At 40.3% G+C, this 121512-nt stretch overlaps 1 protein-coding gene and 1 long non-coding RNA gene across 3 annotated transcripts; one reads left to right on the top strand and one right to left on the bottom strand.

The window, feature by feature from the left end:
- Window positions 1-25992: 25992 nt before the first annotated feature.
- smpd3 (sphingomyelin phosphodiesterase 3) lies at window positions 25993-114605 on the top strand. 2 transcript variants are annotated; one of them, XM_040046932.1, is made up of 11 exons: window positions 25993-26191; window positions 60125-60173; window positions 64126-64825; window positions 72626-72868; window positions 72955-73912; window positions 93675-93750; window positions 96816-96977; window positions 98638-98727; window positions 104331-104394; window positions 105012-105180; window positions 109879-114605. In XM_040046932.1, exons 3-11 carry the CDS (start codon window positions 64524-64526, stop codon window positions 109978-109980), a joined length of 2166 nt encoding a protein of 721 aa, XP_039902866.1. In that variant the 5' UTR covers window positions 25993-26191; window positions 60125-60173; window positions 64126-64523; the 3' UTR covers window positions 109981-114605. The 2 variants fall into 2 exon arrangements, with proteins under 2 accessions (XP_039902866.1, XP_039902865.1); XM_040046931.1 differs by lacking the exon at window positions 60125-60173.
- LOC120743328 lies at window positions 64399-74171 on the bottom strand. Its single transcript, XR_005698158.1, has 3 exons — window positions 74065-74171; window positions 68830-68835; window positions 64399-64410 (listed from the first exon to the last, which is right to left on the bottom strand). It is a non-coding gene; the product is annotated as an uncharacterized LOC120743328 (long non-coding RNA).
- Window positions 114606-121512: the final 6907 nt, after the last annotated feature.

The raw sequence follows: 121512 nt of genomic DNA, 5'->3' as shown, positions 1-121512 counted from the left end.
TTATGGCTCCTGTTTTCACCCTTGAACTGTTTGACTTTTAAAATTTTTGGGCCAGTTATGTTATTTTTTGTCTTGTCATTAGTTAATTAATTTATATGACACCAAAACACAAAACCAGTTTCCCCAAGGTGCTTTTATTGTAAAGCAAAGACTTGAGCGTAATGTATTTGAATTTTAACAAACTTATGGCCTCTTATCTACTGCTGCTACTACTACTGATATTACAAAGAATGACAAATATATAAATATTTTCTACATTGTACGAAGCACTTTATGATTTATGAAACAACATGCATTGTTCACATAAATTAAAAAGTAGTAATATTTTCCACTAATTATTACATTTTTTTTTTTATCTTACAAGGTTTAGAAATGCAAACACTTGGCATAAAATCTGACCGTTCCTGTCCCTGGAAGTTTCCATGTCTTAGCTTAAGTGTAAGGAAATGGCATCACTTGTGGAGTAGCTTTTGAAAGAATGCTGAGCAGAGTTTTCCACAGGCGGTCTGTATTACAGCACATACATGATGTCTCAGGAGTATTAATCCCTCCAGCACCCCCCCATCAGCATTAGTACCAAGGTTCTGCTTCCATCCTGTGATCAGCAAACGCTGTCTCCATTATTGTTGTTAATAAGGACTGTAGTAGGACTAGATGATACTCTGGTCCTAATACTAAACTTTAAAAAGTTGAATAAGTAACAACAGTGAAATTTTATTAATGAAGAGTATGGAGCTTCAGAATAGACAGGTGGAGTACAGTAAGACTATGAGAAGTTAATCAGATTATCGTAGCACTGCACTGGATTATTGTGTGAATGAAGACTGCTGTAGTGTGTATGCCCACAACTGTGAGTGCGTTCCAGTTCAATTCACAACAACAATGACAACAACAGGGCCTTTTGTACTGGATGATAAAGACTCTGCAATATTAGAGACAGAACCCCAAAGAGCAGAGGATCCTTTATCACACCTTTAACACTTGGCAATGGTAGGAAGGAAGAACTGTTTTTTTTAACAGGGAGACGTGCAGGAGAAGGAAGCTCAGGGAGGGGAGGCCATCTGCTACAAGTGGTTGATGGTAAAAAAAAGTGAAGTTCCAAATGTTCAAGTTCAAGTATTTTTTGAGCCTGGTACAAAAGACGGTTTTCAGAATCACAATATTTTGTGATCTGAGAGGATGTGCACTATATAGCTAGTTCCCCCCTTATAAGCAAATTTGCTCTCATTGGGCAAACAAGCATGAATAGCAAACTTCAGTATCAAGCAGTCCAATCTAGTTGTGAAGGCATCATTTGTTTGATCATTTTAATGGCTACTCACAGCAAAGCAGTTTGTTGCTTCTCCAATACCAGTAAAAAAACAAACAAACCCAACTTAAATCTGAGATCTGCTCTGACTTGTTCAGGTTGTGCTGATAGCAGACTTTACAGTGCAAAATCTTATCTAGTAGTTCTTCAAATACACATATTTCATCAGTGACAGTTTCTTCCCATCCAGTGGTTTTGTCAGCCAAATGTAAGATGGGGCCCTTTGGCTGTGTGAAACTTTAATTAACCAAAAAGATATTTCTTCTGCCTCAAAAGAGACTCTGCCTTCAAGTATTATTTGTGAAGCAAAAATATCCAGTCTGCCAGAAGCTGAGGAGTGAAAACAGAGCTGCACACACTGTACCAAAAGAGGATCACGAAAATGAGTTTCCCTCTTCACTAGCTCAACATCCTGCCTTTGCCATTGTTGCTGTGTTTGCACAGTAAAATATTCTGAAAGAAATGTTGTAATCTTAACCAATTTCCCCCGCAAGAACAAACTGACCAAGACCTATATGTTAGCTTTGCAAGCTTTTATATGCTTACATATACTATATAACGTGGAGGCAGTCAATCTGTAGTAATAACTGTGGATGTGATTGAAATGTGAGAAAACACTAGACACTCCAACGTGAGTGCGTGATGTGTGAAGACGCAGTGGACAATACATGAGGGAGGAAAGAGAAATGTATTGCTTCCATGTGTTGGACAAATCACAGTGAATCACTTCAGGTTGGTGCTGTTCTGCACTATTTGTCAAGCTTATTTGCAGACAGAGTAACGCTGGTTTGTTCCAACACCAATGATGAAGCACCTAGAGCTGCATTGCTCCATATTATATATTATATTAATAAGATAATGATGTGATGTGTAAAAGGGGCTGTTGGTGGTGCATGTGACCACTAACAGCCCCTTTACCTTTTTTTGCTTTAGACTTGGTCCTTTGGACTTGAATCCCAGAAAGAAAAACTTAGTAGTCCATAACTTAGAATGGTAGTGAATAACACGAATAGCTAAAAGATAAAGGTGACAGAGCAGGTAGATTTATCTAAAGCTGTTAAGAACCAAAGCGGAGCTAAAAAACAGTGAACTGGTCTTGATTTAAATTGTTAGCCAAAAACACAAGAAAATGCTGTTCCACGTTTGTTTTTGCTTGTGCATAACAAGTAAGGTCATCCATCCATTTCTTCTGCTTAGCTGCCAAGTTAGGTGATAAATACATCAAAATAATGTTTATATCTTACTGCATTACCCCCAAATTTTGTCGCTCATTTATAAAATAATAATTACAATCTGCTGCACTAGAACAATCCAGTTCTTGAGGTTTCGCCAAATTCCATTCTACCCCTGAGTTTAGCCCAGTGTTTTGTCATGTAGGAGTTTGTGAACCTGTAAAGAAATTTAAATTTTAAATCTCTGCCCGAAAGTTTGCTAATAAAATACATTCATAAAAATCAATTCCACTTATTCCCTCATCCTGTTGGTATCAGAGGACTTTATTTTCTTTGAGATACAGTTGTGAATCACTTGAGTACATAACCCGTTTGTGCATAATGACTGGCAGTTTATGGATTCATTCCCATAGTAATATGATATGCTGAGAGCAAACTCCTTCTGATTCTCCAGATGGGTGGAACTGAGGAATAAAAATGAAAGAAGCGGAGAAGCAGCGCCAGTGCAGACATCAGGCACCAGTAGAAGGTCAGTAGAAATGTCCTCCCCTCTAATTTCAGAGGGTAGGAGAGTAATTACACACCAATTTTACCTCTACCTCCTCCCTCAATGCATTCAACTCCTCCCAGCCTCCCTCTTCTGCCTTCTTCCCTTCACCCCAACCCATCCCTATCCTTCTCATATTGCCTCCTTACCCACACTGTACCTTCCTGTATATCAAAGATAGATACAGTCATGTGAAAATAAAGTTTTCACAGGACCCTGTACAGTCCTGTGAAAACCTAAGTGCATGCTTGTAGAAGCAATTTTAGCAGCAATAACCTGAAGTAAATGTTTTCTGTTTGACTTTTTCAGTTCTTCACATCATAGTGGGGGAATTGTGTCCCACTATTCCTTACAACATTGCTTCAGTTCATTGAGATTTGTGGGCATTGTTTATGAATAGCTTTCAACCACAGCACTTCAGTATGGTGGAAATCTGGACTACGGCTCTGAAATTTCAACACCTTGATTCTTTAGCTGTTGTACAAATGGCCTCACATTTGATTCTTGAATACTTCCGGATATAGAGGAATTCATGGTCGTGTCACTGACTGCAAGCTGCCCAGGTCCTGTGGCTGCAAAACAGGACCAAACCAGTAGGTCTATATTAGCCTGCTGACAGTTAGCATGAAGCGTATGAACTGATATGTTATGTTTAGCTTTCACTACATGTGGTGCTATGCATCAGTCTTGTTGGTCCAATTTGGCATTGTTCCAGAAGTCTTGTGATATGTTCAGATCACCCGGGTGGTCAAACAAAAACAAGACCAGGAACATGAATGAGTGGAGAAAATTTTGTGACTATTTCACTGTGGCTGTAGCTCAGGTGGCAGAGCAGGTCAGCCACTAATCAGAAGGTTGGTGGTTCATGTCCTTGGGCAAGATACTAACCCCATGTTTGCCTACTGGTGGTGGCCAGTGTCCGGCAGCCTCGCCTCTGTCAGTGTGCCCCAGGGCAGCTGTGGCTACAATGTAGCTTGCCATCACCAGTGTGTGAATGTGTGTGTGAATGGGTGAATGACTGAATGTAGTGTAAAGCACTTTGGGGTCCTTAGGGACTGAGTAAAGCGCTATACAAATGCAGACCATTTACCATTCAAATGTTCCTGCTTCTTGTAACACTGAGTTCTTTCTAATGATTACCTCAAAGTGGGTAGCCAGCTAGTAACATTCCTAGCACTAGTGAATCAAAATAGCCCACAAAGAGACCAACCATGCTGGGCGATTATTTGTTATTTTGGTACCTAGAAAAGCCTAGATATCTAGGCTTTGAGATAGCAAAATTAAATATAAAGAAATATTAAATATAAAGACTCAAACTCCAAGTTTAGGGTGTTTTTTGTTGTTGTTGTTGTTTTAAATCACGTTATTATATTGCTTACGTCAATTTTGACATTACTTCGAAGCTTAAATTTAGACTATTGTGAAAAAACAACAAACAACCCTAATCTTAAATCGGTTAACCAGTTACATGGTGCATGTTCAGAAGCTAAGACTCCCTGAGGGGAATCAAAAAGGAGAAAGCAGGAACTCAGTGGAAAAGTTGGCCACCTATTATCTTACAGTGGCACAGCCAGATGTTTGCTCCTGCTAAAAATGTTCTGAGACTTTTGTGCTGGTCCTGTTAAACTAAAACCACAAAGGTGCCGGCCTTGATGAGAAATGGAGATATAAAAAAGTGGTGTGGGAGTAGAGCTGCGATGGGTGGAACCATCCTCGCAGCTATATAAAGCGGTCTAATGACAAGGCATCCGAGAGTTTGAAGATATAAATACGTTTCTTAAAGAGCTGTTCAGTCCACCACCCTGTCCTGAAATGACAGGGTGGATGGAAAGGGAGTGTGGGTGGGAGTGTGGGTGGGAGTGTGTGTTTGTGTGTTTCAGAGCCAGTTAATTCACACACTCGGTAGACAGTTTTACTGTTGAACTTGTTCTTTGCTCCACATTGTACTACTGTGTCACAGATGTTTCTCATGTTGAACACCCATTAAACACACACACGATCCCATACTGTATAATTGCACTTGATTTATGTCAGAATGTGTTGTCTTACATGTCTTGTAAGGAGCTACAGTAGTCTCAAACACTGAGTTTAGCCCATAAGTCAAAGCCAGCATTTCTGCTGACCAAATGTTGGCCCCTGATGTTGGTCTTATGTTGACACAAGACTGGGCAGGGCTCGCAGTAAATTGGTAAAATAACATACACCACATTTAGACAGAGGAGCCGTTTTACTGAGACACAAGACTTCCCATTTATTTATTTATTTACCTTGGTGTGACAGAGCTTCCTTCAGCAAACATCTTTTTTTGTGTTTATATTCTTGAATTTTGCAGATTCATAAATGTGCAGTCTTTTTCACTCTTTACCAGAAACTATTTGCCTGTTGGCGCAAATATTTCTGTTCATTTTGTGTGGTCACATTCACCCCTGCTTTCGGTCTGCTTCTCTTGATTTTCCTCTAGACTTCAGACTTACGTTATCTTGAAACTGTCTCAGTGATGCTGAAGGTAAGCATCGTACTGCAATGATGACATTTAGCAGATTCACATTAGCATTTCTATTTGTAGTTTTAACATTTGTAGTTTTGACATTTGTTATCCACAATGACACAATTTCTACCAATTACAGTGAGGGGACGATCGTGGCTCAAGAGTTGACAGTTCATCTTGTAATCGGAAGGTTGCCGGTTCGAGCCCTGGTTCCAACAGTCTTGGTCGTTGTGTCCTTGGGCAAGACACTTCACCTACCGCCTACTGGTGGTGGTCAGAGGGCCCGGTGGCGCCAGTGTCCGGCAGCCTCGCCTCTGTCAGTGCACCCCAGGGCAGCTGTGGCTACAATGTAGCTGCCATCACCAGTGTGTGAATGGGTGAATGACTGAATGTAGTGTAAAGCGCTTTGGGGTCCATAGGGACTAAGTAAAGCGCTATACAAGTACAGGTCATTTACCATTTGCATCATTGCTAGTGGCCTTCTCCTACTCCAGAGGTTTTCTGCAGCTTGAATAGCTATTTCAGCTGTTCGAGGTTTAAAAAGTAACAGAAATCTACACGCGTTATTCAGGAATTCAGGATGATCATCATTTATAAAGATGTCTTTGGAACTTATACAAAAGGCAACTAAAACACAAATTATTAAACTCTTAAGTAAGGTTTAAATGAATCAAAGCTAGAATACTGTTCACAGACTGTTGATTAAACCAAGTGTGGCATCGCTTTGACATCTGTTTGTTTTAACCAGATGTGACCATATTTGGTGATTTTAAGGTACTTCTGATTTTGCTTCACCGAAGGTTCTCTACACTCTGTAAATGTGGTGCTATGGATCGTTCTTGTCTGTCCAGTTTTACATTCTTCCAGATGTCTTGTGATTTGTTTGGATCACCCAGGTCGTTCAAAAAATAAATAAATAAAAAGGACCAGGAACATGAATGAGCAGAGAAAAGTTGGGGACTATTTCACAAATGTCCCTGAGACTGTTCCTTGTGATGATTAACTCAAAGTGGTTAGCTAGCTAGTAACATTCCTAGCACTAGCGAATCCAAATAGCCCGCGGGGAGACCAGCCATGCTGGGTGATTATTTGGGCAGTTATTTTGATACCTAGAAAAGCCTACACCAGCCTTTTGATATCTAATTTTGAGATATCAAAATTAAGTATTATTATTAATGTTATTAGAGTTCCTGGCACAGACTGCTTGAGGGTAATACATGTAGCACCTGTGCTAGTAATTAAAATCCTCTTAATCGTTGTATTCAGGTATTTTCAGTCCCACTGTGACAGTTATATATAAATTTAAGCTCCTCTCCATTCAGTCTGCTTTTACAAAAAATTGTGAAAGAATAGATCATTATAGAGAGCTCACTGAAGTCGAGTTTGGTAATAGGATGTCACTGGTACAATGTTAGTTTGTGAAATATTCCATGATCATATGTAAGTAGTGATATTTCAAAATGAAAATGTTTAGAAACCACAGCCATTCAGACACTAAGTGGCAGGCCACGCAAAGTTACAGACCGAGGTGCTGAGGCACACAGTGCACAAGAGTTGTGAACGCTCTGCTGACTCATTAACTGCGGCGCTCCAGCAGGAGAAAGAAGGAGGAACTGTCATGGAGGACCAAGCCCCTGCATGGGCTGTATCATTGCAAAGTGGGGAGGCTGTGCTTCAGGTGTTACTCATCAGCAGGTCAGTGGACTGATCTCCTGTCCCTGTATGCTTGGGAAAGATACCAAACCAGCTGCCCCCAATGTATCCATTGGAGCGTGAGTGTTTATATGAATTAATGTAAGATATCAAATACTGAATCCGACCAGTGGCTAGAAAAGGCCAGCTGGAGGAGCTGATCATGGCAGCATAAGATCACAAGACCAGATCAGTAAATCTGTGTAAAGGTGAAAGAAGTCCAGCACACAGTAACAGGATATAAGAATAAAGTTGGGACCACATACTGTATACTGAAAAGCTCATCCAAGTGCCTGGCACAGTGTACAGGAACATCTCTGCCACGCACAGACTAGAAGTCCCCAAGTCCTGATGGGAGACACCAACAAAGGCTACAGGCTAAGTTCCTGCAGCACTCCAAGGTTAAAACAGACAAGCACCTGCTGAAGAAACCACACAAGCTTTTTGGTGGTTGACAAAAAGCAGAAGAGGGCAGTTTTATAGATGTAGCAATCCCAGAAGAAAGAAACATCAGAAGCACAAGACAATCGAGACATACCAGAGGCTGAAGGAACAACTGGAGCAGAATGTAAAGTCCACAGTGGTAAACAACAGAGGAGCTAAAACCCTGAAGCTGGAAGAGTGGCTCCAGGAAACATATTAATCACCATATTATTAGTATTAGATAATATACAGTAATATACAGTATTATGTCATGGTATGTAATCATTTAGTATCTTATTATAACAAAACCATATTGCAGTAATTTGTGGTTGTCTGGTGGGCTGGAAGTGGGCATTTAAAGGTCACACCATTTCCAAAACTGGGAATGGCTGACAGACAGTTTGATAGCACTGTGTGATGCAAAAAGCAGTGTATAAAGCATAGATAATTAGGCAGATGAGAAACCATTAACAATGTAGTAAATATGCAGTATAATCAGCATTCAAAATACTGTCAGCATCCATTGCCAAAGGCTTTTCAAACCAGCGAGGGTCAGTTATGCATGATAAGCTAAAGCAGGCAGAAGAGTGAAAGCACTTAGGGAGTGGATCAGCTCAAAGCCTCTTTAATCTTATAATCTTTAATAGAGTAGCTCTTGTTAGCTGGTTTTAGCCCTAGAGGAAAACGCCACGCTGCCCCTGCTCCTTTCTGCCTATTACAATCACTCCAACATGCATCGACAGTCAGTTGACAGCAGTGATCACACATGTGCACTTTACACAAAATGATGCGCTAGGCTGACAGAAAAAGCCAAATATCAGCCAACAACCTCCAGCTGGATTCCTCATCAAAAATGAATTGTGTTGGACTTAATTAAACCATTTAGGCGACTAACGCAGAGAACATGTTTCTCTTGTTTCTGTCGTGTCTCATGACCGTCAATCCCCGGCTCTGCTTTCTAATAAGAAAACAGTTAAACACAATCCAATCCTATCCAATCGAATTACAGTCACCATTTGGTCCTATTAGAAGTCTGCAGCACCCCCGAGGTCAGCGGCATATCATTGCTCTCATTGATGAGGACATCTATCAGCCAATAGCTAGTCTGTGGTAATCGGTGAAGATGATTACCACAGACCCATTGTTCATTCACAGATTTAGTCTGAGTGAGACAGACTGTATGTTCATTATTATTATTATTATTATTATTATTATTATTATTCATGGTAATAGCAACAGTATTATTATGGATGAAGAGCACATGCCACTTTCTTTTGTTTTCCTATGTGTAGCACTAAATCTTTAAATCAATTCAATTTTAGTTTTTTATTCCATTCATTCTCAAATTACATAATCTTAGACAAGCTTTTGCAGTCTTTAACTGCACTTTTCTAACTGTTTGAACCCCCAGTTTATACATATGATAAGACAATATGTGAAGTGAAGACCTGATTGAATTAAAGTAAGCAGGAAGGGCAACGGTGTAGGGCTGGGCAATGTGTAAAGATTAGAGCTACTGAGAGAAGTAACTTCAGGTCAGCCTGTGGGTTTTCACAATTACAAAGGTGGTTCAATTCTTAACTAAATACATCACCATGGTAACCTGTACTACAGAAGTAACCTGTTCCAGAGCAGGTGATGTTCTAGATAAGGTATTAACAAAACCACCACTTACTTAGTTTCTGGTTAAAGCATTCCTGTAGTTTTTAGAGAAACCCAACAATTGTACTTCTTCCTTGTTTTTCTCCATTATGAGTTTGAGCAACTTAAAAACTTTTAAAGTTAAACCAAAGCCTTGTGTTTGTTGACTTTTTATGACATTTGCCAGTATGCCTATTTACTGGTCTGAAACACTATATATCTTATTTTATATATTATTGTCTCTCTTAATCTCAGACCTAAGAAAACCAACAGGACTGGACCTAAAACAAAGTGGCTGAAACTGTCTTACACACCATGAACACATGTAAGTTAATTGGACTGAGTACTCACGAACTGTCCTCATAGAACTGAACACTCTATTATCTTGCACAGCTTAGTGTAGCACTTTGCACTGCTTAGATTGCAGTGGTGCATGAATGTGCAGTTAAAATATCACAAGTCATTGAAGTCCTTTGACTGATCATTAAGACTGGAAAAGCACTATGTAAATAAATACAATGCATGTCCAGTCAAAGTTCACATTTATGCATCATTTAAAAAACATTACAGTAGCTTCATTCACCCGTCTCCTCCCTGGTGCCAGGAATGAAAAACCTGTATTACTGAACCTTGTTACGTGTAAATCTTTTCATATTTTTCTAATAATATAGTTTAATCTGATATAAATTATACCACTTTTCTGCTAGCAGACGTGCTTGTGGATTGTTTTTATGCCGCAGACTCTGCCGCTTTCATGTGAACTGGCCATTGGGAAAGTCTTTGTTGACTTACTGAGTTGATAACCACCTTTGTGCGATCGCTCAGTCTGATTGCTGATGTTAGGTTCAGAGAAGCCAGATCTGGAAACGATTACCTGAGTATGTTGAACTTGCTTTGTAGTGCAGGCCACAGCCTAAATATAAAATTTCCTAATGAAAGTGTGTGTTTGAGCACCTCAAATTTTAAAAGTCTCTGTATGTATGTATGTAAACCTTTGTAGTGTCCTCTGAAGTGAAGGAAAAACAGCTGCTCGTATGTGTAGTCAAGTTTGTGTATAAGAGGATCAACGGGCCTCATTAAGGAGAGCAGCCAGCAGCCGGACACTGACAGCAGCTTTGTGGACCAAATGACTGCCTGGAGAGATAAGAGCACATCAGGTAGACAGACTTCACCGAGACAAACTCCTGCGTAACGGCAGCTCAGCCTTTTCTGCCGACAAACACACTTCTGTTCTTAACAGCTGAGAGCTGATGTAAGTCTGAACTGCTGAAATGGTGCTGAGGGGATAACTGCCTTTCATTCCTGCTGAGTTGGAGCTTAGTATGCTGAGAGGTGCAAAGGAGCATCACATTTTTATTGACCTGTTGCTCGAAAATTCTGAAATCATCCATCAAATCCTCTTACTCTCGACACAGAGTCAGAATTTCATGGCAGCCCAATTGACTTTTAGCTAAAGCTGAAGCATTGTAACGGTGGGAAAACGTGACATCGGAGTTTATTATCGGTCTTGCCATCAAACTGTATTTCAACTGCAGGTTTCTAAACACTCTAAAACATTTGAATACTTGTAATGAAAGAGATCTTGAGATGATGAAATATTACATTGGCTTACAGAAGGCATTTGAACAGGAGCTAGTGAGGACTCATGGTTTCTGCTTTAGGTCTTAACTGGAGGAGAATATGAAAGCTCCCAAAGAGTTAGGACAAACTTTCTCAATAGAAGAAGGGGAAATGGAAAGAAGTGCAGAACAAATGATGGAGTGAAGCAAAGTAAAGCTGAGTGTTTAGGGGAAGAAGAGAAATAGATACAGACAAAGGAAACCAGAGGCACTGCTATTGCCAGTAATGAGAAGTGACGTGAGATAGACAATACAGTAAGTGTAGTTTTGGCTCCAGTCAGCTCACATAGCACACGAGACAAGACAAGGTGATACTGTTTGTGCAAGCTTGTGTGTATCTGTTCTTCACAAGCATGTCTTCATGTTTGCATCTCTCAGGAAAGTCATAGCAGTAATGAACAATGAAGGACTAATGACAGTCTGAGACCAAGTGAAAGAGCTCATTAGTCACAACCTGATGGTTATTACCATGCCAGATGGTTTGTCATAAGAACCATGTGTAAATCGCCCTGGAAACTGTTTGGAAAAAGGCAAGAAATTTCAAAAGAAGTACACCTGGCTGGTGATTGGATGAACCATCCACCGGTCACCATGTATCGCAGACTCACGTCATGTTCTTAGGAGAACATCAAAGTTATGAAGAACCACTAACGTCATTCATTGTTTCTCTTTTAGTAAAGAAATACTTTATTGAGATTTCTCATGTGATGTCATGCACACTTTTCCGAAATCCCAAACATTCAACTTTTTCAGATTTTCTTACCTGGATGATTGAGCATGCATCAAGACACAAAATGCTGGAGTTGATACAATGAGTATTCCTCAACCAACTGGGGAAAACACATTAGGCAGATTAATACCTGCACATTTGGAAGGCAAAATTAGGTCATACCCAATACAAGCACTCCTGGAACACTGTTATATAATCAAATTATCTGGCTGGTATAGCTGTTGTATAAGGAGCTTTTTAATTGTAGCTATCCATTTCTTAGCCAAATATTTCACCTGCTATTTTAGTTCATTATATTGAACCTACTGCTAAGCAGCTGAACCGAACCTCTATATTTGGTAACCTTTGAAACATTTTTACAGAATTATGTAACAGCTCATATATGTCTTGATGAATATGAACATGGCAGTACAAAACATTTTAATGAGTAAAATTCTTCTTATTTACCTTTATATAACAGATATTTGTATCTTTGCACTGCATCTCAATATGGCTGCAGCTTGACTACCAAGCTGCTAACAGTAGTAAATAACTTAGCACTTTGCTCTCTCATCTGAATATGTTCATATCTGGTTACCATATACACTGCATATTAAATTTATTAAATCTCCTGTCTTTAAAAAAAAAAGATAGTAACACAGTTTTGATCCTTTTCTTGTTTTAAAAATCTGTTAAAAACAAAAAACTTGTTTGAAATAATTCACATTTTCATAAGTAATTCATATGTATTTGATCGGCACACTGCCCTTCCTTGACTAATCACAAATTAATAAAGCATACCATTCAAATGAGAAAATAAGCAGAAAAAGTAAATAATTATAATTTGTCATCTTAAAACATTATAATGTGCTTTATTATATTTTTGTACCTTATTTGAAAAACCATACATTTGGAAATTCGTGGATAACAACAATAATTATATTTTTGCATTAAATATATACAGGGAGTGCAGAATTATTAGGCAAATGAGTATTTTGTCCACATCATCCTCTTCATGCATGTTGTCTTACTCCAAGCTGTATAGGCTCGAAAGCCTACTACCAATTAAGCATATTAGGTGATGTGCATCTCTGTAATGAGAAGGGGTGTGGTCTAATGACATCAACACCCTATATCAGGTGTGCATAATTATTAGGCAACGTCCTTTCCTTTGGCAAAATGGGTCAAAAGAAGGACTTGACAGGCTCAGAAAAGTCAAAAATAGTGAGATATCTTGCAGAGGGATGCAGCAGTCTCAAAATTGCAAAGCTTCTGAAGCGTGATCATCAAACAATCAAGCGTTTCATTCAAAATAGTCAACAGGGTCGCAAGAAGCATGTGGAAAAACCAAGGCGCAAAATAACTGCCCATGAACTGAGAAAAGTCAAGCGTGCAGCTGCCAAGATGCCACTTGCCACCAGTTTGGCCATATTTCAGAGCTGCAACATCACTGGAGTGCCCAAAAGCACAAGGTGTGCAATACTCAGAGACATGGCCAAGGTAAGAAAGGCTGAAAGACGACCACCACTGAACAAGACACACAAGCTGAAACGTCAAGACTGGGCCAAGAAATATCTCAAGACTGGTTTTTCTAAGGGTTTATGGACTGATGAAATGAGAGTGAGTCTTGATGGGCCAGATGGATGGGCCCGTGGCTGGATTGGTAAAGGGCAGAGAGCTCCAGTCCGACTCAGACGCCAGCAAGGTGGAGGTGGAGTACTGGTTTGGACTGGTATCATCAAAGATGAGCTTGTGGGGCCTTTTCGGGTTGAGGATGGAGTCAAGCTCAACTCCCAGTCCTACTGCCAGTTTCTGGAAGACACCTTCTTCAAGCAGTGGTACAGGAAGAAGTCTGCATCCTTCAAGAAAAACATGATTTTCATGCAGGACAATGCTCCATCACACGCGTCCAAGTACTCCACAGCGTGGCTGGCCAGAAAGGGTATAAAAGAAGAAAAACTAATGACATGGCCTCCTTGTTCACCTGATCTGAACCCCATTGAGAACCTGTGGTCCATCATCAAATGTGAGATTTACAAGGAGGGAAACCAGTACACCTCTCTGAACAGTGTCTGGGAGGCTGTGGTTGCTGCTGCACGCAATGTTGATGGTGAACAGATCAAAACACTGACAGAATCCATGGATGGCAGGCTTTTGAGTGTCCTTGCAAAGAAAGGTGGCTATATTGGTCGCTGATTTGTTTTTGTTTTGTTTTTGAATGTCAGAAATGTATATTTGTGAATGTGGAGATGTTATATTGGTTTCACTGGTAAAAATAAATAATTGAAATGGGTATATATTTGTTTTTTGTTAAGTTGCCTAATAATTATGCACAGTAATAGTCACCTGCACACACAGATATCCCCCTAAAATAGCTAAAACTAAAAACAAACTAAAAACTACTTCCAAAAACATTCAGCTTTGATATTAATGAGTTTTTTGGGTTCATTGAGAACATGGTTGTTGTTCAATAATAAAATTATTCCTCAAAAATACAACTTGCCTAATAATTCTGCACTCCCTGTAATTTCAGTTAATGACCGTGTACATGCTGGTGGATTAACCAGAAACATGAAACTGTTATTTTGATCATTACCAGTAATTTTATTACTTTTAATTTAGGGCAGCTTTGGAATAAAACTTGCCTTGGATCATGGTAAATAAATTTGTGAAGCACTGTATTTGTATATGTGCACTGCACCTATACAGTTTAACGGCTGCAGTTTGACAACCGAGTTTGCTAACGTTAGAAAGTAACTTAACACTCTGCCCTTTCATCTGAATACATTAACATCTGATTCTATTGCAAAAAATGACAGTGACCAAAAACATCTGTTGCAGCAACGAGTGGTTTGTCTTTTCCAAATGATCCATTTGTTTGTTTCAAATCAGTTAGTAACCTTGTCAAGCATTGCTTGCTGCAAAGCATTGGAGTACATTTACATGCTCTGATGATTTTGTTGGACAAAAAAGTTATTATCTATCAACAATAGATTAAAAAGAGTATCTAAAGTTATTGTGGTTTGGAGGTGTAGTAAAAAATGTGTTGTACTTGAGGCATTGGCTCAACCCTGTGATTTACAGTGATTCACAGTACTTCTCTGTACAGCATCTGCTGCAGCCAGTGTTGATGTCCAGTTTTATTTCTGCCTCTGCAGAACCTCACTTCTAATTCTACCATTTTGCCCTTGTTGATAGTCTGACAAGCTGCACTCCTCATTCTTTAAAAGTCAAGCTGGTTCTTACAATGCCAGCTATACAAGACTGTGCACGCGCACACGTACAAAACAAAGCAGAGTCTCCAAGCAGTTAAATTTAAATCCCTCATTTTGATTCTGCGCTGCTCTTCTTCTGATCATCAATCAGAGAGTAACAGGCCTCCTTTTGGTGTCCTGAATATGAGCTACTCAGCAAATATGGGCTTGCCAACTTTATCCCCACTCAGACACACCAAGGAGCTGGTCTTGGCAGGAGTAGGAATTACTGTCATGGATAATGGGCTCACGGGACAAGAGGCTGCTTTTGGACTACTTTACGTAATTCATCTGAACGCCTGTAACTGGAGTTCATCATCATTCAGCTCGCACCTGCGCCTCTGTCCGGTCTCTTCAAAGAGTATTTGCATTTAAAAAACAATGATAAAGTCATCTAAAAGCACTCTGTGGTGCTCCCCCAGTTGGAACGCCACATGAACACAGCTGCAAAATACTGTTTTGAGCTAGACGACATGCTGGGTGGAGGATTTGTAAATTAACTGGAAGTGTCAGTTTGATTCTGAGCCAGATGGATGCTTTAAACAGTAAAGAGCTTCCCATCAGACAATACCTACACTCTCACTGGCCAGAGCTGTGCAGGAGTGGGCAGGTGACTGATGTTGAACTGTAACCTCCCAACACATAAAAGAAAAGAGCTCCCAGTCATCATCATGTTGCACATAGTCTGACATTTACAAATCCTCCCGCCCCCACAAATAATTTTGAACTTTGCACTACGCATGCTGAATGAAGTACCCAGCATGCATCATTGCCAGGTCACTCAGGTGACTCCCCAGCTTTGTTTTGTCGTCACATCTAATAGTGTTTCTTGTTTTAGCAGTGGGTTTATTTTCAGACTTTAATCTCTGGCTGCTGCAAATGTTCCTGTACAGAAAGCTGCGCACAGCAGGTTGTGTCTCATGCCAAAGACAGCACCAGGCTGACACAGAGCGATGAAGATGCTGTTACACTGTTAGCCTGAAAAAAAGATTCTGATTAGACTCATTGACATGATTGATTCTGCAAAAGTATGTAAGTATCTGATATCGGAGAAAGTAATCAGTTTGGTTGAAACTGTAACAGACTGAAAGAATCTATTTAGTTTTAATGCATTTGTGAAATGCAGCATGTTAGCGACTCGGGTCCAAGACTTTCAAAAAACAATAGGCAGGATCAAGAAAAATATCTGGTTCTTCTTCTTTGTACTGTATTATCGTTTGGCTTCTTCTTTTTTTATTTACTGTTAAATGGAAACAGAGAGTGGTGGGAGACGTTTTAAAACAATACCTGTCAGAACAACTGTTTGAACTTTGCAGATTTGGTTACATGATTTCTCGCAGATGCTAATCTAAATGTTAGGGTGCCTGGGTCGTCGACCCATAGTTTTCAGTTTTACATTATTATTGAACGTTGATTTTGTCTCTGTGTTCCATGGTTGCTCTGTCTCCCCTGTCAGCTGTATCCCCTTGTCAAGTCCGCATGTCTGTGTTATGTTTCTTTTTTTACTTTGAAAGTCTCTGTCTCTTGTTAATGTATCTGGTTTTGCTTCCCTCGTCTTGTTAGCCCTGATTTGTTCCAGCTGTGTTTCCCTCCTGTCTCCCATTCCCTGATCACTCCCTCTGTGCATTTAAGCCCTGGGTTTTCTTCGGTCTGTGTTGTGATCTCCCTCATCTTACGCTGTGTGTTCTGCCTGCCTGCCTGCCTGCCTGCCTGCCTGCCTGCCTGCCTGCCTGCCTGCCTGCCTGCCTGCCTGCCTGCCTGCCTGCCTGCCTGCCTAAATTGATTTTGGATTTTCAGTTTTACTTTTGAGTTCACATTTTGCCTCAGAGTGTCTGCACTTTGGGTCCTCCACACCTGCACACAGCCACGTGACACTAAAAAGTGATAACTGCACCTGTTCCACTGCGTGTGTCATTAAACCAAATCTGTCTCCTCTCTATCATGAAGATAGAGACTAAGAAATTTCAGAATCACTCTTAAAAATGTCATATTTTATTATTCCTGTTCAGGAACCTATATATAACCAAAAACTGACTAATAATCCTGACTAATGATCAAGTTATATCCACTTAGAGGCCAAAACATTCTGGTGACCCCTCAACACTATTCTTAAAGAGTTTTGACCAGTACTCAAACAAGAAGTAATGGTAACCTCGTGTTTTGGAGGAAAATAAACGTAATTCTTTGTTGGAACAAATGTAAATGATTTTCATGTGCTTCCCTCTGTCAAGAAATAAATACTGTGGTGTCCTAAAAACTGAATGTTTGAGCATGTGTAACATCTTTTCCTTGCTCAGTAATTTCTATCAAAATGATTTTCACTAGCAAAATGAACTCTGTTGCAAAGGATTATTGTGCCCTCCGCTATTGACTGAAGCCAGGTGCGGCTCACATACCGCATGGCAAATCACTTTAGATGCTATCTGACTCACAGATCGCCCAACCACCCTGATGTAAGCTCCCACAATCCCCCATGTCCCAAATTCATTGTTACAGCTCTCTTCCTCAGCCTTCTCTAATCTCCCTTGCTTCTGTCTCTGCAGGCCTGCTGAGGACTCGAGAGGTCACGCTCTGAGCTCACAGCTCAAATATCACGTAGCAACAAAGTCTTAAGGCTTCTGTCTTCTCTCTGTATGTAACCAATAAATCCTCACTTCATTCAGACGTCAGAGCCGGGCCCGTCTAACCTCTCAAGCGAACACGCTTCATCCCAAGTTAAGACAGATCGTTTGGGTTTGAAATAAATGTGAGATGTACAGCAAAGCCAACCAGTCAGAACATTTTGATTAACATGTGTTCATTTTCATTGCCAGATCGAATGGGGAAGTAATTATGTCCCATTCATGCCACATTAGATTCACTGAAAAGAGTTTTAAATATATCATTGACTACACATTAACGGTGAACTCACATTAATGAGCCTTACTTGAAAAAGCTGAGCAATAACATCTGTGCTTCATCTGATAGAAATGCAGATTCAGCAAGTGAGCCATTATAAGAAGTAAGAAGTGGCACATTTAAAGTTGTTTAAATCTTCACTGAGATTTCTGTTGTTTCTTTGTTGAGGTGAACACTTTATTAGAAGCCATCTATTCATTTATCAACAGTTAATTATGCTTCACTAAAGTTAATAAATCTATTAATACTTTCACTTTTAACTACTATTAGGATTCAACTGTAGGCAAGTTAACAGTTTGTTATACTTTGCAGATACACTAAAACAAGCGCAATTTCTTATTGAGTTCAAGAAATCCATGTTATCAAACAATTATTCATGATTAACTATCCTTTTTTCATCTATATAGTTTATGCTTCTATATCTGAAGCATAAACAAACCACATCAGGATTATTAAATGTATTATTATAAACAAAGACGCATTTTAACATGCATGTTATCAAAGTTGATAAATTGTGAATCAATACAAAGACAGTATTTTATGTGAAGCACAAAAAAAAGGAAGCTCTTTTTTTCTTTTTTCCTTTCTAGCATTAATAATAATAATATTGGATTGCATTTACAGTGGGGCAAAAACGTATTTAGTCAGCCACCGATTGTGCAAGTTCCCCCACCTAAAATGATGACAGAGGTCAGTAATTTGCACCAGAGGTACACTTCAACTGTGAGAGACAGAATGTGAAAAAAAAATCCATGAATCCACATGGTAGGATTTGTAAAGAATTTATTCGTAAATCAGGGTGGAAAATAAGTATTTGGTCAATAACAAAAATACAACTCAATACTTTGTAACATAACCTTTGTTGGCAATAACAGAGGTCAAACGTTTACTATAGGTCTTTACCAGGTTTGCACACACAGTAGCTGGTATTTTGGCCCATTCCTCCATGCAGATCTTCTCGAGAGCAGTGATGTTTTGGGGCTGTCGCCGAGCAACACGGACTTTCAACTCCCGCCACAGATTTTCTATGGGGTTGAGGTCTGGAGACTGGCTAGGCCACTCCAGGACTTTCAAATGCTTCTTACGAGCCACTCCTTTGTTGCCCGGGCGGTGTGTTTTTGGATCATTGTCATGTTGGAAGACCCAGCCTCGTTTCATCTTCAAAGTTCTCACTGATGGAAGGAGGTTTTGGCTCAAAATCTCACGATACATGGCCCCATTCATTCTGTCCTTAACACGGATCAGTCGTCCTGTCCCCTTGGCAGAAAAAACAGCCCCATAGCATGATGTTTCCACCCCCATGCTTCACAGTAGGTATGGTGTTCTTGGGATGCAACTCAGTATTCTTCTTCCTCCAAACACGACGAGTTGAGTTTATACCAAAAAGTTCTACTTTGGTTTCATCTGACCACATGACATTCTCCCAATCCTCTGCTGTATCATCCATGTGCTCTCTGGCAAACTTCAGACGGGCCTGGACATGCACTGGCTTCAGCAGCGGAACACGTCTGGCACTGCGGGATTTGATTCCCTGCCGTTGTAGTGTGTTACTGATGGTGACCTTTGTTACTTTGGTCCCAGCTCTCTGCAGGTCATTCACCAGGTCCCCCCGTGTGGTTCTGGGATCTTTGCTCACCGTTCTCATGATCATTTTGACCCCACGGGATGAGATCTTGCGTGGAGCCCCAGATCGAGGGAGATTATCAGTGGTCTTGTATGTCTTCCATTTTCTGATGATTGCTCCCACAGTTGATTTTTCACACCAAGCTGCTTGCCTATTGTAGATTCACTCTTCCCAGTCTGGTGCAGGTCTACAATACTTTTCCTGGTGTCCTTCGAAAGCTCTTTGGTCTTGGCCATGGCGGAGTTTGGAGTCTGACTGTTTGAGGCTGTGGACAGGTGTCTTTTATACAGATGATGAGTTCAGGTGCCATTCATACAGGTGCCATTCATACAGGTAACGAGTGGGGGACAGAAAAGCTTCTTACAGAAAACGTTACAGGTCTGTGAGAGCCAGAGATTTTCCTTGTTTGAGGTGACCAAATACTTATTTTCCACCCTGATTTACGAATAAATTCTTTACAAATCCTACCATGTGGATTCATGGATTTTTCTTTCACATTCTGTCTCTCACAGTTGAAGTGTACCTCTGGTGCAAATTACTGACCTCTGTCATCATTTTAAGTGGGGGAACTTGCACAATCGGTGGCTGACTAAATACTTTTTTGCCCCACTGTATGTAGCGCTTTTCAAGGAACCCAAAGCGCTTTTTACAATTCCACTATTCATTCACTCTCACATTCACACACTGGTGGAGGCAGCTACAGTTGTAGCCACAGCTGCCCTGGGGCAGACTGACAGAAGCGAGGCTGCCATATCGCGCCATCGGCTCCTCTGGCCAACACCAGTAGGCGGTAGGTGAAGTATCTTGCCCAAGAACACAACCAGGACAACGACCAGGACAGATAGAGCTGGGGATCGAACCGGCAACCTTCCAGTTACAAGATGTAACCTCTGACCTCCCAACCATGAACCAATGCACAGATTTGGTGCATTAAATAAAAAATTTCAGTCAAGAATTTCAGTTTAATTACTTTGTTACCACATAACTTGTAACCACAGGCAATTGTGATACATTAATAAGAAAGAATGCCTTTAAAAATTATAATAAAGCTTTTAACACTGACAGTGACAGAATAAATACATAATGTATGAAGGATTATTATTAGGAATAAATTGACTTACTTCGATATTTCAGTAACATTATTGGCAGAGAGGAGACTCCCCACAAACAGCCCTGCAAAGTCTGTGTTCAGTACAAAGGACCAAAAAGAAAGGATGGCATGGCGCCAGTAGTATGGCGCCAGAGCATTACTAAAGTACTAATTGAAAAAAAGATGTCATCCTCTCATCACAACGAGCACGTTGAGTAACCTAAATCAAGCACACCACTCATGACCCACAAGTGCATGCTAATTCCAGTTAGCATGCTTGTGGTGGATCCTGGTTATATATGAATGTGCAAATAAGATGAGCCTGGTGGTAGACTGAGGACACTCAAAGAGCCGAGTACCACAACACACTCAGGCACAATTCCAATATGGCCTATACGGCCGCTTTACTCCCTGTGCAGGTACGGCTTGCTGTTGTGGAGGGTCTCTTAAGCCCCTTTGATACTCAACAAAAAAAGGCCACCAGCACATGCTAACATCGCTAGGGCTTTTGCTCAGTGGGAAAGGGTACAGTCATTGTTCATTCACAGGTTTAAATGACTCAGTGCCAATTTGCAAATGATGTAAGCATGAAAACAAAGTAGATATGGTCATTTTTATCATGTTCCAGTACAGTAAGTGGTAAGCTACAGTATATAAAATCAAAGTGAATGAAAGGAGTCATGGGCTTCTTTCAAACTGATCTTTCCTGATCATGGTGTCAACAAATGTGTCAAAAGAATTTGGGTCGGCTCTTTGTTCAAATCTGTATTCATATGCACTTTTCCACAAAGAGGGGTCAAACTGGTTTTTAAGATTCAATATAAAACATATCAGCACAATAAAATTCCATTTATCCATCCACCCTGCTCCTCATCTGAGCCCAGGCTGTGAGGTATCAGTCCAACCGTTACTACAACCTCCTTCTCCCAGCTCTTCTGTGAGAATGCTGAAGGATTCCCAAGGCAGCCAAGAAGCCTCAATCTCTCCAAGGATGTCTGCTCTGAGGTGGGACGTACCAGAAACACATTACCTCTAGTAGCTTGCAGGACGCTTCTTTAATAAATGCCGAACCACCTCAGCTGGCTCTTTCATTGGAGTAGCAGCGACTCTACACTCAGCCTTTCTCTGGCACACATAAAACTGCTGAATTTTTTTGTTGTATTTTTATGTGTTAAACCTGGAAGCTAACATTTGTTATCTATAGCAGTTAGTCTGGCCTTGAGAAAAGGAAGTCCAGAAATCTAGAGGGCTTTTAAACAACTAATGTCTTTGTTTTGTTTTGTTTTCCCCTGATGCTGTCTTTCTGTCCTTAAAAAATGTCATTCATGACATTTTAAACATGTGACAACTTTCAGTAAGGGGAAATGAAGGCACCTGTGGGAGTATCTAACGCTGTCTGATGGGCAAGTGATTTTACTGGCGGCAGCTGCATCTCATTTGGGGAATAAACCTGACAGTGGTGTAGGAGGCTCACACACTCATTCCTACAGCCACTGGAGTGGAAAACAACACAACACAAAGATCTGCTTTGGGCTTTTCCCTCCTTCCCTGTTATCCTCACCTGCATCTCACAGCTTGTTTCGTAGGTTTCTTTTTTTGGCAATAAAAATGAACGAGATGAGAAAAACAGAATTCAGTTCAGTGAAACAAAGAAGAACAACAACAAAATGAAAGACAACACATAATTGATGTTGTAGTACTAAAACCCCACCATCAGGCACTTTCTATGAAAGTTTTGAGTGTTTTCTTTTTGATTAGTCACTTCTCATTGCTGCTGTTTTTTCTAACAGATAAACGTGAACTATCTCCACAAATATATTTTTACAGAAGTGCACGATTCTGTCTGAGAAATGCTTCTCTCCATTTTGATATCTGTGTTTTTATATAATGTATAAGCTCATGGTGAGGATTTTGTTTCTGTACATGTACCTGACTAAAATAGGAAAATACCATTTAATATAAAAAAAACCCCAGAATATTGATAAAGTTTTGCATTTTGATGTGAAATATCTCATATAATATGCTTCTGTAAGTAAGCTCTTGGATGATGATGATATTATGAACAGTTCCTAAATCACTTGCTTGTTCTTGGTGAAATAGTGTATTTATAAACAGTGAATTTGTCATTAATGAAGTATAAATGTGGTGACATTACTCACATATATATGACCCTGTTAATCAAGAATAAAACATTTATGTCTGTGTTAAAAATAATTGCTTGGTTTTTAGTAAAACCAAAGAAAGGAAGAATACAGAGGTCAGTGAACAAGACCGTCTTGAGACTGGGATGAAGGTTTCCTGTGACCAAATGCAAACAGTTGTGTTGCTCACTGGTGTTCACTCGTCGGCTACATTTGAACCTCATCTGGAACATCTGGAGAAACTTTAATGTGCCAACTGTCAGTGCTGATAGACTTAGAGTGATAATAAATTACTGCAGGTGTATGAAGCCTGTGGTGAGCTGCGTTAGAAGACCAAAAAATTTGGGAATGTTCAGCTCTGCATTTCTTGCACAAATTCCAGTGTTTTCCAAAAAATGTGGAAAAGTGTGTTTTCAGCTTGCTCGAGCATGTAGTTGCATCAGATTTGGATCAATTTGTGTCTTTTGCACAAACTTCTTGATGTTTTAAAGTGCCAGTGAAGTTGAACACCCTGTGGCGATGCAAAGTGTCTATGCGGTGTACTTACCAGAGGGCAATAAATGTGAGAGATGTCAAGCAGTCTTTTTGACTTGTGTTATAAATATAATAATTTTACAGGCCCTGTTAAGAAGAATATATTCCGGGTTTTTGTGTTTTTTCTCTCTCTTTCAGTACCAATCATCTGCCTCCCGGCTCTGACTGCTAACATCTTCTCTTTGTCCTATCCCCCAGTCATGTCTGTCCCGATTGTAGCAACTGAAAATAAAATAAATACATAATTATAATAAAGGTCATTCAAATGGACCAATATGGCAAGGCCATGATGATCCACTTGGTAAAATAAATCCGCTTGGCATCTTTCTTGGCCTTAAGACAACAATTCTGATGGCTAAAGATCCAAACGGGACACACAAAAAAAAAGAAAGCAAAAAAAAAAAAAGCAAAAAAACAACAAAAAAAAAACATTTTCTCTTTGTTACTGTGATTTGTGTCTGTGCTGAGACAACATTTCTGCTGCATCATATTTTTCCAGAAAGTTTCACAGCCACCAACTGTAGGATTTATATTTTACACCTGAGAGCAAGTGACACAATTTCTATATTCCATTTGATTTGCAACCAAAGTCTGTAAATCCTCTGGCATCCAGTGAACAGACCACATTTGAGGTGCAAAATGAAGTAGCAGCCTATGACTGACGAAACTTGTATCTTTTCCTGACACGATTGCCTCAAAAACAACAGTTTGAATACAGAAAATTATATATTTACGGGCAAGTATGAGTTGAAGTGTCTGTCTTGTGATTTAATCCATCTTTTCTGATAAGTCAGCCTCCCGTTGTATCAAAACAGCTAAACGATACAGCGGGGAGTTGGTTCAATACGAGACTGAGATTCCACAAAGTCTCTGATATTTAATCTTAAAACAATGACAGACATTCGACAAGGAGCTTCTTAGAAAATCTGAAATCTTTTTGTCTTTTCTCAGTCTTTAGTTGACTCTGTAAATGTTCAGTGGGGTTGTGGTCAAATGATGAGAGTCAAAGTTCATGACAATCAACACTTCTTGATCCTCTTGATCTTCAGATAGTTCTTCAAGGCTGCATGTCCAAATCATGTCTCTGAAGCACAGGTTTGTGCTTTGGATACAACCGATCCAGAGCTGTAGACGTGCATGTACTGCCTCCAGCCATGATTTCATGCTAAGAAAGGCCATCTTACTCAGAGTAACAGTCCTTTAATATTACACAAAGATACAATAATGCATTTCAAATTGATATTTCATTTATTAGGGGAAAAAACTATCCACACCTACCTGTGCGCTCCCTGATCCTAATAACTGGTCGAGCTATACTCTACTTGCAAGAACGACATCGGTTTAGACTCAGAGATGGACTTACTGGTGTGTGTCTGGGTCATTTTCTTGATGCATAACCCAAGTGTGTTTAAGCACCAGGGCTTGAGCTGATGTCCATACATTCTCCTATACAAAATTAATGGTTCCACCAATTGAGGCAAGTCATCCCAGTCCTGAAGCAGCAAAGCAGCCCCAGACCATCACACTACCACCACCATATTTGACTGCTGGTCTGATGTTCTCGTAATGAAATGTTGTGTTAGTTTTACGGTGGAAGGAATCAGACCTTCCAAAAAGTGCAACCTTTGTCTTGTCATCCAAAAAAAAACATCTTCTCAAAAGAGTTGTGGATGATGAAGATGTTTTGTGAAAACGTGAGACGAGTTATTTTTGTCAGCAATGGTTTTCTCCCTGAACTCTCCCATTAATGCTATTTTAGCCCCGTCTCTGACTTATTGTTGAATCATGAACTCAAAGTTTCCAGGGTTTATTTTTATCTTGGGGTTATTATTTTTAGTAATCCTGTATTTGAGTTTATTAGTTTTGCCACCTAGTTTCTGTTTAGTGATGCATTCTTTCTTTTAGTTGTCCTTCTCACTCACTCATTATTGTGTGTATAAGTGGCCTTAGTTTACCTTTGTGCTCCTTGTTGTGTCATACAGTTTTTAAGCCCGTCTGCTCTCCAGTGTTGTTGCTGCATTTGGGGTCTCATTTTTGTTGCATTCCTAAATATGACACTGGCTTCTTTTGAGACCTCCTGGATTAGTCGTCTGTGTGCTTTTTGAGGAATGTTGGTAGACTGGAAAGATTCACCACTGTTCCAAGCTTTCTCCATTCGTGGATAACGGCTCCTATTTAAGACTTTTAAACTCCTAAAGCCTTAGAAATAGTGTTGTACCCCTTTCCAGATAGATGTCATTGACTTTTCAGGTATTTCCTTAGATCGTGGCATGAGCTGTTGCTTTTTGAGATTATTTTGCTTCACTTAGTCGACAAGTTGTATTTAAGTGATTTCTTGTACTCAGCATGTCTGGCAGTAATCAGCTTTGAGGCACAAAGTCCTTTTACCGGTGCAGACTACATATGCCAAAATACACATGCATAGATTCAACAAATGAAATCTTTCAAAAATTGCTGACTTTATGCCAAAATATGATATAAACATATCTGAATATTGCGGTTGTACCCCATCTTTGCTATTGCAGAATTCTCACATAGATTTCACTTCAGAAACTGTCCAACGTCACCTTGACTGTGATTTGCTCCTGTAATAAAACAAACAATAAAACAACTTTACCTTACTTTATAAGGTAAAGTCTCTATTTTAAAAATACATTTTTTGGAGTAACCCAAAAACCAACTTCACTGTACTTTAATAGATGTTAATTTTTCAATAAATCAAACACCTATACCCACTCTCTCTCGCTCTCTCTCTCTCTCTCTCTGTCTTTCAGTCGCTAGGGAAGTGGGCGTGGCGTCGTAACCAGGCAGTGACGTCAGCGGGAGCTGTTCAAAGTGGTGTGGTGCTGAAAAGACAACTCTCCCGGCCGCTCAGTCAGGCAGCCAGACGCCCGCTCGCTCGTTCGCTCGCTCGGCTGTAGGTCGGTTGTTCCGCGGCCAGCAGCTGGTCCGGGGACGCTGGATTTCACCGCCTTGAAGAGCGTTCATTAGCGCTCAGTGCAGGAAGACAGAGAAGGAGGAGAAGCCCATGTGGGAGCGATTTCCAACAAGTAAGTCGGCTCTTTCCTCAGCAGCAGCAGTAGTAGCAGGGACTAATACTTTTATACCGGGGTAGAGATGTTGGTAAATCACGAGTGATCCTTTTGTAACAGCAGCACATGTGTGTGTGTGTGTGTGTGTGTGTGTGTGTGTGTGTGTGTGTGTGTGTGTGTGTGTGTGTGTGTGTGTGTGTGTTCCAGCCGCGCCTAAATCTTAGTCTGTGTGCCTGCCCGGGGTAAAAAAAATTTGACTCACATTTGCATGAACCAATGGTCAGACATGCTCTCGTTCTCTGTCTCTCTCTCCGTGTGCGTGTGCGTGTGTGTGTGTGTATGTGTGGCTCTCTCACACATGCACATTGTTTTCCTTGCCTGGATGTCTGGGATGAGATGCGGTGCAAGTGAATGGAAAGTCTCCCCCTCGTACCCGCTGTTTCAGTGAGCTACACGACAGGAACGGTAACTCTGATGTTTTCAGCTGGACTTAAACGTGGTGTTCACTTCACTGGCTGACTGTGCTTTTTCATAAAGCTGCCGCCTGATGCAGTGGCTTTGTGGTTTGAGTGGTTTACACCAGCAGGCATCTTACTGGGAGGACTGGTATTTTAGTGGGCAGGCCTGCTGCTGTGTCTTCTGATAGCTGATACAGCATCACAGTGTGGCAGAAAGTGCACCAGACTCTCTGTTAGTGAGGTGTGTGTGTGTGTGTGTGTGTGTGTGTGTGTGTGTGTGTGTGTGTGTGTGTGTGTGTGTGCGTGCGTGTGTGTGTGTGTGTGTGTGTGTGTGTGTGTGTGTGTGTGTGTGTGCGTGCGTGCGTGTGTGTGTGTGTGTGTGTGTGTGTGTGTGTGTGTGTGTGTCTTTTCATCCCAGAGTATATGTTTAGGTGTGGCCTGACCGGTCTCCTCTCCTCTCCTCATTTCCTTTTATGGGTTCTTCTTTTTCACCTCCTTCCCTCAGTTTCCTGCCCCTGCTTCTTCCTTCTCCTTCTTTCTTTTTTCCTCTTTATGCCCTCATCAGTCTGATAGCTTGTTTTATCTTCAGTCTTTTGTTTCTTCCTCCTTTCCTCTTCTTTTCTCCAACACTCTTCTCATCATGGATTTTTTCCCTCCCTCTTTTAATATTTCTTCGTCTTGTCTTTTCCATCTGTGATGTCTTAAGTTGTCAGACATTTAATTTCCTCTTCCTCATCAGGTCTCTTTTATCTTCTTTTTATTTCTTTTTTACCTCTCCTTTCCTCCCTCTTCATCCATCTTATCCTTTTCTTGTACGTCCTCTGTCCTCCCCTTTTTGCGCCTCCCCTTCTCCCTCTTTCTTGTAATCTGGTCTTTCTTTTTTCTTCCCACTCTTTTCCACTACATCCTTTCCTATTCATTTCTTCCTTTCATCTCTCACTGTTTTATCATCTCTTAGTGTCTTTTGTTTCCTCCTTCATTTACTTCTTTTGCCTTACTTGTCCTTGCCTACACCCTTTGCCCCTTTTTGTTCTCTCCTTTCCTTCCTTCACTTTCTCCTCTCCTTTTTTTGTCTCACATGTGTTTCTTTCATTTATCTCATGTTGTTTCCTTTCCTCTTCTCTTTCCCACCTTCCTTCTTTTTTCTTAATCTTTCACTTCCTCTGCAGTATTGCTTTATCGCCTACTTTTATCTTTTGTTTCCTTCTCTTTTTTAAATCAATATCATGCCCTCTTGTACCCCCATTTGGCTCTAATCTCCCCCTTTTGGTTCTCTCCTGTTATTTTACTTTCCTCCCTGCCCTTCTTTCCTTCTCCTCTTTTCTTAGCTTACCCCCACATTGTTTCTTTTTCTCTCCATTTCTTCTCTTCCTTTGCTGTCCTGCAACTTTTCTTGCCACCTCTTCTCTTTTTCTCCCGCTCGACATTTATTCTAGTCTTGCCTTATCTCATCTTATTTCCTTTCATCCTCGTCTCTCGCATCTTTTTTCTATAGCTTGGTCTTTTCCACTCTTCTCCTCTCCTCTCAGTTTTTTATTGGCATTGCTGATGTGGTGAAAGGGAGTGGAGCCTCCACACATATGCTCATCCAAAGTAAAGCAACCGGCAGTCAGCTCTACTGTCTTTTTGATTTTGCTCTCCTTGCAGCATAAAACACCATCCAATGTGACAGCGGCCCTGTAGAAGACATCAAAGTCTGAAACCTTTTTTTCCCCATTAGGACTCATTTTCCATCTAATTTGCCCATTTTCTGTATCTCCTCATTAAAGCTTTAAGATCATTTTTAAAAAGGGCCCAATTTGAAAGTTCAGAAGCTGAGGGGTGCTTATTTTTACTTCCTAAATCAAGATAATGACCCTGATCACGCCACTGTGACATCATCTTTTTATCCAAATTTGGAAAGATCCCTTTAAGGACTTGCCACACGGCATCACTCCCTTTCAATAAACACATGTGGTGTCACAGGAATCACCAAGACCTCATGTTTACAGAAATATAGCCCATTAAAATGTATTTTAAACACTGCTTGCATCACAGATGTGAGGACGTGCTGTGTCCCAAATCGTTATGACTGCTTGGAATCAGGACTTGTGCTTTGCAGCTGCTGGAAAAATGAAATGTAAAGAAACAGATGCTGTGTGAGAAAATCATTTGGTTACAGTAGCTGTTTATTCATCCATCTGTTTTTCTGTCACTCTACTGTACTGCCTGTGCTATGAGGCAGGTTTAACCCTGGGTTTTCATGCTTACAAATGTTGTTCACTTCTTACCAGGGCACATCACCATGGTAACTTATGCTGCAGACCTAACCTGCTTCAGAAAAAAAGAAGCAATCAATTTCCTGGGAAAAAAAAGCATCAATGATCTTCAACGATCCCTCTCAGACATCTACAGCCTTGTCTTTCCTTTAGGAATACCCACAAGAAGTATAGATTCTTGGGAACAATTTTATTTCTTGTTCTTTTCTAACATTTGTTGGCCTCAGGCAATTTTAAAGCCACTTCATTGTTCTTAAAGGCTTAAAATAGGAATATATAGTCGTAAAACAGGGCGCCTAAATGTTGCATTTGTTAACTTTATATCAATGCAACAAGTAAAGCTTCTTAACAGCTAGCTGTGCTGACAGGGAGCAGATCCCAGGTATGAATGTCCTGGCTGGCTGTGGCATGTTCAGGTAAACTGCTGATTTTAAGTGGAGACCTGTCGAGGTCTACGTTAAGGATGGATGTGGTTAGATCCTCCTGTATCGTGATGATGGCGTGGTGATACTTATAGGTCTGTTAACTGAAACAGATGCCTTTTCTCTTTGCGTCCAGACTTTAGGATTCGTTTTTTTTAGTCTTACTCAAAGTACTTTGCTGGAAATCACATTCAAACATTGACACAGCATGATGTTGTGCTATAGCTAGATGCACACACACATACACATTTCTACACTGACTCCAGCAGTGATGCTTTATATTGCGCACTCTGTGTTTAATCTGTACAGTTTCTTCTAACTGTACAGATTGTTGTTTTTCCTCTTCTTCCTGTAGACCTGCACATGTTTGAGGTTCTACATGCAGTGCTGTGAAAAAGCATTTTTTCCGCCTTCCTGCTTTTTTTTGCCCTTCTTTTGTCATTTTTTTAAGTATATGTTTTACATTTGGAGTGGCCAAGTCAAAGTCTGGACTCAAATCAGATTGAGATGCTTTGGCACGACCTTAAAGGCACCATCCATGGTAGAAAACTCTCCAATGTGGGTTTTCGTGCAAAGAAGACTAGGACAAAAATCCTCCACAGCACATGAAAGATTCATTTCCAATTATTGCAAACACTTGATTACAGTTCTTGCTGCCAAGCGGAGCACAAGCAGTTATTAGGGTTGGGGGGGAAATGACCTACATAGCCAGGTAAGTCTGGAAAATGTTCTTTGAATTTTCTGACAATATGAGAGTGCTGTATAACGTATGCTTCTGCATTCATGTGGATGTAAATATAGGTACACAGAAAGCAGTTTAAGCCCTCTCTTTGCATCTCTTTGCATTTAGATCTGTTCTCGTAGCCCACCTCTTTTTGTAGTTCCCCGGTTATCTCAGAATTAGAGTAATCCTGTGCCTTTAGTCAAAACACCATGTCTGCTTTCAGTTCTGTCACACATTTAATGGGGCCTGTGGTTGCCAGCGCAGCAGAAGTCTTCACAATATGCCTGCATCTTTAAACACAATCTCGAGACTAACATCTTCAGTCTGGCTTGCACAACATCTCCGCGTTTGCCAGTTTGATTGCTTAAATCATCACCTTCTGTTTGATATTTAGAAATGAAAACTGTGAGTCATAACCCTCTTTGGTGAGTGCCTGTTATTGTTATTCTTTTCTAATTGTGGTTTTACATGTGTAATCTTTCAAACAAATGTCCTGATGTCTTTATTAAATTCAGTGGATGCTGAGAGCTTTGATGATTAACATCTCAGAACGAGGCCGGAGGCGTGATCTGCGCTCAGTTTGATGGCCCGATTTGCTGCGTGTTCAAATATCCCCCGAAAAAGCTAACTAGGACTCCCCCCTCTTCCAGTGGCCTTTCTGTTACTGGCAGAAAATGTGAAGGGAAGTAGTTCAACTAGTCATGGCCCTGGGTGTCCATCAGTCTGGGCTATCTGTTCCTGACAGGCAAAGCAGGTGATTGAGCGGACCCGGCTGGTCAATAGCAGAGGGAGGTGTGGGGGTCTGTCATGGGAGTTCAGAGATACCTGATAGTGCAGGATCCGGTTTCTCTCCCTGCAGGCAGGTACAGAGAGATCATAAATACTCGTTAATAGATGGTGGCATAATATTTGGTTCTCACAGTGAATGGAACAATCCACCTGCTCTAAATTGCCTCAAGGAGGTCAGAGGTCATCTCGGTGAAAAACATGACTAAGATGGATGTTTGTCATTACAGAAGCTAAGACTTGAGCTGATCATCTGCTGCAGCTGGTTGTCAGGCTCTGCTCACTCTTTACTCTGTGAAGTAACCCATGAAGCTCTTTTCTAAACTGGATGGCTTCAGGTCTGCTTATAGAGCAAAATCACTGGCTTTGCATCAGAAGTTAGAGAGGGGGTCTCTGCCTATCCAGAAACTGCTCTAGTGCTCGCCAAACCGCATTTTTATTAATATATAAACTCGTCATTAAGGGTATCAAATGTCATCTTTATGGGGGAATCAAGAAGAGATGTCTTGTGAGTGTATCTCTGAACCAGCAGCAGCTTGTTACACGTTCGAAAGCTTCACTTGAGCCCAAATGTGCAAAAAGTTTTGAAGCAGCAACCTTTCAGAATTTAAACACTACACAAGTACACATTGTACATTCTGTAATAACCTGACTTGTTACCTCCTTATTCTACTTTATCTACCTTTAACTATTTATAATGTAAAAATAATTACATTGTAATTTCAAATAGAACACATTGAAATTCTATTTATTTAAAACGTGCAACATTTTATAAAGTGCTGCCAAGTGTTTCTCTCTTGCTCAGAGTAAAAATGTACTAAAATTAAACCTTGCAGTGGCACAAGAGGTAAAAGTCGAACATCTCCATCCTCCTTCCATTGCTCATTAATCTGTTCCCATACTAGATTTATCCCGACTAGCTTTTGCTTTAGAGTTTTTCATTCAGGTCATTTTGGGCTGCCAGATTTGCTGCTTTATTTTTAGCGATGATGCAATTGCTTTTTTTTCCACGCAAGTCCAATTTTTTCATCTTGCCAGGTCAAAAGATGCTGCACATTACGTCTCCATGAGCTGAATGCGCCCTGCACAATTATAATCAAAATTGAGATGTAAACGTGATTTTTAGACGTCCTTCCTTTTTGTTTTTAATGTGTTGGGCTGAGACTTCACAGTTCTCATACGTCTGTCGGTTCCCCTGCCTCTACCTGCTACTCTCATATGAGCCTGAATACAGCGTATCCCCACAGCCACCGGTGGCAGATCCAGCAAGCAGCCAAAGTAAACACACAAAGGAAGCCTCGACTGTAGCTTGTACACTTTCCTTCGCTTTTCAAATCTCATTTTAAAACTGGAATCTTTATCTGTCCGTGTGCAGCAGTGAGTGGTCTGCAGCAGAGATTAGAGGCTTGTTGTTGACAGTCAAGTGGAGGCCTGCTGTCTTTTGAATTAGCCACTGAGATCCTTGTAGGACGTGTGATACCTGTGGGCTTATGCTGTTAATTTCAAACCATGAGGATGGAATCGTGGTGTGAAACGTGGCTGCCATGGCTCACTCTTTATTACAGCAGACCTTACTGGCACTGGTAGCACAGTATATTGTATTTTAAAATACAATATATGTTGATGATTTGATCATAAGGTGCAAAAATAAGGTGAGAGGATCAACGTCTTTACATTAGCAGCTCCATTGGAGACTGCTGTTCTTGCAGTATAGCAGGTTTCTTCATTTAGCTTTTGTGTGTTTATTAAACACAGCAATGAATCATAATTTGTCTAAATAAGAGAGAGCGTTTTGGATGCAGTGGTTAGCGTTGCTGCACAGTAGGAAGTGGCTGGGTTCAGATCCACTGGGCCTTTATGTGTGGTGCTTGCATGCTCTCCCTGTGCCTGAGTGGGCTGCAGCACATAATTAAGAAAGACATTCTTAATTAGGATTCAGGGTATTTTTGTTTTTTGGAATAAGTTTAGAATCAACATATTTTTGCCACTTACGTTGTAGCTTTTCCACTGCTCTGTTCAGCTAACCTATGGTATTCTAGGTTGCGCTAAAAGCATTATCTATTGTTGCGCCTTTAGCACAGCAATCGAACACACACACAGATGCACAAAGACACACATGACTCGGACAAAAGGACTGCGAGCGCTTTTATTTCTGAACGGGACAGAGGAGAATGGAGATATGTTTTACTGGTAGTCTTTTAGCTTGAACATCCAAGCTGAGAGCCTCTTATTTATATATAGGCGCAGAAGTTTCGAGTGTGTGAGTGTCTGAAGGCAGGTGTGACTGGGTACCACATATTTTTCAGCAGACTTGCACCTTATGGTGAGCACGATTAAAAAAACCCTGCCAGGTTTTCAGGTTGCAGACTCTCAGAGGACCATTTTTCACCGCCTGCCAATATACCGCACACATGGATTGGTGATGTGGTGCCTGTGCGCTGCAGCAGATCAGACGGGAAGCCACTCATTGAAAGCCTGTGGGATTAGCTATTTCACAGGATTGTCACCCTGATCCTCTAATGTTTTGTTAGCATGGCCTACTTAAAGACCACATCTGGTCAGTGTGGTGCTATGCAGGAGTGCTAAAAAAGCTGTTTAACCTATATAACATGAGGTCTATGTGGTCAGGACAAGTTCCAAACAAAGCTACTCTACAGCCACTGTTTACTTCCGTTAGTCCTATGGCCTGTTTTTTTCTTCACAGCAACAAAGCAGCTGAATTTTACTTGAATCTTTTTGAACCCGCACAACATCCAGATAATGCAGTTAAAATAATTCATTATTCATAGCAGGACATAAATAGTAAGTCTGCTGGGTAAATGTGATTGCGAAACTGTGTCAAGCTTGAGGAACGTTTTCCCCTTTTTGTTTTCTGTCTGAAAGTTAGATGAAGAGATTGGCAACGACCTTTGTTAGTGTGCAGCTGAGTGAACAATTCAGAATACTGAGTTCAAGTCTTGGCATATTAAACTTCTCTGAAGGGTTTTCACAATGATATTCCCCCAACAATGATGTCTTATTTCAGGATTTTCAGGGTTTTTATCGTTAACTTGGTTTCCCTGGGTCTTTTCCCGTGTTGTAGTTTTGTGTCTTATTTTGAAAGAAATATTTCTCCGTTACCATAGCGACAAGAGGGCATTAAGGGGCAGGGAGGCGGATGTTACTCTCAATATTGTTGGCGCATTTCATTTGGACGCTGCTAATAAAGTTACACAATTACACAGTGAATTCACGTTTTTGTCTTGGTCGAATCATCTTATTTTGTTGTATTTATCTGCGGCACCTTCTTCTTCTTCATGTGTTAGAACGACACCCTCTGACATTTATTTACTAGTGACAATCTTCTCGCTCTTCTTGTGAAAGTTCAGTTGCTTATGTCCCTCTCCTATTTTCCCTACCAGCTGGCTTGCAGGCCGGGTTGCTGTTGTAGTGGTCCTCCATATCAATTAGCTGCTTCCTCAGCCTCGTCCACAGTTGGACACATCCATACCTGATGGTCCAGGACTGCAGCTAGCGATGGTACTCTGTCTCCTGCTCTGCAGATTCGCTGTTTTAGTGACTCCAAGCAGAATCTGCAGCAGCCAGTGATCTAAATCTAAATGGATGGGAAACACTGGAAAATGCATTAGTGATACTGGATTATGTCTTATCTTTGTATTGTAATGGATCAAAAAACATGTGCCCCTCACCCATGGTACTGTAATTAAAATTGATGTGGGAATTTGTTGTGCTTCATATTTCTTGTATCCAATTTTGTAAAGCTATATTTGGTGATGTTAGTCAGTGTTATTGAAACTGTTCCAAAGCTTTATGAGGCAAATATTTACTCTTTGATCCTTATACAGAAGAAAAATACAACTTTTGCTGGAGTTTGTCAAAACTCACTCTGACCTGTTGAATGCAACGAGGAGGTTTGCGGTATTTCAAAGTTCTACCAAATATTTGTTACAGTTTGTGGGTTTTTTTCCAGGTGAAAGCTTCAAAATTCAGCCTAAACCTAAAGGCTTTACTCAGATAGATTTGAGGGTCAGGGAGCCTGAACCAGAAGATGTAGGCTGTGTTTAACAGGCACTATTTTATAGTATAGGTAAACTGTATGATTACTGCAGTAATTAGACCCTGCAAAGCTGATTAGAGGCCAGACCATGTATGAACGTTCACTCACCAATCTTTCCTCCACCCTCTCAACTCTCTTCTCTTTCATTTCTGCCCAGACTGATCGGGCTTCATGTTTTCGTCCTGCCTTCATGTGGCCTCTTGTATGTCTGCCATCCTCCCGTCTTCTCTGTATCCTCCATCTGTCTATCTCCTTCCCTATATCCATGCTGGCAGGTTTGTATGCCAGCATGCCAGCACGGGTGGGATGTCTGCTAAACTCTACTGCTTTTGGTTATGCACTGTCCAAAAAGGAAAAGGATAATGCTAAAAGGAACCCGGCTTGAAGCCCTGTTCTCATGATATTTTAAATTTGGTGTCTCAGAAAATTCATGGTCCCATGCAAGCTTTGAAGCAAACCCTCCAGTCCATTGTAGCAGGAATCAGAAACAGGAAAGCATCTCTATTACAAAGACACGACATTCTCTTCGTAGAAAATCCCCACTCAGCAAGTTACTTTATTTCAGGATCTACTGTTTATGCAATAATATATGATAATAAGCTTTGGCTTTACAATATCCATCTGGATAGTGGGCGGTTAAGAAATTAAAATGTCACTGTTAGAGAGCTTGGAGATTCAAGAAAAACGAATTGAGTCTGTCAGGTGGCACTTGTTCAGCACACTCCTTTGCTGGTAGATTTACTTTCATCTTCTGTAATTGCTCAGTGTTGTTTTTTAAAAACACTGTGATCTATACAGATGTTGAGTGGCACAGAGCGTGGCGAACAGCAGTGTTGCCTGACTGCAGGAAGGTCCTGGGTGTCAGTGCATCAGCCGGCTGTGCCTTTTCGTGCAGAATTTGCAGGTTCTGTGTGCCTGCGTGGGTTCACTCCAGGCACTCTAGCATCCTCCAACAGTCCAAATACATGCATGTTAGGTTAACTGGTGATTCTAAATTGACCTTATGTGTGAATGTGAGTATGAATGATTGCCTATCAAGACTGGCATCCTGACCAGGTTGCACCCTGCCTCTTACCTAGAGACATCTCTGTATTGGACAAGCAGAAGAAGATGGATGGATGGACGGATGGATGGATGCATAGATGCATGGATGCATGGATGGATGGATTTCAGGATGGTGGCAGATTGTGGAGAATCAGGAGACTCCCCTCACTTCTTGCAATTGCAGGGATTTAGCCTCTTAAAGAAACACCATACCATTGGTGATCATGTAACGTGTGTGGTTAACATGTTTAGTAAACCCTTACTGAGAAAATGATGGGACTGCATATAAAATGTAACATCGTTAGCTTTTTAAAGTTTGGCTATTTAGCATGAGGCCAAATCAAAATTGAACCCTAACCTTGCTCCTTCATGGTTTGCCTCAGGCCTGACTGAGTCATCACAGGCAACAACCCCAAACTTACCTTTTTTTTCCCAAAAGAGTTAAATTTTGATGACCTTTACTTAGACCTCAGAAGGTTAAGACATTAAAATGACTGGAAAGAGACTCCAAGCTTTAACACCAACCAGATTTTTTAGAAACATTCATTTTGTGGTGTTTTCTGGGATTAGCCACTCTAAAGTACATCAGGCAGGCCAAGACAAATCAAATATTTTTAAGCATCCCAAAATCAAAGACATACTAGATTTTTTAAATATCCACTGAAAAGCTCTGATTACTCTAGAATGCATATCACCGGTGGGTGCTTCGCATGCTGCAGTATAAAAATCATACTTTCAGTGACTCAAGCTGCTGGCACAGAATCATCATACCCGAATCATCTCGCTCAGGTCATCACTGGTTTGTGGCTCTCTTATCTTTCCCTCTTGTTTGAGAAAATAAACATGACAGAGGTCAACAGACGTCCAGCTTGACGGTGGGCGGTAGCTGCAACACAGCTCATCACACTAAACAGGTCATGTGAATATTCGCATTACTTGCATTACACTACCAAGCATTTTAAAAGGCCATCATCACAGCAGATTTGGAGGTCAGGTGGAAATACTGTCAGTGAGAATTTGGGGTAACACGAAGGGTCGCAGAAGAGCGAAAGAGAAAGAACAGACCCAAGATGGGCTGCAGGGACGATGACTTAGCACACACTCGGAGCTCAGATACACATTAACCTCACTTGTGCTCTGTGACACACAAAGGAGATTATATAAATCATCTTGTGCGTCATAAATAGTAGCACACACACACACACACACACACACACGGCTCTCGCTTCTCCTCAGCCTGTATTATAAATCGTTCTGTTGTCCTAAGCTGAAATGTAATTGAGGAGCAGAGAGGAAAGGAGGGATGTTACTACAACTACTGGTTGTAGTAACATCCCTCCTTCCTTGTTACCTTTTAATTTTCTTCCTGTTGCTCCTGTGTATCTTCAGCATTATTTTACACCACACTTCTCTGAATGTTTTGATTGAAACATGACGACTCTTTGATGGATTGCTGAGAATGGAAAGCTCTTTGGAAGATATCCAAAAGGTTTGATCATATTGTCACAGAAAATGTTCGAGCCGTAAATCAACCGTCATTCTCGTTCACTGGTTATGAAAGATTTCCAACATTTGCTGATAAAAAAACAGAGGCAGGATTAAAATACAAGACAGATCAGTGGGGCTGACTGTACAGAAGTAAAATCCACCACAGCAGTGACTGAGTATCTCACAGGTTGTTGCACATTTTAGGGACTGTAAAAACATTATTACTCGTAGTGTTACCATTTATATTTCATATTTTATTCACGTATTACTTAAAGAAGGGGATTTGATTTGTCTTTATTGACAAATTAAAAGATGTAATGTAGTAGTGTAGTGGTTCACACATTTGTTTAGCATGCAAATACATAAAACATCTGCACCTGGTTTGGGAACAGCACCAAGCAGGAAGACGAGATCTGCAAAGAGTGGTGCGCTCAGGAGAACGCATCATTCAATCAGAGCTCCCTGACCTGCTGTCCATCTACACCAAGCAGTGCAAGACCAAAGCTAGGAAGATTATGATGGACCTCTCCCATCCCAACAATGGACTCTTCTCACTGTTGAGGTCTGGGAAGCGCTTCCGCTCCCTTAAGGCCAAAACAGAGAGAATGAGGAGGAGCTTCTTCCCCCAGGCTATTCCTGCCCTGAACCAGGTGTAGGACTGGACTCTCACACACACATCACATCACTATAAGACTGGACTCCCACACACATCACATCACCACACGCACTCTGGTTTTTCTTCATGCACACTTCCTATAATTTATAATCTCTTTCTGCTATTTGCACATTTTTACTGTAAATTTCTAAGTTAAATCTGTAAATTTTGTAATAACCTGTAAATTGTAAATACTGTAAAACCACAGTCATTTAATGGTTGGACATTGCACAGCTACAAGCATTTCACCTCATGTCATACTGTGTATGGTTGTGTGTGTGACAAATAAAATTTGAATTTGAATTTGAAATAGACATTGGTTCAATTTCACCCACAGACATAACTCTTCTTTGGTGTCACATCAGGATGGGAATCTGGAATCTGGGCATCTCCCATGGTTTCTTCCTCACAACATGAGGAGGATGTGCATGGAATACTTTTTGTTGAACATCGGTCCTTATAAATTACTATAGTTTCCTATTTACATGAATGGAAACATTCATCTATTGTCTGCTACTTAGTCCAGATGTCCTCCGGGGACACATCAGTTTCAAACAAAATAGATTTGAAATTATCTTGTTGTTGTGAACAGGCTTACAAGACAATGCTATTTAAAAAAAAATTAAGCTGAATACAACATATATTACAAATAAAAAATGACCAATCAGGGACCAGTCCTGATATTTGTCCATACTTTAACCCTAGAGTGGTTGAGCTATTTTATTAAGCCCCAGGTCACAAGTTCATGTAGGGTGTTGAGTGACCCCAGAGTAACCATCGTTCACCAAGGGGAAAAGGGTATTTCACCAATAGTTGATAAGTAAATGAGCTGGTTCTTATATTGCACTTTTCTATTCCAGCTTAGCACACAAAGCTTTATGCAACATGCCTCGATCACCGATGCTATGCTTTTTCTACCTAAGTGCTTTCTATCTAACATTTACATGTTGATGGATGCATCAGAGAGCAAGTTGGGGCTCAGTAACTTGCCTGCAGACTTGAGCAGCCAGGGAGCAAACCCCCAACTGTCCAATTAGTAGATGGCTTGCTCTACTTCCTGAGCTACAGGGACCCTTACCTGGTGGTTGCTGGCAGTTTATTCTGAACTATTATTCAATGCTGCAGCATTGAGGATTTGTTGCAGTATCCTATTTGCACCTGAATTCTCTGAGCAGCAGCCAACAACTCTAGTAGCATACTTTTCCCTATAGTGACCAGAGGTTGCCACCGGGTTGCCAACTCATACTGTTTCCTTTATCTGTTTTAAAATGTTTAAATATGCATGCTGCCTGCCTCTGACAGCTACCACCTGTTCTTCCACACAGAGATCTGTACCAATGAGCCAGTATTTAGGGAACTGGGCTACAAATACAAATGCATAAACCTTTTACGCTGACACCAGAGACCATGTGAGGGTACTTTTGGGTCAGGAGGAGGTCGTGGTTTGCAGGTCCAGGTCCAGAAACATGTGATGTGGATGTTTTCTGTATGAATGCAGATCACAATCTGAAAGCGCTGATCATCATAACAACAAAAACTCAAAGCTAATGCAGAAAAGCCTGCGTGTCTGTTGACTCAGCAGGGAAACAAAAAAAAAGAACTATTATTTGAAAGTCACACAGATGGTTATAAAGAGCTTCTTGCATTATATTAATTTTTATGTTTAATTATAGTCAGCCTTTACCCAGGCTTTGGTAAGTGACATTTGGCACTCTGAACTGAACTTCCCAAAAGGTTATAAATAGCATCAGCGTGGTCAAGCGGAGTTTTTTAGGTGAAAGATTGAGGAAAGGGAATGGTTCCTCTTTGTAATCCATCTGAATGAGATTGGCTGGACAGCATTTACTCTGGATTACACTCATTTGGTTGGAATATTTGCATCTCTCTAAAGCAACATTTAGAGTGGACAGCTGTGCAGTGACTAGTGAGTGTGTGTTTTGCGCTGAGGAGGGGGTTGGTTGCCTGCCTGCTGCTGTTGGCAGGTCACTGTGAACAGACTGGGTGAACACGGAGAGATTATGTTTCCACCGCTGGTTACCTCTGCTGAGAGGTAGCACAGAGCCGGATTTGGGTTTGGTTCAGTTAATCTTTTAGTCTGAGGTTTATATTTGGAAACCACGTGAGTGTGTGCTGTCAGTCATCCAAGCGGTTAACTGATAAAATCACACCCACATCATTCAGATGTTTAGCTGTGTTGATAGTGCTTTATGTATTCTTAAACACAAGCAATCATGTTAGCTGCAGCTGTGGCTGTGCTGCCGCTCTGTCTGCCCAAGAGGTGCCCCACTGTGCCTAAAGGCCTTAATCTACTTCTTGTGTGAGGTTGGAAAGAGGTGCTTTGGGTGGAGTCAAAGCATGTGGCTTTAGCGATTCATGAAAAAGCGACCACATGCTGATAACAGAGGGAACCAGCTCAAACAAACAAGTGCATGTGAGGCAGCTACGCACAACAGCCTCTCATTACCTGCAGGGACTACAGGCCACATTCTGACCTCGATGAGTGTGTGTGTGAGTGTGATGTCAGAAGGGGTGGGGTGGGGAGAGGAAGAGAGGCAGCCATGTACAGTAATTAGCAAGGACCTGAGGTTAAAGATGACACTGAGGTTGGGTGGGCTGTGGCTCTGTGCTGCATGGTAACCTGATTTTCAACTTCCTCCTAATTCTCCTTCTATTTTCAGCCTTCCATGTGGTAAATTCTAAGAGTTAGTTTGGCTGAGTAGATTCTAAATGCAGCATTAAAGACCATCCAGTGCATCTGGCAGCATCAATTTAGTTGCTGCAAGCAGATTCTGTAGCGGAAGGAGCAGAGACGGACGGGAGCTAGACCTGCTGTCCTCAACCTGCAAGTGGCTGATGCTGGAGAGGTCGCTGTGAACTTAAACTTTACACTTTTCTCAGGCATTAAGAACTTAAAGGAACCAGGGTTCAATAGAAAGTTCATGCCAGATGGTTGTAAAACTTGGATGGGAGTTTTAGCATTTCATAATAATAATTACAAGAAAGTTATAAGAAAAATAAGCTCTGTAAGGGTAAATAAGTCTTTTAAAGCTACTTTTAAATATTTATTTATGTCAGATAGGGGTGAAGATGTTGACAAAGAAGCTGCAGGTGGTTGGGGCTGTCCCAGCACACCGTCTGGTTGTTAGCAGCTCCAGCCTTAAAAAAAACGTTATTATACTAGTCCCATAAAAAGCCTTTCTGTTGGATTTTTAATCATCCAAAGTATGTTAGTTGACTAACTGATACCTGTTTAAAAGACTTTTCAATAATATAACCAAGAGGAAATTAAACCATGATCGATTGTCTGAATGTTGCTGAAACTCAACATTGATGATGTCCTTTCAAATACCCTTACATGGTTGTAGCAGGAGTGTGCAGCATTGTTTGTATATTTCTCAAAAGCAAGGTTAGTGTTGAATAGCATGACAAAGGACCAAAGGAGGACTGGGTGCAAATTAGCAGACGGTCACTTTTTTAAACGGTTTGTAAGAAAGGAGAGGTTTATGTTGTCTGCTGAAAGATAGAAGTTATTGTCATCAACAAACAGTGGAATCAAATTAAATTCCCAATTATTTTGTCTGGAGTTGGCAGATAATAAGGGCTGAATGTAACCAGAAGTTCTTTGTGTAAGTACAGAGTTATGAGTCATAAGCTCAAGCTTCAAACGGTTGGTTTGTTTACGACGGGCTTCCAATGGAGAAACAGCTTTCTTAAAGGGAGAGGGAAGGGAGCTTGTTTCAAACAGTTTATGAACTGAGGGGCTGCAACAAGCTTCAGCAAGAGAAATATATAATTTTGTTTAACTATATATCATGCAAAGCTACTCTAGCAGGGTATAAAATAAAAATAATGAACTAGAAATGAACTGAATGTGTCCCTTAAATAGCTTTTTCCACTGATTAATTGCTTCCAAATTAAACTATATTTGTCCAACACTGTGGTGCTATAAAACATCAGGCCAATACTGAACCTCACTAGGATTTAAAATAAAAATATAGCTGCTGGATTGGTTTTACTGGTTAAATAGTCAAGGGCAAATTTGGGTCAGAAGACCATGAAAACTCAAAATATTTATGTTACAAACCAGCAGAAGCTGCTAGAGCTACTGAGCTCCATCTCCCAGCCTTGCTCTAAGACAGTACCTAATATCACACATATGTAAACAATCATGCGGGACCAGGAAAAATACAGGGCACCTACCAGTAAATCACCAGCAGAACCAAGAGGATTAAATGTTACATAAACTCTGACAATTTCAGCCTTCTATCCAAACCATTGAACTCAAGTCAGCAAAACCAAAACACATGTTAGGCCACAGTAACACATCCATCTTCTCTAAAGCACAAGCCTGAAAGAGCCACAGTTCAAAAACTAAATGCTGTTAAGTGCTAGGATCTCAAAATGGTCATTTCATATACTCACACAGAAACACACGATATTTAAATGATTTTATTTTCTCTAGTTGACATTTTACATTTTCTACCTTCGCCTCCGACCATAAAGAGGATCATATTGCAAAGCCTCCAGTGATTTATAGTGAGAGCACCATCCTGACCTGAAGCCAAATAGTAATCTGTCACTCATAATTAAATCAAGCTTTCAATCATTAAACAATGACCCAGGCAGAACAAGTAATAGTACTACGTGTGTGCTTTAGGATACGATGAATTTTAAATGTACTGATGATTTAATGAATCACAGCTTTCTGTTAAAAACTGACTCACAGATTATTCCCAAGGGTGCAGTGCTCTCATAGCCTACATCTGATATCACCTCTACAAATAAAAAAAGCAATAAAGCTTTGAATTACTAAGAAACTCTCACCCAGAGTTCCAGCTGTGAAACACAGAATACTGACCGGTGATCACAGTGCTGCCACACATACATGACAGAAAATATCAGCAATAGGTCCCCGTTAACATTTCCTTTGAAAGCAAGCACCACAAAGCACCACAAGATTCATAACTTAAGATCACTTTATGAGAGCAACAGGGAAATTTGTATTGGAAATAAAGTAAGCACAAAAAATTAAACAGCTTTAGTGCCTGAGCAGCACTGGTACAATGTGGAGTCACACACTCGAAATCAAAACTGCATTTTTTACTGTGTCTGTGTTAGAGGAGTAACTTCTTTTAACATTTGTAAAATAACTGTGCTTTCTTTGTGTAGTATGTACTTATCCAGGTCACAGGTCCATCACAGTGTTAACACGTAGAGACAGGGAACCGTTTGCACTCACATTCACACCTACAGCTAATTTAGAAGCACCTCTTAACCTCACATGCTTGCCTTTGGACTGTGGGAGGAAGCCAGAGCATCCATACAAGCACAGGGAACCGGATTATTAGATTGCTAAATTTCTGTCTATCATATAGTCCCTTAAAGTGCATTAGAAAGTACATTGAGATTACAATTGTTATGAATGTGTGCTGTGTAAATAAAGCTGACAGAATACTGAACATAAAACCATGGTGCATGGTAAAAACAATGCCAGTGGAACACAAAGTGCAATGAATGTCATCTTTCTATTATGCTTATCATGTATTCAAAGTACTTTATGTTTAGTGCTGTGAACAAATATTCATCACCTTCCAGATTTCCTAGTTTTTTGGGGGTTTTTTTTGCATATTTGTCACATTTGAGATCTTGAAACAAATTTTAATACTTGACAAAAAACCCCAAGTGAATAAAAAATCATGTTTTCATTCATTAAAGTAAAAACTTAATTTGGGTTTCCTTCTTCATAAGCGTGCTACCACAGGATCCACCCTTCATGTTATTAGCATAGTGCATCTACTCGGCTTTCAAAGAAAAAGTATTGGAGTCTCAGTTTTTGTTAATTAAGAAAAAAGCTTCTTCAAATGTTCAGCACAAGATGAAAATTCAAAAGGTCATCTCATTTGGAGTCACTTACTCTTTCTCCCTCACGCAGACGCTCACCTGTGTTTGCCCGGGCCTGAACTTTGGGCTGTTTCCATAGCAACGTTCATCGCACTTAATGATGGTGACAGCCAGCTGCGGTCATTTCCTTGTGTCATTTTTCAGCATTCGCCGCCTCTTCTTCCTTTCCAACGTCCTCCCTCTGAGCATCTATACAGTTAGACTGGATGAGAGCGTCTACCCACCTCAGGTTTATTTGTAACGGGTTAGTGGTTCTCACCAAGCTCACCCTGAAAGTTGAGGAGAAGAAGAAAAAATCACCAGGGAGATTATTCAGACCCAGAGTTGCAGCCGATGCCTTTGCACTGCTCTCCACGAGGATGCAAACACAAAAACAGAATATGATGTGACATGACTTAGGCAGAAGTTATGCACAAGCCCAGTACAGGCAGTATCAGCATACAGGGAGGCTACAACATGCTTCCTGTCCTCAAGTTCTAGCTCAGTGGCAAAGGCAGGAATATTTCTTAATACATGCATGTTTTTTGGGATATGAACAAAACCCACAAAGACATGCAGAGAACCCCACACCGCACATCCCCCATACGCCTGGAGGGAATTCAAACCCATTTTCTGAGGCAGCTGTGCTAACTGTGCTTTTGTCGAAAAGTGAGTCGAGTCAAGTAACTGCAGAAGATCACAGACTGTCAGGAAAAGGCCACACGTGGAGATTCAGAAAAACCACAAAGGCGTGGGATGGCTTGAAAAGAGAAACATAATTAACACAAATGAGAAGTAACGAAGAGCAGCCTTTGTATCCAGATAGAAAAGTTGGCATATCAATAAAAGTGAAAAAAGCAACAAAGTAAAATGGAAAAAAGGTCATTATATGTTGCTGTTACTTAAATGTCTGCTGAAGCTTTTTAACAGAGTTTTTATTATTCTGATTCCTTTCTTATCTTCTCTCTAATGGTTTAATTTCAATCAGAATTCATGCTACTTGCTTTTTATCTCAGCAAACCAATAATTTTCATGTTACTTTTCTTCAGATTTGTCTAAATCTTCCTCTGCACTCTTTTGTTTCTTCATGGCAAATAGGGTTTAATAGACTGTTTACTCGCTGGGCCCACGTCCTCATTTTATGTTTGACAGCATTTTAGTAGATAGGTGAATAGCTTGGACATGAATTGAGCTGCGGTTTGGGGAAGGCCTCGAAGGGGACTGGTGGCGGTTCCCGGCCTGGCGGATCCCCATGTACTAAATAGAAGTGAAGAAGTTAAAGAATTAGAAAGGGGAGGGAGGGGCACGTAAACGAGAACAGCTTGCAGAGCTGGGAGAACATATATAGATGAGAATCGGAAGACGACCAATGTCGTTGCCTTTACTGTGTATGCACATGTGGCCCTGCGGTTACAAAAAGACAGCTTAACTTTTGTTTTATTTCTCTTTTGCAAAAATAGACCGTCTATTATTCTGTAAGCAGATGTTCACATGTATAAAAACCCCACACCAACCAGGGTTTTGGTGGTATATCACTGCAGGCACACCATTGCATGTTAGCCTCATGTATAGCCGGCACCTTCAAAAGAGGTTGTTGGTTTGTAGACCAAAGCATCGCTGTTATGTTTTTAGTCATTTTCAGTAGCAGCGCCACAATTTTACCACGAATGCCAACAGTGTGGCTGCTGTTTACCCAGCCATCCAATTACAGTGTAAGAGGATACCAAATGGAAGACCAACCAAGTGCTGAAAAACAACAGAGCTGAGTTTAATTCGGCTGCTATCCAAGCATTTGTGTCTTTACCAAATGAAATCGCCCAAACAACCAAAACCGATATGAAATTTATTGCTTGAAAAAACATTTTGTTTACTGTTGATGTACCAGTTAAGTTAAGAATAACAACTAATGATAAAAATCACCATCATTCACACTGATTTCACGTCATACTTTTCCACTGGTTGTCTGTGTCCCACCAGTAGAGCGCACCCCACAGTTTGAAAACCACTGAGCTTGCAATACATTTTTGCCATGAATATTCTGTATCATAGCAACCAAAGCATCACAGCTGAAGAAAAAAAAATGCTGTGCTTTCGAAGCGCTCTCAAACACTCCCAGCTGGGCATTTACAAAAGAGCGTCCAGTGTTTTCAGCTGGGGGAAAAAACGTGTCTGTGTACACACACCCTTTGTCTTCTGGCAGGTTTTGTCTCGCTAAAAATGTTGTGCGTTCAGATGGCACGCGAGAGCACACAGTTTCATTTTCACTCGTTATAAGTGACTGGCTTGCTTGCACGTCCTTCACACATGTCCATTAGGAGGAGAGTCAGCCAAATTACAATGGATGTAGTGTGACTGACCGACTGACTAAAGCACAGACACTAAACTGTTTTCGGAGCCAGTAATCTGATCTGCTTGTGGAAACTGACTGTGAATTCATGCTAATACACATCAGCTCCTTTGGGCTGCTAGCACATTTCCCCTTCTTCTCTTTTTGTTCCATTCGAGGCCGTCTGCCGTTCTAATTTGAGTTCAAAGACAGTCATTTTTCTAGCTGCTCGGCTTAAGCAAACATACATTTCCCCTCAAAGCGCAGCCAAGGCCAGGCTGAAACTTATTTTCAGCTTTGAGTGTCCGTGTGAATGTTTTCAGCAACCTGTCGTAGAAGTTAGGACCGTGCTTTTCTGTGTGAATTTCCCACAGTGTTTCTAAAGCGTGGCAAAGCTGATCTTCTCTACTGGGTTTTTGAGAGGAATCAGAAAATATGACCTTGCTACTGGGAGCGTGGTGGGGAGATGACCACAGGCTGCTTTGGGCAGGAACCCAAACATAATTAAAGTCTTAGATCATCAGAAACACCACAACGTGTTCGGGAGAGAGTGCAGCAGTCCTAACATTAGATGTACTTTGGTGGTTTAAAGGGAGTGAAACTCTTTTTACATGATTGTGTGTTGATGGTGGATCAGCACACAGCTGAGTAAGTTGTGCTGCTTTATCTGCAGCAGGGCCAAAGGGGAAAGCACAGTGTGTGTTTGTTTTGGATGCACATGTGAGTGTTTAATATGCTTCTCAGTGTCCCGGTTATGTATTGATGACTTAATGTACCGAACATGAAAGCTCTTGTGTGTCTGCCTCCATGTCTGCGATAGCATTATGTGAAAGAGTCTATGCTGTTTGCTGTGATGTGGGTGGAAGGAAACAGAGAAGGGAGGAGATGAGTGAATGCAGAGAAAGGGTGAGTAAGATTTAAAAAATATGAGTGTGGCTGGAGCTGTTCGCCTGCTGGTATCATTCATTTCTATACATATTTTTTCTTTTTCCTGAAAGATGGTGACATCACCCATTGGTTTCTGGGCTCAGTGGACTTCAGTGTGAGTATTTTGGTTAGTTTTGTTGAGGTAAAAATTACTTTGTTAGGATGAGATTGTGGGATGAGAGTAATTAGCTAATACTAGAAAGCCTGGCTAAGAATCTGCATCAAAAACAGACCTGCTTATAAAATATAAGAAAGTCACTGGTTCAGAAGTAAAGCATGAACTGCTCGGACAGCCTGTTTGTCACATAATTCTATTAAAATGCTCTAAAAAGCAACAATAAAGCAAACATAGTCGAGAGGTCCATTTCAGTGACTTCATTTAGCAGAGGTGATGGCTCTGGCTCTATCACTCTATGATAGTTCTGAATTTAAAAATTACCTGTAAAGATTTTTTTTTTTGCAGCAGGCATCAAACATGCTTTTTAATGCTACAAAACTTATTTTACAGTGGAGTCTATGGGGAATGACACGCTTGTGGAACCAGCCTCAATTGGCCATTAGAGGAACTGCAGTTTTTGGCTCTGGTTCAGCTGTGATTATGGATGTTTTTTTATTTACTAGCATAGCATTGTTTTGTTTGTTTTTTTATTTGAAGGTAACACATATACATATTATTAACATAGTATTTTCGGATGTTTTTAGTAAGGGAGTTTTTGCAGTGTGGATTGCTGCCTTATCTCCTGTTATACTGAGTAGACTGCTTCACTGACCTCCATCAGACTGAGGTATTGATCGACTACAAACTGGCTGCCCTGGATTAGAGAGCGAGCACACCCAGCAGCAGCTCACGCATGCAAATGTACATATAGGCATGAGCAGAAAACATGCACGCACATTTTTTGACCGAGCTCCATTGCCCCCTACCCTGAACCCACATGGATGAGTGCCCAGAGGGCTGCTGGGTAATTGCGAGTCATGACTGTAATCCACTGAATCTGAATGTAGCTAATAGACCCTCGCAGTGTATTGGTCTGAATGAACTGCCTTACAATGGCTGTCAGATAAAAGTGCAGCTTGTGACTGAGGTGAGAGATGATTTGCAGAAAGGACGACATTAGTAAGTCATTAGAGCAGCTGAGTGGCTTGACTGTGTATCTTACTGTACTTAGGCTACTTTTTAAACCTTCTTGCTCAACTGCATCACCAATTAGTGTTAAACAGTCAGTAAAGAACAGAACAGAGTGCAAAGAAAATCATTGTCTGAGCTTTTCTCCTCGTCCTCACAAGCACGTATATCTTTATGAAAAACTTTGTTTCTAAAAGATACAGTTGGGGGGAAATAAAAACAAAAAAGAGCATGAAAATTATCTGTGTGAGAACTGGAGCCTCTTTTACATGGATCGTATCTAAGATCTCACATGAGCTGAAGTCTGAAGTGCAAAATTCTGTTTTATAATGAGTGAGCAGCGTGTGAGGACCATAAAGCTTTTGATTTATTCATTCATGTGTTAAGGTTATATTTGGGGATGTACATAACTAGTAAACACATTAACATTGCTCCCCTCTGTAGTCAGCACCAATGTTCCCTCTAAGCTGCGCGCGTGCTCAATCGCACTGCTGGCACGCTCTCTGCGCACAGAAAATCTGTGTTGCGCACAAAAAAAAATCTAACGTGAATTGAAATTAAAATAAATACGTTAACAATTGATTCTGTTTTACAGTGTGAGTCAGTAAGTGACCGGTGACTGGCTGCTCCAGCCAAGGATGCGATTCACTTTCGTATATACCGAGCTAATCAACGTCGTTGACAGGCTATGACAGCGTCCTTATGTGCCGACACCGGTGTTTTAGCTAGCAAAGCGGCGTGGCTGATGTGGAGTGAAGCCACGTTAATGACAATGCGTACAACCATTGGAGATGTGAGCAGGACAGACGGAACAATTGACGGAAAAAGTGTGGACTTTATACCACTTTTTAAATTGTGTTGATAGGCCACGTAAAACCAGAGTTATGATAAAAATATATGTTTGTTCGTTTTCTTCCTGAATACTATTGTTGTTTATATTTACTGCGGGAAGAAATGATAAACTTGGCATTTTATAAGGAAAGCGCTCAAAAGCACTGTGAGAAAAGACAAAATCAAAAAACCCTTTCCTATTGGTGGAAAATTGTACCATGTCGACCAATGATATGGCAACATGGCATTTAGTTGTTTAGAAAGGGGGGAAGTTTTAGGAGTGACGGCAGTGTTTTGAGATGCAACGTTTAGCGTGTTTGGAGTCTAAAGTTAGTGTGTTGTCTTGTGTAGTTTGCAATTATTTTTTGGAGTGGCACAAATAATTTGTGTGGCATCAGATTTGATGCAGAACAGCTGATTGTTCTGTAAATAGTTTGAAATGTTTATTTAAAAAAACGCCTTGGCTGCATTTTTAGGTAAACAGCTGCAAAAAACTTTGTTGTTTGCATAACTCAGTTACTTTTTTGAAGAAGTAACTATATAATTAATTGCCCAACATTGGTCATTATATACTGTATTTTGCAGACAGAGAGTTACAGGAGTCTCTCCCAGACCACAGACTCATACTCATAATACAAGTCACAGCTTTATATATATATAAAAAAGAAAGTTGTGTTTTCAAAATTGGAGTTCAAGTTATTTTTACTTCCAATAGTGTTAACATACTACACAGGTCATGAACAAGACTTTTGAAAATTTTCATTGTAAGTGGGGCTAAAGCAGTTAATTAAAAGTAGTCTAACATAAATGTAAATGCTGTAATTTGATTATTTTAATAAAGCATGTAAATTGGATGGATTCTATGCTGGCGTGACCACAGTGCACACGTCTGCTGTTGCTCACAGTGGTCCAAGGGACCACTCAGGGAGTTTGTGTGTTCGCTCAGACACATGAAAAATTAGAGGGAACATTGGTCAGCATCAGAAATACTAGCTAGTTATGCAGACGGTGGCGCTCCACCGCACCTTCTCTCTCTGACGAAAGACATAAAAAGCTAGGTGGAAATAGATGATGCAGTGCTTCTTAAAACTGATCTAGAAAGTGAATGACTGTATATTGACTGTGTCTGGCATTTAAACAATACATTGTGCACAGGCAAGTGGATGTTAACCTGCAAGGAAAGAAGGCTGATAGTACTAGCTTACTTCTTCCTTTCGCCTAAGCAAACATTAGCTTACTTCACTTCCTGCAAACTGGTCAAACACTGTGTGTTTATATTTACATGCATGCATCTGCATGATTATTACATTTCAGGAGCATCTAAAAGATGCTTTAAAATGAACTGTTCAAAATAGCTCCCAAGAACATTGTCTACAGTATTTGACCTCGTATATATATATAACATATATAACAAATATATATTAGTTTCTTTTTAACTTATATTATTAATATTTATTAAAGGTAATGTGTCAAGTATCAGTGTAAATAATTGTTTTAATCAATTTAAATTAACCCTTGTGTTGTCCTCGGGTCACTTTTGACCCCTGAGGACAACAGGTGTATGGAAATCGGGAGGACATTATGAGGGCTAAGGATTTTAACTTAAATAAGGATGAACACATATATTTCCAGAAGATTTGCTGCTAAGCTTAGCTAGCAATCTTTTAGCACTATTTTTATCTCTAATGCAAATTAATTCTCCTTTTATTTGTTTACAAAAAACAAAAAGTTGTTTCTAGTTTTTCAGTCATGAAAAAGATAATAAATCTGGAAATATGCAGAGAAACTAGCTTAAGCTAAGGCCTGAGATAGCTGCAGTTAGCCAGACACCAATGACTACTTGGTTATATTTTTTCAGCACATTACATCATTGGCAAATTGATTATATGGTTCAGAAGAGTAAATTGTAGTCAGTATTTTATTTATTGTATGTATTTAATTGCGATTTTATAACTATATCATTCTCCTGTTCTTGGTAATGTCAGTTAAAACTGTTTCAGGTGCACTTTACTTTTGGTGGATAGCAGCCCTGTTTTACATTTAGCTGGTGAAACAAAGACAAACCCCAGTCAGATTTGTGATCTACATAACAAAGCCCACATACAAAAGGTGTGAATGGAAATGCATGACATGTGAGCACACTTTTATATAATAAACCTGCTAGTTTATGATGCTGCAGTTCAGGAACCCTGCAGCCTGATCAGGTCAAGCGTATGACGTAGTAGAACTAATTTAAAAGAGGCTGAAATGAAAATAAACCTTTCGCCATGCACAGAGATGGACACTGGCAGCTGGGACATTAAAAAGTGGGCCAATAATTCTCTGAATGCCTCAATAAAGGGCAGGCCAACAACTCTGTCAGTACACGAGCTGTGAGGAATGGAAATTCCTGCAAAACCACAGAAACTGATCAGTGATGTTATAGCAAAACGTTTGTGTTAATCATTGTTGTGGCTGGCTGGATTTGACCTTACCTACACTGTATGTGTTAGATGTCAGTCAGAATAATGATCGCTCTACGAACTTTCATCCTTCTGTACATTTTTGTTGTTTGCTCATTCGTTTTGGCAGCGCTTAAGACATTAAAAGAGTTTCGATGAGTGTGACAGTCATAAAATGTTAACATGGGATTAACATTAAACATTTTTGCCATTTCTATAATCCTCATAAAAATGCATTTTTAAACTTTAGCATTGAAAACAAATTTTACAATGTGGATGCAGTTTGTAGCAAGTAAAAATATCACTGCACTTCACTGCATAGTACTATGCTGTGCTTACAAGTCACAGTTACCATCATACACAGTTGATGACACACTGACGTGGGCCCTAAATCAAAAGCAGGTTAATGGCAGAGAGGCTCTAATAGCAGCCTTTGTGTTATGTAAAAGTCCAGAGGTGAGTGTGCGCTGCTCTGCACAGCGATTTATGAGATCATCTACTGCAAAGAGAGACGGTAAATGTGGGAGAGCCAGACATGAAGGAGAGGGCGACATGAAACAAAAGGTCACGGGTTAAAATAAAAGCTATAGTGTCAGTCTGCTGAAGGACCATCGTGGTGATGTTCCAACCCATTTACTCCAAATCATATATGTTTATGTTACTGCTGAGTGTTTCCAAAAGCAGACTTTTTTATGCAATTGTCATCCATCACAATGAATATTCTGTTTGCTTTCATTTTTGGTCCAAGCTGTTGTTGAAAGCGTGGACCGTTGGCTGCCTGCAGTGGTGCTTTCAGAAGCTTTTGTATGAATCTGAACAGTTTCTGTCCTCCTCATATCTCATGTTTGCAGCGTTTCCAGTGCCAGAAGCTGAATGTTCAGAATTACAAATCAAAAAACAAACCTCCTGATCTGAGCCAGCCTTGCCCAGTTCATTTGCTATCATGAGAGCTGAAATGTTGCTCAAGAGCAGGTGGCAGCGAGCCCCGATCAAATTACCCTGCTGATTCTAGTGTACCTCACAGTGATGGTATTATATGTCTCCAACTAACCATGTTACAGCAGCACAATCGCACTGAAAAAAGAGACGCAACAACGGAATGAGAAGAGGAGGGAGTGATCTCTTGATAGCTTAAGATAATCATAGATTTCTGAAGTGCAGGATTTGTTTTCAATTTGACAAGACAGAAAGTGGGAAAATGAAACCTTTGACACTCATCACTAATATCTGTGTAACAGGCAGTCAAGGGACAAAGTGCAATACCGGACCAGACGTACATGTGATCCTTACGCAGCATCAGTGGGTGGACGCGAGCTTTAGTGTCACTGTGAATTTTCTGATGTGAAATGGATGGCATGGAACTGACACAGATGGACCAGAATGCCTCTGTTTTATTTATTCATTAAGTTATTGATAGTGATAGTGATAGTACCTGGCAGTTAGGCTACAAGATAAACTGAGGAATCTTGGCATTTTGTCTTCACAGATTTTTGGTTCCTTTTCTTGTTCTTTTTCTTTCTCTCTTTGATCTTTTCTTTTCACCTTTTCTGTGTCTCAAAGCATTGTTGAAAACATTTTTAGGAAAAGAGTGAAACTATGAAAAACAGTGATGGGGTGCTGTTTAAATGAAACTGCATAATCATGCAGTACCAACGAAACGTCTGACTTCATTCTGGGGTAGGGAAAAATCCAGTGGTCCAAACCACAGTCATCAAAAACTGTCATCAGCCACTAGCGAACAAGGGTGGTCTGGTTCCCACAGTGACCTGATCTGAAGATCATGAAATCAGGCTGAGATTTACATTAAACAACAAGGAAGTCAAAAGCCATGAAAATACTGTGGCAAGTCTGCAAGTTCAGGTTCAATACAGGTCTCAGATCAATCCAATCCAATCCCACTGATCTAATATCAGTTTCAATTTTATCTAAAGTCTAAAAGTGCAAAATGTTCTCCAAAATCAAGTGCAATAATTCTTAAACAAGTCAAACTTTCTGAAATACCCACATTTTATGTCCAAATCCAGTTTAAGAGGGATCTGACAACCACTTAAATCCATTCTGAAACCACCTCCAAATCCAGCCTAAAAGTGGTGCAAATCAAGTCCGAAACCCAATCAAAACAGTTGAAATCCAGTCTGAAATCAAGTCCCAAACCACATTAACACCCGTTCAAAATCAGCCTGAAAGCATTCTGAAATTTCGCCAATTGATTCTACACTCTGGAAACCACTTAAGTCCATTCTGAAAGCCTGTCTGAAAGCAAAATCCCAAACTGTGCAAATTTAAAAAAAAACAAACTTGGCAAAAACAGTGTAAATCACCCCAAACTAGTTTAAAATGGTTCTAAATTTGCCAGAAAGAAGGTAAAAGTTAGCTTTAAAGTACTGTAAAATCCTTCCCCAACTATGTCCAAACATAAGTCCAACACCAGTCCCACATTCATAGTATTGCAATGAATACACACCCTTATTTTGAAACCACTTAACTTCAAGAAGTAAAAGCTTTTCTCACTGTTCTGTACATATATGTGTCACACAAAGGCACACATGTGAAGTTCCTGAGATCAGCTATACTCTGAATTATTGAGGTTATCAGCTGCAGGCTCTCCTCCCACTGATTATAAATAATTTGACGGTTTATCGAGTCCAGAAGAAAAGTCAGGGCGCTCGTGGGAGTTGTTGTTCTGCCCAACTCTTCCCAAAGGCCCGATTTCAGCCTAGATTGCTTTGCTGTTGATGGAAACATGAAGCCGCAGTTCTTAATTGATTGGAAAACAATCATCCAGGGCAAAACGTGTGACTTGGGTATTACTTGCATCTATTATAGCGCCTGATGGGCCATGAAACATGAGCAAATAAACTGACACACCAACCCCCCTGCATTATATAAGAGGCTTCAGCATGTATGTGAGAGTGGAAGCTGTGTCATATCTGTGCTCCCTGTACAGTGACAGGCAGCCACAGTAGTACAGTTACTAAGTGCATGTGACTAGGTCACCATGACAACAGCACTCCCTGGAGCATGCTGTGAGCAGAGCGACGTCACTGGCCTTTGCATGCTCCTGTGTGTCTGCGTTCGTGTGGCACTCGCTGGATCGAGAGCTGGTCCTGCACAGGCTGCTGTGTGTGAGAACCAGAAGCAGGAAATGAGCACAGAAGACAAAGATGAGACAAACGAGTGACAGCGAGGAAAATTAAAAGATGCGTAGATGCACGAAGGGTGTAATCGCTCTGATGTGCACTCCAACACTATTTTAGTTTCTGCCAGATGGCTTTATTGCTCCTATCACTATTTCTTCACCACAGGCCCCTGAGCTGTTTGTGTAGTGGATGTGTGTGTGTGTGTGTTGTCCTTGTGTGTCACTCAGAGCTCTGTTCTTTCTCCTAAATATCAAAAGGGCATTTATCACTGATAGGCTCCATTCAGCTGCTGCACCACACCGTGCTGCCCAACAATTACGGGTGGATTAGAAAATAACCGTCTCAAATGAGCACAGACGTGTAAAACAACAGTCCTGATTGTAAGACCAGCACAGCACACAGACCAATGATGTCTGTTTGTACCTGTACGTGTCATAAACGGTTTGTTTTACAGAGGTTTTGCTTCAGTTCGTTCAGATTTTGGTTTGATTTAATATTTTAGGTCATTACAGTGGGTTTGAGGGCAAAACTTTGGAGTGTTTTACATCTTTTCATCACATTTTTTTCTCATTTTATTCGTTTGTTATCATTTGTCTTCTTTCTTTTTGCTGCTCACGTTCCATATTGTTCAGATTGTGTGTTTTACATCTGTTTTTGATGCTTCATGTGTCAATTTAGGTCACTTTGGGTAAAATATAGGTCATATTGTACCCATTTGTCAATATTTTGTGTCTCCTTTTTGTGTCTTTGCAGTAATCATAGATAGAATAAAAGTTGCACGTAGTTTCTGGGTCTGAAAAGTCTGTTAAACCTAATTAATCCAATTTAATGGCCACCAGGGGCAACAGCTGTGGTTCCAAAATGATTTCCTATAGAAGTTTGAGAAAGTGGCTCTCTGACTTTACATATGTAAACACTTTGCTGCTGAGTTTGTGGTCTCAGTCACTCATTTTGGTTCATACCAAGTTTCATTTAAATCTTGGTCATACTATGTTTCACAAGGGAGAATTATAGCTACATGGTAGACTGGTCTTACAACCTGGGATTAAAGTCTTTAGTCTAAACAGCAGCCCCATTCATCTATACTGTCCATAGCAGTAAGTGGCATCTTCTTTTGCGTCAGCCCGGTCTGACACCCTGGATGTCAAATGCTGACAAGGTTCTGTCAAGGTTGGTCATGTCTCCGGCATGCACAGGAAAAAGCGAGGTGCATTTTACTCTCAACTCGTCACTGAGGGTCACCTGGAAATGCAAGCATCACTTTTCATCATCCAGGGTTAATGTTGTGAAGGCGGGTAATGTGGTTGCTTTGTGGGTCATCTTATTGCTGAAGATTTTCTCTCATCACCTTGTAATATAAAGATAAATGACAAGACTTTTGTAATGAATTGGTGCTACAGTATATAAAAGTGGATTGGGAAGTGAATCTTGAATAGTTCCTAAATTTCAAAGGATATAATCTCCAAACTAAGGTGGGACTATATTTGGTATTCCAGTCCGAACACTGCAGAAATGACTACAAATAATTGTTATTGTCACTTTCTTGTGATCATGTAGATTTTTAAGTCATTTAATTGGGGTTTTACACGTTTTCATCTGTTATTTACCTCCTTTACAAATATTTACTTGCTTTATTTATTTATTCTGTATTGGAACTGCTGGCTTATTTTGGCGATTTGAATCCCTGTTGCCAATGTTCCTGTTGATTTTCAACATTTGTGTCTCTTATGGGTCTCATTTTGGTTGCTCATATTTCCTTGAATCCCCGAACCTGTGATTCAGTACTCCAGTTCGTAATCATCCGACACATCGGTATTCACTCAAACGACGCATGTGTTCTGTGCCTCACCGACACGTCACGCGCACATACTGCTGATGAGTTCGAACAATCACGAGTGAACACGACATTATTGACCTTCCATATTGTCCACGCAGACTGCTGGCGCTCGCACACAGTTTTTCTCCTGTTTATCCAGACAGACGATATTGATCAGGGCTGAGGGGGGAATTCTCTGAAATGAAGCTCTCTGAGTGAACTTTAGCAAACTGCAGGTCCCAAGCTGACATATTCATTTATCACTGACATCCTGGCTGTCAATCAGAGCATCCTAATGAGCTCACAGTACAGCGAGGTGCGCATCCTATTAGGTGATTGTTTGAGCGTGTTATTGGAGAAATTGTTAGCTTGAGCTGTACTCCAAAGCTACATTATTATACAGTGTCGCTTTTCCTGCATCATATTGGCTTCGTGAAGCCAGGGAGATGAAAACAACAAAGAAAATATCAAAATTTAGTCCTGATATTGTTCCAAGTATCCCCCACATTGCGTCATAAATGGTATTTTGCCTTATTTTAATGGCACTGATGATTAAGTATGTAAACGAGTGAAGGTAATTTTGAAGTGTCATTGTTTTTGTGTCATTAAGGGATAAACTCCCACACTGCTCTCTGATTAAAGCACCACTCAGCGCGTTTGTGTTGAAATTGCACTCTTGCTGCAAGTTTTCATCTCTCTAATGTAAAACAAGGCATTGCCGATGATTCATTAATGGCAGGAGGCGCTAAATAGTTTAAAAAGCCACTTTACTAAAAAAAAATAATGGAGGTCACATAGTTTATCCTTTGGCACAGAAATTAATAAAGTCATTTTAAATGGTTATGGTTATGAAAATAACCATAACTGTTGTGTGTTTGCTACGACAGTTTTCAGCTGGATATTGCGGTCAGGGTCCAGATGTACCTTCCCTTTTTTTACAGGCAGATTTTAAAGGTGCATTAAGGCACATTTTTATATTAAAACGCAGGCTAATTTAACACAAAAGACGTCAACAGTAATGATCATCTGTTTGTTAGACTTTTTTAGTGCTTGTTTTGGTTCTCTGACCCACAAATTCAGCTGCCATCATAACAGCGTATGTGTACCTCATATAAACCCCACAGTGAATGACAGAAAGCAGATCGCTGCCACAGTGACATGTTTAATAGCGGAGCAACTCCACAGCGCAAAACTGATGATTGATTGATTTTTACAAACAACATCATCAAACTAAAATATTTTGGTAACCTAGCCAAACGGGGAATTAGTTTTTTAAAGTGCAGCATGTTTATTGATGTTAACGTGTCTATTATAACGTCTAAAAAAAAAAACAACTGTGCAGAAGCTGTTTGTTTGCTGGTCACACCTGGCTGTGGATCAAATTCCTGAGTTTGACTCACGCTGCAAACAGAATAAGCACAAAAAATAGCAGCACGAACAAAGTGGTGTTTATTAACATGCAGATTGCTCGACTTTTAACAGTATTTATTGGTTTTTGTACTTTTTATAAATAGATTTTATTTGATAACGAAGCAGCTCTTCTATAGAAAACTCCTGCACTCCCTGTCATGTTAGATTTTCCACATCTCCCAGTCTCCATCAGTTTATAATGCTAGACTTTCGCCTTACTGATTGAAACTGCCAAATACTTAAAGAGAAACAAGAAATCTTAATTTAAACGCATTTTAGTGAATGCAGGCTGACGCTAATATTCTCCACTTAGTTAACGTTGCAAAAATAATAATCTGTGGAGATAATGGTACCAGACAGTTACTGAAACCAACCAAATAGTGGTTGAAATGCAATTTTACCAGTTCACCTACTAATGTGGCTTTATTCAAATACATATAGAAAAAAACCTGACCATCGAGCGACTCAGAAGAAAAAAGCCACAAGCTCATAATTTCAGAGCCTGTATCATGAAACTCATGTACAGGTCTGTGAAAGGCAGCCGTATGGTGAAAATATAAACACAGGTTATGATTTGAGTGCTGTTTCTGTTCCTTCAAGCACAGTTTAAAATTCAGAGTCTGAAGAGGAACAGGAAATGATCTGCCATCAGCGGCTTGTATCTCTTTCTGCTCTCCCTGGTTTGCACCTCACAGACAGCTTCTTACTTGAAGCACCTCTAAAACAAAGCTGGACTGAAGGCTTTATTACTGATCCCTGGTTTATTTCATATTGTTCTGGCCCACAGCACTAAACCATCCGTGCAACGCTGATCAGTTAAAATGATTCAGCTGCTTGGCCACCTGACCTGTGCCACCTGCCTCTGCAGCCTGTTATGGAGCAAAAAACGATTTTCTAGATTTTATTTAAGTGATAGTTGAGCAGTGTCATTAAACACAAGGGGGGTTGTGTAAATTCAAGCTTTCCTGCGCGAGAGATAAAAATACAGATATAATATTTGTCCTCATTAGTCGACATTGATCCTCTGGTGAAATCTCGGCGGCAGCAGGATTTTAGAAACAAACAGAAGTGCTAATTAGCAGACATCAGCTCCCCTAACAAAGGAATTATCTGCAGTACAAGCTGACTTACTACATGTACAGAATATGTAACTCTGCATATGTATACCTTTTTAAAAAATATTGTGTGCCTGTACCTTAACGTGTGTGTGTTTCCAACGTGTGTGTGTCTGCTGACGTTGTCACTGTTCTTTTTCCGTCGCTGTATTTCTGTCTCTTCCTGCAAGGCGACGTATTTGGCTATAAATTATGCACCACTGAGCTTCCCCTGATAAGGCCAAATGTCACGGTTTGTGCTCGTTGATCTGTCAGCTCTGACTGAGGTTTGTTTTTCTGGGTGTGGTCGTTGATGCAGCTTTCAAAAGGTAAACTCCCCACAGCAGCTGAGGAAAGTGGAAGCTTTTAAAGGCCGTGGGATCGAGGATTTTAACGCTTAAAGCGGCAAAAAAGATGAATACAATGGGCAAAGACTTCAGCAGAGTTAAAGGTTGATGATAGGATGATGTAATCGGGCCAGTGTGGATACTTTAGTTATGGACAAAAACTGATTCTTATGGTGTTCAGTTAAGTCTTTACTTATCAATCTCAAGCCCACCTTATGGGAGCTTTTGCCAGACTTCCAGCGCTTTTTCAAGTCATTATATAATTCATTGAATAAAGTTGTGTTGCCGGTTCAAATTTTGGGTGCTCATTAAGTGAGGTAGGAAAAAAAATGCAACCAGAGAATTTAAAATTGCATTTACAGGGAATGAAATAAGTATAATATGAAGGGAAATCAAAATGACTGAGATTTATAATAAATGTTTTTGAAAAAAAAAGTAAATGTTGATAATCGCTGTATGTGTGACAGTGTTTGAGGAGAGAGGGTACATGCAGACGTATAGACACGCATACACTAAGTAGATGTGCCTATAATATATCATTTTCTACTCTGTGAGCTTTAATCACCATCAAGCAACCATCAAGGTCATTTTGCAGCAGGAAAAGAAAATGTGAAAATTAGAAACAAACAAATGAAAACATGCGGTACAAAAACGTCCTTCTTTGAAATGAATGAGCGTTTTTAGCTGGCATTTGCTAATTTTCTCTTCCTTTTTTTTTAAGCTCCTGTGCTCTGTTGGATCCAATCGAAAGAGCATAAATCTCCCCGCAGGTGATAATAACACTATTTTTACATAAAATCACATTGTCTTTATCTGTGTGAGGTATAATTATGATACAAACTTAAAGCCAGAAAATACCTGTTCTAATCATCATTACACAGCACTATCATCATAATTTACTGATGGAGTTTTTGAATGTTATGATTTCTGTGTTCATTGTATTGGCACACCAGCATCTCTCCATATAAACTGCTGTAGACTGTAACTTTCTCTGTGTGATTGTCGTACTTGCACCTCTCGTCCTAGCTGTGCTGCTTGAGTTTTATTATGCAACTGTTAATATTGAATTGTTTGGAGTTGAGTTATGATACTTTAACCTGCTAATATTGACTTGCTTATGCCAGTGAGAGGCTGATGAATCTGAATTTGAACACGAGCAAGTCTAGCAGAAAGTAGTGAGAGGATTTTCTTGCATGAGTGAGTTTTGAATTATCCATGTATTTTTTTTCTTCCTGAAACCTAAAACGAGCAGCCAGAAATAGCACATTTTAATGAGCAGTGGCTGCAAATTGCGGCTTAAATGCCAGGCGGCATGGAGTCAGTGCAATGAGTGAATTTGTCTGGATTAGAGTTTTTGTGCAGGGGGTAAGCTCTCTGTTTGCTTCCTTTTTGTTTATTCACTCTCTGCTTGCTCTCCCTTTTGCTTATTCTAAATGCATATCAGAGTTTCATCGATATTTGAGAACAATGAAATAATTACCTTCTGTCGTATATCTTAAAAATACAATAAACAGTGTTGTAATGTGTGCTGTAACACTGCAAGGTTTAAAAAGTTTGGTTGACTAAAATCATACCTCTTCAATGAGTCGATGAGGTCATGGATGGATGGATGGATGGATGGATGGGTGTATGGATAAATGGACAGAGACATGGATGGATGATGAATGGATCAATGGCTAGAGAATGATAAATGAAGGATGGATGGATCAATGGATGGATGACGATGGATGGATGGAGATGGATACATGATGGATGGATCAATGGATGAATGATGGACGAATGATGATGGATGGATGGATGGATGGATGAAAGGATGGATGGAGATGGATACATGATGGATGGATCAATGGATGAATGATGGATGAGATTAGGTGGCTGTAGCTCAGGTAGAGGAGCTCAGCTGCTGATCAGAAGGTTGGTGGTTCAATCCCTGGCTCTCCAGTCTGCATGCCAAATATCCTTGGGCAAGATACTAACCCCCACTTGCTCTCTGATGCATCCATTGGAGTATAAATGTGTATGAATGTTAGTTAGAAAGCACTGCAAAGTATAGACAACAGTGCTTGTGTGTATGGGTGAATGCGGCGTGTTGTATAGAGGGCTTTGAGTACTCCACGAGAGTAGAAAAGCTCTATATAAGAATCATTTCTCATTATAAGAAACATTTACCATTTACCAGTCCATGGATGGTTGGATCAATGGCTAGAAAAATGGATAAATGAAGGATGGGTCAGTGGATGATAGATGGATAAATAATAAATGGGTAGATGGATGGATGATGGATGGATGAAAAGGGGTGAGGGTGCTATCTTCTGTCTGCTTGCTTTTTTGAGAAAGTGAACTAAAAATAGATATGGAAATATAGTATTTGGAGCATAATAAATGTTTTTTATTATGCTTGTTATTTCAAAATATAATCATATAAACTCCCTTTAAACCATACTTAACCAGACATACAAGATGCCACAGGGATGTCACCCACTGGTTTTTGAGTGCACAATACAAAAATACTAAAAATATGCTCTATAGCACTGAAGGTCACGTTATTTATCACATAATTTCATCAAAAACAAAACCAAGGAAGATGGGTCCTGTTCAGTGACTTGGTGAGGCCTAGCAAATAATGGCTAAAGTCACCTTTCTCAGTACACCTGTCTGCCTCACCGGTGCCATTCAGCCTATGGACAGGTTAGCTTACAGTTTTAAGGTGTAATGCTTAGTTCATGGCCGACCAAAGATTTTTTAAAAAGTGCTGCAAAGTTTAATCCCAAAAAGTGCTACCTCTTTTCTCCATATGTCCAGTGAGAATTGAAGTGTGGACTTCCACATGTTAGACTTAAAGACAGTCAGTAAAACACTGCCGTCATATGCCCCTTATGCCCACTGGTGAGTCAGCAGGTCATCTCTTTATATCTTTTCAGGTCAACCATCGCAGCAGGAAGTCAGCAAGTAGTAGCACAGGCAGCTCCTCTGTCATAATACGAATCATTACAGTATACAAAGGTTTCGACCCTACACAAGAAGATTACAAGGATGGAAGAGGTGGTAATTCTGGGAGAGATGTCCTATTCAGAGAATGAGCCTGTCTGACAAAAGAGCTTCATTTGGGGAGAAAATAGTAGACAGTGGTGACAAACAGCTCCCACAGACATGTTTTGCTGGAAAGTCTTCTATCCTAAATAGATTTAAAAAAGCAGACCCTTGACAAAAAGAAAGATGAATACGTGACAGCCTGTGCTGTCTGCGGACCTGTGGAGGTGTGATTATACAGTCCAAATACAGAATGAAAAGTTTCATTCATTTGGTGAGCTTTGTCAGAATTGCTTTACCTACTTTCTGCTTTAATATGGACTGTGAGTATAATATGCACGCAGCATTTCTCCACGGTTACAGCAAGTTTATAGTTGTCTTGTTGCACAGCAAATGAGACAAGGTTCATTCAAAAGCATGAGTTGTTCCACTGCCCTTCTCTGCTGGGCATATGATGTTACACCAAGGTCAGCACTCTCTTTGTCTTCCTAAACTCGCCTGTTGACATGAATGAATTAATCTAGTCATTACTTATTCATGTCGGTGGGATTGATTCTCTTCCCTCTGTTGCCTATGCTGATATTAAAGTTGGTTAAAAAGCATTTAGGGTTGGAATTTCTGGTTAAGTCATCTGCGGGCAGGAAGAACGACGTGGTTAATGTCCTTTCCTTTGTGATACCCTTTTGTAAAAACAATTACTGATTCCACGATGAGCTGTTTCCACAGCCCTTCTCCTATTTAAACATAGACTTTAAATTATTTAAACAGTGCGGGCTAAAAATTTCTGTGGTAGTGGATTTGTGTGTGCTCGTGCACTAAGAAATCTCTTTGTTTCAGCTTCAGGAGCTTTGTAGTCGTTAATATCATCGTATCTTTCAACTCTTTAGTTTATATAATATTTATGTTCTGAGAAATATTCAAATGCAAGTCACCTTTTCTCCTTTTTTTGTATATACTTACTTTTCCATGAGGAATATAAATGTGTTATCTTTTCAGAATCAAACACAACACTTTTAAGTGGACCTATTACTGCAGCACTGCTGACAATGAAAGTGGGCCAGACTTTATTAAACTTGCAGGCGAGTGACTGAAACAGCTACCAGTGAGAATGACAAATGCCATTGATTGGCTCATGGCGTGGTAGTAAATACATAAAGTTGTTTTCTAGGTTACTGGAATGTCCGTAAGCGACCTGCTGGTAGCTTCAAAGTGATGTCCGATAAACAAATCACTTCCAGTGTAGATGCAACATAAGTGTAAGCAGGCTACAAAGTCAAGTTTAGCTGCCATCCATGCAAATCAGCTGATTTTAGTGCCAACCCACATCAGCCGATTGCTCCTTCTGCACATCCAACTGACTATCTCGTGCACCCCAGTAGTATGACCACAGTCTGATAAACTGCTTGTCTTCTGAAATAGCTTAAAAAAATACATCCCATAATGTGTTGTTGTCAGGAGTATGTCGTACTCGCTGTCATACATTATTCTTTCTTCTTGTAAGACGAGACAAACTACAGTAAATAATTTTGCCTGTAGCTTACAAGCCTCTGTGGGGATGTGCTGTTATTATGCAATTACAGTCATTCTGACATGTATGAGTTTCACTCCCAGTGGAATAAAGTCAATTACTGATCCCCTGCTTCTTTTTCCTTCTCTCCCGCCTTTCCTCTGTCGATGTGCTTCTTTCTTCAGGTTTGGAGGAAATGCTGATGTTGAGTGGATACCCCCTGCAGAGGTGGTTTGAGTCCTCGCAATCATAGATCCGTCATCAAGGGAATAGCTTTCATCATGACAACTGCCTACCTCGAGACTGCGCTCCTTGACCCCTCCTGTGGAGGATGTAATTACTGAGGGAGGGGCAGCGAGACTGAGATAAGCTTTCCTGTGAAGATAGAAATCATCCAAACCATGTAGTGTTCCTTTCTCCAAGGAATGGGGGAGGGTCTACATTTGAGTCTGATCTTTTTTCATTTATTTCTGCTTATGTAATTAGTGGAAGAGATTTTGTGATTGATTATAGTGTATGTGGGCGTGGACGTGCAAGGTGAGGAGAAAGTGACAGACAGAAAGAGAGAGAAAGAAGGAAAGAGATGGTCCTCCACATCACCCCGTATTCCAGTGCCTGTCTGCACTTCTTGGATGGCTTGTCGTGGAGCCTGGTGTTTCCCTGCTACTGGTTCCTGGACCGGCTCCTGGCGTCCTGTGTGGCCACCTCGCTGGAGAAGCGACAGCGCTCCCAGGACCCCTGCTCCTTCCTCACGTTATGTGTGCTGATCTCCGCACCCCTTTACCTGCTCCTCCTCCTCGTCTCCTTGCCCTTTGCTCTGCTGGGCTTCATCATCTGGGCTCCCCTGCAGGCAATCCGCCAGCCCTACCTGTACACCTACTGCAGGTTAGTGCCAACATGGCTATATTATTTATTACTGCTGCTGTTTCTGTGAATTTACAGGGCTCTGAAAAAGTATTTTTACCAAACTTGATTTAAACATTTAAAGGTTTCAGATCATTAATCACATCCTAATAGACAAAGTTACCCAAATAAGTACATAGTACAGTTTTTAGATGATTTCATTTATTAAAAAAACGCTATCCAACCTTACCTAGCCCTATGTGAAAAAAATAATTGGAATAGTGGTGACGGAGTGGCCGGCCTAGCAAAACTACTCCAAGAGTGAAGGTTTCATAGTGGCCTGGCCAAATTGAGATGCTTTGGCATGACCTTAAACAGGTCCACAGAGATATGAAAGACTTGTTTGAACTTATTACAAATGCTTAATACTAGTTCTCGCTGCCAAGGTCCAGGTAGGCTGGGTAGTTTTTTTCCATTAATAAATCAAAGCATCATTTAAAAAACACCTTTTTTATTTACTTCTGTTTTATATTTTATTTGTTTAATCTGAAACATGTAAGTGTGACAAAACTGCAAAAATGCTTTTTCACAGCACTGTACATAATATCTGATTTTGTAAGGATGTAGTGTCTTTTACTTTAGACCATCTTTAGACAGTATTATGTAGAGTGAGCTAACTGTTTTAAGGTAACACAATCTTTTCCTGCTTAAGGTTTCTACAGGTGAGGAGGGCAGACCTACAGCCAACCATGTAGGCCTTTCTTTGTCCTTGCAGTGGTTCAGTTTAAAGATGACTGGATGAACGCACTTTATACCGGTTTACACATTTTAGACTGGCTTTCAACTAAACTGTGAATGAAAATGAGGCCCTGGATCAATGTAACGTGAAAAATGGGCCGAGCAGTTGTAGAGTCATGCTTCATTTTTTATCTATAGAGCCAGTTGTTCACAGGGGTTGGCTATTTCAAGAAGGGGAAAATGAAGTCATTATCTTGTGTAAATAGTTTGCTCGTGGGTCTGCTTTCCAGCTGCAAGACTCCATTGGCTCTCAGTGGGTGTTTCGTTATCGAAACACCCACCCAAATGGCAACCCGCCATAACCACAAAATGGGAAATACAGTATTTAGCTCTGTTTGCTTTGGGACAGCAGCACGATCTTCCTATAATTAGCAGTTTAGAGATGGCAAATGTAAAATGTGAGTTTCTAGTATTTTAAGTATTGTTTCAACAGTCACCTAGTAACAGTTTATTGTATATTCATGGATAATGTCTTTAAAAAGGTAAAAAGCACCGATGGCAGTAGAGTTCAGGGCCAGAAGCATAAAGAGGGGGTAGAGTAGAAATGGTAGAGTGAAAATAGAAAATGTAATACATAGTATGTGTACATCACATAATAATCATTTGAGAGTAAAACAGATAAAAAACAAAACAAAAAACAGACAGTCTGCTATGATGTGTGCATGTCTGTTTTTATTCCTAAACCCTCTATAATTAATATCGCACTATTATTATGAAAAGGGCTAAAAGTTGTAAGGCCCGGTTGCACCTTGTGGGGTACACTGACATAACTGTTTGATCCAGTTTATTTTTCTCCACAGAGTCTCAAGGACAGCCTAGCTGCTTGGTGATAGTACAGAATTCACTGTGTTCTTATCTGAAAGATGGTAAAAAGAAAATTGGATAACACGACATCCTAAGAACTTACTGAATTTACGTATAGCTTGTTATTCTTGATATGCTGCAAAAACATCTCACATAATGAATGTATTTGTATTTCATGCTACTGACAACTCCTGAAAGATTTCTGCATGAAAACAAGTTTGTCTCAACAGTATTTTCATAACACTCATCAAAGACCAGGCTCTACAATTCAACATTTCATTGCATCAAAGTATACAGCACCAAGTTTGGATGGCCAGATGTGTCCAAACTTTGGACTGGTAGTGTAGTAGTATTATTATAACCCCATCTCACCAGCAAAGGGTTTCAAGATACAACAACAAAAAAGAATCTACTTAAATCCAACTTAGATGCACTATTTTTCTACCTTAACAGAGTTAGATATGATCAAGAATACTAAAAGTTTATTCTACCAATTAATAAATAAACAGTTTGGCACAATGTGAGGAAATATAATAATGGATTGGATTTATATAGCGCTTTTCAAGGCACCCAAAGCGCTTTACAATGCCATTATTCATTCACTCTCATACACTGGTGGAGGCAAGCTACGGTTGTAGCCACAGCTGCCCTGGGGCAGACTGACAGAAGCGAGGCTGCCATATCGCGCCATCGGCCCCTCTGGCCAACACCAGTAGGCGGTAGGGTAAAGTGTCTTGCCCAAGGACACAACGACCAGGACAGAGAGCGCAGGGATCGAACCGGCAACCTTCCGGTTACAGATACACTTCCCAACCCCCTGAGCCACGGTCGCCCTGTGTTTAGTTACTGTAATATGTACAGTAACTAAACTTTTTGTCTTAATTTCCTATTATTTGATGAGTTTTCCCCCCAGGAAGGGCAGATGTTAATTTTAAGTTAACATCTTTCACACTCTGATGTTGGTGAGACCTTTGGAGAATTGGGGAAAAATAAATTCCAAATAGAAAAGATTTTTAAAAGCTGAAAAGCACATGAGTATAATTCTACTCATCACACCCCCACAAACACCTGCTGAAAAACTGACAACAAAGGACCGTTTAAGAAGAAGATGTGAATCCAATTTTTTTTATCTGTTTCTGGTCCGTTTGGTTGTTTTAGGTTTTCTTAGTTTTACTCGTAGCCAACATTGTTGATTATGAGCCTTCAGTTCTTGTTAGTTTAAGTTACTGATTGTGTTTATGGAGCTTATGTGCACTGTGGCACTTTTGTCTTACATGAACATTCAAGATTAGAGTTAAGGTTCATTTTTGTCCTTGTTTCAGTTTCATTGCTTTAATTTGGCAGTTAATTGTCTCTGTGTGGTACACTGTCTCGCTTTGTTCCATTGTCTAGACTTCCTTCAGCTGTGTCTCATTACCCTTTGGTTTCCACCCTCCCAGTTACCCTTACTGTGAATAAACAGTCCAATGTTTCCACTCAGTCTTTCTCTTAGTGTCTCTGTTGCTTCGCTGTTCTTGTCTGCTCCTTTCCTGCTGTTTCTTTTCTTGTGGATCTTTACATGTCTGGACATCACATCAACCTAATAAAGGTTAGAATTAGAATTAGAATTAGAATTCAACTTTATTGTCATTGCACATGCACAGGTACAGGGCAACGAAATGCAGTTTGCATCCATCCAGAAGTGCTTTAGTGATATAGATATATTACAATATATATTAGCAATAATATAGATATGTGAGTATATTACAGAAATGGGTCTATTATGGTATGTTATAATGTACACGGTATGAAGTATGTTGTGAATATTCTATAACTATAAGTATGTACAGGCTGTAGTGAGTACAAGCTATGTACAGGATATGAACAGGATATAAATATGAAAAACTATACAGAATATGAAATAAATAACTTTACAGAATCTGAGATATAGAGCTATACAGAAATGGGAACTATGCAAGTTGTAAACAGTTGTAGGATTAAAGATTATCGAATGTACAGAATGATTATTTACACAGAGCTATACAGTAGTGCAGTTAAGATAAGTGAGGGTGTAGATAGTTTCTACAGAGGTGCTAGTGCTAGTGGTTGTGAGTGGTGGTTCAGTCCATGTTATTATTGTGTGTTTGAGGGTACAGTTGTCCATTGTGTGTGTGTGTAGGTGGTTGTGGGTGTGTGTATGTTCAGTCCATGAGTTTAACGTGGGTCAGATGTCAGGAGGCAGAGTTCAGGAGTCTGACAGCTGTGGGGAAGAAGCTGTTCCAGTACCTGGTGGTCTTAGTCCGGAGGCTCCTGTGGCGCCTCCCAGAGGGCAGGAGGGTGAAGAGTCCATGCGATGGGTGACTGGGGTCTTTGATGATTTTCCCAGCCCTTTTCAGACACCGCTTCCTGTAGATGTCTTTTATGGCAGGAAGTGGTGCTCCGGCGATGCGCTGGGCAGTTTTCACGACCCTCTGCAACGCCTTCCGGTCCGAGGCAGAGCAGTTCCCGTACCAGACTGTTATACAGTTGGTCAGGATGCTCTCGATGGTGCAGCGATAGAAGTTCACCAGGATGTCTGAGGACAGGTGGTTCTTCCTCAGAGTCCTCAAGAAGAAGAGGCGCTGGTGAGCCTTCTTGACCAGCTTGGAGCAGTTGGTCGTCCAGGTGAGATCCTCGGAGATGTGGACTCCCAGGAACTTGAAGCTGCTCACACGCTCCACAGCCGTCCCCTTAATGTGGATGGGTGGATGTGGGTCAGCATTCCTCCTGTAGTCCACGATGAGCTCCTTGGTCTTCTCGGTGTTAAGCAGCAGGTTGTTTGTGTCGCACCACTCAGCCAGACGATCCACCTCTTCCCTGTAGGCGGCCTCATCGTTGTCACTGATGAGGCCAATCACCGTGGTGTCATCTGCAAACTTAATGATGGTGTTGGAACCATCAGCAGGTCTGCAGTCGTGGGTGAAGAGGGAGTAGAGGAAAGGGCTCATCACACAGCCTTGTGGTACACCGGTGTTCATCGTGATTGTAGATGAGCAGTGGTTATCCAGCCGGACATGTTGGGGGCGGTTGGTCAGGAAGTCCAGTAACCATTTGCAGATGAGGGAACTGATGCCCAGGTCTGTCAGTTTCCTGATGAGTTGTGAGGGGTGGATTGTATTGAATGCTGAACTGAAGTCTATAAACAGCATTCTGGCGTAGGTGTTGTTGTTGTCCAGGTGTGAGAGGACAGAGTGCATTGCGATGGAGACTGCATCCTCTGTGCTCCTGTTCTGGCGGTATGCGAATTGGTGGGGGTCCGGGGTGGGGGGGAGACAGGATTTGAAGTGTGCTAGGACCAGTCGCTCTAAGCACTTAGTGATGATGGGGGTGAGTGCTACTGGGCGGTAATCATTGAGGCAAGATGGGTTGGAGTTTTTGGGTATCGGGACGATGGAGGTGGATTTGAAGCAGGCCGGTACCACAGCGTGGGCCAAGGACAGATTGAATATGTCTGTGAGCACTCCTGCAAGCTCCCCAGAACACGCTCTGAGAACACGCCCGGGGATGCCATCAGGGCCTGCAGCCTTGTGGACATTGATCCTGCTCAGCACCGCTCCTACATCGGTGGGGGAGAGAGTCAGAGGTTGGTGGTCTGGCGTCATGTCTGCTTTGGTTGTGGTTGTGGGGTTCCCTCGCTCAAAACGAGCATAAAAGTTGTTGAGCTCGTTGAGGAAGGAGACATCAGAGGATGCGGGGGAGGGTTTGGTGGTCCTGTAGTCTGTGATGGTCTGGAGTCCTTGCCACATGCGTCGGGGGTTGGAGTTGGAGAAGTGTTCTTCTACCTTCTTTTTGTAATGGTGTTTGGCTTTTTTGATGCCCTTCTTTAGATTAGCCCTGGCTGTACTGTAGGCGTGTGCATCTCCTGACCTAAAGGCAGTGTTGCGGGCCTTCAGGAGGAGACGAACATCCCGGTTCATCCAAGGCTTCTGGTTGGGGTACATGGTGATCCGTTTCTGGGTGGTGACACTGTCTGTGGTTTTGGAGATGTAATCCAGTACAGATGAGGCGTACTGGTCCAGGTCTGTGTGGGTGAACATATTCCAGTCTGTGTTTTTAAATCTGTCCTGGAGCACTGCGTCTGTCCCCTCTGGCCACACTTTAATTGTCCTCACAGCAGGTTTCACACGTTGGATGAGTGGTGAATACCGAGGTGTGAGGAACAGGGAGAGATGGTCCGATTGTCCAATGTGGGGGAGGGGTGTGGCTTTGTAGGCTCCAGCCAGGTTGGAATACACATGGTCTAAAGTCTTGTCTCCTCTGGTGTGGCAGGAGACATGTTGGTGGAATCTGGGGAGGACTGTCTTTAAGTTGGTGTGGTTGAAGTCGCCAGCAACAATAAAAGCAGCCTCGGGGTGTTTATTCTGGTGTTTGTTAATGGCTGCAGAAAGTTCTTTCATGGCCAACCTAGCATTAGCGTCGGGGGGTATATACACGGCAGTGAGTATGATAGAAGTGAGTTCTCTGGGGAGATAATAAGGTCTGCATTTGACCATTAAAAACTCCGCATTAGGTGAGCAGTGACTCTCAGTAGTAGTGGAGTTCATGCACCAAGCATTGTTAATATAAATGCACAAACCTCCACCTCTGGTCTTGCCGGAGTCATCTGCTAGCCTGTCGGCTCGGTGTGTGTGGCGTCCTGCTAACTCGATAGCATTGTCCGGGCAGCTGTTGTTCAGCCATGTTTCGGTGAAAAACATGACATTTGAGTCCATAATCCGTCTGTTGTTAGTGATGGAGAGCCGTATCTCATCCATTTTGTTTGCCAGAGAACGGACATTGGCGAGAAAAATACTGGGTAAAGGCAGCCGGTGTGGTGTTAGCTTTAGCTTAGCCCGTAGCCCTCCGCGCCTACCTCGCCTTTGTTTACGATCTCGGCGCCGTCTGCGTGCACTTCCGCCCGGCCGGGGAGAGTGGGCAGCCTCCGGTGTTCTGGAGATCTCTGGGATGAGTCGGAGATCGGCGATAAAACTGTTGGAGTTGTGAGTCCAGATGTCCAGAAGCTCTTGTCTGCTGTAGGTCAGCAACGCACAGCAATTCTGGACGAATAATCCGGTTAAAAGTAGATAAAAAACCGCTAAATAGCAGATTCTGGAGAGACACTGAGCCTCGCGTTGTTCACGCGCCGCCATCTTGTTTGAAAAGGTTGTGTTTGCAGCTCAGTTAGTTTGCTTTTAGCATCTGTGTTCAGGTCTTCACTGATATGCTCCCACAAACTAATGACACCAGCTGTGCTTTAGGCACCAAAACTACCTGGTCTGGGTTGAATAGATCACTTTTAAAATGTTGATCATGTTAGAATAAAACTTAGTATCATGGAGTCAACTACTACAGCTCAGTTCAGATGGTGTATGATTTCAAAACTTCAGGCGGTGTTTAAGTGGCATACACCATAGGTTTTTAGACAGTAGACGATTTTTGTAGCTTTGCCTCTGCCTACAAGTGGAACAGAATCACTACTGTTTATTTTTAGCAAAGTCTGAAGTGTAGAGAGCTCTATACTTTGCGCAGGTTCAGCTATCTGCTGCAAAACTCATCAGATGTTGCCTCACAGCAAAACAAACCCAAGAGTTTCTCAAGGCAAATAAATTGGATATTCTTGAATGACAAGTCAGCCAACTGATCAGAACTCAACAGAGAAGCTTTACAGTTACTGAAGAAAAAACTAAAGTAAATGGTTCAGGTTCTGAAATTATTTATTTTATTATTTATTTATTAAATTCACTGTGCTTGTGCACAGATACAAAATTTAAAAAACTGTTTTAATTCCCAAATACAAATGGTCCTAACTGCATATGTCTATGTAGACACATCTCTTTAAGTGACAGAAATGTAATCTATTTCTTTAGACTACATTACTGATATAATAAGGTTAATAAGCAGAAACCTCAAAACTGCTCAGCAGCTAATTGCTTTGAGAGATTCTGCTTTAAAAAGTATTTGCATTTGATTAGCTTCCTTATGGCTATAAGACCCTGTGTTTGAAGTATCTGGATTTCTTTAATATTGCTCAGAGTTAGATGACCAGTATGATATTACTCTCAATGAGTGTAGGCTCAAGATGAAGGCAGAATAAAATGTTTCTCTAAGTATATCTTTTGAAAAAAAGAAATCTGGAAAAAATTTCCTTGCTTCTTTTAAAAAAATGCTTTTGCTTCTAATGCCCTATTTTTCTTCTGGTATTATATTTGCATTTAAAGGTTGTTTTTTTTCTGTCTTGTCTAGGCCAGACAAACACCAGGCTGAACAAGGTCAAGCAGGTGCTGGAATTGGGGAATGGAGGCCACAGGGCAGAAGCTTCTGTTTCTGCAGTGCCAATGTTTGCCTTCTGCCTGACTCCCTAGCAAGGTTTAACAACCTGTCAGACACCCACCGGAGAGCACGGGAGGTAGGGAAGAGGATCCGCAATGGTGCCAGCCGACCTCAGATTAAAATCTACATTGACTCACCTACCAACACTTCTATCAGGTATGGAGAGATCAATCCAAACTTCCCTCTGCACTTATCTGCAGTAAATGCCTCTATGTTCATATTGTTTCTGTTATGTTTATCAGTGCGGCGTCCTTCAGCAGCCTTGCCACAGGTTTCCGCCGTACCTCATCGTTGGACCAACGTCCAGACCAAACACACACAACCAATGGCCCAGCCGACACCGAAACTGAACCTGCCACCGAGTGCCCGATTCACCCCTCAGGTGCCACTGACTGCCCCGTTCACCCTTCTGTGAATGACCAGGGCTCTGCTGAATGCCCTGTGCACCCTGATGGGGCAGACACTACAGCAGAATGCCCTCTCCACCAAGGGGAGACTAAAAGCAGCTCAGACTGTCCCATTCACACCTCAGGGGAGGCTCCAGACTGCCCCGTGCATTCCACAGTAGCTCAGAGTGCTCCTGGTCATCATGACTGTCCCATGCATGGGGATGGGACCCAGCCAAAACCCGCAACAGACTGTCCGCTTCACACCTCAGGGGTTCAAATTAGCATCAGTGCTCCAGAGCCGGACCCCCAGGAAGAGGAGGCGGAGACAGGGAACCACCGGCCTGGAGAGCACGGAGGGGCAGACACGGGCAGCATGACTGCTTCTCGTGAGTCCCTTGCTCGTTACCATGGAAGTGATGGCGGGATAGGGATATCCTCCAACAATACTCTCTCTCATGTCCCACGCACATCAATATTCAAGCGCCCAGGTCGAAAACGCCGCCACGGAGATGAAACATTCGACCATGACATCTCTGCCTTTTTCCCTGCCAACTTGGATTTCCTGGCTCTACAGGAGGTATTTGACCATGGATCGACTACTAGACTACGGCGCCAGCTGCATCGCTATTTTCCCTACATCCTGAGCGATGTTGGGCGGTATGGCTGGAAAGGCTGCTGCTCCAGGTTCAAATTCCTGAACAGTGGGCTCATGCTGGCAAGCCGCTACCCAATCCTGGATGCACGATACGAGTGCTACCCCAATGGCAGAGGGGAAGATGCACTGGCGGCCAAGGGGGCGCTGTTTGCCAAGGTTTGACTTCATTATCTCTCTCTTTTTCTGCTTTGTTGTTACTGTTATGAGGCACAGGTTTCTCTTTAGTCGGTCTGCTGAGCTGTGTGAAGTAGCAGACTTTCAGCTTCAGAGTCGTGACCACTGGTTTGGTTTCTGAGAGGATGGTTTACTCTTCAATGCTTTTCACTTCCCTTTGAGGACATTTAGACTCCTTCCAGGAGGCAGAGCATTTGGTTTTAGGTGTTATTATCAGCAGCATTTAAGAGTTCTTTTAGTTGGCTAAATGCATCAGGATAAAAGCAAAACCTACCAGCTGACCATTTTGTTGTCACTATCTTACAAATTAGTCTTTGATTCTAATAAGGTATTATTGGGAGTTCATCAGAACTGGCTTATCCACCAGCAGTATAGCAAACACAAGCTCAATATTAAAAAAAAGAGGATTGCTGAGGATAAAATCATGTAACATGTTTATTCTTGGAGCAATTCGGCAAGCAAAATAGGCCAAAGTAAATCAACTCCAAGTCTCCATCAGGGTCTATTTTGCTTGCTGAACTCCTCCAAGAATAAACTTCATACATATTTTTATCCTGAACGGTGCCGCAGCAATCCTCTTTTTCTCTGATTGGGAGTCTTAGAATCTCTCCACCTCTTTTCCTGGAATCATTTTCCCACCCACATAGCATTTCTTTTGCATCTGAACTGAAATTCACTTGCGGACCTAATATTTCTCGCAGCAAAGACGTGTCTCCGCTCTGACAACTGCTTGGCGCTACTTCAGCTGTAATCCTGTCATCACTGATGCTGCTCTGGGACTTTGGCATGGCAGTAATTGAATCTGCCCATTAAGTCCATTTAAACTAAATTAACTTATTATACATTTGTGAAAGAGAGTGTGAAAGAAGGCCAGAGAATCAGATCTAAAATGACCTGTCAGCTGCGTACATTAATTATAGATCTCAGTATTGTGGCATCGTAGCGATTGTATGGGGAACATTTTTTAAATGCTTCTGTTATTCTTCCAGGTGTAACAAACTTTGCATAACCCATGTGTGATGCAACTCACACACGTTTTCTACAAATTTGCAACAATGTTGCACTGAGGTAGAAAACACAAATTAAAGCACTTGCTAAATGCATTTGCTTACACCCACACTCATTCACACATCACACATCTGTCACGGTGATGAGTGAATGCACCGCAGTAATTAGTGATCACTCACAGTCTTTCCTCAACGATCACTGTAGTGTCGACAAAAAGGCGTCACATGCTTTTGAGATTTTGTTTTCTTTTTTATTAATGTTTGTTGAAGAATTATCATAATGTTTGTTTTTCAGTGAAGATATGATAACGATAAGCATAATGATATGGCTTTGGTAATTAACGAGAGAAAGCGTTGTTTACAAATGTAATTCGATTTTTTTAAACACCGCCAAATCACATTTTTCACGTGTTGGTAATTTAATACAATTACCAATCACTGTGGGCTGCACTTGTATAATTGTATGAATTATTTTGCAATTACTGAGTCTTTCCAGATTCTGATTTTGCATAGTTTTACATAGTTTTGCATAGTTTTGCATAGTTTTACATAGTTTTACATAGTTTTACATAGGTTTTTAAGGGGCGTTTAATATGAAATCAAAAACAGTTGAGTCAGTAGGAAATCAAGAACATAAAAAGCAAAAATGTATTGATTGCAAACAATTATAAAATGTAACAAACAGATATGGATAATATAAAAAATTCTAAATAGAAAATTGGCCAAATGCTAAAACCCGCATCCTAGCAAGCAAAGAAAACATACAACCTTTGTTCTTCTATTTTTTTTTTTTTTTTTATTGGCTGATATCATTAGTTTTGACCTGATAATGGATTTGCTATCAGCAAAGCCTGTAAGTCTCATCTGCTGAGATTACTTATTGCCAAAATGTGAGAAAGAACAACAATACACTCTACAATTATATATTCCGTTCGGACTGCAATTATTATGCTCATTTTCAGTTAACATGCATAATGTGTTTCCAATTAACCTGCATTTGAATGTATAACATGTAGAAAATGGCTGTTTTAATTTTCCACTGTGAAAAATCTATATGTCAAAACACAAGGACAAGTTTTTGAGGATGACTTGTGATAAAAAAAATAATAATAATAATCTCACATCAAAAAGAAATTTATTCCATTACTTTATTTTACCAGAAAGTTCCACTGAGATCAACTCCTGTGATGGCACACCTGTCAATCAAACTGCCACATCTCCAACTCAGTTTAAAAAAAAATCACCCCACTCAGAGTTTTTATGAGGGGCAAAACTATGCAAGAGAGGCCAAACTTGTATCTTTCCCAGGCTGCAAACAAGCTTCCTGATGCTGTAAATCTGGACATGTTTGGTACTCACTTGAAGGTCTTTTGGAGCCACCCTCAGATGGGATTTTTGCCACTTCTGCAAAGATTCATTTTTCAGCTCTGTAGCTTGCCCTGTGGTTTAAACTCAGTGGAGCATTTAGGATTCAAAGTTCTTTCCCTCCATTACTATAGAGGATGTATGTGTTAGAATGACTTCATCATCAGCATAAAGGCATAGTTTTGCTTTAATATCTTTACTCAAGTCATTTATAAAAAAGCTGAAAAAAAAAAACACACTGCTGCAAATGGAAGCCTGCAAAATGCCTTCATATCTGGCACAGCTGTTTATGATCAGAACGAGTGCAGTTGATTGGTTTGCTCAGCTGCCTGTTGGGGTGTCTGCTCGGTGGCTCGGGAAACAGGTCAGCACTGCGCTGAATGGGCTGTATTGCAGTGGGACATTGCCTTTGCTAATATTTGTTTCTCTAGTGCACTTTATTGCATTGCACATTATTTATGGGGAGTTGTTTCACCTCCCAACAGAGCGCCCATGATTCTGTCGACTCCTTTCATCTACTCCATAAGTGCAAAGTTGGAGAGTCCATTAGGCAGCAGCTAATAAGACATTACATGACTATGTGTTCTCTTAATGCAGACATGCAAGAGCAGGAAGTTGTATGGGTTTATGACATGGTTACTAATGTACTAATGCGAGCACATGACGAGCGATCAGGTTGCTATAGTAGCTGCTGATGTCCTTCTTCCTTTGTTTTGGCGTTATGAATTTTTCTTGGACTGTAGTCTTTTTTTATTCTGTATCATAACCAAACACACAGAATGTTGGGAGAGAAAAAGCAGTACAACAGTCAGGTGCTTATGTGCCATTTTTTGTGTGCATGTTTGTGATGATGTGTGTTGTGAGTATGTGAATTCATTAATCAGCCTCATACTGTAACTATCAGGAGTCTGGATCTGATCCAGTTCCCGGGTCTGCTTTATGTGGCCCGATGCTACCTGGATGTATTTGTTTATGTCCACCTATGCACTTACATCCGCAAGATCTAATAAAGACACATGCTGTCACAGCTTGCATACTGACAGTCGCATCCTGTTAGTCCTGCTGCCTGCTGACTGTCGCTGCAGCTTACAAGCTGCCTTCACATTCCTGTTTCACCACCTCAGTGCACTGGAGGTCACTCCAGGTCTCATGACAAGCTGGCTGTTAGCCAGTTGGCAGGCGTTGTACTCGCAGCAAGCTGCTAACACTCCCAGCTGACAAAAAACAAACAATAATAAACAACAATGTTCCCTTTAAGTAAATCCCATGGATTCACTTAAGGAACTGTGCCGTGTCTGAAGTACCAAAAAATAGACAATCTAAAAATATCTGCTGCACTAAAAGCAGCCCATCGATGGAGGGAAATTACCTTGGATTTTGTTTTTTTAATTATTATTGATTAGTTTTATGGATATTGTTGTGATACACCCCCTGCTTCACCCTCCAATAGCAAAATGCGACTTTTAAACAGCAATCACAGTTTGTAGTAACCTCTTTCTATATTGAATAAAAAAGAATAAAAGTAAAGACATTTGCTGAGTACCTGGTGAATTCATAATTGGCCCAAGACGCCAGGAAACATCCCTTACCTGAGAACCCTTTTTATTGTTTTATTTACCCAGTGAATTCAGGCTTTAACTTTGGACAGTTGAATCTATGAGAAATATTCTTGCTCATTTTTTGCTCGGGGTTTGGGAACATCCAAGTTTGTAAATGTGAGAACTTGAGAACGAAGCAACGTAGGAGTTTCAGTTATCTTGATCTCAAGGTCAAAGGTCAAGTGTCTGAAAATGTTGTGAATGCTCTAACTTTCACGGGGTCACGTGGGATTTTTAAAATTCATGACCATAGATGCATGCAGTATTTTTGCATCTAGAAAGCATATGTCCCCAGATGTATGAGTAATGGATGGAAACCATTTTCACTGAATTATAAAATAAACCAAAACATAGGCTATTTAAACTACTGCAACCAAAGAATGAAATGAAAAGCATGTTAGCGCCATCAGTCAGATGCTTCTTGTTTCCTCTCCAACTGTAAAATGTAGATATTAAGATAAAGAATATGTTGCCAGTTAAAACCTCTCCTATCATCAGCTATATCAGAATACATACTAATTAGGACTTGTTATTAGGATCAGTTTGGGTAACCAAATCACATTTTGCTGTTTCCCATCCTCGCAGCCTGTCTGTCTCTCAGGCTGCTGCAGGCTTTGATGTGCCTGCTGTTTAATCCTCGCGCTTCTCCTTCCTCCAGACATCTTGGCAGCTTTCCAAGGCAGAATCTTGTTGGCAACCTTCGCTTCCCCTCCACGAACCTTTGGCCATTCTCATTCATTACTACTCAACACTGCAGCTCATTTCGCCGCCAGCTGGGACGCATCTCATTAGGCGCACATCATTTGATCTACCTGATGTTCACACTGCGTTTCTCCAAACACATTATCGTGTTTCTTTCATATCCAACAAAGAGCAGGATGCTAAGTCTGAAGTCTTTCTTAAACAGGTGATTCTTAGCATCTCTGTTTTTTGCATTTTGTGAGGCTTGATACTAAACTCTTGTTATTCTTGGGCTTCTGCACTTTATTTTCCTCACATTTTCTGTCAGTCAAAACATTGTGGGCAGTGCAGTAACACCATCTACCATAAATATCCAGTAGTGATGTGTCGGTTGCGAACGAAATGGCTCTTAGAGCCGGATCTTTGACGTGAACGACGCGAGCCGAATCCTTATTGGGAGCCATGGGTTTTTTTTTCCTTCTCTCACCCGCTCTCTCGCACTTTTTTCCGCTTCACTCCGCACGTGAGCCTTGTGCTTTGCGCTGGGAAGAGGGGGGAGGGGCGGTAGTTACAGTCGCAGTAGCACAGGAACAAAGCGGGGGAGAGAGAGAAAGAGTCAGGGACAACAACGCCACATTAGAAAGGTATAGTAATCATCCACAACTATTTTCAGTTGCAGATGATAAAGGATTCAGAAAGTTTATTCATGCAGGTCCATATGACAGAGAATATGCATCTTCTTTTTGTTTTCATATTTTAATTTATATTTAATTGTGTTGTGGTTTGCAGTGTTTTGTGTTGTTTCACTTTAAATTTGTTTAAAAGGAAAAAGCTGAAAATTTAAATAGTTAAAAGTTGAAATGTTAATAGTTGGTGTTTGTATTATATGATTTATTTATTACATTTTATGTGGAGTGAATAAATAAAAGTATATTTACGGTGGCCCCTACAGACGAAACACGTACAAAACACAACAGAAGTGCTCCAGGATGCAGGCGCAGTGTTGAGCTTTTGTTACCTAGTGGCTGCACAAGCCAGCAAGTACCAGCGACCGGATTTGGTGTGTGGTAGTAACAGGTAAATGAATGTTTTTTGTAAATTATTTGAATATATATGAGTGATTGTGTATAAATACACAAACAATACAAATATGCTGTCAATTGTGTAATTTAAGTGATCTAGGTAGCTCTGTTTTGGAAGTTCAGTTCATGCTAGAAATGTGTTTTGGAGTTTGGACGTGCTTTGTCTCTAGGGGCCACCACATATATTTATATATAAACATATATAAATAAAACACCTTTTGTTTTTTACATTAGTAATTCCTTTTGTGCTTAATTTTATATTATTGTTAATAATAAATTAATTAAAGCAACAAAACAACCTGAAGAGCCGGTTCGGAGCCGAAAGAGCCGGTTCTCTAAAAAGAGCCGGAAATCCCATCACTAATATCCAGAGCTCGGGTTTCCCTATTTTTCATTTATAGGTGTTGCATTTCCTAGAGCTACTTTGCTTGTAGCTGGGGGGTCTTTATTTTTCATCATGTCACTGGCTGCCAGATAAGCACATCAGTTTTTCTGTCTTCTACATGTCTGAACATGTGAAACCTTCCAGTCAGCTCATTCTTGCCAAGTCAAGTGGTTTTATTGTTATTCTACCATGTGCAGTCGTACAGTACACAGTGAAATGAGACAATCTTCCTCCAAGACCATGGTGCTACACATAACAGACTATCAACGAAAGTGTAATGTGCAAAAACTGCAACAAAACAAAACAAAGACAACGCAACACCAGACAGAACAGAACGATACAGACACAAGACAGTGCAGTAGAAAGGCTATATAAATAACCCTCAATATAAGACATTCAGCTGCTAAATACTGTGCTTACTTTAACCTCCTAGGACCTATGTGGACATCACATTTTGGGTTGCCTAGACCAAAATACTAAATTTTGCTCTACAAATGCCTGATATCCACTTAAGGGGATGTTATTCTGCCACTGTCTTACCAAATTTAAAACAAATGTCCTCATATGTGGATCTAATTTTTCTCAGAAACAAAAGTACAGTATCAAATCAAATCAAGTAAAAATTAAAAAAAATTCTTAATCTTAATTGTAATTCTTTGTTTTTACATTCATCAGGTCCCAATCAGCTCAAATAGCAAAGAGAAATTAAAAATGCATGAAAGAGTTCGGGTCTTAGGAGGTTAAAGTCCTTTTGATTGTTTCAAACATTGACTTTTAAGCAAACTGATATCGTTTTTGTTCTGCATGCAAGTTGTTACAGGTTAAATAATATGTTTTAAATATTTTTAATGGTTTTATTTTTAGTAAAGCTGATAAATAAGAAAGTATTGCGAATAATTGGTTTGCAGGAGCTTTCTCATACTATGTTTGTGAAAATACTGTAAAAACACCAACTCTTTGCATAAAATTTTTAAAAGCAGTAGCTGATTAAACAGTTTATTCAAATTATTTTAGAATCAAAAGTGGAATTAATGTAATTTCTCAGCGTCAGTAAGCTTAATTCAATAATATATTTACAAAGTATGCCATCACACTTCAGACTAATTACTAAATCTAAATTCTTTTAACTTAGATTTTAAGGTAACAGGCATACCTACGTTTAAACGTGTAGAGATGTTAAAGGTAGGCGACATTACCACTAACGCCTACCATAGCCTAGCATTTTCATAACATTCATAGATGTGGAGGAGGTGGAAATTTTTAATTCGGAGTTAACATTATTCATGATTTTGCATAATTAGTTTTGGCATTTTGGTCTGGCAATCAGGTTGGTCTCATTTTTCTGCCAACATATTACAGTGACTGGGTCATATTATCATTTCAATTCCATTGACTTTGGGTGAAACTGTCAAGCCCGTGATTTATGAGGGTTTTTTTGCACCGTACAAAATGAGGCCATTATATCAGTAATCTATCCCCAGCCATCATCTGCTATTGTTTCCAGACGCGTTTATTTCAATTACACCGATTATTAATTATCAATTATTTCTTGTATAAATTTAGACTCAGACAAATGTACCTCGAAGAACACACTTATTCTCGTTATTTCCCAATGGATACTTACCTGGAAAACCGCGGCAGGTCAGCAACATAAATCTGAATTATCCCTTGTGGAGAAGTGACGCACTCGGAAGAGAAAGGCAGGGAGAGAGGAAGAGAGGAAGAGATAGAATATTAATTAAAAATGTTTCCCTAAAGAGAGAGCCAGGGCTGGCTCCATAATTAAAGCTTTTCAGTCTCAACATTTATCCCCTCTTACAATTATTTCAAGCTGCTAAGTGCATGGTTGAAAAGTCATGTGTCTGCGTGTGTGTTTGTGAGTGTGTGTGTGTTTGTGAGTGTGCAGATATGCAGTCTGAATGCATTACTACGGATTAGGCTTTAAAATAGGAACCTGCTCAAATCTGGATTGAATAGAATGAAGATCAATGGGAGAATTCCTCAAATCCATCCCTGATCTGTAATGACCAAAAGGAAACCTCGTCACTATGAAGGTCAACCAATTCACTGACATAAACTGATTTCCTATCCAGGTCAAAGGGATTTCATCCCATCTCTACATGCCAAACAGAAGGTGACAGAGGTCTCAGCTCATCTCATCTTTGCCAGACATTTGTATTATTCGTATTTCAATCAATGCCCCTGTGTTAATTGACCGAGATTCACAAAATATAGCTTGTATTTATTTTATTCATACATTTCTTTAACGGTGGGCTTGTAATTGCTAGACTTGTCCAATAGTTAGCAGATTAGTTAGATTGCACAGCCTTAGACTTGAGCCAATTTGACAAACTTGCTGATGATTTTTGAGATTAACATAATTGATGGGAGATCATTTAAATGCAGTGCTCAGCTGCAAGTGTTCCACTTTTAAGACCCGTGATTTCAGTTTCCAAGAATCTGAATGTAGATTTCTCCATGCGAACAAGAATGGATCTGTTTTGATGAACTCAGAGCCCAAAATGGACTCGCTCAGTGTTTTTAAACTTGACCTGAATGTTCTAGTTTGTAAGAACTGAAGTCGGTATATCTTGATTTATGCAGGTGCTGATGTCTTAGCACCTCGAAGCTTGGTTGTAATCTTAGCTCAGCCGGGGCCTTTCTACATGCAGTTTCCATGTTCTTCCTGTGACTGCGAGAGGTTTTTTGGGTACTCCAGCTTACTTCCACAATCTAAAATTTGATGTTTGATTAATCAGTGATAAATAAATATGAATAGGTATGAATATGAGACACACAAAGTGCATGTAATAAAGGGTTTTGTGTTTTGTATAAATGGCAGTCCAGTCTACAGGAACTATGACAATTAACTGGAAGCAGGACTGAAACCTGCCCAGATTCAATAAAACCTTGTACTTAGCAGCACAGTGAAGTCACCTGACTTCAGACAAGACGTTATGTGATAGAAATTTGTTTGTAACTTGACCTAAACTCTCTTAACGTCTGGTTTGACTCTTATTTGTCATAGCTGAATTGAAAGTTGGCTTGAACTTGACTTAAATGTTTGAGACTTGACTTTAACTGTCTCAAGGCATCACTTTACCTGTGGGTGTTTTATTTATTAGCCATTTAATAAATAACACACCCATGTTTCTTGATTAGCAGTTTCAATCAAGAATTAGTTTGATCTTAACTCCAGATAGCTATCATTACCTGACTTCTCTCTGTCTGAACTCCTCAACATCACATCTCAATTCAAGACGTCATGTAGACTTGTAAAGACTTTAAACTAATCTGACTGCTGAATTAGCTTAAGCTGATATTGACAAACTCACAGCTTGACTCTCAATTGATTTGTGACTCTTCTCCTTTGAGATATGAGTAAGACATGCCTTGACTTACTTAACACAGGATGACTTTAGTCTTCACCTGGTCTTATCTCAGCTGCCTAAAACCTTGTCTTTTTTGCTTGATTCAGAAATGGGTACATGTGAAAACACACAAGAGACAGTGGGGGAGTTTAACTGGAACTTCAAGCATGAAGCATGATGTTCTTAATCATATGCACATTTAACTACAAAGGAATATACTGACTATAAATTCACAGATACCAGCTAAAGGAAAAAAAAGGTATTGTGTTATAAAAGTTGTTATATGTTATTAGACTTTCTTTTTTTATAATTCTTCTATAGCTATAAAATACCTCAGATGAAAGAGTCTGTTGTGTCTAACGGTCAACTTGTCACTTGTTAATATCATGCATGAGTAAAGGCAACACTGCACTGTAGGCATTATTGCATTGTGGAAAGGTTGTACACCCAGGTAGTGCATGACATAGCAAAGTCCACATGGAACACATATTTTTTTATATTGTTTGATTTCAAGGTTTATGTATGACTGATTGGTTTTAATATGTTGCACAAATCGAAACAGTAACAAAACACACAATATTTCCTAAAAAGAGCATCAAGCATCCAGACTTGTAATTAAAAGACCCTGATATGAAACAATGTGCATGTTTTGGTTCATCTGGTAAGGCAAATGGAAGAAGACCACAGCTTTCTGCTTTCTTTGTTGTTGTCTTTGAGTGAAGCGATCAAACTCATGCGAGTAATGCAAGATGAAATGTGGGCTCCTCATCTGATTTTAAAGTTAGGACAATTAGATACAGCAGCCTCAGAGCCTTCATAATGAGACGAGCCTGGTTCGGTTGGCTCCCAGTGTGAAATCGTCTCTCGCAGCTCGTTTCAATTTCCGCTCTGTTTTGTCTCAATGCTCTGTAATGAGGGGAAGTCCTGGGAAGTTTTAGCATCTCATATCCTGCATGTTCTGACTCATTTGTTTTTTAATTTTAAAAGAAACGCAGTTAATTTCATTACATGTTATTTTTATTCACACAGCGCACTGGGGGGGGGGGCAAAAAAAATTGCTTCTACTCAAGGTTTTCCTGCATCTCTGCAGAGACTCCAGTTTGTGCTGGCATCATCTGAGGTCTGTGGAAACATGTTAAAAGTCCACTCTTTCTTATATGCACGAGTGTGCACACATACACTAGACTCCCCTAAGGTCTCCTGTCAGTTTCAGGGTGTGCACACACCTATTCAAGCATACATAAGCCCCTGAAATATTAATACACAGTGTGGCACTGAGATAGAGCAGAGTGGAAGACAGAAGGAGACACAAATAAAAGAAAGGAGGACAGAGTGAGGCAGGTGACACAAAAGAAAGAAAGAGCTGTCTGGATTAAAAGTTTATTGATCCCGGTGGTAAAATTCATTCGAGCAACAAAAATGTAATAGTAGCAAAAATAATTAGTCTCACTTTTACAAATGTTAATACGGTGGATTAAGCTGATTAGATTGCAGTTATTAACATTTATTTGTTTATTATAGCAGGTACCTTTGGGTCTGTGGTAAGACATGGATGTATGCTACAGCAGAACAAGATCATTTCTTTTTTTTTATTTGCATGGAAAATCACAGGTCCTTTTTTCACTAAATTGCTTTTATTTTCATTTGTTAATGAAGGCAATAATGTCATAATAGTAAACTCAAGTGATTCAAAATGTGAAATAACTGCTAAAAATATATTGTTGTTCAGTTGCTAATGAAGTTCTCATTTGTGAACAACCCTGCTATGGCAAAAAAAAAAAAAAGTGCAAATATAGTAAGTTCTGCTTTTATGTGCTTCTTAAGGAGTTATGGGCTCCATTAAAAGAACTTGAAGTATGTGTGCAGATTAGAAACATGATTAATGAACCTTAGAAGTAGCTTGCCATCACCAGTGTGTGAATGTGTGTGTGAAGGGGTGGATAACTGGATGTGTAAAGCGCTTTGGGGTCCTTTGGGACCAGTAAAGCGCTATATAAATACAGGCCATTTACCATTTAGAAGTGGTCATTTGCGGATTTTTGCCTTTCATTTATAGAACCACTATATACATGCAGTTGCTGCACTGGTTGTTATAATATAATATTAAAATAAATATCACAATTCATTGACTGCTTTTTGGAGATTTTCTGCATTAAAAACTGAGTTTAAAATGTCGAAGCTGGCAGGATTATATAGCATATTAACATATTTAAGCTACTGTCTGAGTTGAACATTACAGGTGTGCTGTGGTCATTACGTCTGCTCCAATTTCATCTTTTGGAGAATTTACATACAGAACAAGTTGATGCTCTGTAGCTCTGTTGTGTGATTTTTGGAGCTATAATTCAGGTTCATAGCAGACTTATATGGGGGTGTGCTTTGGGTTCAGTTTATTTACACCTCCTGTTTATAGACTGTTCTCCTGCTCAGAAGCATCTAAAAAAGCTTTCAGCAGAAGAATACTTTGAGGTCGCTGGTGGCTTGGTGATTGCTAAAACATTTTTCTGAGTATCTAGAATCCTTTTCTCATTTTCTAAATTTAGAGGTAATTTATTTTAGAAGATTGAGAAATGTTCGATTAATGAAACTGCCCAGTTTTTACAAATTAACAAGATCCCAAATGAGCTTCTACTGACATGAAAGCTTGATTTCATGGGCAATAATAAGACCTCCCCTCACATACACACACTTACTTTTAAGGCAGTTTTGAGAGCAATAATGTGGTATTAAGATATCAGAAATCAGATATTAAATCTTTTTTCTATTTTAAAAAAAAAAGTTTTTTTTGAATTTCTGACAGATGTGAGGATAGGTAAAACCTGCAAAGCAAGTAATTGTGTTAATTAATAAAAAAAAGGAGGTTTTTTTTAATCATGTAATTGCATTAGTAACACATTAGTAACAACAGAACTGTTATTTTTATAGCAACCTGTTAGGGCACACTGAGTAAAATGTCAGTGGCAGATGTGTATTACAAGCACGGATGTGGTATATCCCGTCCATCCCATTAATTAGTAGCTTGTAGAAGCACTTTTAACAGTAATAACTTGAAGTAATGGCTTCCTGTATGACTCTATCAGTCTCTCACATTGTTGTGGAGGAATTTGGACCCACTCTCCTTTGCAGCATTTCTTCACTCTATTGAGGTTTGTGTGCATGGGTTTATGCACAGCTCTCTTAAGGTCCTGCCACAGTATTTAATACTCAGTCATCAGACTGCGATCTTGGCTTTGAGCGGGCCTTTGCAGACGCAACTTTGAAAACCTAAACCGCACTGCCATGTCCTTTGTAGAGAGAACAGGCTTTCCCTGGCAACCTTTCCTTTCTAGCAGTGTCTTCATTAAGATTGTGGCTGTCTTTCCTTCTTGGCATTAACAAACACCTGAACGCACTCAATCAGCAAACTGCCAAAACATCTGCTTTCATACAGGTGCTCATACTTGCACACTTGCGCGAGTAATTAGCAGCATCTGGCTGCTAATTACTGATTTAATTGTTATGAAAGTAGTAGGAGCTTGCTTAATTTGTCACATGACTGTACGTTAAGTTTACATTAACCTCAGCTGGACTAAAGCGAGTTATGTTAGCAGACTAATATGAGGGATATCAATCATCCAAATTAAATGTCAAGAAAAACCTAAAGCTGTTGAACTATCGCCTTTAACTGAAGATCACTAAATTAGCAAAAAGAGGAAAAATTTGCAAATTGGATTTCAGGTGCATTCCTGGATCAGCTGGTAGTCCTTAGAAAACCAATACAACCTCCCAAATGTTCACTGATGCACAGCTTATGCAACATTATTAGAAAAGTTAATGTACCATCAGATAGTGCATTTAGTAAACTTGGACCAGTCTTTTCTGTTTCTCTAACTCTCCCTCAAAACACTCATTCCATTAAGAGTAATTCAATTAGTCCCTCGAATATTCAGAGGGAAATCTATGGCCCTTGCTGTGAAGTGTATTTACTGTATTTCAGCCTACAACGTGAGCTTTGAGTTTGGTATTAAAGTCGGGCTAATCAGCCTAATGCTTTATTGTGGCTTTTAGAATGTCTTATTATTGGCTCTGCACGGATACCGAGCCAAAACAGCCATCACTTTATTGGCTGTTCATATCCATTCTAGTCTGTCGCTCCTTGGTTGGGTGCTCTAACGCTGTTTATTTGGCACAGGGGAAAATCTTTTTTTCTTTCTGGATTACAGGATGATTTCATATAAACAACACACATCTTAGTTGAAGGAAAGGTCATGTAGCAATTTTGTTTTTGAGTCCAGGAGTAAAAATATCAGAAGCATCTAACGGGGTGTTTAAGTCATACTAGAGAGAGACATTTATCTTACTTTGTTCCTTTATAGTTCCTGTTTTTATCTGTACAACCTTTTATGATGAGTTCTGATGTATAAACACTGTATTTATGTTTTAATGATTATACTGTGGACAGGCTTTCATTGTATAAAAACTGAAAGTTGCTAAAATTGTTGCAGTCACACAGTGAAACTTTACTAACAGCAGAACTGACATTTTCTGATAGCCTATTGATAACTGTGGCCCAGCCGATTACAGTTAGTGCTGGGGTCGTCACCGACGACGACATCGAACTCAAAAGGTGAAGGGTCAACATTAGAATAGTTCAAAATACACGAACACAACATGTGATCAAAAAGGCAGAAAAGGTTCATTAGCAACAAGCTGGAAGCTTGACAGTCATCACTTCTTTGTAGTTTTGATAACCTGCATTTACCAGATCATACAACCTTATTTAAGGTCACATGGACTGGGTCACCTGAAGGAACCCAGCACACTCCCAAACCCTGCTGGACTGCTTGGAAGCAAAACAGACGTCCAATGCAGGCGCAGTGACAGGATACCAAGTTCAAAAGGAAATAAGTACATAAATAACTGAGTGGTGAAAGTATCATTTCTCTGGATTATTCCAATGAAAACTGAGCCAGACAGTGAGCTTTTAGAAGGGCCAAAGTAGAAGCTGTTATTAACAGAACTGACAGCATGCTGATTCACTGTTATGTGACAACAGTCATGTTAGTTTATATCTATAAATAATAATAAAAATAACTACGTTGTGTATGGCTGTTTAATCTAAGTTGTATACTAACAAGCAGTGCTATAAATATAATTCTGAGGCTGGAGAACGATTTATGTTCCACTCCAGCCTTGGACTATCTCTTATCTGGTCTCTAGCAGGGGTGTTTGTCTTGTTATAGATCTACTCCACCCATATTCATTCCCACTTCAAACTAACCACCTCACAATCACCATCCTCCTTCTCTGCAACCCTTTATTCATCCTCCTCCTCATCAGTCTGCATCCACCCACCAACTCTTCAGAGCTGCCAGCGTCCACCTCGCTCCGTGCCTCGTTTCTGTGCTGCTGGAGGACTCCTTCAACACTGATGTTAAAGGTGTCTTATTAAATCTCAAGTGGGCTTTTGTTATTGCTGCTCTGCTCCCTGTCTCATGCTTCAGGAATGGAGAAATTGATGTAAGAAGTAGTAAAATATGTATGAAGCACATGCTGAAAAAATAATATCCTCAGCACTGTTTTAGGCTTCACATTGATCGAATTAAGCCTACCTCTTGAACAGAACATCGCTCACTCGTAGTTGTGCTTGATTATTTTGATGAAAATGCTCTAACGTAACTCCAACCCAAGTGGAAAATGTTAGACTCTGTGCCTGTAACGGAAACTTGTAATAGTGACAAAAAATATTATTTTCTGTAAAAGTGAAGACGTCTGGTGTCTCTGTCTTCTCATTTGTTTACAGTGATCAATAGCTGATGTGTTTTTCCTTCTGATAATAAATCTTTTACCCTCCTGGGACATGACAGACCATTCATAATACTGCACAATGTCAAGACTGCTGTTGCTGCGGTGGGGGAGGGCAAAAACCTTTTCAAATATAGAATAGCACCAAGTTTGTTGCTTATTTCCTAATTTCCTAATATTTAGATAAAGTTTGTGATAAAGTGTTGCCAAGGTTACTATCGCCTGACAGCAAGAAGGTCCTGGGTTAGGGGTTAGCCTAGCCTGAGGACATTCCAGGAGTTTGCAGATTCTCCTGTTGGGGCCCTGGGTTTTGAATTTTGCATTTATTTTTAGTTCAATTGTATTCATGGTGTTTTGAGTTGTTGTTGAATTATTGTGGGTCGGTTACTTTCCGGTTGTCTCAGTTCTTAAGTTTCATTTGACCCTGCAGTGTTCCCCATATCCTTCCAGCTCTGAGTGCCTTGCATTTAGTTTTGCTTCCTTTATCTTGTTATCTTTTAAATGTTTGCATCTGTTTGTTTACCCACCTGTTCCACATTCCCTCAATTAGCCGTTGTTTATTTATAGCCTCGGTTCTCTCCTTCCTCTTTGTCGCAACATTTGTTCGTTATCGTTCCTCGTGTTTTCCACTCTGGTGAGTGTGTAGCCCCACTTCTTGCCCTCTTCTTAACAGCTGTACTATTTTCTAACTCGTATGTTTGGTTATAGGACTGGCAGTTTTGATCAACAGGTGTTCCTCAAAGGCAGACGTTGCATTTTCTAATTGCCTAAGATTACCATTAGGATCATAATTAGAGTTGGGGTCTGAACTGCTGTAGTTGTTGAGTTTTATAAAGCATTCAGAATTTAAAATGCCTCTCAGAATTGTTTTAAGACTTACTGGAAAAGAAAAAACAGATGAAATGGTGGAGCCAATAACATATGTTTGCTAATTTGAGCCACTTTCTCCTGTCAGTAAAACATTTTAAAATGAATAATCTGCCAGCTTTGTGGTACAGAGTGCCAAATAAGTATATACTTCAGTGATTAGCAGTGTGTGCACCCATGCACTTTATGGATCCAGCTTTTCTTTCAATGTAGCTGCCATCACCAGTGTGTGAATGTGTGTGTGAATGGGTGGGTGACTGGATATGTAAAGCGCTTTGGGGTCCTTAGGGACTAGTAAAGCGCTATACAAATACAGGCCATTTCTAACATTAGCTGACTCCATTTGTTCTGACATGTTCACTTCTGCCTCCAAAAGTAAGGATGCCAATGGTTATCATGCTAAATCGGTAACATGTATGCCATGCCATATCTTATACCACACCACACTTCAAGACATATTCATATTAGTCTTAGAAGCTTACATGAAAAGCTTACAGTGGAACATTGCCATCCCTCCAAATGATGAGCTTGTATTTCATCCGCACGCACAAGAAGAATTGGGTATTAGTGGTTGATCATAACAGTGCACCTAGACAGGAGTGTTTAAGCAAAACCTCTTAAAATATCTGTGGAAGATAGAAAAACCACAGGAGTGTGCACTTACTGCAGAAAATGGAAGTGCAATTATAAACCAAAGGTCACCAATAAGTGAAAAGACATTAAGATGTAATAGAAAACAGGCCTTTTTCAGGGAATATGCAAGAATTGAACTTACAGTCTTCCTGCAGCAATGGAAGTTAAAGGCAGTAACTACACTAACTGCAACTATGGTCCACTACTAGGAAACACTGTACTGTGGGATGTAGCAGTCTATAGGGATATCAAAACGTTAACAAAAAGGGAGCAAATGACTGGAGAAGGTTATGGTAGATAGCCACACAGTCTTCAGGCTTAAATTGTATTCCAAGATGAACTGAACAGAAGGGTGAAAACAAAGCATCCAACAAGTGCAACACATTTGTGGCAGCGTCTGCAACAGTGTTGTAAAGAACTTTCCAAACAGTGATTCATTTCCATTGTAGACCGAATGCCACATGTTGTTTGGCTGCTAAATGAATCAAAACTTTAGATTCAATTTAGGACGTAAGGCTCCACGGTTCCTTAAAAGCATATTTCTTTTCGTAGGTTTTTCTGACGTATACTGAGACAAAACGCTGCGTCAGTTGAACCTACAGTATATTTATGATCCAACCCACTCATGTTTGCACCACTCTAAGTCTGAAACTGAACACAAGAGATAAATAGTGGATCCGGATGTAGTCGAGCCAACAAGACTCACAGTAGACAGCGGGTTTCAAGCAATGCTCATCGAGTCTCAGCTTTTTTTTAGCTACATCAGTCAACTGCAGAGAAATACATGGTAAAGCTCCAACTGCAGAAGCCTGCAATTAGATCAGCTATCAGAGCATAACCTCTGCACGGAAAGAGGAGCGCTTTAAAACAGGCTCACTTTGCAGTCCAGTTAGTTTTTAGTCACGTACACAATTATAATATGAGTTTTTATATGCTACATATACATATCATTTTCTTCACACTCATAAGCAACAAGTCCTGGCTCTAAACTGTTATATCCTCCATCCTCTGCTCATCCATCATGAAGTCCACAGGTGTGGGACCACTTTTAAATTTAATTTTCATTCACTCTTTGGGTAAGTTTAGGCAATAAAATTACTCGCTAAGCTTTATGAAAGGAATGATGATTTTTTTTTTCAAATGAAATCCTTTTACAAACATTGGGATGGTTGTCAAGTAAAGCAAAGTTAGCTTATTAGTTAAACTGCTGGTTACATATTACTACAGATGTTCGTAATTGAATAAGAAGAGGTAATTTGGAAAATGATTTATTGGGATGCAGAATTCAGCTGATAAGCTGTTAGGAGGTAAAACTTTAAAGAACCATCATAGCACAGTGGAGTCTAATTCCTATCCCAGCAGTGAGAGGAATAAGGACAGGACCCCCCGAGTCTAGGTGCTGATGTTGGTGATGATGATGAAGGTGGAGGCTTGAATGGGACTCCAGTGACCAGGATGAGGCAGAGATGGGGAGGAGAATTAGAGTCTGAAAGGCAGAATGAGAAGAGAGCGCTCACATTAAAGCACACTGAGCAGAGGCTGATTGGCTCACAGAACACAGGCAAGAAAATGATTGGACTTGAGTAATGATGTCAGTATTGAGTTTGACAGCGTGGAAAAGAGGAAGTGATGTAAAGAACAGACTAGAAGACTAAACACACAGCAAAGCAGGCAGATGAGTGATTGCAGAGCTTCTTATTGAACATACAAATTTGTTTCTTTTATGTAACAATTTGTACAGCTTCATTAATGACTCAATGTGGCGTGCCAACCTCAATGCGGCTTCTGGCTCATCTGAAAAACAACTATGAAAAAGCCATTTTGGGTTATGTAATGTAATGGATCGCCTACATAACTGGAAATAAAATGAATAACATCTACTTGCTTCAAACACCACACAGGGGAAACTGTGTCAGATATCAGAGCAACAGCATCTTTGGCTCTTTGAGTCCAGATGGAACAGCAACAATCTTTTCCATTACAGAACTGGTCCATAGACCTCTGCTGAGGTTTATGTGAGCGTCATGTCTTTCTCTTATAAACTGTCTGATATAACCATGAATAACCAGAAGGGTGTGCTCAAGCACTAATCATTAGCACCATTGATTATCAGCTAACCTTTTAACATCCACTAGGGAACCAGACATGTGTTTAGGGTTAGTAAGGTTAGGGCTGGGTTTGCTAAATATGCATTTTCAGAAACTACAAAATGCGTTTCAAAAGTATCAAAAGTAGATCCATATATATAGGAGTATATATATATATATATACTCTTGAGGTTATTATGTATCACCCAACTCTAACCCTAACTCTGTGGGTCACTGGCTACCAGATGTTTATTTTTATTCTTGTTTTTAATCATCCAAATGGAGAAGCTGTATTAAAAACATTATAATGCCAACATTTTTTGAGAAATGTCACATCATATAGTTTCTGAAAAATTGCCTTGACGTTAGATTAGGTGACTGCCTCCCTGGCAAGAGGCAGTCGTTCTTCTTTTCTGAATGATTGAAACGGCAGTGGTGCACTACATGCCAAATAAGAGAGATATGATCATAACTGCGGTTCTTTCATCATTATTCCATTATGCAACTGTTACATACTGTTTTATTAGGCTTGCATATCTTATAATCATGAATTATTATCTCACATTTCTGTTATATCCATGAAATGCACCAATATTTCATGATGACATTACACAATGATGCCTTCTTTAGGTTTTCATGGGCTCTCTGCCCCACTGCCGTCATGTTGCACACCCTAAGTGCAGTGATCGAATTACAGCGTAATGACTCCGTTTTCCCACAGGGATCAATAAAGTTGCACCTTGCCTTGTATGATCTAATTGCTGCGGTTGTTACCTGGCTTGTTTCTCATATATAAACACACTCGTTAAATGGGCTTTGATGCTGCCTGTTTGAACAAGGTGGAGTGACATGTTTGTCTCTGGTCCCGTCCCCCTCCCCAACAGGTTCACGTGGGCACCTCACACCAAGAGCAGAGGGTGGTGGGATACGTCACATGTACGCATCTCCACGCCATAGAAGGTAGGGTTATATGTTCTACAACTCTCTCCTTCTGTCTTTTGTCATTTCTGTCTCTGCACATGCACACATGAGTGTATTAGTAAGGATCCCAAGATGCCTTTTTTTGAAGGGTTGTTTCGTAAGCAGGATGGAAAACATGTCAGGTCCCAATGTGATTGTCTTTCTCTAGAAGACCTGCAAAGACAGTTTTGTGTGTGCGTGTGTGTGTGTGTGTGTGTGTGTGCGTGTGTGTGTGTGTGTGTGTGTGTGCGTGTGTGTGTGTGTGCGTGTGCGTGTGTGTGTGTGTGCGTGTGTGTGTGTGTGCACGCTTCTCTGTCCAGATACTTAGATAAATGAGCACATCACAACCCGAGCATGCCTCCTCCTGCTGTTCCCATGGTGACTGCCTCAAGCTGTTTAAGGCGTCACAGCCCTATTTAAAGCCCCTGGTCGATGTCACCCTCATTTTTTACCAAAGACATACCCTCCCCACCTCTTTTCGCCTGCTATTCTGGGCTTCTCCTACGCTTCTCTCAGACCTAAATATAGCAGTGGCAGGGCTGTTTCTAAAGATACATCAAACACAGAGCCTTTGGAGGTTAAGGGGGCTGGGCTGGTGGGGTAAGTCAGGGAGAACAGAGAGGAAGAAACAGGGGAGGATTGCAGAGACCTGATTCTCTGAGAACTATATGAGAAATCTTTCCAGGCTGAGTGCTCAATTCATGATGCAGCGGGACTGTCAGCATATAGATATACAGTATATACTGAACTCAGTAATGCAGTGGCTACCTCATCTCTTGGCTTTCTTCCATTTCAGTGCAGTTCAGTTCAATGTGCTCTTATTTTTGTTCCTCTTTGACTTGTTGCCAGCGTGGTGAGGATGGAGGTCCTAGGCCAAAAGCCAATGGACACGTTACCAATCTGTTACAGAGAGAACAAACACGGTTACCTCAACATGCATGTGCTTGGACTATGAGATGAAACCAGAATACCCAAAGTACTAAGTAACCCAAACCTTCTTGCTGTGAGGGACATATATATAATCACTTTATGAACTTTATGAACTAAAGTGACGACCACAAAAGGCACCAGTTTTCTATTGCTGTTGCTACTTCACTCACACCCAGAAAAAATAAGATTTAATGTTTTATAGAGCCTCATTTAGGCTGTTGTTGAAAGAAAAATTGCAGCCAGCAGCCAAACTGTTGAGACCTCAATTCACTGATTTGTTGTCTGCTCTAATATTGCTGCATCACAGCCGGTGTCACAAGCGGTCGAGATGCATATACATGTACTCAATTTTTATTTGGACATCTCTGTCCTGTTTTAGTCCTGTGTTTCCATTTCAAGGATAAAAGTAATTTGATCTCAGCATTAATATTTTTGGTAAAACACTGATTGCACTGGACAAAGAATATATCTTTGCACAGTGCACAGCACCATAGAGCATATGGATTGTGTAAAACTGATAATAATGATATCTTTTTCATTTACCCCTAACATTTATATTTTTAACCTTTAAACAAAAATATCTATTTCAACCATATTTCTGTAAAGAATCAATAAAAATGTATGAAAGGAATAGCTGGAACTGAGGTGGCTATAGAGACCTGGACCACCTGCCTAAAATAAAACCCCTTTGAGAGGCTCAAATATAGTTGTGTTGTTAGTTTCCCAACTCAGAACAAAACTAATCTCTTTGCAAATTAACAGAGATTCAATTACTGTGAACTATCCTGAGGTACAGCTCAGTTGAAGTTCCAAATTCCCCGCTGGTATTTAACATCATTACTTCCTGCTTGTAAACTTCACAAAGACCACAGTTTAAAGCTCTGACAGTGCCTGGAAACTAAGGAGGTGGTGCATCCCGCATAAATGGCTGCATTACTCACCTGGGTGAAACATCTCTATATGCACCAGGTCTGCACTGACCCATCTTGTTATGAGAGGGATAAGTTTGGTTTGGTTTTAGACACATGCTAAATAAGCACATTTCTTAACATTAGCCAAACTCAAACATTACTCTTTTTGAGTCGCCTGGTGGATTTTAAAAGGTTAAACTTTGTCTACACATCAAAGGATTTGTTTGTTGCATCACCTTAAACCTGATGATTGTTTGCTAGTGGACATCCACTAGTTCCTGCTAATTTCTCTGTGTATGTATTCAGAGTGAGACTGTTTACCTGAGTGTTCCTTTTTTTCTGACTAAAGCATACAAATCATTATATTATTTTGATCTGAAGAAACATTTCGTTTTCATGCACATACACAGGCAAACTCTCCCCCACGTCCCCCCTCCCACATCCATCCATCTCTAAAAGATGCAGTCACACAAAAAGAAAAGAAATAGCATTTCACATGTACTTGAGCTGAGAGTAATCAAAGCCAAAGCCACCTACTCACCCACCAATATCTTGACACCTCTTTGTTTCTCGCACTCTCCACTATTCAGCTGATATTTCTATCGCATGCTTTCACCCACCGCCTCCTTCTATTCACCTCCTCCCTCCGATCCATAACTAACGCCAATTTATCAGATGTACTGGCAGCAGCGGACAGACACAAATGCTGCCAAAGCAAAACAGCACCAGAAGTTACTTAAAGGGTTAGGCTGCCTTTTTTTAAGCAGGATTGTAATAATTGCTCCGTAGTTACAGTATTAGACAGTGGGTGACAGATGGCAAAAGCAAGACCTTCTCACAGAGCACAGATCAAGTCAGAAACAACATGAAATGGAAGAGCTGGGGTGGCGGTGGGTTACAGAGCGGCTTGCAGAGGCAGAAGAAACTGCAGGCAGGCTGAAGCAATGTAAATAGTGCAAGGCAATCACCAGAGGGGCCAGCCCCCAAATTAACTTATAGGTTTAAGATAACGTTTTACAACTTCATTAGCTTACCAATTTGTAGCTCATTCTTTGGTGTCATACTACGTTGTAATCTACGCAATGCAAATGTTCACATTCAGGTTCTAACCCACAGTACTAATGCTGAATTAATCTGTGAGATTATGCTGTGATTACACCCATTTCTGTATATTTTACTGATTTTCAGTAATAATCTGCTACTCATTTCACTGCATTATCTCAGGTGATGCATCAGTACGGTGTGAGCAGCTGGACCGGTTGCTTCAGTGGGGGGCTGAGTTTCGCCAGTCATCATCCATACCACTGGAAGGAGAGAAGGTGCTGGAAGACCTGGTGGCCTTCGACGTCATCCTGGGAGACCTCAACTTTGACAACTGCTCTTCAGGTATGTCTAAATTGATAGTGCCAGGATCAACACAGGGGTAGTTGGGATGTTCTCCACCCACCTCAAAATTTGATTGCATGCTGAACTAGAGAAAAGCTGTACAGTGGGGTTGAATTTTGGATATGCACTGATGTAGATCTTGAAATAGGTCATTTCTCAAAAATGTCAACGTGTTCTCTAACTTGCTGTTAACATCGAGTCTCCCATTTAGCACTTGGAAAATTCTGAAAATCATTCACTTTGTGTTTTAAAATGCATTTGATCTTATGATTCAGTTATAAACAATCTGAGGTTCGACTAATTACCCAAAACTTCAGCTTTAGTCCTTTGCTTTGTAATAATAGTGTGTAAAGAACAAAGCTGCAATTTTTAATTCCAAAAGAAAACCATTGTTTAACTGACTAATGTACTAACTCGATAGGCTCCTGCTGTCAAATAGACAATCAACATTTTAATAAGTTAAAAGACAGTTGATTGTTCTTATTAGTCATATTGTTAAATTCTTCTTTGAAACCTTTCTGTAATGAGGCATTGAATGTGACCACGATGCTTGTTATAATTAATCAAAACAGCCTTGAAACAGTGAACCTCTATGACAGTGTGTCAGTAAAGCTCATGGCTCAGCTCACAGATCTTTGTACTTCACACTGCAATTGTACATGCAAAAATAAAATGTGAATTAAGCTCTGAATGCTTCTAAGTAAGACTGAATAGCAGCTCAGTACTGTACCTGAAGGCCTCCTGTATACCCACAGCTTTAGCCAGAGCTCTGCACTGGTGTTATTTATATAACCACCATCAACAGCACCAACATAAAAGACAGAAAGAAGCATTGCTGTCTCTTTATCCCTTAAATCCCAGTGCGAAAAAGTGTTTGTGTTGTAAAGCAGACTTAGCAATAAAAAGCAACGCAGTGGATTAAAAAGAAGGATAGAGTGGGAGAAAAGGTATGAAAAATAAAAGATTTTTAGTAGCTAATTAATAACTATATAAGACTAACTATTCACCACATTTAATTTTTGCATTAAATGAGATAAATGCAAGACGACAATAATAAAAAGCATTCATACAAAAGAGCTATCTCACAAACACAAGCATGATGTAGCTTGCCATTGCCAGTGTGTGAATATGTGTGTGAATGGGTGAATGACTGAATTACTGAATGTAGTGTAAAGCGCTTTGGGGTCCTTAGGGACTGAGTAAAAGCGCTATACAAATGCAGGCCATTTACCATTTACCATGATAACTAAACCAGCTGCAGTTGGTATCAAAAATAGAAAGCACTAAAGGTCAAGTCCTTGGCAACGGTGGGGAGGAAGAACTCCCTTTTTAACTGAAAGAGTCCACACAAGCAGGCTCAGGGAGGGGAAAAGGTCTGTAAAGAGAATGAAGAGGGAAAAAGAAAAGTGTAGAGCTGTGGAGCTTAAAAGGGGACTTAAGTGAAATGAAATGAATGAATAAATAATAATGAAACTGATTTATTTTATTATACTTAACTGGTGTTTTGCCCTGCACAGCATGCTAGCAGCTTAGCAACTATGACCTCCTAAAGAAGAATCAGTAATGTGTGACTTTTCTGCCGTGTTTGGAGTAAAACTGACTTTCCTGACTGTGTGTATAACCTTCCACTGTGTATGTGTGCACACTTGTATTTTTCCAGAGGACAAGCTGGAGCAGCAGCACGCACTTTTTACTCAATACAAGGACCCATGTCGCCTGGGGCCAGGGGAGGACAAACCATGGGCTCTGGGTAACAACACACAACCCAACACATGCCCACGCACATCTTCCTCTACGGTCGCTCCATACACACTGTAGTAATATGTACACCACCAGCTTTGGTTACAGCCTGACTGTAAAATGCAGGTGTTGCTGCGTGCACCGAGGATCCATGCGGTGCCTGCAGAGTGCAGCAGGCATTAATCTGGCTCAGGCTGGCTAAGTCAGAATGCACCCAGTACAGCAGGCTGATACATGGGCATTAGTGACGCAGAAGACTGGAGGGTTTTGGTCTGGATATGGAGCGTTTTTTTAGGCCAGCGGTATTTCAGGGACAGTGTGGGCAGGACCGAGTGAAAGGGCTTGTTTAGAGAAGGGCTTATTTATTTGGACAGGCATATTTTCCATTGCAAGCCGGGAAAACAGATTGGCACTGCCTGTTTCGCTGTTATTAGACATAGGGAGGTTGGAGGGGAAAGAAAAAACTGATCAATGAATCAGTGAAAGAAAGGGAAGGAAGATTATCCCATTTCATAAAGCTTATCCAAAGAAGATTAGACCTGAATGGATACAATAGTGAGCCAAAAATCACAGCTAGAGAGCTGAAGCTGCCAGATATTGTCAGATGTTGTACTGACAGAGTGTGCAGTAATTTCCTGACTCTTCTGGTGGCAAACGGCGGGATTTCATACTTCTTTTAAATCTTGTGGAAAAGAAGGAAAAGCATGAGACCAACTTGGCATAAAAAGCCGTGGCAATATGTTCACATGACTGAAGTTTCAGCAAAAAAAGAAAAATCTCCCCCACTCATAAATGTCACGTCTCTTTTCATGATGCGTTTTAGTTCATGTTAGAGGGCAGATTAAACAACCGCCAAAGCCAGCAAGTACACTCACTGTGGTCTTCGATGTATTTTTGGAGCTGTGGCCAGAGCTGGTGTGAAAGAATATTTATTTTGTTCCCTTCACAGCTTGTTGGTGTTTTCAGGATTTATGAGACCAGAAAACTGTGGTCATGTTAACCACTCAAAACAGGGAAGCTGGTGCATTTCTGTACTTTCCCAAGCGAGCTGAAGCAACACGTTCTCACTCCCAACCCAACACGTGCTCCTGCTCAGGAACTCCTTCCTTTTATATTTTAACACATTAGTGTGTTTTTCCATTTCAGGGGTGCCATTTAGTGTTGATTTACAAGAGGAGGAGTAACAAAATCCTACATTTGACAGGTGTCTGGAAACTAATTTAAGGTTAGGGTTAAGGTTTGTTGGTGTTTTAGCCACATGCATGGAATTTGGCCCTGTAGTATTTAGAAGCATTTCCATTTGGATGTGCCAAATGGGCAAAAATACCATGACATCTAAGTCTATCTGGGTCACCAGGTGGGGGTGAGCCTAACGCAGAAGACAAAAGCAGATTCATTTAACTCGTGTTTTTGACCTTACCATTGGTGTTGCCATACGGTTAGCTTAAATGCAGACTTTCATTATGTCAAACACCCAGTAGAAAGACAGACTTCTCCTTTCCTTGTTTCCTTAACCTTTATCTTACTACGCAGTGAAAGTCTTAAGATTTAGAGTTGTTCAGTTATCAGTTCTGCTTGCCTCTAATGTCACAACTCACTAATACACTGATTTGTTTTGAACTTTCAGCGACTTTTTAATGCCTCAGGTAAACAATCTCATGCTGTTTTGTTAAAATCTGCTATGAGCTGTATTAAAGTAACCAAAGTGAAGCGAAGGCTGTAGTCTAACTCTGTTTGCATTGGCTATGTGCTCATTTTGATGTTGACTGTATTGCCAAACCACTGTCTAGTATAGTCTCGTGAATTTATTTGACTTGAATGATGATAATAAAAGCAAGAGTTAAAGCGGATCATCTCTGTAGCAGGAAAAGAAAATGTAAGTTGACAGAAGGGTTAGCAAGATTATGTTTCATTTTACTGTTGAGACTGCCTGCACCCTCCCGTTTTTAACTCCAGCCTTGGCAGTGAAATTATTTTTTAGTCCATGTTTACACAGCCCGGAGTAGCCTTAGTACATACGATATGTTTTCTTGTCTATCTCGAGGATCCACATCAACAGCCTCGTTGTGTAAGTGTTGTCAGATATACATATATAGTACCACAATCCTCTCTTTCTGACTTCTCCTTCATGTCTTTCCTTGAGCTGTCTGAGTTAAGTTGATTAGCAAAAGATGTGGAAGTTTTGTTTGACTTGGCCAGGTTTGGTTGCATTAGCTTTGGCATTTCTTATGGGGAGTTGGAGCTCCTGGACAAATTCTGCACCAGTACAGGGCGAACAACCCGACTCCACACAGTGGCCGTGCTCAGCATCCTTGGTTACCATGGTGTCCCATGGTACTGATGACATCAACAGCACTTTTTTTCTTGAAGTCTCTCTGTGGTTATTTCTGACCTTGAGGGACTCCCACCGACTCTGTCGAGCTGCTAACAGCGTACCCAGTGGGCGACACCTACAGGTTCTGACCGAGTGAGAATGGGTTGGCTAAAAACGGCAGCAGTGTAGCGGAGTATGCCCACCGGACACCCCGCCATCTTTATTTTCACTGATCTAAAACCTGCTCTTAGAATTGTGAAAAACACTGTCCGCGCATCAGACGCCTACTCTTCATAAGAGCTCCCAACACTCATGAATTGACTGGAGTAACTTCAGAGTGCTGCGTTCGTCATGCGGAGCATTTTAAACGCATTATCCAGCCCACGGCCTTGAGTCCTCATTCTCAAAAGCATCTCTGAGTGCTTCTCTCTCTCTTGCTGTTTTATTCCACTGGTTTATGACAGTAGATTGTAGTCTGAGGATTATAAAGGCGGAGAGGGTTTCTGACCCTTTAGAATAGCTATACTGGAAGCTAGATGTTATTTGACATAGTGAGGGGGAGGACTGTGCAGTGTAAACTACATCAATAAAGCGTGAGCAGAAATGGTTTCTGCAGTATGTCACTGCAAATGAAATACACAGAGTGGAGATGAATCATTGGTGCAGTTGTATATGAATATTTTTCACGAGCCAGATTTTAATCAGATACTGGTGTTTTGCTGTTTTCATCTTTATTTAAGCTAATTGAAATAATTCGATTCATGCTCACAAGTTTCAGTCTACAAAGGGCAAAACAATGAAAAACAGAGATTTACCAAATAGCAAGAAGTCTGGTTGTTTATTTTCAGCTGCACCAATGTCCTCCCAGTGCCCAGAGACACGCCTGTCAGGTGGATGAACATCAATTCATTGTTCACAAAGGTAGATAAACCTTTAAGAGGTCAGTAAGACTAGAAAAGCACAAGAGAAGCACAAGCAGAAGTACATTAATCCACTAACAAATCATGAGCGATGAGCCTCACCTGAATTTTATGCCATTAGAGTGTTTTGAAAATTGTTCAGTCATTGTAATCGGTACACATCCCTAACTATATATCATATATATACTAATATATATATATACTATATATACTATAATATATTTTGTTCTTGGGTTAGGGTCATCACCGATGGTTTTAATGACTTGGTGAACAAAAATAAATTTATATAAAATCTATTAATGGACACTCCTGTAGCTCGTACATTTTTGGTCCTGTGTATTAAAGTACAAAATTGTCATTAAAAGTTTAAGACTGGGACAAACCACAGTGCCCTCCACCAAAGATATGATTATAAAAGGAGACTCTTCTTCTTCTAAAGCTACAATAGGATATTATTTTATGAACGTGAAATTGGCGCCAGCTGATGATGTATAGAGAAATGATAACTTTTGTTCAGTGAATGGTAAATGGACTGGTTCTTAGATAGCACATTTCCTCTTTACTTAAACACTCAAAGCATTTTCTTCAGCTTTATTCACACCCAGTCATACCAGTACTTTTTTCTAAACCTGGATCTTTTCTATCTAGAAGAGCAACTTGGGGTTCAGTATCTTGTCCAAGGATATTTCGGCACGCACACTGTAGCAGTCAGGGGTCAAACCACCAAATTGCCTATCAGGTACCTTCTGAGCTGGTTCCCATTATCTGATAACATTTGAAATTGGTAAATTAGATGAACAAAGGCTGCAGCTCAGGAGCAAGAGCAGACTGTCTAGTCATTTTAAGATTGGTGCTTTAACTCATCCATCAGAGTATGAGTGTGTGGTTGTTAGGTTAAACCTGCTTAGTCATAGAAAAATGTAGTAAGAAAGCACTTTGAGTTCTCAGAGTAGAAAAAAGTATTTAAGTACCACTCCAAACGCTGAGAGATGGACAACTTTTTCTAGTCTAATGATTTGAGACAAACATCTAAATTCATTGTGTCATTTTAACCTTCCATTAAGAGCTTTTGTTGCCCTCCAACTTGGACTCTGCAAACCCTGCAGAGTCATATGAGCATTGTGCACTTTATAAAAGCATCATGCACACTGATAATCTCCTGCTGACACATTTCATGAAAGAGACGCTTCATGAATTCAGAGAAGGGAAAAAAAGCTCAGCCAGCAAGTAAAAGGTAATCCTATTTTTCCTCTTTTTTTTCTTCTAAACCTGACCTCCATCAGTGTATGTACCTGTGGGTCATGCTAACTTGTATCACTCCATACCTTCATACATTCAGTATCAGGGTAGAAAGTGCAAGCTCTGCGCTGCCTTCCAAAAAAATATTTTTGCATAAATCATTTTTCATTCTCGCCTAAAGTAAACATGGAAATGAACCACCTGAACCTTTTCTCACTCCCTGCTCACATAATGATGCTTAATCAGGACATGTAGGTGTTCTATTACAATGCACTGGGCACTCTTTTACTGACAGTTTTCACCAGGTTAGTCTGATAGGATTTAACACCTGACCTGGACCATAAGCACAAGCAGAAGCACTCTGCTGATGTGTTAGTCAAGGACTTTATCATGGAAACCAAGAACAGTGGAGATATTAGATGTTTGCCTTTTAAAATGTTATAATCTTGTGGAAGTTTGTATTTTATTTTTCCCTAAATCTAAGTATCTAAGTAGCCTCCGTGTCTAAGCCACATTATTCAATGCCTCAAACTAACCAAAAAGACAGAAAGGCCTCACAGTCAAAAATAAGCAGCATTCAATCTCTTGGCGGTCATATGATGACTTTTGTTCTAAGTGGTGTGTGTGTGTGTGTGTGTGTGTGTGTGTGTGTGTGTGTGTGTGTGTGTGTGTGTGTGTGTGTGTGTGTGGGTGTGTGTGGGTGTGTGTGTGTGTCTAAAAATCAAACATGAAAATGTTTGTAATTCTGGCTGTGAGAATTACCTTTTTTCTCTATTAGGCACCTCCATCAAGGGATGCTTACACAGCATTTTCATCCACACGAGCTATATTCTTTAAAAACTCTGCAGCTAAACTGGACGACTGGACAGACTGCTCAGCTGTCCCATAGTCAAATTGTAAACGGTTACAAGAGAAGTCATTTTCTGCATCCTATTTGCTAATGTAAACACATCAGTGTGAATGAATGGATGTGCTAAGTAGTCCATTATAAAAACATGTGATGATGCTAGCTAAAAGACTGAGCCATGGACTGATACTACAAGGCTGAGGGAGAACGAGGGGGAGGGAAGGAGAGAAATGCAGGCTGAAATTACTTGTGCACGTCTCCACTTTAATGCATTGTAATGTGTCTTTAAACAGGTACTCTGCTGGATCCCAGTGGCCTTTATGATGAAGATGTCAGTTCACCGGAAAGTTTACAAAAGTGAGTCTCATCCCCTGAAAAATCAAATTACCTCTCCTTATATTCGCATGACGATCATAAATCACAGCGGTCTAACTTCTGCTCCCAAATCTTACGAGTGTACCCATAATATATGTGTACCAAAACATATCTGAGATTTAAAGCTCTGAAATTACCATTGACCCAGTGCTCATGTTTGCAATTTGCTGTAATTACTATAATTTCTTCGGAAATTTTCAATGAAGCATCGTCATGACATCACCAGGCAGGCCACGAAGTCAAGATAAGCCCTAATCTCAGCAAATTTAGATGATGGGAGTGCAAACCCACACTTGACCGTTGCTCAGCTGATACACTGCAAACCATCTCCACCCCAACTGCTCGTTATCATTCAGTGTCTGACATATTTATCTTCAGTGCCTGCTCTGGAGTCTTGTTAATACTCTCTTCACTTTCCACGTATGCACACAGAAGTCTATAGAGGTTGGAGAACAGAGCCAATATCCCAAAATATAAATGACTGTAGACTGAAATAATAATCTTTTTGGTTATAGTGGTCCTGACAGAATTCCAATTAACTATATGCATTTGGATACAACACAGCATCTAAACTTCAGTATGTTGTGTGTTGTTTTCAGACTTATGGAGAACGAAGAGGGAAGGAAGGAGTACCTGGTGTTTCCTCCCAGTAAGAGCCAGTGTCCCGCCAGCAGTCAGAAGGGAAGGAAAATCCCGCTGAAGGGCAATGGACGCCGTATTGACTACATCCTTTACAGCGACGAGGGCCTCCAACAGGACTGGAAACTGGTACGGTTTTGTTGTCTTGCTGGATGTTGCTCTCAAGACTCAGTCTCATATTTTTATTGTTAATTTGTGTAAAAAATTTCCAATCACTCTGTTAAATGTGCCACTCACGGCAAAACAGCCCAGTATGTTACATGTACTGTGCTCGGCTGTCTTCTCTTTACTCCTCACAACAAACCTTTTACCGACCATAAAACCATAAAACTTTGATCCAGAAGCCACATTCTTGTCCATGATAACAGCTACAAACGTCAGGTTGAAGATGTTGGACCTGGTTTCCTGGTTGTTTCTGACCATCTGAACGTCACCTCAGCTAACTGTGACACTTTGAGACTTTTTTTAGACCTTAGAAAGCTGGCAACAACTCTTAATCACCTGTCCTTTTATTTGTGTTTGAACTAATTAGCTTGCAATATGCTTAGTAATTTACAAAGCCTCAAAGTATTTCTTTATTTTTAATCTTAAAGATATATGCTGTTTACTCAGTCAGCCTCAGAAAAACAACAGTTCATAGAATTAAGTCCAATATTATACTAAGAAGTGTATTCCCATGATGAGTGTAAACTTTTGACCGGACATCTAAGTGCTTTTAAGAGGTCCTCTAATTCGCTCCATTGACCATAATCAGTTTAAATTTTAATTACGTTGTTTGAATGCAGTCATAGAGTAGATGGCTATATTGAAAGCATTATTTAAATGAGGTCGTGCTAGCGGTCAAGTCATAATTGAAACGTTATTAAAAACATGCCATTTTTATTGTATTCTGAAGGGATTACTTCAACCACAAATTCACAGTAATAACAACATATTACAAGCAGATAAATATATGATTTTCATTTTCTGCCTTTCATTTGTTTTATGAGTCTTTATGGAAGTCCAGACTTCCATAACTCCAGACTAGAGATGGCAAATCATTGTTCAGCGATGGTGTCAACGCAAAGTGTTGTCAATTAGTGAGTTTCTGAAATGGGCAGTCTTAATCAACTTAATCAACAACTGCCCATTTATTTATGTCATATAGATAAGACTACAAGAAATTCCTTTGAATCACGCGTGTACAAGCGCTTTCAGACAGTTCGGGCTCACAGACGTAAACCCCGCAGCTAACACTGACATGAAGTGACATCATCCTTTCCTATATTCAAAATCCAACAGCTCATTTGGGTGCTCTACCATTCAGCACTGCTTTGAGCTAACTGATGTTAGCTATCTAAGCAGTGTTAACCTACTGTAGCCAATACTTTGTTTTAAGCTAATCAGCTACATGCTAATGTTAACCAGCTACCCAAAACCTTTCACGCTGCTGTCTAGGGCAGCGGTCCCCAACCCCCAGGCCATGGACCGGTACCGCTCCGTGAGTCGTTTGGTACCAGGCTGCCAGAGTTGAGGCTTGAGTTTGACATTTATGGTTTTCTGGGTTTTTATAATTAACTCGGTTTCCCTGGGCCATTTTCCCGTGTTGTAGTTGTGTCTTATTTTGAAAGAAATATTTACGCATTACCATAGCGACCAGAGAGCATTAAAGGACAGAGAGGACGATGTTACTCTCAGTGTTGTTGGTGCATTTCAGGAGGACGCTGCTAATAAAGTTACACAATTATACAGTGAATTCGCGTTTATTATCATATTTACAAAACACCACAGTTTCTGTCTTGGTCGTATCATTTTAGTTTGTTGTATTGATCAGCGACACCTTAAATGCTGGTCCGTGAAAATATTGTCTGACATTAAATTGGTCTGTGGCGCAGAAAAGGTTTGGGAACGCTGCGCTAGGGAAACCAATTCCATTCATTCTACGATTTTCTTAAGCTTATCCAAGGTGGAGTCACAGGAGGTGGGGGTGTATCGCAGCAGTCATGAGACAAGAGGTGGGGTATCTCCTGGAGAGGTCGCCAGTGGAAGTCCTTTCTGATTGTGTTCTTTAGCTTGCAAACATGTTAGCTTTCTGCACACACACACACACACACACACAGGCCAGTCTTTCACTTTTACTCAGGAAATTCAAATTTACCAATACAGAACTACAAAGGTGTTCCCAGATTTCAGTGTCGTCACATTTAGCGTTACATGGAAAAGAAATAAAGGGAAAAGAAATGGTACCCTTCACAGATCACCATTTGAACATGCAGATATCGTAGGGACTGTGTACCCCTGGTGCTTTTTGTATCCTCAAAGTATTGTATTTCTAATATAATTTTACAACTTCCATAATCTTGAGCAACACTTTTTCCCTGCAGGAATCAATAAAGTTTTGATTATACAAGGAGCTGAGAATAACAATGTGACGTCTTACACGGTACACAGACTCAGTACACAGTGCACGTTTTTCACAGCAGACATTCAGATTTATCACAGCACGAGAAGGACGTGTGTGATTAATAACACTAAGAGCAACCCTTCCATTAAGTGGACAAAAGCGAAACCTTCCTTAGGTAATGCAGCGTTCATTCAGTTTCACTGGCATGTCAAAAGGGTTTATTATGAAAAAAGGCAGCACATGTTTTAAATCGGTGTTCCTACTGTGTTGGATGTGTGAAAGTATCTCCAAATATTACATGCTTAAAACACCAACACAAAAGAGTTTGCTAACAGGGGGCACAGAATTGTGGCATTTTCTTGTCAGCGGGGAGGTGATATGTTTAATTCTCCTCTGATTAATTTCCTAGCAACAAAGCTAAAAACCTAATTTTCCCGAGCCGTGTGAAGCAGGCTGAAATTATGTCACACCACGGGAGAATGTTTGACTAAAATCTGGAGAGGTGAACAATGAAACACAGCAAAAACAACAACAAAAAAGTAGGGAAGAAAAGGAATGAGGGCAGGGCTGTCTGTGTGAGGGACTGGAGAGGATTGGAAAACCAAATCATACTATTTACACCTCTCTCCTTTCTTTCCATCTCTCTGTCTGACTCTTTCTATTGGCTCTCTGAAGGCAGCCGCCTGACGCCACCTTCTGTCAAAGTACAGTTACTGTAACATCATTTCCCTTAAGTGGAGCTGATCAAGCATGTCGCTAACCTCCCGTCACTTGAAGGGTCTCATTTATTTACATGTTTACCTTAATCTTGTGTTGTTTCTCTTTATCTCTTCATGTTACTTTAAATTATTTTTTGAAGAACATACTTGGATAAAAATGTTTCCGCTCTTAGGTTTAAATTGTCCTGCAATAATTATTTAGTGGAGACACAACTAGCAGAAGGAGATTAGTGGATTACCTTAATGAAGACAATTAAGTTTTAAATGAGTCGATATATCAAAGTATGACCCAATTTACATATTAAATATTGCTTATAACTAGTTTCAGTGAATGGATTTTGTATAGAGGGAGGGTTTATTTGTGGAGATGTTGATATATATTTTTAACCACTTCTTAAATCAGGAAACATAGTCAGCAGCCAAGAAAAATACTTTTTTCCCCTTTCATGTGTTGTTATTAATAAAATCTTCCAGAAATCAGCTTCTCCATTGTATATGAGTAATGTGCCTTTAGAGCATGATCAAAAGGTCATTTTGAAGAAGTAGCCTTCAGAGGAATGTGTTGCAAAAGTCCAAGCATTTCTATTTAATTGGGGAAAATACTAGAAGTAATATTAGGAATATGGACCACCTCAAAATTCTCTCTGTTTATCTCTTACACCAAAAAAAAGAAAAAAGAATTTGATATATTTTGTAAAATGTTTTGTTTTTTTTGCCATAAAAATGTAAACTAACATACAAATCCATACTAAAAGAATGTTTCATTTTGAAATGTAAGTTTCCTGTCAATTAGATTGTACGAAGTACTATTTAAAAAATTTCATAAATTGTCAGATCTCATCTTAAAACTGCACTATTGATAAAACATATCAACATTGTTAAATGAACTCTCATTGATTGTCATGACAAAGGTTTTAGTAGTACTTGCAGCTACGTTAGCAGTCGTTGTCTGTGGAAAGTACCTTCTATTGACATTACAGTCCACATACTTTTGGTCAGGGTTGTTTATCATGGTTTTGGACAAGTCCCCAGAGTTCCAGTGACATTTAGTGACAGCATGAGGCAGGAAGGCCCTTCCTGCTCCAACATGACAATGTCACCATTCATAAAGCTGATTTTTTTTTTTTTTTTTTCAGGAGAGGGAGCACCTCATATTCAAAAAGCACCAAGCAGCTATGATGAATCTAGATGGCCTCTTTCTGTAAAATGTATACATAAAAATGTGGGCTATTTTGGACTCTCAGTTATTGAGATTATGGTTAATGAATAAACCGCTTCAGAGGGGAACAAATGTTCCGATAGCAAATTGAAAAGCAGCAGCAGAGAGCTGCCTCATTAGCTTGTGTTAAAGTAATTTCTCTTTTAACATCTAACTAAAGATTTCAGTGATTACACTAATGCTTGCTTTATACTGGAGGATGTTGGTTTTGGTAATATTATAGGCTGCCCGAAGATGTCATGTGCAGTGGTGCTTCCTCTTATCTAAAACAAGGCTGTAAGACACTGATTCCCAACACTCCTAACTATCACTCCTAAACTGAAAAGCTTTTAACAGAAAACCAGCAATGCCAAAATTAATGCACGTGACTTTATTTGAAACGTCTTTTACTTTCTGAAAACAAAAACCAAACCTGCCCTAATGTTGAAAGTTGCTGCAGAATTAACTGCGAGCTTTGTGACGCCTTCGTGATCTGACGATGCTCTCTTCTACTCTTCATCCTGCAGGAAATCGAGGAGTTCAGCTTCGTCACCCAGCTGGCCGGCCTCACCGACCACCTGTCTGTGGCCATGCGCTTGGCTGTTTCCACTGGGGAAGAGGAGCCTTAGACTCATCACCTGAGCTTTTTATTTAAATACTGCCATGGAGAAGAGCAGACAGCCAGGATGAGAAGAAGATGTTACAGATAAGGAGGTGCTCAAGGAAAGATTGATGGGGCAGCAAATAGATGGATGAATGAACGAAGGAGGATTAATGAAGGTAGAGAAGAGGACCACCTGAGGGGAGAGAGACTCTGAGAGACTCTGAGCAGGAGAGATAAGCAGGGGAATTCAGTTTAGGAAACCAGAAAGATTTTCATCTTCCTGGGTAAATCACCCACTCAGTCACACACATTAAATACAGCACCACCCACAAGAGATCGACTTCTCGACTGTTGAGTATCGCCTGGCCTCTCCTCCAACGCTCCCTCTGGAACTGAGTCCAAAGGGTTTTATTTTCAGTAAATGGTTTCATGTAGCCAATACACACACTCCTTTTATCAGATCTGTTTTAGTCGTAGTGTTAGTATGATTTCTTTTTTTAATTATAATTATTGTTATTATTATTCTACCTTCAGGGACAGAAGGGACAAACACATTATTGGAGAGAAGCGTACAGCTACAGACTGGCCTTTACACTGACCGTCTGTGTCTTTGTGTCGTGTTCCTTGCTGAAAGGCTCTTGGTCAGTTATTCACCTTACTGCTCTCACAGTCAGTCCCAGGAACCTCAACAAGTGTCTTTTCTTTTCTAAAAAAAAAAAAAACAAGTCTTTCTAAAAGGATGAAATCAATGTACAATTTCTATTGTGGCCGCACCAATTTTTATAAGGAGTTGAAATGCCTGTTTAATATTATATGGTATGTTTCTATAAAGAGGTATTGTTTAAAGGGACATGAAACTGGAGACAAAACGTTGTCGGTTGAATGCGATGCGACGCTACAGCATGTTTTCTCAGCCATGTTTGGTGAAACCATTGGTGAAGCTTTGCTGATGCATGATGGGAAATGGTGTTAGTTTACAACATTCATATAAAGGCTTGACACATACTTATACGTGTCTGAATGCCTCAAGGGGCATTTTGGCTCTCAAACACATACCTGCGTGTCTGTGTGGCATTTGTGCATGCTAATGCTAATAACACACATACAGAGGATTTACCTAATGCAGGCACACAGCTACACACATGACATAAGGAGGGCTTTCAGTGGATGTAACAAACCCCCTGGCAGCCAAATTGGACCTCTTCACGAGTCCGACACGAAACATGGCGATCTTTTTGAGAGACTAGATATTGTCAACTTGTTAGCAAACAAACCGTAGTAGCTGGTTGGCAAACCATCACTTTATTGTGAGCACATCTGTTTGGTTCACTTGGTAAATTCCAGCATGAAGCCCAGTTATTAGCACAGCAAGTTGTCCAGTGGATTATTACGTTGACAGCCATATTGCGACGCAACTGCAAAACCTCATTGTTCTGTAACATTTTAAACACCTACAGGCTGTGCAATATGCCACGTAAACTCAATATAAAGTTCAAAACAGTCCCAAAGATTAGCACAGACCGACCAAGAAGACACAGAATTCAGATTTTATTGCATCAAACGCTTCTTTTTTCACTTTTTTCACAAATACCTTTAAATAACAGAAACTATCCTGGGTTTTTTTTACAATGTATCCAATATTTTCAAAAAGCAGGACATGTTCTGGTTTGTTGTTGTTGTTTGTTTGTTTTTATTGCGGCACAAATTCCTGGGAATGATTTTGCCAGTAAATGTTCTATAATTACCTGGATTTCATTTTTCTTTTTAAATGGAGAAGTGTCGAAGTGAAAAAACAAAACGTAACTGAAGGTGTGTTCAGACTGAAAGCCCATGTGAGACTTTTTCTCTTTAATGAAAAAACAAAAAATCCCAAGTATTTTAGCTGTTTGTGCAAATTCAGTCAAATTCCCACCAACTGCTTTGCCTTCAACCTAAATGCACCTTCAGATTTCTGCTGTACTGTGTTACAATGTGGAGAAACTGGCTGGACAATTTTGAAATACTAAATCATTATAAAGCCATTACACCAACTCTCTGTGTGTAACAGAGCCAAACAGACCATGGTATCAAACAGGAGCTGGAACTTTGAGAAGTGTTTAGAGACATGTGCTTACTCAAACTGTCCTTAAATACCCCCAGACATGCAGCTGTGGTGCTGTGAACTCAGAGTGCTGTGGGCGAGTGACCTTGTTACCTTGAACTTTAAGAAACGAGGAAGCAGTTTTTAAACTATCAGTATTCTTAAGTGAGATGCTGCCAAGTTAAACAGTTCTGCTTGGAAAAACTACAACTGTCATTCATACAGCAAATGCCTTGAATATAAAATAGGCAAACATTAGCCATCACAAGCTAATGGTCATATCAAGCCAAGTCAAGTTTGCATCCAAATGCTAGATTCGTATTTTCTCCACAGTACCTGTTGTTTAGCACCACACATGCTAACCTGTAAACAGTAAATGCAGTAAACTCCAGATTACTCTTCTACCATTCTGTTTGATCCAGGAACTACACCCATACTGCCATCGGTCAATGTGGGCCGTAACACCTCAATCTCTGAACAAAACATGCTTTACGGTGATAGTTAAGTTTGCAGATACTGTCTGTATACCATGATCTGCAGGGTAAACAATGTTTACAACAGTTTTGTGACCTTTCTACCTGTCTCGTAATCACTTCAGGGGAAACGTTTCACTTCAAGCATCACTTTCAGCATCAGTGCAAATATGAATACGTTGGGGCAACTTCATGTGGTATTTTCCCCCCAGTTAAAAAGTGCTAGCTGGCATTTCTCTGAATAAAAACTGTGCTGAATGATAACCCAGGGTGGCCAGTGCACTATAGTATGTTTACAGGCATGGTATCAGCAGTCTACATCCTGCTGTTGTGAGTGTGTGTGCATGTGTGTGCGTGTGTGTGCACAGGACTTGTCAGTCATCCTGTTATGTATGTTCAGCTTACAGTTTTGCATACAGTATGAGTCCATCTGTCATGTGACTCTCTATATTACTCATGGTATTATTATGACTGACACGTTCTTGTTTTTACCAAGTCTGTGCTTCACCATGTTCCTTTTTTATTTGGGTTTTCTGAGACAAAGTCAGGTGAATTTGAGAATAATCACTGCTTTGCTTAGGGTAACATCACACACCCAAGAGCACTTGGTAAATAGTCATGTAAATACACTATATGAGTAAAGGAAAGGTGCCACGGTGAGCATCTGCTATGAGGTATAATAAATCAAAGGTTTGGAGAAGTACTGTGTTAGCCAATGTAAACATTTATTTATAAACCTTTATTTTTCAACTGTTGTATTTATTGCATCAAATCTGAATACTGCCGAACAGTTCATTTGTAAGAATGGACAGACAAACAGTGTAACACGTCTTATTTTAAAGCTGGACTGTGAAGGTTTTTGATTTTATATTTGGATTTCATTTTGTTTTGCTAATTCTTCTGTGTTATTTTTAATATTTCCGATTTAAAGTTCAAAGGAGAGTGTTGGTTTGTGTGGGTGTTGAGGGTTTATACCAAGCCTTAGGTTTGCAGTTGGGTGACTTTTCAGTCAGTCATGCGTAAACTTAGCAGTTGGAGGCAAATATGAACTCATCCTGTTGTGTATTCCTGTGAACTCTTTCTAAGCAGTGTGTTAGGCTGGTGAAGAGAAAAATGCTCAAGTGTGGTTCCATTTAAGTGGCATTAAATTCAATTTCTGGGCCACTTTAATGCTCTTAAACTGGTCCGCTGTTTGGTGCTGGGCAGGCACACTGACTACAGATGCAACCGCTGACTGTATATAAAGATGGACAAATAGCACATGTCCACTTTATCTTCCAAAACTGATGGAAGATATATGCTGGTGACAAGATCTCTGTTGTAGTGATTAGAAGTAGATCCTAGTATGAGCGATTCTTCTAACATCACACAAAATTATTATTACAAGTCAATAAATTCCTCTCCCCCAACTCCACGTCCTACTTCCAGATCAAATTTCCTGAACATTAAAAAAACACATTTTCAAATTTAACTGGAAGATAAAACCCATGATCTCGAAACTCCAAAAATGTGGAAATTAGCAGACATCAAATAAATAAATGAGTAGTAATAATTACAATAGGGAATTGAAACAACCAAAGATCAAGTCCTTTATAAACCAAATTGAACAAGTATAGTACTTTCTAAAGTCACTTCATGCGCCTATTTTCATTTGATATTAGAACAGCCTGTAAAAACAATGTTAATGTCTCCCAAAGTTAAGTGTTAATATGAAACAGTGATGTGCAGAAAATAAACCGACAGATATTCTAAAATAAGGATGAATATGGTTTGACTTTGATAGGAGATTAAAACTTTTCATTAGCTCTGGATGAAAAGGATAAATGGTACGGTGTTCTGAGACGGACATATAGGTAAAAAATAAAATTCAGAATCAATTCAAAGTCTTAAAATTTTAATGCATCAACTTGTCTCAAGTACAGTTTTGGTTTATTCACCAAAAGACTATTTACACGTTTGTAGAGGAGAAAAATTATTATTGCAAATTTGGAATTTTAGTCCTGATAAATATTGTATTTGTGCAATATTCAGTGCTCGGAGGTCTTAAAACCTCGATGCCTTCGCTGTGCTATCAGACTATATTAATTATCTAGTTTATAAAACCAAACACTTTGAATTTTTAAAAAGTATTTGCTTTAGCCCTCTGAAGTCTAAGTCATTATCAGCTCTAAACCCTAAACCTAAGGAGAAAAGCAAAAAGGACACCACTGTTGTTGACTTACACATTGGTGAGTTGAGTCCTTTTGATGATTGTAACCATTTTAACAAATAATCGGGCTGTAGCTTTTTAATTCCTGATTAATTCTGATTAATATGTACTGACCATGTCAGCACTATATTAAGGAAAACACTCTGCCATTAATGATGCCACCACCTCCCAGCTGACTGCGAATGTTGCTACTCACAACCTAAAAACAGTGCAATCTAGACTATGAACATTTATAGAGCTGAAATTATTTCTCTTGAATAATTATAATTATGCAGTCTAGCACCTTTTGTTGTAAATAGGAGAACAACATATTGTTTCAAATCTGCCTCACTGCACTGCTGCTCCTGACAATCAAACAACTGGAATTGTTTGGTCAAAGGCTCGTTAGGAGCTTCAACCACAGCCACACAAACCTTAACTGTAATGACAACCAGGGCCACTTCCATCACTTCAGCCCTTTAAAAACAAACATTAGGACAAAATTAGATTCTCACAACGGTCAGCTGATTGGCTTGTAAGTGACAGGAATGTAGACACCTAGATAACGTAGTGCTCCCGACACTTTAGCGTCCATTATCCTGCTGCAGGGAGATGACCAAAGTTATCATTATAAAGACTAAAGATGAAGATGTGCACCGTACTTTGGTGAACACATGAAAAATAATTTACTCCTTCCTGCATCTTTTGGTGTCTGTATTCTTAGGGGAGCTAACCAGTAGGCCAGTTGATGTCTGTATGTCTGATATAATTTTGCTACATTTCTGATCACAAATCACTGCCTGCCTTGTGTCCACGTCAAGTTCAGGACAGAGTTATTCAGCAGTTAGTTGGGGATTTGAGCTCTAACCTTTTGTAGCTGCATGTAGTGTAATATTGCTTTAGGCGTGTAGACTTCATAGGAGTGATGCTTCACTTTGCAATCCTTTTCTCATTTGGTTTTTTTTTTTTCTATCATGTGTCTCCATGTTTTTTAATTGATTCTTGTCTTTTGGGGGGGAGGGGCTTATCGATGGGTTTGTCTGGCTGGGTCTCTGTAACTTGGCTCGGGGGATCAACTCCTTTTCTCTTTCTAAGCTTCTTCAACAAAACTGCTTATTTTCCTCTGCTTTTCTAAAGAAAAAAAATCAAAGGAACTTTCCTCTCTACACGTGTCTTTGTGTCATTATTCACTTGAGGTCATTCAATGAACTGCAATTGTTATGTTCGTGGAAATAACTAGTGGCTATAACAACCAAAAGTGCCATGACAAGCTTGTGGCAAGCGGTAACGCTAACTGCCCTCAAAGTTTTTGTAAGTGAAAAGCTGCTATTGGCTGTTTGTGCTTCAGCTCATTTCCTCTTTTTCCAGTGTATCACAGTACGACTGCTTAGCCCTGAGGTTAAGTCTGATAGAGACTGCCCTCTGGCTCTTAAAGGACAAAGTTTAAAGAAGTGAAAGAAGCCTTTAAAAAGTCCTTCTGCTTTTGCTGAACAGGGGAAGAAGTCTAACACTTAAAATTTACATACAATGCTCTTTCAAGTGTCGAAAAAAAACCCGCTAAAAAGTCAGATTAGTCATACAACAGAAAAGCACTGGACTGTAAACAAAGAGCTGCTCATCTTCCTATTAATTCTGATTCATGCTTTCTGAGATTTTCTAGCCTCCACGTTAATCCTTCTATCAATCTTTTGGCATCGCACTGGTCACTGTTTTTATACTGATGATTAGATGAAAAATGTGAACGAACAAAGAAGTTTTTCATAGTAGCAAACAGATTATTATCCACCTCTGCAGGGCCTTTTATTGCTGAGTTCTACAGAGCTATTCTTAAAAAACATTATTTCGCCTCTTTTTTTGATCCACTTTACACTTGCTGCTCTGCAAAAAAAAAAAAAAAAGCAACTTAGCGGTGGTTTACTAGGTGGTTTTTGTGCCAGAATTTCACAGTAGCTGGTTGGAAGCATGACTCCAGTGAGTGCTAATGTGGCATTTTAACGTAACCCCATACAGTGTGTTAATTTGTCACTGGTGTTTACTGCCTCCATATGACCTTTCATCGTTCCCATTGTTTTGCAGTAGCAGTTAGCCACTTCCTTTAAGAAGTCTCTGGGTTCACCAAAAAGCAGAAGTTAAAAAAATATTCACTAACCGCTGAACTTTTTATAGTCAGAAGCGCTGAGATAAGTGTGCTTTCTAAATGCTTTGACATTTTTCTTTTTTTGATATGTTAACATGTCATGTTGCCAGAAAAAAACTTAAGCCATCTTAAAGTGACACTTTTGTCATTAGAACAACAAGTCAAGCATCTTTATTTATAGAGACAAACATCACATATCTAAAGCAGCCTCTTTAAAAGGGCTTTATATAGATATTACAATACTGTGTGTCAAAGCAAAAAAAATGCAGAATTAGTTCAATTATTAACTTTATTCTTATCAAATTACAAAGACACGGCAACCCTGCTATGTCAATAAACAAAAAAAAAAGCCTACAACACAAATTCACCTATCTAAAGGAATGGAAACCACAAGTAACAACCTACATGCTCACACTACTCACTGACAAAACAAAATCCACACCGCTCCCACGTCCTCACCCTGCACTAGCCTTTACAGTGTCAGAGTTACCTGTTGAGGGAGCCTAGGTGCCGACCGGGGATAACGAGCGGCAATCTCAAGGGGGAAAGAGAGAGCAGAAGGGAGAGTAGCACCACACATGTAGACCTACCCAGCTCCCTCTCTTATACATAATTTATGTTTTGGAAGGAAGACATACATGACCCAGGAGGTACAGGTAATGAGGGAGCACTATCAGGTAGTCATCTGCACTTTGTTAGATGCATGAAAGCTCATCTGCTACAACATTGTCAGCACCTTTATTATGTTTGTTCACAGGGTTGTAATCCTGTGCCAACAATGCCCAACGCATTAGTCGCTGGTTCAGATTGAACATCCAGTAATAAAAACAAGAGTGTTGTGGTCTGTGAACGCTGTTCCTGAGGGAGAGCTAATGGCAACAGAGACTACAAAATACTGTCGCTCAAGAAGCGAGGCCAGTGTCTCCTTTTCTACAGTGGTGAAGTTTCATTGATGGGGTTTAAACTTCACTGAGAAATAGCAGACAGGGTGGCACACCTCCATCCTGGAGTAACATGGCGCCAGCTCTTGTGGTGCTGGCATCAACATCTAGTTTGAAAGGGTGAGAGAAGTCAGGAGCAGCCAGAACAGGGGCCCTACAGAGGAGGGACTTTTCCGACTCAAATGCACATTGGCACTCTTCAGATAAGAGGCATGGATGGACTACACAACTTGGTCAAAGGAGCTACAGAAAAGCTTCTACAGAAACACCTGTTATAGCCAGTCATCCCTAGAAACCGTTTTAGTTCCCGCCAAGTTGTTGGAACCGGATAGTTTAGCATTACAGCGACTTTGGCCTTCACTAGATGAACCTGTCCAAAACCAACCTGCTTGCCTAAGTGTGTAACTGTCGCTTTACGTCTGTGTAGGTTCTCAGTCATTCAGGTCATGCTAATCTAAGGACCTTGAAAAGAAAAGCGACTGGACTTCTTGAGTTTCTTTAACACGTTTCACCTCTCATCCAAGAAGCTTCTGACACTTGCCAGACTTTATCAAAGGTGTAAGCATCACAGCAGATTCCTTTGTGTCAAAGTAACTGAGGATAAAACACAGAAAAACCACCATCCTAGCTCTCCTTGTGGGGAACACACCCAGTCATGTCAAAAACTCCACTGACTTATTCAAGTTTATTGGAAGCCCACAAACACAGACCAGTACCTACTCTTTGACACCCACGACCCTCTGGAACACAAACTTGGAGTGATCAGGATCCTGCAACACCGGGCAGAAAACATTCCCTCTAAGCCAGAAGGGAAAAAGAAGGAACACATGTGGTTATTCCAACTGGGCTTTCATCACAGTAAAGAAGATCAGACACCAACTAGGGAGAATCAGAAGGACAAATGGAGCAACATTGTCATCCTTCATGTAGCAGGTCTGTCAAAAAAACTCAGGAAAGTCTTCTCGAGGCACAACATCCCAGTGTACTTCAGACCCAGCCACACATTCAGACAGAAACTGGTTCATCCCAAAGACAAAACTCCTAAACACAAACTTAGCAACTTAGTGTATGTTGTGCAGTGCAGTGAGGAGTGCTCAGACATCTTCATTGGAGAAAGCAAACAGCCACTTCATAAAGGCATGGCACAACATAGAAGAGCCACCTCAACAGAACAAGACTCAGCTGTGCGTCTGCACCTAAAGGTCAAAGGTCACTCTTACTTGAAAAAATTGTTGAAAATCAGTTCAGGTCTCTATTATGTAAATTACAGATTCTTGACCCTTTTCAGTCTGGCTTTCAAAAGCAGCACTCTACAGAGACCGCTCTCTTAAGAGTCTATAATGATCTATTAATGGCATCTGACGCAGGGAACTGTTCTGTGATCATTTTGCTTGATCTTAGTGCAGCCTTTGACACCATCGACCACAAAATCCTACTTAACAGGCTCAAGGTTTTGGCTGGTGTATCTGGCTCTGTCCCTAGACTGGTTTTCTTCCTACTTATCAGACAGGACCTTTTCTGTTAGGACTGATAGGTTGTCCTCTAACACTGCTGCCCTGACCTGTGGTGTCCCACAGGGTTCAGTTTTAGGTCCATTACTATTTTCTTTTTATATGCTTCCTTTAGCTGGTATCATTCAATCTTTTAGCGACCTGTCTTATCATTTTTATGCTGATGACATTCAGCTCCATATGTCCTTTAAGCCTCATCAGCTGGATAGGCTGTCCACCCTAGTCCAGTGCTTAACCCAGGTTTCTGATTGGCTTTCAAGCAACTACCTTGTTATAAATACTAACAAGACCGAGACCATGATCATAGCTCCTCCTGAGCTACATTCTAAAATCAGTCAGGTTCTTGCCTCTTTCTGTCCATCTGTCAAGTCAAATATTCGAAATCTTGGAGTAATATTTGACTCTTCTCTGGGCCTTTACTCTCATGTAAAATCTTTGTCTCGTTCCTGTTTCTATCATTTAAGAAACATATCTAAACTGCGACATATGGTTTCCTCAGCTGAACTGGAAAAACTCATTCATGCATTTGTGTCATCACGCTTAGATTACTGTAATTCCCTGTTTACTAGCTTGGATAAATCATCTCTCTCTCGCCTCCAGACAATACAAAACGCAGCAGCAAGACTACTAACTCGCTCTACCAAGCATGTTCACATCACTCCCATCTTATATTCTTTACATTGGCTCCCAATAGAGTTTAGAATTCACTTTAAAATTCTTGTTTTAACATACAGAGCACTAAATGGCCAGGCTCCAGATTACTTATCCAAGCTTCTTTTAAAATACACTGCTGCTCGTCATCTCCGCTCACAGACTCAGAGTCTCTTAGTTGTTCCCCATACATGACTGAAGACAAAAGGGGACAGAGCCTTTCAGTCTGTTGCACCAAGGCTGTGGAACAGTTTACCACTACAATTACGTTTGCTTGACTCTGTGGATTCTTTTAAAAAACAGTTAAAAACTCTTCTGTTCAAACAAGCCTTTTGTTGATCTACATATTTTATATTGTTTTTTTACATTATTTACATTTGATCTTTTACATTGTATTTAATGTCTATTGATTTTATTGTTTATTTTAATATTTTAATATTTGTGTACAGCGCTTTGTGATTGCCTGTCTGTGAAAAGCGCTTAATAAATAAAGTTTACTTACTTACTTACTTACTTTCGAGAATGCTAATGTTCACATTTTGGACAGAGAAGACAGATGGTTTGAAAGAGGAATGAAGAAGCGATCTATGTGCACTATGAATGTGTGCATATTACCACGTCATCCAGATACACATTTTAATTGGGGCACATCCCCCCACACCACATGCATCAAATGCTGAAATGTAGCACAAGTGTTTTTCAGTCCAAATGCCACGAAAGTGTACTGCATAAAATAATCAGGAGTGACGAATGCAGAAATATCAGAGGCTCTTGGAGTCAAGGAAACCTGCCAGTAACCTTTAAGAATATCCAACTATGACCAGCTGACCTATCCAATCTATGCTGCCGATGCAGTCCTCCACACATACGAATGTAACAATAACGCCCACTCACATCCTGGGCCATCTGACCTCAGGAAATCACATGATAGGGTGGGGCCAGGTTTCACAATGAGCTCACCCGAAACCCTGGTTGATTGTGACGCACACCCGTTTTCACACCATGGCTCATGTGATTAGGTGGAGGATCATCAGGGGGTCCTTTGTCCATCTTTGGGGGGAAACTCCCACTGGGTTTAAATCTGGGACTCTCCACCATTTGACCCTTAGAATTGAAGAAGCTTCTCGGATGAGAGGTGAAACGTCTTCAAGCAACTTAAAGAAGTCCAGACGCTTTTCTTTCCAAGCTTGGTTTCCACAGTTTGTTCTCACCTGCACATCTGCTTCGTCTCCATGCCTGCCTGCCTGCCCTCCAGCCTCCCATTACTCCTCGGACACTGGTAACTCCCACCTCCCTCCTCAGAGCTTACAAAGCCCAAAACCTGCAAAGTAAGAAAAATCAACTCACCAGCTAACTGCTCTTAGCTCCTGCTCCTTACCCATCAATAACTCCTTCTCTCGTTTCTCCGTCTCCTGCCGTGACCTCCTTCAATCCTTCCCAGCTTCTGTCGCCATTTCCCCGTTGCCATTATTAACTTGAATCACACTCTTCTATACATTTTCTGTTTTCAAATAAACACTTCTGTAAATAGCTATACTACGCATCTTGGTGTCTGCATTTGAATCCATTCCTTCAG

Source organism: Simochromis diagramma, unplaced genomic scaffold (genome assembly GCF_900408965.1).
Source record: "Simochromis diagramma unplaced genomic scaffold, fSimDia1.1 OVJJ01000106.1, whole genome shotgun sequence".
In the NCBI taxonomy this organism is placed as follows: Eukaryota; Metazoa; Chordata; class Actinopteri; order Cichliformes; family Cichlidae; genus Simochromis; species Simochromis diagramma.
The sequence above is the reverse complement of the archived record's forward strand: the minus strand, read 5'-3'. Positions and strand labels throughout refer to the sequence as shown.

What these genes read in the sequence shown, in the direction of transcription:
- smpd3 (XM_040046931.1), top strand. Translation starts at nt 64,524, where the DNA reads ATGGTCCTCCACATCACCCCGTATTCCAGTGCCTGTCTGCACTTCTTG. An exon ending in TACCTGTACACCTACTGCAG is followed by an intron (nt 64,826 to 72,625) that starts GTTAGTGCCAAC and finishes TGTCTTGTCTAG; the next exon opens with GCCAGACAAACACCAGGCTG. An exon ending in TCCAACAGGACTGGAAACTG is followed by an intron (nt 105,181 to 109,878) that starts GTACGGTTTTGT and finishes TTCATCCTGCAG; the next exon opens with GAAATCGAGGAGTTCAGCTT.